Below are 144,179 nucleotides of genomic sequence, written 5' to 3'. Positions count from 1 at the left end.
TTTCGAGGGTGCTTTTCTGCTAAAATTTTAAAAATGTTTTGAAAAAGCTTTTAGGAATAAAATTCACATTTGTTAAATTGTAACTTGATATTTCGAGGCTGCTTTTCTGCTTATAAATTTTAAATCTGTTTTTGAAAATGCTTTTATGAATAAAATTTCCATTGGTTGAAATTTAATTTGTTTCCATCAGTTACTCCTTGGCAACTACCTCCACGCTCTCATAGTGTGTTAATGTTCTTGATGAATCGCTAGTAAATAAAGTAAATTGTTTAAGAAAAGATTTTGAAAGTAAATTTTCACGGTTCGTGGACAATGCATTTCGAGGTGATAAATGAAACTTTCCGATTACCCTCCGCACGGCCTGATTCAGTGTTAGATTTTCAGGAGTGAACGCCGCGGCGGCGAGAGCAGGTCGCAGAGCGAAGCCCCAGCAGCCGTGCTGCCGCCAGCGAGGAGCGCAACCTGCGCGCATGTGGGTCACCGAGAGGCAAGGGGCAGCATTCCGGGCCTCGCGAGGTTCGCACTCGGACAACAAGCGGTCGTCGTAAGCCAGCCTTACACCACCTGTCCATTAGTTTTATCCGCCAAGCCCCCCCCCCCCCCCCCCTGTTCACGAATGCTTAATAAAACGTGGAAAGTATCCTAAAACTTGCACCCCTTTTATGTCACGGGTGGCTCCGAGATATCCAAACGAAATGATATCAGATACTGAAGCAAGTACATTAACGAGACGACAAGTACATTAACGATACGAGGCTGTTCGGATCGCGAAGGGTCTGTGGCCTTTGCACCCTTTTACATTATACACTGAAGCGCCAAAGAAACTGGTATAGGCATGTGTATTCAAATACAGATAAATTTAAACAGGCAGAATACGGCGCTGCGGTCGGCACCGCCTACATAAGACATCAAGGGTCTGGCGCAGTTGTTAGATCGGTTACTGCTGCTACATCTACATCTACATGGTTACTCTGCAATTCACATTAAGTGCTTGGCAGAGGGTTCATCAAACCACTATCATACTATCTGTCTACCATTCCACTCCTGAACAGCGCGCGGGAAAAATGAACACCTAAACCTTTCTGTTCGAGCTCTGATTTCTCTTATTTTATTTTGAAGATCGTTCCTACCTATGTAGGATGGGCTCAACAAAACATTTTCGCATTCGGAAGAGAAAGTTGGTGACTGAAATTTCGTAAACAGATCTCGCCGCGACAAAAAACGTCTTTGCTTTAATGACTCCCATCCCAACTCGCGTTTCATATCTGCCACACTCTCTCCCCTATTACGTGATAATACAAAACGAGCTGCCCTTTTTTGCACCCTTTCGATGTCCTCCGTCAATTCCACCGGGTAAGGATCCCACACCGCGCAGCAATAATCTAACAGAGGACGAATGAGTGTAGTGTAAGCTGTCTCTTTAGTGGACTTGTTGTATCTTCTAAGTGTCCTGCCAATGAAACGCAACCTTTGGCTCGCCTTTCCCACAATATTATCTATGTGGTCTTTCCAACTGAAGTTGTTCGTGATTTTAACACCCAGGTACTTAGTTGAATTGACAGCCTTGAGAATTGTACTATTTATCGAGTAATCGAATTCCAACGGATTTCTTTTGGAACTCATGTGGATCACCTCACACTTCTCATTATTTAGCGTCAACTGCCACCTGCCACACCATACAGCAATCTTTTCTAAATCGCTTTGCAACTGATACTGGTCTTCGGATGACCTTACTAGACGGTAAATTACAGCATCATCTGCGAACAACCTAAGAGAACTGCTCAGATTGTCACCCAGGTCTTTTATACAGATCAGGAACAGCAGAATACCCAGGACGCTTCCCTGGGGAACACTTGATATCACTTCAGTTTTACTCGATGATTTGCCGTCTATTACTACGAACTGCAACCTTCCTGACAGGGAATCACGAATCCAGTCGCACAACTGAGACGATACCTCGTAGGCCCGCAGCTTGATTAGAAGTCGCTTGTGAGGAACGGTGTCAAAAGCTTTCCGGAAATCTAGAAATATGGAATCAGCTTGAGATCCCCTGTCGATAGCGGCCATTACTTCGTGCAAATAAAGAGCTAGCTGCGTTGTATAAGAACGATGTTTCCTGAAACCATGCTGATTACGTATCAATAGATTGTTCCCTTCGAGGTGATTCATAATATTTGAATACAGTATATGCTCCAAAACCCTACTGCAAACCGACGTCAATGATATAGGTCTGTAGTTCGATGGATTACTCCTACTACCCTTCTTAAACGCTGGTGCGACCTGCGCAATTTTCCAATCTGTAGGTATAGATCTATCGGTGAGCGAGCGGTTGTACATGATTGCTAAGTAGGGAGCTATTGTATCAGCGTAATCTGAAAGGAACCTAATCGGTATACAATCTGGACCTGAAGACTTCCCCGTATCAAGCGATTTGAGTTGCTTCGCAACCCCTAAGGTATCTACTTCTAAGAAACTCGTGCTAGCAGCAGTTCGTGTTTCAAATTCTGGAATATTCCCTTCGTCTTCCCTGGTGAAGGAATTTCGGAAAACTGCGTTCAATAACTCCGCTTTAGCGGCACAGTCGTCAGTAACAGCACCATCGGCACTGCGCAGCGAAGGTATTGACTGCGTCTTGCCGCTTGTGTACTTTACATACATGCTACAATGGCACGTTATCATGATTTAAGTGAGTTTGAACGTCGTGTTCTGGTCGGCGCACAAGCGATGGGACACAGCGTCTCCGAGGTAGCGATGAGGTGGGAATTTTCCCGGACGACTTCACGAGTGTAAATATCAGGAATCCAGTAAAACATCATATCTCTGACATCGCTGCAGCCTGAAAACGATCCTGCAAGAACGGGACCAACGACGACTGAAGAGAATCGTTCAACGTGACAGAAGTGCAATCCTTCCGCAAATTGACAAACTGCCTATTGGCTTGTGTCTCGGGTTCTTCGGCCAACGTTCATCTAATGATTTTACTGACGTTTCGCCAGCACGAATGGCTGGTATTGTCAAAGCTTCACCCTCCATTGCCGGTGATGAACTGGAGCCGAGCTCGCGGCCGCAGACTATACATACATGGCGCGCCAACTTCCGAGGGCTTCTCCGCCGTCATTTCCGGTGCGGTTCTCCTCTTGCTACCTGCGACGGTCGTTCGCTGCAGTAGGGGAAGCCAGGATCCGTGTACCTTAAGGCTTTCCTCTTTCTTGGTGAAACTGTTCGCGGGTTTTTGTATTTATACAGCTTCTCTGAACAAGCGCGTGTGATAGTGCTTCTCTACAGCCAGAACTTCCGTGTCGGCGAATTTTATTACGTGGTCACGCTCACTCAGTGCGTGCTCTGCTACGGCAAACTTCTACACCTGCCCCAACCTGCAATGTCGCTTATGCTCTTTGATCCTGGTGTTAACTGATCGCCCAGTCATTCCGACATAAACTGTTCCGCCTGTGCATGGTATACGGTATATTCCTGACATTGCAAGTGGGTCCCTTTTCTCCTTCGCCGATCTAAGACACTCTTTGATCTTCCTTCTCGGTTTGAAAATCGTCTTTACGCCAGGTTTGCGCAATATACGGCCGATTCTGTCCGTCATTCTGGGAATATACGGCAGAAAGGCCGTACCCGATGCTTCATTTTCTGATTCGCTACTTCGCCGAGTGTGTTTGGCTCTGTTGCAAATCAAATAGTTCAAATGGCTCTGAGCACTATGCGACTTAACTTCTGAGGTCATCAGTCGCCTAGAACTTAGAACTAATTAAACCTAACTAACCTAAGGACATCACACACATCCATGCCCGAGGCAGGATTCGAACCTGCGACCGTAGCGGTCACGCGGTTCCAGACTGAAGCGCCTTTAACCGCACGGCCACACCGGCCGGCGCTCTGTTGCACTTCTAATATAATTTGTGGAGTACCCATTGCTCCTCAGAACACTTTCCAGGTGCTGCATTTCTCGTCTGAGGTGCTGCGGCTCACATATTCGTCCTCCTCTCGCTACGAGCCAGAAGCCAATAGGCAGTTTGTCAACAAGTGGCCACGAAAGCCTTAACAACTTCCGCAAATTGCTGCAGGTTTCAATGCTGTGCCATCAACAAGTGTTGGCGTGCGAATAATTCAACGAAACATCGTCGATATGGGCTTTCGGAGCCGAAGGCCCACTCATGTACCCTTGATGAGTGCACGACACAATGCTTTAAGCCTCGCCTGAGCCCATCAACACCGACACTGGATGGCTGATGATTGGAAACATGTCACCTAGTCGGGCGAGTCTCGTTTCAAACTGTATCGAGCGGATGGACGTGTACGGGTATGGAGACAACCTGATGAATCCATGGACCCTGCATGTCAGTAGTGGACTGTTCAAGCTGGTGGAGGATCTGTAATGGTGTGGGGCGTGTGCAGTTGAAGTGATATGGGACCCTGATACGCCTAGATACAACTCTTGATAGGCGGCACGAACGTATGCATCCTGTCTGATCACCTGCATCTATTCATGTCAATTGTGCATACCGACAGACTTGGGCAATTCTAACAGGACAATGCGACACCCCACACGTCCAGAATTGCTACAGAATGGCTCCAGGAACACTCTCCCGAGTTTAAATACTTTCGCTGGCCACCAAACTCCCCAGACATGAACATTGTTGAGCATATCTGGGATGCCTTGCAACGTGCTGTTCGGAAGAAATCTCCACTCCCTCGTACTCTTACGGATTTATGAGCAGCCTCGCAGGATTCATGGTGTCAATTCCCTCCAGACATTAGTCGAGTCCATGTCACGTCGTGTTGCGGCACTTCTGCGTGCTCGCGGGGGCCCTACACGATATTAGGCAGGTGTACCTGTTTCTCTGGCTCTTCAGTGTAAAAGCCAGTGCCTTGGTCACAAGGTATTTCAAGAAATAAAGCAAACTGATCGAGTTCTGAAGACCACGCGATGTCAACAGGCCGCCATGTCATCTACTGCCATGTGGCGTCATGCGGATCCGGTATGGTGGGGCCTCGCGTCAGAACATCGCTCTCCCCGCCTGGGGTCAACATACCGCTCTCCCGGCCGTTTTCGATTTTCCTGAACTCCGTGCTCCTCACTGGCATCACAGGGCTGAATGCACCCCGTTCCAGCCCTCTCACCAAGGAAAAATTCCTAGCAGTACCGGGAATTGAATCCGGGTCCTCCACACGAGAGTCACAAACAATCAGCTATTTATTTCTCCAAAAATGTTACAACAAATGAAAGAACAAAAGCTTGCAGTTGTTATAATTACATTTTTTCCCTATAACACCAAAGCAATTATTCAGAGAGATGGTTCTTCATACTGTTTGTAAATATATATCAGTACCTGCAACGTATTCAAAAGTATGCCAATAACATATTACCCACCTGGTACCTGCTGTGTTTAAATTCGTCATCAACAGCGTTTCGAAATTAGCAGTAACACATGAGGTTTCAAACTATAGCCATTCATCCGTATTCCTTACTGCTCATTGTAAAAACACTGCCGGAAAAAAATTAGAACACCTGGAAAGACGACATAGTTTTGATCCGGTGACGGCATGTACCACGTGGGGGTTAGTAGATGAAATGATAATGGTTTCAACGTCGGCCGCCAGCAGATAGTTGTAGTAAATTGGCGAAAATGTCTTGCATGTTAGGCAGAGATGTGAGAGGGGGGGCGGGAAGGTTGATTGCAAGTAGTCTTTTCTTATTTGAATAGGGGTGAGGCGGGGGCGGTGGGAATGGGTGTGGATGATGACTATAAGACAGAATTTGGGAGGAGATTCTAATGGTAAATCGTGCCTGCGGTTATATGTTTTATTACGTTACGTGGTCAATCGGTTTAAAGAGCGTGTGGATTGCCAAGTTGAGTTTCTTTTCTGTTACTGTTTGTTGTAAGGTGAGGCAGTATTTTTTGTTGTTGTTTACCCTTATCCACGTCCGTGTCTCTGGTGGGAATCCCCGAACCCTCTGAAAAATAAAATAAATAAATAAAATAAAATAAAAAAAAATCTTGCAGTCTACCCCCCCCCCTCCAACCAGCTCTCACATCTCTACCTATCATACAAAACATTTTGACTAATTTACCACACCTCAAAAAAATGAAGTTTCAAAGTTTGGCAACACTCACAAAGTGACCGAAAACAAACGAACAGACATAAACACTGTTACTGTGCAGAGTGAGAAACACACAATTTCAGTTCAGTTTACAAAAGTGAAGTGTATATAATGCAGCGCAAGAAATGTCTCAGAATGGCAAAAACTGCCATTGCATATATGAACCGAAGTCGGTTCGACGACAGCCACTGCTAACACGGAGGGAAGAAGCAGGGGTTTGGAGAATGTGTACAGAAACACCGTAAGTAACTTGCACACCAACTTTACAAACAAAACACTGTTTCTAACCTACAACAACCAAAGATAAACAAATGTATGTATCCTATTTACAGAGTAACCACGGAAGATCCTTTATAAATAAAAGCGAAACGCGTGTAGTATAATTCAAATGGCTCTGAGCACTATGGGACTTAACTACTGTGGTCATCAGTCCCCTAGAACTTAGAACTACTTAAACCAAAGTAACCTAAGGACGTCACACACATCCATGCCCGAGGAAGGATTCGAACCTGCGACCGTAGCAGTCGCGCGGTTCCGGACTGTGCGCCTACAACCGCTAGACCACCGCGGCCGGCGTAGTATAATTCTCTGCAATTAAACTGCAGTAAGCTCAAGATTGAAAATCATCAGTAATTGATTTTAATAGCTGCTGCGGTAGATAGGCATGCAAACAAACGTGCTACAGTTTTGATTTTAAGAGCTAGAAGTGATGTTCTCTCGTAACGTGACGAGGCAGCTCGCGAGCTTAAGAAAGTGTTTGGATCAGGTCCGCGGATCATCAAAATTTGGTAATAGAGGGGAACGCAAAAGGTAAACATTGTTCGATGAGTCCAAGGCTTGAGAACAGGAAGCCGCTTCAAATGGATAGGTGGCAGTAGCTATGCAGAGATGTAGAAGGCTGGACAAGATACACTGTCGTGGAGAGATGCCCCGAAACCAGTCTTTGGGTCAGCCGGGGTGGCCGAGCGGTTCTAGTCGCTACAGTCTGGAACCGCCCGGCCGCTACGGTCGCAGGTTCGAATCCTGCCTCAGGCATGGATGTGTGTGATGTCCTTAGGTTCTAGGGAACTGATGACCTTAGAAATTAAGTCCCATAGTGCTTAGAGCCATTTGAGAGCCAGTCTTTGGGCTGAAGAACTCATCATCAGAATATCGCTTGACACAAAGAGCACCAGACTGAGCACAGAACGCTGCTACTAACAAAGTAAGCCGTGTGGTGCAGTCAGTTTTCCGGCAGACGTCAACACTGGGACACGCTCGGCGGCGTGTGACGTGCGCCTCAGACCAATGCCACCTAGAAGACAAGGTGGCGTCGCTGAGACGGGGTTTGACGACACTGCAACGGGCCGAGTGCTAGCCTGGGGGAACAGAATATTATGGACCTCCTTCTCACTCGCCACTGGCACTCGCAGCGGCCTTCTCTCCTAAACGCTCCACACAAGACGGCGAAGGCAGTTTGTCGGCGAGACCTGGCACGTCAGTTTCTAACGTGTTCCATCTTTCACAAGTCTTAATGGTAAGGCAGCGTACGATATATTTTATTTACTTTCACATTCATCCATAGATCATCTGATCTCACAATATACGGGTTGTTACAAAAAGGTACGGCCTAACTTTCAGGAAACATTCCTCACACACAAAGAAAGAAAATATGTTATATGGACATGTGTCCGGAAATGCTTACTTTCCATGTTAGAGCTCATTTTATTACTTCTCTTCAAATCACATTAATCATGGAATGGAAACACACAGCAACAGAACGTACCAGCGTGACGTCAAACACTTTGTTACAGGAAATGTTCAAAATGTCCTCCGTTAGCGTACTTGCATCCACCCTCCGTCGCATGGAATCCCTGATGCGCTGATTCAGCCCTGGAGAATGGCGTATTGTATCACAGCCGTCCACAATACGAGCACGAAGAGTCTCTGCATTTGGTACCGGGGTTGCGTAGACAAGGGCTTTCAAATGCCCCCATAAATGAAAGTCAAGAGGGTTGAGGTTAGGAGAGCGTGGAGGCCATGGAATTGGTCCGCCTCTCCCAATCCATCGGTCACCGAATCTGTTGTTGAGAGGCGTACGAACATTTCGACTGAAATGTGCAGGAGCTCCATCGTGCATGAACCACATGTTGTGTCGTACTTGTAAGGGCACATGTTCTGGCAGCACAGGTAGAGTATCCCGTATGAAATCATGATAACGTGCTCCATTGAGCGTAGGTGGAAGAACATGGGGCCCAGTCAGGACATCACCAACAATGCCTGCCAAAACGTTCACGGAAAATCTGTGTTAATGACGTGATTGCACAATTGCGTGCGGATTCTCGTCAGCCCACACATGTTGATTGTGAAAATTTACAATTTGATCACATTGGAATGAAGCCTCATCCGTAAAGAGAGGATTGACACATTTTGGATGAACCATTCGCAGAAGTGTACCCGTGGAGGCCAATCAGCTGCTGATAGTGCCTGCACACGCTGTACATGGTACGGAAACAACTGGTTCTCCCGTAGCACTCTCCATACAGTGACGTGGTCAACGTTACCTTGTACAGCAGCAACTTGTCTGACGCTGACATTAGGGTTATCGTCAACTGCACGAAGAATTGCCTCGTCCATTGCAGGTGTCCTCGTCGTTCTAGGTCTTCCCCAGTCGCGAGTCATAGGCTGGAATGTTCCGTGCTCTCTAAGACGCCGATCAATTGCTTCGAACGTCTTCCTGTCGGGACACCTTCGTTCTGGAAATCTGTCTCAATAGAAACGTACCGCGCCACGGCTATTGCCCCGTCGTAATCCATACATCAAAAGGGCATCTGCCAACCCCGCATTTGTAAACATTGCACTGACTGCAAAACCACGTTCGTGATGAACACTAACCTGTTGATGCTACGTACTGATGTGCTGTAGAGCAATGAGTCGCATGTCAACACAAGCACCGAAGCCAACATTACCTTCCATAATTGGGCCAACTGGCGGTGAATCGAGGAAGTACAGTACATACTGACGAAACTAAAATGAGCTCTAACATGGAAATTAAGCTTTTCCGGACACATGTCCACATAACATCTTTTCTTTATTTGTGTGTGAGGAATGTTTCCTGAAAGTTTGGCCGTACCTTTTTGTGACACCCTGTATTTTATTTACTTTTGTAAGTAGGCTGTTTATGTTTTCTTTATGTAAGTAGGCTGTTTAGGTTCTTATATTGGTAACGCCGCCGCCACGTAGCGCTCTCTGTATGAAAATGAAAATCACTGGCTGTGCTGTGTGCAGTCTGTGGCTGCTTTGCATTGTTGTAATACTCGCCATTGTAGTGTTGGGCAGCGGCAGCTGGATGTGAACAGCGCGTAGCGTTGGGCAGTTGGAGGTGAGCCGCCAGCAGTGGTGGATGTGGGGAGAGAGATGGCGGAGTTTTGAAATTTGTCATGAACTGCTATATTTATATATGATGATATCAAGGTAAATACATTGTTTGTTCTCTATTAATATCTTTCATTTGCTAACTATCCCTATCAGTAGTTAGTGCCGTAGTTTGAATCTTTTATTTAGCTGGCAGTAGTGGCGCTCGCTGTATTGCAGTAGCTTGAGCAGCGAAGATTTTTGTGAGGTAAGTGATTTGTGAAAGGTATAGTTTAATGTTAGTCAGGGCCATTCTTTTGTAGGGAATTTTGAAAGTCAGATTGCGTTGCGCTAACAAAATATTGTGTGTCAGTTTAAGCACAGTCTCTGTATAAATTGTTCAAAGGGGAAGTTTCATATGTCGACCCTTAGCCGAGGATACCTCACTGGAATCTTCTGATTTTTTTTTCTTGTAGTTTGTGTAATTAGTGTAGCTATTGTTTATTGCTAGCGCGTAATTGTAGAGAAAATCTCCTTTGTAGTTGCAGTCTTTCATTGTTGTAGAGTAAAACAGTTGTGGCATGCATGTAGATTTGCACCAAGTATTTCGCAGCTGCAATTAACTAGATATTATTTTCAGTGCTATGTTAATGTGTTCCCCTATTTTTGCTATTCAAATTGTGCTTTTCTGTGTTATCGTGTGAAATATAGTGACAATAATGGCGTGTGAAAACCGTAATACTAGGCTCCAAAGTAAACTGAGAAATGACAGTGAAGACGAAAGCAGTGTGTTAGCGCCACCATGTAATGAATTAACTAATGTTCAACATAGTAACTTGGTAATTGTACATAGGGAAATGGAGCGGGCTGCAAACAATGGCGTAGACAGTGAAACAGGTAGTGAACAGGGAAGCATTATCGATCGATCGGTCGGCAACAGCTCGCCTCAGGAATCCGAAATGACAGGACACAATTTTACAAATACTGTAGATTCAGGTTTTGCGTCCTCACCGTTTTCTCAAATAAGTCAAGACACATTTTCAGCTTGTCAAAATGTGAATGTTGCCGGTGCAAATGCACTGCCGAAAAGAGTAGAGGGACAGATTCCAGACACTAATGCATTGTTATTACAACTAATGCAACAAATGGAACAACACCAGAAACAAACACAGCAAAAGCTTCAAAAGTTAGACACAATGGAACAAAATCTTCAAAAGTTAGACTCATTGGAAAAAACTCTTGAACAAACACGTGAAGATTTAACTACTGAGTTACGTAACATCGAATCGAAATGTCAAAAAGTCTGTAATGACGTAAAAACACAAATTTGTGAGCATTTTCAACTTATTTTTTCGCGGCATGAAAATGCATTACAGAATCACGAAGCAGCCATAAAAGAACTGCAAGCCATTGTTCATGAAAATCATGAGACCTTGTGGGCTAAAATTGACTCAGTTGCATCTACCGATTCGGTTACGCAACTTGCAATAACTCAGGAAAACTTAAAGGACACAGTAGATTCGATTTCAACACAAATGGACACTCTGAAACTTGGTTCAGAAAAACACACTGAGGAAATGTGTTCACTATCGGAGAAAGTAGCCGAACTTTCGGATCAGGTCACTAACTTATCTACAAAGGTAGATGATGATCTGAATGACACAACACCTGTAGCCTTCACTGACACAGAAGAGTATGAACAAATTAGAAAATTCACACAGAATCAAAATCAAATCAATACACAGTACAAAAGAGAAATCTGGGAAGTACAAGATCAGCTGACACAGGTAATTCAAGAATTACGTATTTCAGAGGATACTCGCGCCCCAATACGGGAAGAGGGACACAGAAATACGGAACAGCCACAAAATAATAACACAGGGCATTTCGGAAGTTATGAAAGAAATTGGCAATGTGCACCGAATTTTGATATGGAACGGCCGACACGACCTAACAATGACCGATATGCGACTCGCCGACATGATGATTTTGACTATAAGCTGTTCATTACAACACGTAAATTCAAAACATTTAAGAATTCTGGCAACGACATTCATCCACAAGCATGGCTCCATCAATTCTCGCATTGTTTTCCTCCCAACTGGTCGTTAGAACACAGATTAGAATTTATGTGTGGCTACTTGGAGAATGAACCAGCTGTAAGAATGCGATCGGTAATTCACGATTGCCACAGTGAAGGAGAGTTTTACCATGCCTTCCTCTCAGCATATTGGTCTCAAGCTACACAAGACCGAGTAAAACATAGCATCATAATAATGAAACGTTTCGAACAATCTGAATTTTCCAGTCTTATGAAATATTTTGAAGACATGTTGCATAAGAATCAGTATCTTTCAAACCCATACAGCCCCTCAGAACTCATCCGCATTTGCTTAATCAAACTGCCTGAACATTTACGACATATTATTTTGGCAGGACGTTGCAAAGACGACATTGAAGCATTTCAGGGACTCTTACAAGAATTAGAAATTGACACTGACAATCGCGGAACGCGAAACCAGGAACACAACAATTACAGGTCACATCCGTCGCAATTCCGCGATGAAAGAAGTAATAATTTGACACGACAAGGCTATTCTCACAACACAAATCGTGACCAAAACAGACACCACCCGTATGACAACCGTTGGCAGAGTAGTAATAACTACAGGGAAAGGTCACCTCTCCGTGGTAATGACTATCACAGAGACAATAAGATAAACAGACAATATGGGAACCAAAATAAATACTATCAAGGGAGACAGAATAACTTTAGACGCAACGGACCAGCGCGCAGTTACGATTCAGGGAGAAATTCTCCACCATGTGACCGACAAGAAAGAAACTATGGAATCTACCGACATGACGACAGACGATATGATCGTAACGACAGACCTGAATTGCATCAGAACTGGCGGGACTCAAACAGAGCAGGGCCCTCTCGTCACGGTGAATTTGTAGAAGTTAGGTCTCCAAATCCCAATAACGACGCGCGCCAACAAAGGAACAGACAATGACTCGCACCGCAGCCTTTCGCGTGCGCCGGCTGGCTCAGAGAAAAATAACATAGACGCTAACCTTGAGAAAAAAATTCCAGTATTCTTTACCGACGTATACCACATGATAATTGCGTTGAAGTTGAAACTCTGCGTACTAGGAAGAGTAAAGGTTTACACCACATTTCACATGTAAAACAGTTTATTGAAAGATAATCTACTTTTTAACTTTGTCTTTGCCATAAAACTTTTCACTTCACATTACCAGTATGCTTGTCAGACTTAGAATCTGTTAACATGCAACAATGTTTGAAGTTAAATATCCAGTCAAGAACCAAGAGAACTTATTGAAACAGAAATGACGAATGCATTGTTATAGTGAACAGATGACACAGTGTTGTATTTGTACATTCTTGCTTGTTAGTTGCACGATTACGTAACGACTATCAGGCTTACATACCTAGGACACATACTGGTACTGCTAATGAGATTTTAATGCAACATTTTGGTTTACTTGAAAATACATTCTGGGTTTAATGTACTTTCTGTGAGATACCAGACGACACAGTGGTTAGTTTAAGTGACAACTACACGGTTTTATCACGACGCTACTAATGAGTGACAATTTACAATGTTGCTTTTGCGGTGTATCTGTTTTATATCTGCACAGTTTTTCTGAATTCTTCTGGAAATCAAAACATGTTTTATTAGTAACTTTTGTGGTATAGCTACAAGGAGACAGCCTTTTCCATAGCACAACAATACGTTACAGCACAGTACTTTCATCATCACAACAATAAGTGTAATAACTAAGATATCTCTACGCAAAGCATTTCACTTTTGTTTATCATGAGGTAAGTACATTGGCTTCTGCAGAACTTAGCTTTCGGAGGAAAATAAATACGACACTTCCACAGAGATTATCTTACAACAAGATGCATATTTAGCGCTACAGGACACGCATTTCAGTGATTAATTTTGTACTTAAAACATTTATTTTTAAAGATTTTTGAATTACAAAGAAAGTTTTCCGTGATACATTTCATTCCATTGCTGTAATCTGTAACACCTGAGGGTATAATTACATTAATCCTCAGGGGGGTACACGCTTACTTTGTGTACCATGTGTGTGGCAACCACAAGGAACCCTAGCTAATATGGTATTTGCTTATACAACTTTACACATCGGTACCATATTTCTCTAACACACAAATTACACAGCTATCTGATCATTTAACTGAGAGATAAACATTCCTTTTACTACATCAGTGACACATGTTTACGCAATACACAGTTGGGTAACTTCACACTTATGAAACTGTATTTTGTCTGTACTTTGTAAACTGTTCATATTTTTTCGGAATCATTGTGATACTATGAGAGCTTTGAATGATGTATTCGGTAAGGGAGCATGATTTTAAAGTACGTTTGAGGTAGATGACACTATTGAAATGAGCAGAGAATTTTTTTTAGGTTTTGAAATTATCGCAGAAAGCTACGACGTTTTTGAGAATTGACTGAGGTGTTATGATGTTGTTATTACGATGACGATGTATACTATGCTGTTGAGATATGTGTATGATCAATAAGCTGATGTTATATGAGGAATCTGATTATGCTATGTAGTTATTATGTGTTGATGAATACGAATAGGTATATGTGTAATAAGGTAAGGAATAATGAATAGTGGGTAGGGATTCTTGATTTGTGAAAAAGGATGTTGGAAACCAAGAATCGTACTTTAAGAGTTATGAAATGTGTGTAAATGCGTGAATGTATCACAATGCCGGCGAAAATTTTTTGGACACTGTTATAGCAATAGCATTTTGTTTCTACACATTTGCAACGCAAATTCTTGACCTGTGAAATATTTTATATGAGACTGTCACTGTAGCGGAAACTGCTGTCGTAAATATTTCCGTAAGAAAGTTAAGTAACCACCTGCACGTAATGCGTCGCGGGCACCCACCTGGGCGACAGCCGCCCGAAAAAAAGCCATTAGCCTTTCAGCGGCACAGGTAGAAAAAAAAGGGAGGCCATTATCCTGGCTATTGACGTTCCTTTGTAGAAAGCATCGCAAATATTACACGCTCATTACCTGAAAAAATATGGTTACTCGTACTTTGTGCTAATTACTGCAATGCTTATGAATTGATGGGAAATATTCGTACATCTGCACACCTGATTATGACAAGTGTCTTTCTATGAGAGTTGAGAGCTACTGACTTACGAAATGCCACATGACTATTGAATGATGTTTATATGCTTTGGTTTGCGTAATTGCTTATTTCATTTGACATCTGTTTTCCAGCTGTGTTGCAGCATTGGTTTCATAAAATAAAATTAAATGCATTTGCTAATGTGAACACTTTCTGTCAACAGATGTATTAAATAATAATTTTGTGATCCACATTCTTCAAAAAAGGAGCACTTGGAAAGGAAAGAACAATAAGAAGGGACTAGTAACAGTAACTGCATACATAATATTCTTTTCAAGTACATGGTAATATTTCTTTTTACAATCAGTTGTTGTGGTGCACCACTGTAATTACTTAGACATTAAGATGTGATTATACATTTCCCTTATCTGCATTGTTATCTTTAGTGTACTATTTTTTTTGCTTGAGCTATGTCATGTTTAGATATAAGCTGCTGTTTGCCAGGCATAGTGCTACTGAACTTTAATTTGTGTTACTCTGTTAAGCTTTTCTTGTTGCTGCACATTGCCTTATATTAGTTGTAATATTGCTTGCTTTGCCTTTTGTATTTTTTATCATTGCTGTTTGTGTTAATTGTTTTGTGCTGCTGCATTGCCTCGTTCCTTAGTTTAGCATCTGAGCTCAGTAGATTTAAGTTTGCTTAAGAGGGGGTAGACTATATAAGAAACTAACTATGATGAATTGGAAGAAATGCATTTAGAAGCTATAAGAAAATGGTTTGGCCAAAAAAAAAAGGTATTTTGAAAGAGGATATGAACCAAAAAAGTAGGGTTTAGGGACAACAGGTTTAGGTAGGATTTTCTTGGAAATAAATGATGAGGTAAGATAATGGAAAATAAATAATGAGGTAAGAAATGTGTGATCATATAAATACAGAAAGCATGCTTGGATAGAATTTTTTTGGTGGAAACAAATATTGAAATAAGAGGAAAGATATATGGAATAAAGCTTTGGGTTGGACTGCAGTACCAAATGTTACACTGAAAACGAACCCTATCCTTTCCTATTGCTGTTATCCCACTATGTGTCTGTGTACCCTTGTGTAGTTGTTTTCTTCCTGTCTCGGTGTACTGTTTCATAGAACTTTTTTCTCTTCTAATACTAAGTTACATTCACTATGATGAGGAATACTGTTATCCTCAAATACAATTGGCATTAATAATGTGTTATTTACTTTGTACAGATGTTTAGACATTATTTATTGTTTTGTGTTAATGCTCATGTGTGAAGTTGATGTTTCGAAAGTTATTCTGATCTTTTATGTATGTACTCATGTCATAATTCATGTAACATTGATGTATATGTTTATTTCTATTCTTTTGTAAAGCCCCTATTATCTACAAATGTTATCTGTATTATTATGTTCTTTAATGATGTATTTTGTACCTTTGTTATTGTATTTTTATGTTACCAAATTGTAATTGTTACCAGTTCTTCAAATTAAGTAACATTTCACTGCACACGTTTCTGTTGGTCATAGTACATGGACAATATGTGAGAAGTAGGGACTGATAGTGTTTGCACGTGTGTTAATGATTCAGCAAGGGACTGGATAACAGCATTGCTGGATCTAAGGACAATTCCAGAAACTTTGTGAGTGCACAAGTGGTGGTTTATGGACTTGCTATATTGTCCGCAAGACTCTTCGATGGTGATTGTGCACCTGCACATTTGCAACAGATGGCTGCTGGCCGTCTCTACCAGGACTACAGTGGGTCTGCATCTTTGATGGCCCACCAATTGCTACATGGACTGCAGTGGGTCTGCACCTCTGGTGGCCCACCAGTACCGTAATTTCTACCAGGACTACAGTGGGTCTGCTCTGTGATGACCTAACTACCAATATTCTTCAAAACGTCGACTGACTCTGCTGTGGGTTTGCTCTGTTGTGGCCCATTACCTGTCTGCATGTCGACTCAGCACTGTCTTTCCGTTGGAAGGACAACACTACTTCTTCAAGACTGCATGGAAATCCACTACTTCTGTGTGCATTTTCTTTTACTGCTCAGACTTTGAGAAAAACTCTGCATTTTTACTGTGATGAACAATCTGGACTGTCTTTATGGACTGTGAGAAATTTTTAGCTTTTGACCAACATTGTATCAATAAGTGTGTGCATTTTATATCTTTGTTACTGTAATTGTGAAAAATTTTTGTCAAATCTGTATTGGCCAGTGCCCAACACCATTTGTAAAAATTTTTTGTGGGGAGCATGGGGGCTATGTAAGTAGGCTGTTTATGTTTTCTTTATGTAAGTAGGCTGTTTAGGTTCTTATATTGGTCACGCCGCCGCCACGTAGCGCTCTCTGTATGAAAATGAAAATCACTGGCTGTGCTGTGTGCAGTCTGTGGCTGCATTGCATTGTTGTAATACTCGCCATTGTAGTGTTGGGCAGCGGCAGTTGGATGTGAACAGCGCGTAGCGTTGGGCAGTTGGAGGTGAGCCGCCAGCAGTGGTGGATGTGGGGAAAGAGATGGCGGAGTTTTGAAATTTGTCATGAACTGCTATATTTATATATGATGATATCAAGGTAAATACATTGTTTGTCCTCTATTAATATCTTTCATTTGCTAACTATCCCTATCAGTAGTTAGTGCCTTCCATAGTTTGAATCTTTTATTTAGCTGGCAGTAGTGGCGCTCGCTGTATTGCAGTAGCTTGAGCAGCGAAGATTTTTGTGAGGTAAGTGATTTGTGAAAGGTATAGTTTAATGTTAGTCAGGGCCATTCTTTTGTAGGGAATTTTGAAAGTCAGATTGCGTTGCGCTAACAAAATATTGTGTGTCAGTTTAAGCACAGTCCTGTAGAATTGTTCAAAGGGGACATTTCACTTTCACATTCATCCATAGATCATCTCATCTCACAATATATACAATGGCCATGATAATACAATGAGAATCATTAGCTAAAAAAAAAAAAAAAAAAAAAAAATAATAATAAACCACACACACAGAATATCGGTATGTATGCGACGGCATGTGCTACCAAAATGTTCGTTAACGCCAGGCATATAAACGGAATTTTTCCGGCGTTCATAACTCGGTTCTATCGGTGAATGGTAGGGTCAAGCGTTTTGGAGCTATAAACTTTCTGTCTTACTGTAACTATCCTACAGTACATGGCCAATGTTTGAACTTCACACGCTTCCTCCAGCTTAGGCAAATGGAGCAAATCGATCTATTCTTTTTGCATTAGATGTGGTCTACGGCTCGCCTTAAGGGGCGTACGGAGGCACCATTTAGATTACGAGCTGTTCCTGAGAAAACTCGGAAAAAAGTGTTTTTCACCATTTTTTCGCCATCGGCAACGGATGTCTAAATAATTAACAGCAGTAAATTGCTCAAATTTTAACGACATATTCTCTAGACATTTATCTAGAAGCACTATCTTCCAGTTTCTAAAAACCTGAAGAAAGACAAGCGTGGGCATCGGTTTCAGTCGGGCGAGGAAGCGCTATAGTGGGTACAGTTGAGGATCCGTCAACGGCCGACCATATTCTACGAAACAGGAATTGGTCGTCTCGTCCCCCAGTGGGATAAGTGCCTTAATGCGTGTGGTGCTTACTTTGGAATGGAAGCATTCCCAAGTCCCGCCGTGACGTGTGTTCGGTTTTCATTTGATTGTCCCTCATACCTTCTCCTATAATTGGCTCGGGAAGTCAGTTCAAACGTCGAAGGAAGGAAGGCACACACTAAAAAGGAAGGGAGGCACACACTATCTCCAATAGGACCGTACCTAGTAAAACTTTGCGGTGTTCAAACTGACCTTCTGGTGGATGGCAGTTTCGCATAGATAGTATCAGCAGCACTATAACGCTGTTCGCTGGCGATGCTGTTGGCACATGAAACAAGATCGTAGAACGATCGTAAGAAACTGCAGGGAGGCTTGGGCAAAATTTCCACTTGATGTATTGTATGGCAGCTCTTCTTGCATATGGATAAATGTAAGCTAATGCTCATATTAAAGAGAAAGGACCCGATATTAGTAGTGAGCACCTTCAGCACGTCACGTCGTATATTTATTTAGTGGTATTACCTACACCATATGTAATGCAAATAGCGTACAAGACGCTAGTGCAACCAATTCCAGAATACTGTTCGAGTATTTGGAGTCGTAATAGGTCGACATATTCCAGACAACAGTGCAACAGAAATGCTCGGATAACCTAAATGGGAGTCCTTGGAAAAAAAGACGATGCAGTTCTAGCGTTAGCCTGTTGGGTACATTTAGACAAACTGTGTTCAAAGATGACTGCGCGACCATTATGCTGCAACCAAAGTATATCTCGCGTAGGGATCATGAGAGAAAGACACTTACAGAAGCATTTAAACACCTTTTATACGATCGAATTTCTTGTCTCAGTCGACTGCACGAGATATGTAAGTCGACTGCAGCACCCCTGGCGTTTTGTTTGTGCACTGAGTCTCGTCTGTGTCGAATGGTCATTTTCGTTCACAATTCAACCCAAAATGGCATGTGTCTGCTGTGCAGTTTGGCATGTGAACGGTAACAGTGAGGTTATGAGGGATGAACCTTTTTACGAAAAAATTGAAATATAGTAACGAGATGTAGGAACACGCAATGATAATAGAGTTTATTAATGACCGATGCAGAGTTCATACTGAAAGTTCTTGTCAAAGATCGTGTCATAAATTCTTTACACTCGCGAGAATTGTAACACTTCAAAACATCTACATTTATTTGCACGAGAAATTATATATCTGAAAACTAAGTGTCAAATAACATCGAAAATTATTTTTCTCGTCAGTTAATTCTGACTTTTTCACTGTTGACATAATTTTCAATAAAACGTCTACATGTTTACCTTCAGATTTATGCATGCTCTATAAAATGTAAATACCTCTTCGCTTTCAAATATTTCGTCTCTCTTGTAAGAGAACACTAGTAGGAAAAAATACAAGGGCTTTGCGTAACTTTTCAGTGTGCCACGAAAACGAAGCAAACAATACAATAAAGATTAAGAAGGCGCGAAAGCACAAAATTCATTTCTAATAATAGGAGTGAAGTCGTGCAGAATATCCTATGTTAGCATCTCCATGGATAATCTACAAATCACACGTAAGTAAGCAGAAGCCACTGTAGTCCCTGTCTCCGCGTATGGGCAGTGTGCAGCCTTCTCGGACACTAAGAAATCCACATTTGGTGATATCTACAGATCACAGATGTCACAGACACACTCGCGTCGTGGTTGGTCGCTGATTTACAAGTAGGCACGAAAGGCGTACGCACTTCGAGTAGTTGAATTTGACCAGATAGTCGCTCGTGAAAAACGGACTTTAGACAGCAATTTTTCCGTCGCTCAATAAGCGAATGGTACAGGAAAGGAGCTGGTAATACTGGTACGATGTACCGTCCGCCACACACTGTGCAGTGGTTCAAATGGCTGTAAGCACTGTGTGACTTAACATCTGAGGTCATCAGTCCCCTAGACTTAAAACTACTTAAACCTAACTAACCTAAGGACATCACACACATCCATGCCCGAGACAGGATTCGAACCTGCGACCGTAGCAGCAGCGCGGTTCCGGACTGAAGCGCCTAGAACCGCTCGGCCACAGAGGCCGACCTTGTGCAGTGGTTTGCGCAGTAGTTATGTAGGTGAAGGTGTTATTTACACCGTACCAATAAGCTTGTTGGATCAATAGTTAACACACCGGATTCGTATTTGGGAAGAGTGAGTTTCAGGTCCCGTTTTGATAATCCTGATTTAGATGTTCAGAGAGTTGCTTACATCAGTCATTCCTCATGCACGTTCGTCCAAGCTAGTGCTCCATCTCGTCGGCGATGAGAGCTTCTAGTCACTAATCTCCCGCGCCCCCTCCCCCAAGAGTATTTAAATAATCAAACTTCCATGTATAAAACAATTTCAGACGTCTGATTACCTTACTAACGAGTTATTTTGTTAAACATTTTGACTTTAAGTATGTGAAATCTTCTTCTATCTCAATGTTTATGACACCATATCTCCTGAAGCCTTAAAATGATATACTTTTGCAAGTACATTCATTGGTTTATGTGGATACTGTCTGCAGTACTGTGTTGCGAATACAGTTAGTGGCCAAGAAGTGACAAAAAGTCGTGTCTGGCGCTGAAGTTTCGCTGTACGTACGGTGAAAATGTAATAAGCGACAAATTTATTTCTTTTCATTATTTTATGGGGAACACCAGCGAAAAATGTTTCTAAATGGTTTGAAATTACGTATAAAATTTGTCGCTATTTGCTCTCATTCTCATACACTTAATGAATGTATTCTGAGTATTTGCGCGCCATGAGTTAGGCTGTCTCGAGACATATATCCAATTCCTAACTTTAATACTTAATTTACTGTGTTAAATCTTTAACGTAAGATTATACCTCTTGATCAGTAGATTATAACAGTATTTTAAATTGGATCAGTAACTATGTGAAGTACTGAAAATCACACTGCGACTTGCAACTGGGACCGGGCGACCCTTTTAGTCGTGTAGCAATATACAAGGTAAATCTGAAACGTTCGGTGAATTGTCTCAGAAAAGTTTCAAGCGAAATACCTTTACTGGCCTTCAAAGCAGTCGCCGTTAGCTTTAACACACTTCTGACATGGTTTTAAAGCTTTTGGAAATTGTCAGCAAACGCTTCTTGTGGAATCGTTCGAAGCACTGTGTCACGCGTTGTTAGATATCCGCATTATTACAGGAAATGACACCTGTTGCTACCAATACGCTCCACAGACTAAATAACAGTCAACGGCATGGTGCTCCTCGTCTTCGTCTCCCAAAAAAAATCCAAGATAAAGGCGACGTTGACTGCGGTTTTCTACATTAAACAATTGATCCATTACGAATTTCTACGCGAAGGAGGCAGGGAAGACGATGAACACCATGCCACCGATTGTCCCTTGGGCTTATCTCCCATAACGATGCGGATAGCCAACAACGTGTGACCACGGTGCTTCAAGCGATTCCACAAGAAGCGTTTGTGACAGTTCTCCGACAGCTTTAGAATGGATGTAAGAAGTGTGTTGTAGCTAATGGTGATTACTGTGAAGGCCAATGACGGTATTTTGTGTGTAACTCTTGTGTCTTATTTTCTGAGACCATTCACCGAACTTTTCCGACGTATCTTATATGCTGCTTAAGTCCTATCTAAAGCAGCGGCAAGATCGATTCTTTTAAAAAACTCGGCGGATCTGTTTAGTCTGTTCCCTAGCACAGCATGACTTGAAGCAGCCTGGTTCCACCTGTCACGGATAAGGAACGCAAGAAACAGTGCCGTTACGCACCCTATTCACGCTTGGATGGCATTACATTTGCTTGATGCATATTTAAATGACGTCAAACGGACGATCCCGCACGAAACTGATGTGCCTGTCACTTCTCGGGTCATTAGTGGTAAATCCATTATGGTTCGCTGATGCGTTGCCCATCGTCATACGCGTCGGAAGACCGTAGATGGTCATCGCATTAGAAGCCCCTAAGGAGCTGCGAGAACGGCAGGTGGGCGGGGGGGAGGGGGGAATTGCTCATACACTATCGACAATAGCAGCTCTTCCGGTAATGCATCTGCTTCGCAACCAATCCCCCCCTCCAACATGACACCGCTCTGGCTATATAGGTGGGGCATTTCCCACCTGTGGTTCTACATGACCTCTGACTCAGTTCAAATATAAAAGGTAGGCGCAAATAAATCTGATCAAGCTTACGTGCTAAAAAAGAACCGCATTCATCGCAATAGAAAAAGGGGAAAAAGTAAACAAAGTAGCAACATCGTATAGTCTTTTTTTTTTAACGTTCCGTACCTCAATCGGTAAAAACGGAACCCTTATATGATCTGTCTGTCTCTCTGTCCGTCCGGCTGTTAACGCTCATTTTTCTGAGGGCAAGCGTATGAAGTTGCAGTTTGTCACATACTAACGCCTACGGTCTCTTGGCGGTATAAAAACTTTTAAAGTACCAAGACGATATAATCAAAAGATACGGCTATTTATGTTACATATTTTGATACTCGCAAAGTTACTCGTCAAAACATATGGGGTACTTACCGCTGACCTAGAATAATGAAATATGGCAAGAAGCGAGATTTTACAATACAAGTAAAGGAAAAAACCGACATTTCTTTATTTGTAATTACATCACACGAAAAAAAATTTTTTTTGTAGTGTTATCTATCTGTCTGTCTGTTAAGGCTGCCTTTTTCTCAGGAGCAGGTACGCGTATCAAGTCGAGTTTTATGTCACATGCTAAATTCGACAGGAGGTGTAAAAAATTTAAACTTCTACGTCAATGAAAACGAATGATATTGTCATTTATGTCATATTTTTTGACATCTTGTCAGTACCGATACCGACAACACATAAAAGTCGCCGACATTCCAGATTCCTGAGATGGATGAAGTCTCCATTAAGTTTGTACGGAGCCTTCCGTGCGCGGGTCCTACTTGCAAAAACAATGGTCCAAATGGCTCTGAGCACTATGGGACTTAACTTCTGAGGTCATCAGTCCCCTAGAACTTTGAACTACTTAAACCTAACTAACCTAAGAACATCACACACATCGATGCCCAAGACAGGATTCGAACCTGCGACTGTAGCGGTCGCGCGGTTCCAGACTGTAGCGCTTAGAACCGCTCGGCCACTCCGGCCGGCTAGTGCCATCACTGAAATTACAATAGGTCTGTGGAATATACACTCATGTTCGAAAAAAAAACAGAACACCTTGAACGACTAGAGAGAGGATGTTCATTCACAGGACATGTACATCAGTATGTTCTGCAGAAATGATTCGCATTTCGCTCACCTCGGTTCAGCATGTGTCCTGTTGTCCAGTAGGCACACGGTCCGCTACGGGCCCTGATAACTTGTTCCTTGGGAGATGGCTTCGAAGCGGATAAGGCGCGAATGGGTCCAGTGGTATAGACATCCAAGCTGCATTCACCTGGTTCCAAAGTTCATCTGTGATGGTTCTCATCGCGTCACAGTGATGCACCCGTCGTTTCACCATATCCCACACGTTTTCGATTGGTGACAAGTCTGGAGATTTGGCGGGGCAAAAGGCGGACACTCTGTGACACCAAGAAGGCACGTGTACGTGCAGCAACATGTAGTCGCGCATTGTCTTACTGAAAAATGGCGTCTGGGGCGTTGTGAAGAAAGGGTATAGCTACGGGATACAGGATGTCATTCAAGTAGGTCAAACTAGTCATAGTGTCCTGGAAACGCACCAGCTGTGATTTTTGGTTGTACCCAATAGCAGCCCATATCATAAAGCCTTGAGTTAGCGCTGTACGTCGTGTGCGAACGCAGTCACCGTGATGATACTTCCCCTGTCTGCAGCGACACAAAATGTGACCTTCATTTTCAAACAAACGGAACCGACTCGTCCGAAAACACTTATCTGATGCCATTTCTGTCCCCTATGACGTCGTTCCATACAACATTGCCGTCTAGCATGTTTCTGCACATCCAGGTAGGTGGATAAATGGACGCCACGTAACCCATGCCGTAATAAACGACGACGGACTGTCATCCCTGATAGCGTACAATGTGTTATACTATTCCACTGTTGGGCCAGAGTCCAGGAGGACGCTTGCAATGCCATTCGGATGAGATGTCTATCTTCTCGGGGTGTGGTTTGGGTTGTGCAACCTGACCCATCTCGTCGTGTTCTACGTCCTTCCGTGAACCATTCTGCTCACACCCGTCACACTGTCGAGACACTTAGTCCCACACGAGCAGCAATTTCCCGGATGGATGCAACACATTCTACCATGCGAATATGCGCCCTCTTTCAAACTCTCTGATTTGACGGTGCGGTTCGCGCATAAGTCTATGAGGCATCCGCTACGTCTACCCAAGTCAAGCTGATCCATTACCTTCGGTTTACAGCGACAACGACAGCCACATTTTACTGATAGATGGTGTTGCACCGCGACATCAATGCTAACCTTGAACCCGCTGGCCGACATGGTTCAAATGCTAATAATATCTGCGAAACATATTAATGTACATGTCCTGTGAATATGAAAGTCCTATCTCTAGTCGTTCATGGTGTACTGTTTCTTCTGAACGTGAGTGTACAGTCGGCCGCGGTGGCCGAGCGGTTCTAGGCGCTTCAGTCCGGAACCGCGCGAATGCAATGGTCGCAGGTTCGAATCCTGCCTCGGGCATGAATGTGTATGATGTCCTTAGGTTAGTTAGGTTTAAGTAGTTCTAAGTTCTAAGGGACTGATGACCTGAGATGTTGTCCCACAGTGCTCAGAGCCATTTGAACCATGAGTGTACAAAACAAATTGGCTTCGGTAATAAAGAGGCTTAGGAATTTCAAATTATTTTCTTGCGATTAGAAATTTCTATTATGAGTGTCATATCGAAATTAGACCAGGCTAATTTCAAAAAATCGTTATAGTTGCAGACGGTATGCTGTAACATCGGAAAATCTGAGGAGGGCAACGAAATACAACCCCACAAATATCACACTTGTGCTAAAGAAAGGTAGAGTATTGAAAAGTTGTGTTTAATTTCAAACCAACATATGTCCGTTCTCCTCTTACTAACAAATATCGAACAAAACTTCAGATATGTTGTACAAGTGGCGAACACCATGTGGGGATGACGCATCTACCTCGAAACATGCACGGAGCTTAAAACCGAACACACCTGTCGCGTTCAAAGGTGAACATTTAACACAACTTTTTTTCTGGTCATTCAATTCCCCAATCATGGGATGAGTGTGGGCTGTTTTAGGGCTCATGTGAAAGCTATTTGTCAGCCATAGTGCTATATTTATTTGTCAGCCATAGGGTTATTGTTTTGTATGTAAATTGTATTATCGACCGTGGTAATAAACGTGGTCAGTATTTCTCCAAACTGTGATTTTGTCTGGATGAAATTTGGGGGATAACTCCCGTTATTCCCTTAAAGCCAAAAATTACCTCCGAAAATCCTCGTCGGAACAATTTTTACTAGAATCCACCAAGCATAAAACCTGAACACAGAGCCAGTTACTTCCATAATGTCAGTTTATAATAGTTTTCTAACTCTGACAACTGAAAACATTTTAAAACAGGTAGCAACAATTAACACTTACAATTGACATACTCCCACAGACATTTACTTTTAATTTTGGAAGAGAAATAGAAAATATACGGAAATCGTTATATTTTCACAATTTTCCGTGCAATAACGAGTTAAGCGCTGAAGAGAGCTCAGGTGGTGCTGAAACGATTATAAGCAAAACAAAATAAAACATCTGCCTCTGCACGAGGTGGAATTATCATTCTATCATGAAATACGGGGCAGTTTCAGTTTTGTCACCCTATATTAACCAAACTAACAAAAAAAGGAACGTGATACGAAACTCTGAGATGCAGAGAAAATCCTAGACATCACCAGGTAGAAATTAACTTGTTCTGAAACTGCGTACGCCGAGAGATAAGCCCGTTTCTTGGAATCTTTTTTGTTTATTTTGTGATTATCACGAATTTCTGTCACGTCACTGGATAAGAATGTCAGCCACTCTCGCTTATAAGAACGCTAAAAGAAACATACCGGGTGTCCCAATTACCTTGGCCACGCAAATAGCCTTTTATCCATAACAAAATAATAAATTATCAAGCGAATGTTGTTTAGCTACCATTTTCAAATTCAAATGGCTCTGAGCACTATGGGACTTATCATCTGAGGTCATCAGTCCCCTAGAACTTGCCGAGGCAGGATTCGAGCCTGCGACCGTAGCGGTGGCGCGGTTCCAGACTGAAGCGCCTAGGACCGCTCGGCCACACTGGCCGGCCAACTACCAGGGGGACATTAACTAACATTGTTGCCTTACTTTCAACATTGTTCGTTACGAAGATATGATCAGCATTACGTCTTCTTCTAAATAGCACCGTAGCTATATTTTTTATTTGGTAGTCCACTTCCTCAAGATATATTCACAAACGTGTGTGAGTGTACCATTCACGTAAACATGACGTTATTAAAACCGAAGCACAACATTAACTTTGACTCCCTGCACTATAGGGACGATCAGAGAGTTTCCTTTCGAAGGCAGCACAGCCTAGATCAGTATGCCAATCTGGAAAAATCGTCATGAGCACTGAGGAAATCATACCACTAATGAACGAGGTTGAAGATACCCGTTTAGTAAAACGCCGTGTCCTGTTGTGAAGAAGGTCTTGACTGCCGGCTGCACATCCTCGTCCGATAATAATCGTCGACTCTTCGAGACCTCTTGTTAAGGGAGCGAAGGCGTGAAATCCCATGAGGAGAGACCAGGACTACAGCGCACGTACTCGGATGTCTCGCACTTGAGTTGGTGTAACTTCTGCGTTATGACATTTGCGATATGGAGACGTGCGCTATCAAGAAGCAGCAGCATCCCTTGTCGCAATTTTCCCAAATGTTTCGCCTTAATTGCAGGCCGTAATGTCTCCAGCGTTGCACAATAGCGTTCCCCAGTTACAGATACACCAGTTTCCTTAACCCTTTCGGGACGCGAGGCCCGTATACGTGGCCCGACGCGGCACTCGCTATGGGACGCGAGGGCCGTGTACGTGGACCGAGTGTCGCTTCACACACCCAGCGCTGTATCTAGGGACTGGCTTGGAGTGTCGACACGGACAGGGCGCATCCTGACAAAATGGTAATTGTTCTGGCTAATTTCAGGTGGAGATCGTCAGCGCTTACTTGTTATATGTCATCATAGTAAAGAAAAGAGGAGAGACACCAAAGAGTCATTTGCAGTTTCGGAAGAGTCTCGTCAAGGAGCTTGTGGGAGACGTCAGAGCTCAACCAACCCATCGAGGAAGAGGCCACGCTCTGAGTATGGTAACCTACACAGGATGGCTACCGCAAGAATGGACACCGGAAAACAGGGTGACTGTGTCGTCTGCAGTGATCGCTCCAAGCCAGGAGGGCGAAAACGGTCCCCCTTTTTTTGCGAAACTTGTCCGTCCAACCCTCCTCTTCATGTGCCTGAATGCTTCAACAGGTGTCACAAAGTAGCAAAGCACCGAAAGCACTTGCAAAATATGGCTGCCTATCGAAAAATCGATATGCCAAAGTTAAAAAGTTTGTTTTAAGCAAATTTTAAGAAATTTTGGATTTTATCGACATAAATCAAATTTTTCATCCCTCAAAATGGACTTCTTATTTACCTTCCAACGGACGTCCCATAAGGGATAAAATTATATTTTATACGTCTTTTTATTTAAAGAATAAGACACAACTAATTTTAATATTCTAATTCAATGCATCACATCTCAACTAAAAAAAAAGTAAAAAAAATCAAATTTTTCATTTTTTTCTATTTTAACACCACCACCACGTCAAAAAATGCGCGACATGGAATAATGCAAATAGTATGCCAGTAAAGAGTGAGTCTTCAGCTTCATTTACAAAAAAAAAAAAAACACCGATAAGTAAAAAACTGTAGATTTTATAAGCGACGAAAGAAACCTATGGGATATGGAACCCGCACAGCGCCGCCAAATTGCTCCGCTTTGGGGAAACGCGCTCAGTACCGAAAGGGTTAAAATCAATAAGCAGTGGGCCCCAGTAACCAATGAACTGGGTGAGCACCACCATTTCAGCAGATGGCTGGGTCTTGAATGTCTTGGGACGAGGGTACGATGGACGACACCCCCGGTTCCCAGTAGTAGACCGAGCGAGGTGGCGCAGTGGTTAGCACACTGGACTCACATTCGGGAAGCCGACGGCTCAGTCCCGCGTCCGGCCATCCTGATTTACGTTTTCCGTGATTTCCCTAAATCGTTTCGGGCAAATGCCGGGATGGTTCCTTTGAAAGCGCACGGCCGACTTCCTTCCCCATCCTTCGCTAATCCGATGAGTCCGATGACCTCGCAGTTTGGTCACCTCCCCCAAGTCAACCCAATTCCAACCCAGTAGTGGCACCAGCTTTTCTCATTTGCAACAATGCGCTCAAGGAACATGTTACCTTCAACATTTAAGCGCATCAGGTACTTCTGGCAGACAACCATCTGGTTCACTTTTTGTTCCTCTGGCTGCAGACCTTACGTTAGCCAAACTCCTGCCTGATAGTGTGTTGCACGCTACTGCAGGTGATGTCAAGATTCTTTGCCAGCGGAGAAATGCTTATGCGCCGGTCGATCCTAATCGGATCATTATGCTCCCGTTAGTTGTTGTCTGTAATGGACGAGGCTGGCCTCCCAGATCGACCAACGTCTTATGTCGAATCGTTACCAGCACAGAATTTGTCGCACCATTCCACAATGGTGGTTTACGAGAGATACTGTCCCATACACATTTTACATTTTCCGATGGATGTCTACAAGTGTTTGTCCTTCAGCAGCCAAGAAAAGAATAACAAAACGTTGGTCCTGTTTGGACACATTTGACAATAACGTCTCCATACTTCACGTTTCCGCATCTACCGCAAGCATGTCGAAAATACATGAATACCACACTAAACCCTTCCGAACCCGTGGTGCTTATATATCCGCACCATAGTCACGCTGGATTACATACTCGCTGCAGCAACGCCCTCAAATGGAAACTTTTCGATCGCCTCTTACAGCCACAGCGTACGTGGAGTAAGATAACTCGTCCATATGCTGGAGTTAACAGTAATGGAAACATAAGAAAAATGCACAGCAGTCACTCAGTAACTGCAATAATGTTTTCTTGTTTACAACACGGATGCTCGTAGCATAGAACTTTAGAATGCGAGTAATACACGTATTGCAGGGAACCATCTGTGCGTAAATAGGTTGTGAGACACACGTCCCAGACTGCTTATTACAATGACAAAGCACATATGTAAACTACTGGTCATAAAAATTGCTACACCAAGAAGAAATGCAGATGATAAACGGGTATTCATTGGACAAATATATTATACTAGAACTGACATGTGATTACATTTTCACGCAGTTTAGGTGCATAGATCCTGAGAAATCAGTACCCAGATCAATCACCTCTGGCCTGGGCATTGAGTCAAACAGAGCTTGGATGGTGTGTACAGGTACAGCTGCCCATGCAGCTTCAACACGATACCACAGTTCATCAAGAGTAGTGACTGGCGTATTTTGACGAGCCAGTTGCTCGGCCACCATTGACCACACGTTTTCAATTGGTGAGAGGTCTGGAGAATGTGCTGGCCAGGGCAGCAGTCGAACATTTTCTGTATCCAGAAAGGCCCGTACAGGACCTGCAACATGCGGTCGTGCATTATCCTGCTGAAATGTAGGGTTTCGCAGGTTTCGAATGAAGGGTAGAGCCACCGGTCGTAACACATCTGAAATGTAACGTCCACTGTTCAAAATACCGTCAATGCGAACAAGAGGTGACCGAGACGTGTAACCAATGGCACCCCATACCATCACGCCGGGTGATACGCCAGTATGGCGATGACGAATACACGCTTCCAATGTGCGTTCACCGCGATGCCTCCAAAGACGGTTGCGACCATCATGATGCTGTAAACAGAACCTGGATTCATCCGAAAAAATGACGTTTTGCCATCCGTGCACCCAGGTTCGCCGTTGAGTACACCATCGCAGGCGCTCCTGTCTGTGATGCAGCGTCAAGGGTAACCGCAGCCATGGTCTCCGAGCTGATAGTCCATGCTGCTGCAAACGTCGTCAAACTGTTCGTGCAGATGGTTGTTGTCTTGCAAACGTCCCTATCTGTTGACTCAGAGATCGAGACGTGGCTGCGCGATCCGTTACAGCCATGCGGATAAGATGCCTGTCATCTCGACTGCTAGTGATACGAGGCCGTTGGGATCCAGCACGGCGTTCCGTATTACCCTCCTGAACCCACCGATTCCATATTTGCTAACAGTCATTGGATCTCGACCAACGCGAGCAGCAATGTTGCGATCTACATCTACATCTACATGATTACTCTGCAATTAACATTTAAGTGCTTGGCAGAGGGTTCATCGAACCACAATCATACTATCTCCCTCCCATTCCACTCCCGAACAGCGTGCGGGAAAACCGAACAACTAAACCTTTCTGTTCGAGCTCTGATTTCTCTTATTTTATTTTGATGATCATTCCTACCTATGTAGGTTGGGCTGAACAAAATATTTTCGCATTCGGAAGAGAAAGTTGGTGACCGAAATTTCGTAAATATATCTCGCCGCGACGAAAAACATAGATACGATAAACCGCAATCGCGATAGGCTACAATGCGACCTTTATCAAAGTCGGAAGCGTGATGGTACACATTTCTCGTCCTTACACGAGGCATCACAACAACGTTTCACCAGGCAACGCCGGTCAGCTGCTGTTTGTGTATGAGAAATAGGTTGGAAACTTTCCTCATGCCAGCACGTTGTAGGTGTCGCCACCGGCGCCAACCTTGTGTGAAAGCTCTGAAAAGCTAATCATTTGCATATCACATCTTCTTCCTGTCGGTTAAATTTCGCGTCTGTCGCACGTCATCTTCGTGGTGTAGCAATTTTAATGGCCAGTGGTGTAATTGGTTTCATTAAAACAACTGGTATTTTAACAGCAAAAAGATAAAATCTGAAGAGTTTCCTCACTGCTATCTAAAAACGAGGCGAACGGTAAAAACTCGCCTTTCTGTTGGTGAAGCCTCTTCCATTAAAATTTTAACGGTGTCCAGCACGGCAAGTGTTATTTGCTTATAGGTACGACTCAATGACAGTGTTAGTTGTTAAGCTAAATGTTGCCCGTTCCTAGTAAGTAACGGCTGCTACAGCTGGCACCGGGTGAGCAGCTGAAGACCTCTGAAACCAACAGATGTCGCCTATAAAATTACTGTCCAGTCCCATAATGTGACTGACTGTCAAAAGTCTGAATATGGTGTCCAAGGAGGGACGCATACTTGTACTGGCTCTATTGTGCCTTCCAGAATGACGAGATCACCCAGAGAATGCCACTAGAACATTCCCCAGACCACAATACTCGCTCCTCCGGCCTGGACGCTTCCGACGATTGTCGCAGGTTATTTGCTTTCAGACGTTTCATGACGTGCACGCCAAACGCCATCTGACGAATGGGGCATAAAACATGTCCAACTGAAAAGGTCACTTGTTGCCGCTCAATGGACGTCCGGTTGCTGTACTGGCGTGCAAATTACAGCCTTCGTCGCCGATGAACAGTAGTCAGTGCTAGGTGCACATGAACCGGGCGCCTCCTGAGGAGGCCCATTAGCAGCAACGTTCGGTGAACGGTCGTTGAGAAGACACTGTTGGTAGCCCCTTGGTTCACCTGTGCGGTTAGTACCTCAATAGTTACGTATCTATTTGACCGTACACCTCTCCGCAGCTGTTGTTCACCCGTCTTGTATGGCCCGTGGTGTTCCACAGTCCACGTCACCTGCTTTGGATAGGACCATTTTGCCATACACGGTATACTTTAAACACGGCGGCACGTGAACAGTTTACAAATTTAACCGTTTCGGAAATGCTTCCACCCGCGGCTCGAAAGCCAGTGACCATGCCATTTTGCACGTCAGATAAATCTCTCCGTTTCCGCATTACATCAACGACTACACTGTTTTGAGCGTCTCCCGGCACGCTTTATGTACCCTCCACTATTTGTGCTGCTACCTGCCGTCGATGACTGTTTATTGCACATTCACGTCGAACATACGCGGTGGCCTCATTAATGTGACTAGACTCTGTATATGGCTTACGTGTCATTATTATTTTAATTGTTTTCGGTGTAATAGGCCGGCCATGGGGCCGAGCGGTTCTAGGCGCTACAGTCTGGTACCGCAGGACCGCTACGGTCGCAGGTTTGAATCTTGCTTCGGGCATGGATGTGTGTGATGTCCTTAGGTTAGTTAGGTTTAAGTAGTTCTAAGTTCTAGGGGACTGATGACCTCAGAAGTTAAGTCCCATAATGCTCAGAGCCATTCTTTGGTGTAATACACGAGTAAATAAAACTAGTTTTCCCACTATCTTGCTGTCACTCCTCCAACAAACTATATAAAAGTTCTTATCAAGTAGCCCACTTGACAGGCTATACGTATAGTTAACATTTCATTATTCACATTTTACTTACATTATCTTCCTTGCATATACTTTAATAAACCTTTTGAAGTGCTACACATATGCTGCTGTTGACAAGCACTATCTGAAACATAGCACCTATTATAATGCGAAATATTCACTAATCAATGTCTCCAGTTGCTATCAACCAGAGTGAAAATGCTTCCTCCAGGTTGTGTTTCTCACCGGTAATGAGTATTCTGCTTTTAAATTTCCTTCCAGACTGCACTTACAAGTGAAACTCCCTCGGATTTAGTGGCGAGGTGGTCCAGTCAATATCTCGTCAAAAACTGAACACATATTAAGCATGAAAACAGCAAGAAGGAGTACTGAACTGTAAAATATATATAAACGGCCCCAGAGCGACATGTAAAACATCCGGGAAAGTGGAAGAGCCACGGCGATGTGGTTAAGTAGGCACGGTGTTGCACTGCACAGCGGACGGGCGGGTTCAAAACTGCCTCGTGCTATCTCCCCCCCCCCCCCCCCCCCCCATTATGAACTGTCCGCCAGGTCATTGAAATATTTGTTCTCTTTCTGTAGTCTTGGCAGTTGTCATACTGTACATTGGTTATAGAATCTGAGTCATGTAAGAATACGTTACCGTCGCAAGTAATGTGACAAATAGTGAGAGCTGGCGAGATACCACATAGACGTCTCACAGAAATGAAAACACCAAATAAACGGGTGTGAACTCTGTTACAACAAAGCAATTTAAGAATCCAAACTTGCAAAACGAGACGCAACCTTATAATCGTTAAAAACATATGTTTTTGACAGAATACAGAGAAACTGTTTGGTTGTGACCTGTTGCGTCCATTTGTTGCAGATTATGTGACAAACTATTACGCTTTCATAATTTTCTTGGGAGTTATCACATTCACATTCATACGAACACCTAAATCGGGCAAGGAGGCATGTTTCACTCACTCGCCAGGCGTACAAATTAGGTGCGTCGGTAAGTGACTCCTGTCATCTAACACACGTACTGTCATTAATGACGTGTATGACAAACCAGACGTGTTTTCCGGTGGAGGATTCGATTGACTTGTCGCCTTGTCATCAAACGTTTGCGGTTCCTTTTCGAAAGCCACTTCCTATCTGCTGCTAATAGAATAGTTGTGCAGAATCAGCATTCGCTGTAGGTCCCTCCCTTATACCTCACTTCTGTAAACGGACGTTACACCACGACACAGACACAAATTTGAATACAACGAACAGGGGGAAAAATTTAAAAAAAATTGCACCAGGGAGGTCTGACCACAGCCCCTCTACTCTGCAATCCAACATGACGACTTAAACATGACACCCAGGCTCTTCAACACTGCTCTATGTTGGACTTTTTCTGCGTGGACTGCTCACTGTTCCTCTTTCGCTTCCCCCCCCCCCCCCCCCCCCACATAGTTCAGTACATCTTCTTCCTGTTTTCATGCTTGATCTGTGTTCAGTTTTTGACGGTCTGTTCACTGGGCTCTTATACCACTAAATCTGAGGTGAGTGCGATGGGGAATTTCCCTTGTTAGAAGCCAAAGAAAAGTATCAATCTACATATTATGTACAAAATTTTGGAATAATGTTAAGGAACGCTGGAAATGCAAATTCAGTGTTAGTGCACTGCCTCAACGGCTTTTAGGCTTACGTATTAGTTCTGACACCTGCCTTCTTATACGAGGGGCGTTTAAAAAGTCCGTGCAAAAATAAAAACTACTTACGTGTTTGGGGTAAACCTTTTTTATTTTACAACATAGTCTCCTTTTAGACTTATACACTTCGTCCAACGCTGTTCTAATTTGTTGATCCCTTCCGAATAATAGGAATTGTCCAAGTCTACAAAACAGCTATTAGTTGCTGCAATCACCTCGTCATTTGAATAAAATCTTTGTCCTACCAGTCATTTCCTCAAAATGGGGAACAAATTGTAGACCGACGGTGCCAAGTCTGGAGAGTAGGGGGGATGTGAAACGAGTTGGAATCTTATTTCCAATAATTTTGCGACCGCAACTGCTGAGGTTGTGTGCAGGTGCATTGTCGTGATGGAAAAGGACTTTTTTGCGGCCCAATCGCCGACGTTTTTCTTGCAGCTCGGTTTTCAAACGGTCAAATAATGATGAATAATATGCACCTATAATAGTTTTACCATTTTCCCGATAGTCGATGAGGATTATCCCTTGCGAATCCCAAAAGATAGTCGCCATAACCTTTCCGGCCGAAGGAATGGTCTTCGCCTTTTTGGTGAAGATTCTCCTTTGGTAACCCATTGTTTAGATTTCTGTTTAGTCTCAGGAGTATAATAATGTATCCATGTTTCATCCACAGTTACGAAACGACGCTTAAAGTCCTGTGGATTCTTCCTGAACAGCTGCAAACCATCCTTGCAACACTTCACGCGTTTCCGTTTTTCGTCAAGCGTGAACAATCGCGGAACCCATCTTGCAGATAGCTTTCTCAAGTCCACACGTTTACGCAAAATAATATGTACCCATTCATTCGAGATGGCAACAGCACTAGCAATCTCACGCACGTTAACTCTTCTGTGATCCATCACCATATCATGGATTTTATCAATGATATCTCGAGTCGTAACTTTCATAGGGCGTCCAGAACGTTCAGCATCACTTGTGTCCATATGGCCACTCTGAAAATTTTGAAACCACTTATAAACTGTTCTAATCGAAAGTGTAGAGTCACCGTAATGTTTATCAAGCTACTCTTTAGTCTCCTGAGGCGTTTTGCCCTTCATAAAGTAATGTTTAATCACCACACGAAATTCTTTTTTGTGCATTTTTTGATAATCACTCGACTTCCTTGATTCGCGAATGCCAAATAAAAATAAATATACCAATATGGCTGAAACTTGGTGTGCGTTCTTTCCAAAGATGCTGCTTACTAAACATGACCTCGATACGCGCTGGTGGTCCCATCTCTCGGACTTTACACGGACTTTTCAAACGTCCCTCATACTACGCCGTTTTGCATGCAAAATAGTACTGTCTCGAAATACAAATTTTTCAACGTATCTATACTGTTGCATCCGTTGAAATCGGAGCGACGATTATTAGCGCCAAAGAATCAATGCCTGTGCATTCGTATGATTGGCTCCCTATGCTCATTCTCTTCCGTATACTCCAGTGTAAACGCTTATTCATAGGTACATGCGAACTGTAGTAAACACTGGCGAAATGTTTGCGAATACTTGTTCGCTTCAATTCGCTCCGGTGTAAACGAGATTTTTTATAAGATAGAGCTAATCGATTTATGTGTCATCCCACCCCGTCCCCCAAAGAAGCCGTTGACCGTCTGGGTGACAGCCTTATGGAGCGCCAAGAATTCGCGAAGCCCTTCGGAGGCTGCTGCGGAAGCCACTCCAGTGCTCGCCGCCGCAGCACTTTTCTAGGCCTGTGCGCTTCGATATAAGCTGCTACTTAATCTCGCAGCAGATCGATATGGGCACAAAGCACAAAAAAATTAGTCTCACTATGGAGACAAGGCGCTAATAACACAGTCTAGCGTACACAGTCACGACACACACTGCTGTGAAAGATGCTGCCGTCTGACAGTTGGGCCGACACTAGTGCCCCTAGCGGCGAAAATACCAGCCGCAAGATTGATTGTTTATAATTGCTTACCTTACTTTTGCTTTTCAAGCATTAGTAAATGATCAGGAGATATGACTGATAGTGAAACAAATGTAAAAAAGTCGAATCTCGCTGATTTAGTGATTTAAGCTACAACTTATTCGTGAAGAAATACTCTCGAACATGCGTGTAACTGCAGCTTACCCCGGTGAATGCAATATAAACACATATTTGATTCATGGGCAGCATGTAATTCTGTTGTCCGCCTGGCGCTCCCCTGTCACGTAACAATTTTGATAGACTTAGACTTCGCTCGACTTCCTAACACATGAATATTTTTGTAAATGTAATTACTTTTACCTCAAAAGCGAATGTGTTGAAAATTCTTGCCGTTTGTGGCTCAGATGTAGCAACAATTGTGGCATTGATTTCTTATTCTTATGTGTTGGGAAACAGTTTTATGGCTTTTAACGTTTTGTTATCACGTCTGTGTAGTTTTTATTTTAGCTACAGTTGTGGTGGCTTATTTGGTATATTAAACAATTGATACTGCATTCCACACAAGTTTCCTGCGCTCACCTTCAGTGACTTGGCTAGAAGTGTAGTGTAGTTGTCACGTTGTTGAGTAGATACACGTCTTTACGCGAAGGTCAGATCTTCAGCTGCTTGCTAGCCATTTTTATATTCTTGAAAGAAAACGACATTTTTATCAAATATCTGTTGGTTAAAAGAGAATCTATCTACTAATATACCGTTTCATACTTGCGAGGGACCTTAGGAAATTAAAGAAAGACGTTTCCTTCTGTAAAATCTATGTTACAAATCAATATAAACGATACTAGTCGCACTCATCCGATATCGTATTCAGAAATGTAGCTTTCTGCCCGCTTGGAGCGCTGATGTCGCAGTCTATAAGAAGCGAGCAGGAGTATCGTGACTCCACGGCTACCAACATTTGCTCATTGTTTTGAGGAAGATGACCCTGATTTTAAAGGAAGTTTACGGGAGATTTAGTCGCAATAAATTTCAACTGCAAAACTACATCGTGTTTTCTTGGATGGCTGACAAAGGAGACATAAACATAAAAAAGTGGCATACTTGCTTACTTTTACTCAAATATGTCATGTTTCAGGGTAACTCCACAAACGAAATGGTTATTAGAGAGCAAAAGCGTGTTATAAGACTCGGTATAGTATAGTATAGTGCACTATGGTATAGTACAGTATAGTAGGTACGATTACGGAAAGAGAAATACACAAATCACATTTCATGTTGACTGTCCTAAGTTTTCTATTGCTGCCAAGTAATGCGATCTATCAGTACTGGCTATTTGGAAGCGTTGCAAAATGTTGTGTTGTGTGATTCAATTGAGAGATAAATAACGCAACGAGTGCGTTTAAAAATGAACATCTCTATAATCTGCTTTCGCGAGTCTTGTTATTTTAGTGTCTCATTTGCACAATAGCTGCTGATTGGTAAGAGCCGAGAGCATCTGTGTTGCCAGTACTGACCGAGAAACAAATAAACATTCCCCCTCTAGATACGTAAGCCATGTCATTCTTTCTACGCTTCTCGCCTTCCGTAGATGCACGATCAGAAAAATTATTATGTCGACAATAGTATCGATTATTATATGAAAACTTTTCGAGATTTGTTCGTCAGAAAATCTGAATTATCGATACTACTTCGCGGGATTAATATTTATAACAGCGATCGATGCCGTAATGTGCGAGAGAAACAAGGACAACGCTGGAGCACCGAGAATGCTCAAATAAACATCCTGGAGAAAATCTTCAGCATAGCGCGTCGTATTAGTATTTACGGACAATACTTAGATGCAGGGTGGTTGTAATTTAACCCGAAAAAATACGCTTTTTAAAAAATCACTGAATGAAACATAACTACATATAATTATGAAAATTTAATGAATATACGAAATGTTACATTGTTTGCCTTTGACGAATTAAAAAGAGCCATCGTATTTACAGAAGACAACTATTTACTGTCACAAGAATTTATTCTATTAATATTATTGTGAAGAGGAAAGTTGCTACTCACCATATAGCGGAGATGCTGAATCGCCGATAGGCACAACAAAAAGACTGTCACAAATATAGCTTTCGGCCAATAAGGCCTTCGTCAAAATTAGACGACAAACACAAACATACACACCCACGCAAATGTGTGTCTATCTGCAACTCAGCATCTCCGTTACGTGGTGAGTAGCAACTTCCATTTTCACAATATTATTACATCCCATCCTGGATTTTCCATACTATTAATATTGTATTTTAACTTTTCTTGCAATATAAGAAACACAGTTAAATAACATTTACTACTACTACTACTACTACTACTACTACTACGTGATCAGGCCCAGTGGACCGCACGCATCTACAAGTTTCCTCCTCCACTGTATTCTGTCCATTGCTGCTATCCGCCATTCGTCCACATCTATTGACATTTGTTTTAAATCTTCATGGAGTCCATCCCTCCAACGCTTCTTGGGTCTCCCTGGCGGTCTCTTTCCTGTAGGTGTGAAATCCAGGAGCTTCCGAGGCCATCTGTGATCCTCCATCCGGGCCACATGGCCGGCCCACTGCATTCGTTTGGATTTGACAGCTCCTGCTATGTTGGGCTGCTGGTATAGTTCCTCAAGCTCTTGGTTGTATCTGATCCTCCATTCCCCTGTATCTGCACCCAGAACCGGACCGAAGATTTTCCGAAGCACTTTTCTCTCAAAGACAAGGAGCTTATGGAAGTCCTGTTTCCGGATACTCCATGTCTCACAGCCATATAGAATAACAGGCTGGATCAGGGTTTTGTATAGTCGAATCTTGAACTGTCTGGAGAGAGATTTGGACCGAAGCAGTTGTGCTAGGCTGTGGTAAGGTCGGTTTCCTGCTTGTATTCTGGCATTGATCTCTGCTTCACATGACGAGTTCTCAGTGAAAAGTGCCCCTAGGTATTTGGATTCTTGCACTCTCTTGTAGGAATGGTCCCCAACCTGCAGTGATTGTAGATGATCAGCAGTCTGACAATGACCACGTATCATAACGAGGTACTCTGTCTTAGCTTCGTTAATGTTTAGCTCAAATTTGCTGGCAGCCTCCTTTAGTGCTTTGGTCATTTGCTCCAACTCCTCTTCCGACCTAGAGAGTAAACAGATGTCGTCTGCATAGGCTAAGTATGCCAGTCTCTTTCCTTCGATTTCAATCCCTTCGTTCTCTTGGAAAAAAAACTAACTTGATGTAGAATCACAGAGACTGTAAGGTACAATTTAGTTTGAATGCAGAAATGTGTAAATCTTCACTAAATTTTCATATTTTTTCTCTCCTAAATTATTTCTTAATTTTGACCAAACAAGCCTGTAGACTGAGGAGAAGATACCCTTAAAGGACGCAGTGCAGGCAGGGTAAGAAATGAGGCACTAATAAAGTAGCTGTATGAATGGGTTTGTGTTTTGAATAAATTAATCACAGGAATTTCAGCACAATTATTTAATCTTCAATACGAAAAACTCTCAAAACACCAATAAAACCCGTGTAAAAACACAATTTTAACCACTGTTTTAAGAAAGTACCCAGGTTTTTCTCAACCCTGCTAGCGGAGAAACGTGTTATCATCGAACGTAAATTCAACTGTTTGGAAGGCTTTTCTGAAGGTATTTCTTGATATGTACTCTTGTACAGACACAGTACAGACGTGACACGTGAACGTTCGACAAAAAGAGGATAGAAGCTTTTGAAATGTGGTGCTAAGGAAGGATGTTGAAAATTGGGTGGGTAGATAGAGCAACTAATGAGGAGATACTGAATAGAATTTGGGAAAAAAGATGTTAGTGGTACAACGTAACTAAAAGAAGGGATCAGACGATATGACACATCCTGGGCCAAGAAGGAATCATCAATTTGGTAACGGAAGGAAGTGTGAGGGGTAACAACTGTAGAGAGAGACCAAGGCCTGAATTACTAAACAGGTTCAAATGGAGATAGCTTGCAGTAGTTATGCAGTGATGATAAGGCTTGTACAGGGCAGACTATCTTGGAGAGCTGTATCAAATTAGTCTTCGGACTGAAGCCCACAACAGCAACAAATAAGAAGTGGCATGAAATGGGGCGATCATGTAAAATCAGAATTAGGAAAGGCGAATGGAAGACTTGTTGGAGGGTTCTGGGAAAAGCCAAAGGACCTGTGAAACAAATCGCATACAAGACTCTAGTGCGACCAGATCTACAGTACTGTTCCACCGTTTGGAGTCCTTACCAAGTAGGCATGACAATACAAATCGGCCTATTTCGGTGATTTGCTGCTATGCTCGTTAACAGATCGGTATACTAGAGGAACTTAAATGGGAATCATTGGAAGAGAGGTTGGTTAAATTTAAAGAACCTGTACTCCCGAAAAAGACCGTGTTATCGGGTTATAGGTGCAACTATCACTTCCTGAGTTGATAAAAATTTCTTCCCAGAAGACCAAATTTTCAAGTTAGGGAACAGCAAGAAGTCACTTTGGACTGAGTCTGATGAATAGGGTGGGTGAAGAACCAATTCAAAGCCCAATTCAGGCTCTTTCGTCATTGTTATTGCTGATGTGTGGGATGGTGCATTATCCTGGTGAAAGACTACTTTTTTGCATGCCAACCGTGGCTTTTTTTTTTTTTTTTTTTCAGCCAACGCAAGTTTCAAACGATCCAACAACGAAGCATAATGGAGCTTAGTTATGGTTCTATCTTTTTCCGGGTAATCTATGAGAATTATTCCTTGGGAATTCCGAAAAAACAGTGGCAATCAGCTTACCAGCTGACAAAATGGTCTTTGCCTTCATCGGTTCACTTTTAGCAGCCTTTGTCCATCATTTTGACTGCCGCTCTGACGCAGGTGTTTAATGATGGATCCAGGTTCCGTCAACAGTCACAAATTGACGCGGAAAGTCTAGCTGATTGCGATTTAACATTGCCGAACATTATGTTATAATGTTGAGCCGGATGCGCTTTTGGTCGACTGTGAGCAATCGCGGCACCCACCTCGCACACAGCTTCTTCATAGCCAGTTCTCCCGGCACGATATTATGCACTCGCTCATTTGAGATGCCTACAGTCTCAGGAATCTCAATCTCACCAGCTTTTATTCGGCAGTCTTGCTTTACCATGTAATGAATTTTGTCAGTGATTTCCTTTACGGTGACCTTAGTTGGACGACTGGAGTGCGCTTCTTCTTCTTCTTCTTCTTCGATGCTTTTAAATTCATTAACGGAGAAGGAAATGGTCCTCAATGATGGTGCAAAGTCCGCGTGAGCTTCATTCAGCTCTGTTTTGATTTGTGTGGCAGTCCACGGCTTCAAATGAAAACGTTTAGTAACTGCACGAAAATCAGTTTTCTCCACTGTCAATGACAGTAGACACCCTGATCAATTCAACAAAGAATTGTAGGCTGTACATTGTTGAAATTCTTTATACGATCCTTGGCATAATCAAGCTTACTAACTATAAGGGCGCAATAAAAATGTTCCATTCTTTCATGGAAATTTACCAGAATTATCAAACCACGCTCGTAAGAGGGATTAGGGAGGGTATACAGCCATATTTTTTATGTCGATCAATACTTGAGTGAAGTAGGGCAGAAAATTGATAATATTGGTGCGACGTACCTTTCGTCATACAGTGCCTTGCGAAGTTATGTATATACATGTATGTAGATGACCTCCCAGACAAATCTGATCCAAGCTTTGGTCCGGTCGCCGGCAGCTGCAGCATGCGGCTGAGGTGGGCGTGTCACAGACGCTTCGTTCGGCTTTCTCCGCCACGTGCGTTCTCAGACGAGAGAAATCTCCCGTTTCACCAGCGTCTGCCTGGCCGCCGGCGATGCGCTGCTCCCAAAGCCTATGGAAGCGGAGCAGCGGCCGCCCCTTGACAATGGATGGACTTGTCAAACTTCACCACGGACCATACCTAGACGTCGGCGAGAATGGAACAGAGGAGATCTGCATCCTCAAGTGCCTTATCCGCAGCCATAGGTCTGTAATCCGCATATACCTCCGTAGGTATCAAAATTTTGAAAACTGTTTTAACCCGTCGGTAATCTGACATCAATATCTACACCCCGCAAGCCACCTTACAGTGTGTGGCGGAGGGTACTTTTGTGTATCTTCCCTCTCTTCCCTGTTCTAGTCGCGTGTGGTTCGCGGGAAGAACGACTGCTTGTGAACCTCCGTGTAGGCTCGAAATCTAGCTAATTTCATCTTGAGGTGTTTTCGCGAGATCTACGTAGGAGGCGGCAATATATTGGTGACTTCTGAGAACCTATGCTCTCAGAACTTTAATTGCTTCCGATGATTGTTTTGCAATTGTGTAATCATACACTATGGCGTCTTCTTGTCTATTAATCCGCAATACGTTAAATTTATTTATGATGAGAGTCAATTGCTGCCCTCTGCACCAGGCGTCGTCCCTCTGCAGGTCTTCCTGCATTTCGCTATTTTCTAGCGTCGCGACTACTCTGTATACATCATTCGATAAAAGCCTCATGGAACTTCCGACATTGTCTAAAAGGTTATTTACGTACATATATTGTGAAAAGAAATGGTCCTATAACACCCCTGTTGCATGTCCGAAATTAATTTTACGTCCAAATACTTCACTCCGTTGAGAATGACATCCTGTGTCCTGTTTGCTAAAAACTCTTCAGTCCAATCAAAGAGCTGGTTTGATATTTCGCACGCTCGTATTTGGTTCATTAGGCGGCAGTGAGGAACTTCATCGACTGCGTTCCGGAAGTCAAGGAACACAGCATCTACCTCGGAGACTGTACGTATTACTTTCTGGGTCTGGCAACACGACTGTGTCTGCTGATTCCACCGATTAAGAACGTAATAGCCAATTATCACTACATTTCAATACACCATAGCCTTTCGTTCGTTCTGCAAGCTACAACCTAGTCGTAACTAAGGCGACCTGGTCGTCAATAGGTAGCAAATTCAGCTTATACGTTGAGAATACTGTACTCTTGATCTATAACACCTATACGACGTTGCGGTTTTATATCAGCACTTATAACGTAACGTGAAGCAGTATTAGAAATTACATTTATCTATGATCCAAACTACGAGATGTGAGGCATACCATTTACATGGATGTAGATAAAAGCTTGCTGCAATTCGGGTGATATTACACGCATGATGAGCCATATAACGTTGCCCAAACTAAACGTGCATTCAAAGTTCATCTCGTCGATCAGGCGTTATGATAACTAAACTATCATAATTACAAAGATGTAATTTCTAATACTGCTTTGTCTAAATTTGGGTAGTGTTGACGTATAACAGCAACGGATCAAGAGTAATGTATTTTCAAAATCGTCTTATTTCTTCTGGCATGCCTTACACAGTCTATTGCAGCTATATTTCGTACTCCCAACACTTTGCTGATTTTCCAGTGCGTCTTTTACCTTGCGGAATATACCGGCAAAAATGTAGTGGTGATCTTTACTCTCCCATTCACAACAGATATCCATTCTCAAGTTAAGGAGTAAAAATGCTACCTGTTCACGTTAAGCCCCCTTATTAAAACAGATTTTCTGAAATTGTCAGCGGAACATATCCGCAACATTGAGCAGTCTAGTTAAGGCATGTTACAAGTCACAAATATACAAAGCAAATAATACAATTCGTTCATCAAATCTACTTTAATTCACTATAAAGTTAAATGATGGCAACTTGCTACACTTCTCAACGTAATAACCATTACTTTGTGTACATGTAAAATATGTTTAAGACAAAGTCTGGTAGATTCGCCGATTATTCTTTGTGACTATGTGATATACAAACAGGAGTCAGAAATGAAACGAAGATTCCAATTGAAGGAGTACCCTAGAAGTCCCTTCACGTACCAAGTGACAGGCGCGGACGGGTCGCTTAAAAACAACTCACCCCGGGCTGTGTACCCATCCAGTGGTCATTAGGATTAATGCTTGCGGGGTCTGCTCATAAACGGCACGAAATTCATGTTCGTGCCTCAGTCTGGCACAAATTTTAGCCACCACGTAATAATTATACTGGAACTTATCCTTTCTTAGCATCACCTCACGGATATCATTTCACGTCATTCCACATGACAGATTTCATTCCCACAAACATCATTCGTTTTATGTCAGTAAAATTACCTGGAAATAATAATAATAGTATGAAGAAAACCACTGACAACCGAAATTTGTGTCTGGCCTTAAGGCGTACTCAGCACGAGAGATGCAAGAAATCTGGGGGTCGAGCTCTGGTTTTGCATTATTCACGATATAACTGAATTCATAAATGGCTGGGAGTAGTAGAAACAGTCTTTTAATCACACCAGCAATACTGTTTAAACCACTGCCCAGCCAGAACATGTCGCCGCCAAACCGTGACGCATATATCAAAATGAAGGCACTGCATCAATATAAACAAGCAGATATTCGTTTACTTGTTGACGGCTAAATGCAATGCAACACAACTGTGCATCTTTAATATCTCCTGACACGTTAGCTGCATGATTTTTTTTGTCTATATCATACGAATCAGGAAACGACTGTTACGTTGTACCGTATGCAGTGCTGAACTTTCTGTTTACATTATCCGTAACTGATCGGAAATAGAGTAGATGTAGCACAGGCATTGTAGTCCTACACAACTACCGCCCAAACACATTTGAAAGAGGATGGGGGTAAAAGCAGAATTCAACAGCAGCGTTACAGTATGATCAGAGTAAATAGTACGGTAGTTGAAGCAAGTACTTTCGACAGAAAATTTATTTCTGTCCTTTCCTTCTAAGTCAAACAGCAATTAATTACCGAGTAGTGGTAGAGATTGACTATGTTCTTTGCTCATTAAACATTTAAAATTTAGAGTGAAACTTCACTTTGGCGCGTAATGTATGATGTAATTGTAACTGAACTTCCTTACGGTTTAAAACTGGGTCCCGGTATGGAAACTGGATCCGTTCGTTCGCCTTTCGCAATCAACGCTCTAGCCAAATGTGTATCCAAACACCTCTACTCATTACGGGCGTCGATCGTTAGACAACTTTCCCAAAATCAGTACAAAGAACCCAACTTTTTGGTACACAAAAAAATCTTCTCCAGCTATTTCTAGAATTAGTCATGTGAAACAATCATTGCGTCCGTCTTAACATAAAAGTGTAAAAATTAATAATAATAATTTTCAATCGTTCTGCTCATGAGACTTAAAGGCAAACGATTTGTGGGCAGTAATCAGAATCTGAGTCAGTCGTCTACTTTGTGTTCAACTCATTTGTAGTGATGCTGGGGTGTAAAATTCTAAATGCGGAGAAGCTAATGAGTCTCCTAATGAATGAGGTCTAACCTTGTTTTTACACGCGGAAACTTAACAGCAATTTGCTACGCACGACCTTCTCTGGGCGTATCAAGCAGCAATATCTCACTTTCACGGGTACATATAGGTACTATGCTACCACACTGCTATCTCAACTACTGTCGGTTTTCGATAGTCTGATAATCTGAAGATGAGTGAGCCGGTTACGTTTTCCGCGCAGATAAAATTTCTGCTATCATATTATAGCGGTATATGTACGCTGCATATCACTGCTTCAAATTCATTCAACGTCGAAAAGAGCCGCAACAGCACCTACCGAACTGTGAAATAGTTTCACTGTCTTAATCACAAAAGTAGATGTAAGATACGATGTTTACGTCCCGTTTACTCTAAACAAAATAAACGAAAGAGCGTGCTTGGAAAAGAAGGGGACGAAAAACCGTTTTTGCCGTATCAATATACACTCATCATTCAATTCGCAAACAGGTAACTTGCTGGTCTGCCACTATTTTGTTGTGGTTGCTAGTTACCTTGTTAAACTACGACCGAAATATGAAGAAACCAAACTTTGTATCGGCATTTTGACTGAAAAATGTACAATATATTTACCCTTATGATGGCGAAGTTATCCTTATTCCTTTGGTTCAAGTCGTCGACTTTATCCTCATCCGAACTCATTGTTGGCACATTGTTAAACACCGAGCATCACAAACACACAAAATTCCCGAGCAAAACTAAGTTTTCACACAGACGAAGTCTGCTTATCACGCTGTTACAGCGTGGTAACACACTTTTTTTTCCACTTGCGATGCTTCACATAGAACAACAACGTACGGCACTAACAGGCAAAACAATACTAAATCCGACCATTTGTTTTCCGTCGGAACCGATAGTGGCAGCAGACTACACACACCCGCGCGCATGCGCCCGGTATCTGTGACAGCTTAGTTCGACCAATCAGACGGAGCTACGGCCCGCATGGAGGGGGGGGGTGTCATGGTACCTTGAACGTCCTACCAACGACGCTGACGCGTGTGTCGCTGCATACGCAGAAAATGCGGACTCGGCGTTGCCATGGTAACGCCGCATACGCCTTTAGAGTATTTTTTTCAGATACTGGTTGAGCCATTTTTTATCGCTTTATTTAGCAATAAGTGAGCATGATTAATCTATGTGATTTGATAGTGACACAGGAATAAAAGACGAGTAATTCCCGTTTAAGTTAGTCCCAAATTTGGTTACGGACTTCCGAAGGTGCTTCTCGCTATTCAGTTTTTAAGGTATTTGGGAGCCTCTGTGTGGTTTACAATGCTAATGGAAAAATACTGTACTGTATGCACTTCTCAGAATAGTTGGGTGCACCTGTAAATTTCATACGTCATTGTGCATCCGTTATTCAAAACCATTTTTGTCTGCAGTGTTTCTTTTTTTGTTGCTGAACCTAAAACTTGGTCTCTCAAAGAAAAAATAACGAACCTGATACATATGCGAGAAGAGGACATAAATGTTAACGGCTGATTCTGGGCGCTAAGTATAAGAAGTCAATATATTAACGGCCCCACGAACTTCCGAAAGGCTTTAAGAAGAATGAAACTGAGGATAACAACTAATATCATATAAACTGGGATACATTACTGTACACACTAAAAATATCTGACAACAAATCAACAAAATTTTTTTAGAATTAAAGAGTTTAAAACCTTGACTCATGCTGTCCCAAATATTGCAAAAAGAGCTGAACCACTGTAATAAATCTCAAAAACTGAGGAACTTTTACACTCTACACCTGAGAGGAAATGAGGGTGCACCATGACAAATAGACATGAAAAAAAAAGACTAAAAATGTATGGCAGCACTTACTCCACGAGAACTGTGTAGATACCATTTCAAAGGTCGCAATACTATGAACAGTCCCTGGCCTTTATATGAGCAGTGGCTACCTCAGTGTTAAAGAGAATATAATTAACGTCAATAAATGAACACAACACAAGAACAAGAAAATCAACTGATTTACCCTACGGCGGGCTAGCGATATCGTGGCCCCAGATTTTACAAGACTTCTAAAAAATACATGTTCTGTTTCCTAGAGCACATTTAAAATTGCTTTAGCATAGTGGTTTAAGAAAAAGAGATGCTTCTTGTAACTGGACATCCTCGTCTACCATTACTTTTCCTCAACGTCAGTAGTTGATACCTGTAATACTTTTCGAATTTTGACAGGTCAATATTATCTCAGCTGGTTTTCTGAACAATTTCATATAATTGTATACACAGTACGTTGTATTCCAAGCTAAAATTTATGAATAGGTATTATTTTGAATATTATAACTGATAAATACTAGTTCTGAATGCATAGTTGATTTTTTTTAAAGAAAAAGTTGAAATTACAAATTATTTGGCACACTTAAAATTTCTATTTTTAATTACGCAATCTAGTACTGTTTATTATTACGATTATTTCGGGATTCATTTATGAAATAAGAATCGAAACTAATAGAAATTAATATGTCAAGAAAAGTTGTAAACCCTTTGTAATATTATTATTACCGTAGAGTGAGTTAGTAGTAGTAAGCATGCTTCGAATGTGATTGGACGCATTTTTGTATTTTGGGTGTGTTAATGTGAAAATTCAAAAGACTGTGTGATATACTAAAATGTGACAAAATAAAATAATAACAAAAATTCTGTATCAACAATCTTCAAAATTCTTTAGATCAATTCAACCATGAGGTCCTACAATGTGAGAATTTCAGCTTCAGGATTCAGACACCTAGACAAGAAGAACTGGAGACAACTCTACAAGAAAAGACAAGCAAACTAAAAAGTTTATTATAATCATACTCCTCTCATATCTTCAGACAAGACCTTGCTCATAGTGGACAATAGATGCAAGTAGGTAGGGGGGGGGGGGGTTAGTTATCGTAACGCCTGATCGAAGAGATGAATTTTGAAGGCACGTTTAGTTTGGGCAACGTTTTATGGTTCATCATGCATGTAATATCACTCAAATTGCAGCAGGTTTTTATCAACATCCATGAAAATGTTATGCCTCACATCTCTTATTTCTAATACTGCTTCACGTTCCGTTATAAGTGGTGAAATAAAACCGCAACGTCTTATAGGTGTTACAGATCAAGAGTACTGTATTCTCAAAGTATAAGCTTGGGGGGGGGGGGGTTAGATTACAAGTGTGGGCATCGTCCATGATTAACTGATTAACAATGAAGTTTTAACTGTTGCAGAAAGTGCTCTATTTTATTCATTTTTGAAAATTATGTACAAATAAACTTTTGATCACTGCCCAATACAGCAAATCATACCAACAGTGATGATGTACTACCAATAATGACAGACTGGATTGAATGACAGTGAAGAGGACTTTACAACTACAACCAAGGACATCAAAAAGGAAAGATATGTACAAACTATTTGTGAAGTTAATTTGTTTGTGGACTCGTGTGCTTGTTAACAAAATGAACAGGGACAAAAGGAAAAGTGAGGTAGAAGTGAAAACTGTAGGATCCAGTCAAGACATGTTTGAGCTGAGTGAAATCGTAGTCAGTAAAGAAATAGCAAAAACTGATATTTTGCAGTTAATTTTGGCAAAACTAGAGGAAATGACAACAGATAACAAGAAAATTTAGGGCAGTTAATAATTAGTTAACTGAATTAAGAACTGAAAACAAAAGCAAAAATGGACGATGTACAAGATCAGATAGATCAGTTTAGTAATCAAGCTTCAGAGTTAAAAAATGGTTTGTCAGAGAGGTTAAAAAGTGTGAATGAAAAATATGATATTTTAGAAAATAAATTTACTGTTTTAGAAAATGAGTTTGGTGCTAATTACAAACCAGAATGTGAGAGTAGTGAGAATTTTGATGTATGTACTAATGATTTCTTCTCTTGATTGTAAAATAGTGTTGTTGGTGTATGTAAATCATGTGATGACAGTAATGGATCTGAACTAGGTGATATTTCTGATCTAGATGTGAAAAAGAGCTGCGGAGTAACTGAGGTTGGTCTGAGACTGGTCGTTGGCTTACTGTAAATGAATGTAGGTGAAGTAAGTGACTTTGATGGAAATAAGACTTGTATAGATAGTAATGTTGTTGATGAAGTAATTTTGACGGAATATGATGATCAGGTATTCGTGGAGTTTCAGAGTTATTTGTATGGTAAGATAAGTGATGTATGTGATGTAAGTGAGGGTCATGGAATACCAGTCCACTCAAAATAGTTTTACATTAATGTGATGCAGAGTACAGATCCAAGTGGTAAATGTGAGCTATCTGTAAGCCTGGAGAATAAAGGTGAAAACTTTTTGAAGTTTGTTTGGTATCAGATTGATGATAACATAGATAAAGGTGCAGTGTGGAATAAGATAGCTTTGGTCACTCAGAATTTGTATCCAAATTAATGGAATGAAGTGAAAGAGGATCTAAGCAGGAAGTGTAATTTTGACAGTATTGTGCTTTGTGTTCATTCTGTAACAAGTGATGTTAGTTGTGCCATGGAATCTCTTCATTATGTTCAATCTTTGCCTGACAACATGAGCCATCAAAGTAATGTTAAATGATACCTGTAAAGTTGATAAAACCTTGTGAAGACAGTGTGGATGTGGCATTTGATGAAATTGGAAGTGATCTTTTGCATGAAGTGTCTGACAACAGAGAGTATGGTTCAGATTTTGGGTGTCCTTACATTAAAATTAAGACTGACCAGTGGGAAAGTAACTGTTTGATTGATAAAGGTAACCCGATTTGTGGTATATCTGAACAATTTGGGACAAGATCAAGTATAGTAAGATTTTTGTGGAAATGCCCATTGTAGGTGTCAAGATAAGAGGAGCTACAAGTAATCAAAGCAAATTGGCAAAATCTCAGGTAGCGCTAACGTTTAGTATAGAAGACAAGAACTTTGAACATGGATGCTTAGTGATCCCTAGTCTGGAACAAAATACACTACATTTGCAGGTTCATTCAAATTCTGTTTGTAATAGATATGTGCTTTAGAATTAAGTACATATATGCCATGTGACAAAATGAGTAGATTCTTTTACAATTTTGAAATGGGACAATGCCATTAAATATCTGGTAATAAAGTTCTTATCTTAGACTGCCCCCCCCCCCCCCCCCCACATGAACCATGGACCTTGCTGTTGGTGGGGAGGCTTTCGTGCCTCAGCGATACAGATAGCCGTACCGTAGGTGCAACCACAATGGAGGGGTATCTGTTGAGAGGCCAGACAAACGCGTGGTTCCTGGAGAGAGGCAGCAGCCTTTTCAGTAGTTGCAGGGGCAACAGTCTGGATGATTGACTGATCTGGCCTTGTAACACTAATCAAAACGGCCTTTCTGTGCTGGTACTGCGAACGGTTGAAAGCAAGGGGAAACTACAGCCGTTATTTTTCCTGAGGGCATGCAGCTTTACTGTATGGTTAATGATGATGGCGTCCTCTTGGGTAAAATATTCTGGAGGTAAAATAGTTCCCCATTCGGATCTCCGGGCGGGGACTACTCAGGAGGATGTCGTTATCAGGAGAAAGAAAACTGGCGTTCTATGGATCGGAGCGTAGAATGTCAGATCCCTTAATCGGGCAGGTAGGTTAGAAAATTTAAAAAGGGAAATGGATAGGTTAGAGTTAGATATAGTGGGAATTAGTGAAGTTCGGTGGCAGGAGGAACAAGACTTTTGGTCAGGCGAATACAGGGTTATAAATACAAAGTCAAATAGGGGTAATGCAGGAGTAGGTTTAATAATGAATAAGAAAATAGGAATGCGGGTAAGCTACTACCAACAGCATAGTGAACGCATTATTGTGGCCAAGATAGACACAAAGTCCACGCCTACTACAGTAGTACAAGTTTATATGCCAACTAGCTCTGCAGATGACGAAGAAATTGAAGAAATGTATGATGAAATAAAAGAAATTATTCAGATAGTGAAGGAAGCCGAAAATTTAATAGTCATGGGTGACTGGAATTCGGTAGTAGGAAAAGGGAGAGAAGGAAACGTAGTAGGTAAATATGGACTGGGGCTAAGAAATGAAAGAGGAAGCCGCCTGATAGAATTTTGCACAGAGCACAACTTAATCATAGCTAACACTTGGTTCAAGAATCATAAAAGAAGGTTGTATACATGGAAGAAGCCTGGAGATACTGACAGATTTCAAATAGATTATATAATGGTAAGACAGAGATTTAGGAACCAGGTTTTAAATTGTAAGACATTTCCAGGGGCAGATGTGGACTCTGACCACAATCTATTGGTTATGAACTGTAGATTAAAACTGAAGAAACTGCAAAAAGATGGGAATTTAAGGAGATGGGACCTGGATAAACTGACTAAACCAGAGGTTGTACAGAGTTTCAGGGAGAGCGTAAGGGAACAATTGACAGGAATGGGGGAAATAAATACAGTAGAAGAAGAATGAGGAATGAAATAGTGAAGGCAACAGTGGATCAAGTAAGTAAAAAGACGAGGGCTAGTAGAAATCCTTGGGTAACAGAAGAAATATTGAATTTAATTGATGAAAGGAGAAAATATAAAAATGCAGTAAATGAAGCAGGCAAAAAGGAATACAAACGTCTCAAAAATGAGATCACCAGGAAGTGCAAAATGGCTAAGCAGGAATGGCTAGAGGACAAATGTAAGGATGTAGAGGCTTATCTCACTAGGGGTAAGATAGATACTGCCTACAGGAAAATTAAAGAGACCTTTGGAGAAAAGAAAACCACTTGTATGAATATTAAGAGCTCAGATGGAAACCTAGTTCTAAGCAAAGAAGGGAAAGCAGAAAGGTGGAAGGAGTATATAGAGGGCCTATACAAGGGCGATGTACTTGAGGACAATATTGTGGAAAGGGAAGAGGATGTAGATGAAGATGAAATGGGAGATATGATACTGCGTGAAGAGTTTGACAGAGCACTGAAAGACGTAAGTCGAAACAAGGCCCCGGGAGTAGACAACATTCCATTAGAACTACTGACGGCCTTGGGAGAGCCAGTCATGACAAAACTCTACCATCTGGTGAGCAAGATGTATGAGACAGGCGAAATACCCTCAGACTTCAAGAAGAATATAATAATTCCAATACCAAAGAAAGCAGGTGTTGACAGATGTGAAAATTACCGAACTATCAGTTTAATAAGTCACGGCTGCAAAATACTAACGCAAATTCTTTACAGACGAATGGAAAAACTAGTAGAAGCCGACCTATGGGAAGATCAGTTTGGATTCCGTAGAAATATTGGAACACGTGAGGCAATACTGACTCCATTACTTATCTTAGAAGCCAGATTAAGGAAAGGCAAACCTACGTTTCTAGCATTTGTAGACTTAGACAAAGCTTTTGACAATGTTGACTGGAATACTCTCTTTCAAATTCTGAAGGTGGCAGGGGTAAAATACAGGGAGCGAAGGGCTATTTACAATTTGTATAGAAACCAAATGGCAGTTATAATAGTTGAGGGGCATGAAAGGGAAGCAGTGGTTGGGAAGGGAGTGAAACAGGGTTGTAGCCTCTCCCCGATGTTATTCAATCTGTATATTGAGCAAGCAGAGAAGGAAACAAAAGAAAAATTTGAAGTAGGTATTAAAATCTATGGAGAAGAAATAAAAACTTTGAGGTTCGCCGATGACATTGTAATTCTGTCAGAGACAGCAAAGGACTTGGAAGAGCAGTTGAACGGAATGGATAGTGTCTTGAAAGGAGGATATAAGATGAACATCAACAAAAGCAAAACAAGGATAATGGAATGTAGTCGAATTAAGTCGGGTGATGCTGCGGGAATTAGATTAGGAAATGAGACACTTAAAATAGTAAAGGAGTTTTGCTATTTGGGGAGCAAAATAACTGATGATGGTCGAAGTAGAGAGGATATAAAATATAGACTGGCAATGACAAGGAAAGCATTTCTGAAGAAGAGAAATTTGTTAACATCGAGTATAGATTTAAACGTCAGGAAGTCGTTTCTGAAAGTATATGTACAGAATGTCGCCATGTATGGAAGTGAAACATGGACGATAAATAGTTTAGACAAGAAGAGAATAGAAGCTTTCGAAATGTGGTGCTACAGAAGAATGCTGAAGATTAGATGGGTATATCACATAACTAATGAGGAGGTGTTGAATAGGATTGGGGAGAAGAGAAGTTTGTGGCACAACTTGACTAGAAGAAGGGATCAGTTGGTAGGACATGTTCTGAGGCATCAAAGGATCACCAATTTAGTATTGGAGGGCAGCGCAGAGGGTAAAAATCGTTGAGGGAGACCAAGAGATGAATACACCGAGCAGATTCAGAAGGATGTAGGTTGCAATAGGTACTGGGAGATGAAGAAGCTTGCACAGGATAGAGTAGCATGGAGAGCTGCATCAAACCAGTCTCAGGACTGAAGACCACAACAACAACATCTTAGACTGCTATTAGTGTTAAATATTATTATTATGATTTCTGTAGATTCTGCAGAGAATAATTAAAATTAATTGTCATGAACTCTTTTGAGTAAACTAATGGGTGTTGTGGTAAATTGAGTGAAGACTAGTTTTATTCATATGTACTGTAAATATTAGGAATAGTTTCTTAAAGTTTTATATGTGAACATGTTTTAATACACTCTTTGTGAACCCTGTATACTTATTTTTTTCACTATAGTAGGAAAACATATGCCGTGTGATGTGAAGGAGGTACTGAACAGCATACTTAGTACTCAAAAAGCCCATGTGGTCTAACGCGCTGGTTTCTGAGCGGGAAGGAGACATGACGATCCCTAGCACAAATCTGCCCGGCAGATTAGTGTCAAGGTCCGGTGTGCTGGCCAACCTGTGGATGATTTTTAAGGTGGTTTTCCATCTGCCTCAGCGAATGCGGGCTTGTTCCCCTTATTCCACCTCAGTTACACTATGACGGCGATTGCTGCGCAAACAGTGTCTCCAGGTATGCGTACACAATAATTACTCTACCACGCAAACATTTGGGATTACACTCATATGGTATGAGACGTTCCTGGGGGGGAGAGAAGGGGGGAGGGGGTGGGGGTGTTCCACTGGGGGCCGAGCCACACAATAACCCTTAGATCAGTGTGGGGCGGTACGGTGGATGGGTGAGTGGACTGCTGTGGCCTGTTGTGGGGTTGTGAACCACTGAGGACTACGGCGGGACGAAGCCTCTCCATCGTTTCTAGGTCCCCGGTTTAAATACACAGCACTACACTAAACAGTGTTTCACGATTTGATGTGAAAAGCTAGACAGCAATTTACCTATCAGTTGGAGTGTGAAATGAGAATCTAGGGAGGAAACTGAAAGATACAGATGGATACACTCCTTTACGGCTGCACTCTTGATGGTAGTCAACTTCGAAGAGATCATAGGAGCTGGGTAATGTGCTCAAGCATCTGTCAACTACATCAGTCTTGTGACTGAAATTCGTAAATTGCTAGCCAAGAAATTATCCTATATGAAAAATTTGTGCAACTATTTGTTTAGGGAAGTAATCACTGCTGCAGACAATGTTATTCCACACAAATGTATGTTTTTTCAAGTAGGAGGCTTAACTTCCCAGTACGTAATGTAACTTTAGACAATGCTGTGGAAGGTTGATGTTCTATGACTGATGATTTGTTATATTCAACACAGAAATGCGAAAGCTTAGAAAGTTTAAGAGTACATTCTATGAACCACGTAGTAAATAATTATCAGAATCTATAAAATTAGGCACTGTTAGGTTAGTAATCTCATATTTCAATGAATTTTCTTATCTCAACACTTATTTTTTATCAACTGTAAATGAACCTGCTAGTCTTCCGTGTATGAATAGTGTGGAAGACATTTAGGATTGTGATAAATTGAGTATAGACTGAATAACAAGATGTATACATTTCTGATTTTACACACTGACTTTGGTCCTCAAGCTACTCCATTACGTTGCCATTCGAAGCTATTTACCACTGATTACCTGTATTTATCCTCAGTACTGCATTATTGTATCTCATTGGAACTTGAGTTGTGTGCAAACTCGTGCGTAACTGTTTTCGGTACCCCTGGTCATCACGACACTGTGAGTGCACGCAACTATTGATTGAGGCTAGATACTTCCTATAATTATTCTTTACATATGATTGAACTTACTGATGTATGATTATCAACTTTATTAATTTTGCTATGTAAAAACAAAGGCTCTAATTTTTCATTATTTTCTCCTTTCATAAGTCAGGATATCCTTCCATAGTCTGGTTTATGTGGCTCATTGATTTTGTGCTGTACTCCTACTTGCGATTGAGTATATCTTTCTGGTCTGTACCAGTCACAGAGTTTTTTGAGTTGGCTCACACGTCATACACTTAGGCTCTGAATGTTTTTCCTCTCTCTTTTGATTATTTTGAAGGTGTGACTTTGTAGATGCAGACTTGCAATTTGTAATTCTAGTAATTTACATCGCCTCTGCACTTATTTCTATATTTTAATATTGTAATGTTGTAGTTTTGACTATGTATCGTTTATCTTGAGACAGAATTTTCTACAGATATGAAAATCTGAATGTCATGTCCTCTTATACTTTTAGATTATGACTTGTATACTAGATATTTTTCTCATGTTTTCTGTATCAGATACTTCTATACATCTGTTTTCTATCCTTTGGCATCATTTTGTACACTGTTTGGCAAACTTTACAGCAGGTCACAAAATATTGTAAACAGATTGTTTCCATATTGTGTGAGGGGATATTGTAATGGGACATCCTCCTCTAGCATTACTTTTCCTCAACAGTAGTAGTCGATACCAGTAGTATTTTCCGAATTTTGGACCAGTCAGTATCATCTCAGCTGTTTTCTGTAAAATTTTGTATAATTTTATACACAATACATTATATTTAAAGCTAAACTTTATGATTAGGAATTATTACTTTGCATGTTATAATCGATAAATACTAGTTCTGAACGTACAGCTAATTATGAATTATTTACCACACTTAAAATTTCTATTGTTAATTATACAATCTAATACTGTTTTAATGTTTATTTCTGGATTGATTTATGACATAATAATGAAAACTAATAGAAATTCTTTGTCAAGAAAAATTATAAATCCTTTGGAATATTATTATTACCACAGAGTGAGGTAGTAGTAAGCATGCCTCAGATGGGCGAACAAAGTAATTTTGGCTTTGTTAATGTGAAAATTCAAAAGACTATGTGACAAAATACATTTAACGTAAAAACAAAAATTCTGCAGCAACAATCTTCAAAATTATTTATAACAATGAAAACAATCAATTATTGATAAAATTCCCCTTCAACCCTTCTGCCTGAAGGGGAGCGACTGGCTCCAAAAGCTTGCCAGTCACAACAGTCTTATGTATGTGTTCTGCTGCCGCTTGGTGAGTAGATTTTTTATCTATCCAATTCAAAATCATTTAGATCAATTCAACCAAGAGGACCTAAAATGTGAGAATTTCAGTTTCAAGAATAAGACCCCTAGACAAAAAGAACTGGAGTCAACTCTAGAAGGAAAGATAAGTAAACTATAAAGTTTATTTTAATCTTATTCCGCTTAAATCTTCAGGAAAGACTTTGCTCATTGTAGACAGTAGCTGCAACTAGGAAAGAGATGGGAGATTACGTTCTTCATAAAAAAAAGTATGAGGAATGAAATTTAAGAGACAAAGTTATGACTAATCACGGTCACAATAATTTGTAATGCTAGAGAATACTTGAAAATACAAATAATACATATCAAATGGTTTGTCAACAGGTTTCTGCATATACAATTTTGACATTATATGCAACTCTGCATCATTCACGTAAATATCATGAAATTTTAAGCACTCCTCTTAGCATTATGCAATAATATTTACTGATATAATGATACAGGTACTGAAAACTTGAAGAGCTATGTGAAGACCAGGGATAGTGGTGTTATTGAAGTTGGGCATTTTTTAAATGTCTTCGGCTGATACTCTCTAAAAAATTAGTGTCCAGGCTGTATTGCAGGGATCAGTTCTCTGGGCCATGTTGAAACAGAATTTACACAGTTAAATTTCATGCATCAGCTGTACCAGGATTTTTGCAACACACACGGAACTATATTGTTGAAAGAGATAATTTACAATAATTTCAAAAATAAAAAGTTGTAAATACTGAAGGTGTGGAATGATCAGAGTAGCAGCTGCCACATTCAAGTCAGGATGTTTTGAAGAACAAAACCACTTTTGTACGTATTGGCGAAAGAGGATGTGCATGCAAAGTGAAGAAAACTTAAATAGGCTATCTTCTGCTTTTGAATTTTTTCTTGCAGCAATTATTGGTGCACAGACAATGTTATTTAGTCTGAAACAAAAGTTAACAACTCCATACAACTGCCTTCTACTTCAATAGCAAAGATGTCCTCCTGAGTGTGCGATATGAAAATTAATGAATAGTGCTGGCAAATTCACATCACATATAGTTCACTTACAGAACTTGAGTCATACAAGAATATAATTCTCATTTCTGCTCCCTGTATAGAAACACACTTGTCCTGCCTCAAGAGCTAACACATTAAATAAGGCTGCATTCTTTCACAACTGCACCCATTCCTATCTCATTCCCTTGCTGCTTCTCTCTCCTTCCCTGCCTTTCAACCTCAACTTAAGTTTTTCTCACTCCTTCCTCACAACACAATACTTTACCCCACCTTAGATGCAGCACTGGAACAATGTAGCCAATTTAATCTTGTTTATGCGGGCTGTCAGCCACTCAACTATACTTTTACTCTTTCGAACAATGGAAAATCCAGGACTGAATAATGACAATATCACAAAAATTATAATTTGCTACTCACCATATAGTGGAGATGTGGAGTCGCAGACAGGCACAATGAAAACACGTAAGCTTTTGGCCAGAAGGCTCTGGCCTCATCAGCCAGACATAATGTGTGTGTGTATGTGTTTCTATTTCAGAAGGTGGCCCTCTGGCAGAAAGTTTACATGTTTAATAGACTTTTTGTTGTGCCTGTCTGCAACATCATCTTTTACTCTTTCCATTGTTTCTACATTAAGAGGGGAGTGGTGGTGGTGGTGGAAATAGTAGTAGTAGTAGTAGTAGTAGTAGTAGTAGTAGTTGTTGTTGTTTTCAGTCAGAAGACTGATATGATGCAACTCACCACACTAGTGTTTCCTGTGCAAGACTCTTCATCTCTGCATACCTACTTGTACTTGCTTAGTGTAGTCATGGCTTCATCTTCATCTACAATTTTTACCTCCATTACTTATGCCACAAATTTCTTTTCTCCACAATTCAATACAACACCTCTTCATTAACAATCTAAACTTCTGCATTCTCCTGTAGCACTGTATTTCAAAGGTTTACATTCTCTTCTTGTTTGAACTGTTTATTGCTCATGTTTCACTTCCGCAAAAGGATACACATCCAACAAATATCTTCAAAAAATACTTTATAAATTTATATCTGATGCTACAAATTTCTCATTTTCAGAAACACTATTACTGCTATTGACATTCTGCATTTACCGTCTCCTCTGATAGGACCACTGTCAGTTACCTGGGTGACTTTTCCGAACTCTCTCCATTTCCTAAAACTCACCAGTCCATTTTCTTCCCCCTCTTCCTTTGCCTTCAACTCCTCTTCCAGAAGGAACCACTGCCCTGAAAGCTTGCACATCTTCTTAACCTCTTCTCCCCTGCTGCCACTTTGTGAGTAAATTTTTGATCTATCCAATTACATTGTATTTTCAAACTGCATGATCAAGATACAGAACCTCACAATACACTAATTATTGTGTTGTTCTTTGTCTTTATGATATTTTTCAGCAGATTAATGAACAGTTTCCCCTTATGTGTGTGTGTGTGTAACAGAGAGGGGAAGGGAAGGATTTTAAAGCCACACTTATTCACAGGTACAAATATTCTTAACATTTAACTGCTGTATATTTAGAAGAGATTTATAAAATATTTTTTTCTTGGCACAATTGAATATGGGGAGCAATAGTGGCAATAGGGCAGTAATCTGAAAGAGTGAACAACTATTTGTACACACAAACTTGTGATGGTAGCATATGAGAAGCATATTGGCCCCTGAGAAACAACACAAGGTGAGCAACAAAACTGTGCACAATGTTAACATGCTCACTGCTAACACAGAACTGAGATTAATGAAAGAACTGAGATTAATGAAGCAATTTGTAAAATGTATGGATAGGAATGGGCAAGCATGCAGTATGTTATCAAAAAATTCTCACTGGATATTCATTAATTGAGAGGAAGTCTGATGAATGTCAGAGTCAAAAACTGTTAAAGGACTCAAAATTCAAATTATCCACACCAACAGATCCAAGTTAGATATTCCATCACAACCCAACATCCGTGCTCCTCTCCCTCACTCACACACATCATAAAAAGGAGCAAAATTATAGGAAAATGAATTAGATGATTTTCAGTTGGAACACAGCAAAAGAATTAAATACGGTATTGGCAATATCGAAGACAGTAGGCAGGCAGGGAAGCAGAGCAAGTCAGATTTCTCAGAATTTGTGTACTTTCGAATAAAATACACTGTTAAATTCAATACTGCAAGATATAAGTGAAATCAATGTAAATAAATTTCTGCTGTGCATACTTCTATAATGTTCCAAGACTCTTTCAGTGTAGAAAAATGACTGTGTAATCCTTCATAAATGTAGACATACAGTTTCAAGAGATGTGGTTTTATTAATTTAGGTTCTGTTAAGAACTACTGATATGTAACAGTGTGTATATACATTATTAGTGGTCTGCAAGCTGAAGACAAACTACCTCACCTGACACTGGTGAAGTTACAAAAGATTTTATTTTCACTAACTCGCAGAAATTAGGCGTCAAACAACATAAAGTCAACTCCTCAATTATCTTATTTACATCAATACTCTGGCATTAAAAGGATGTCACTTCTACCTGTTCTTAGCACTTTACCTCTGTATCACAGAACAGATAATATCTGTTACACAAAACTGACATAAGCAAATATAATGAATGTGGAGTGATTCCATTATACTTAATAATTACACAGGCATCAACTGAGGTCAATATAAAGGATTCTCTTAAAATTTTCAACAAATATTAGAACTTTTGTTTCTTTCAAAACTTACCTGGGCAGTATCTCTATTTTCCTTCCAGTTCGCAGTCTTAATGATATGCCTGCTTAGAAGGTTAGTTTAAAAACAATTCGTATCAGACAATACATTACATTAGACTGTATTATAAAATTGTGCTTCTATGCTGCAAGTGTGACAAGGACCTGAAAGCCACCAGTCTCAAATCCTGTGTGACCTTTGTATATTACCTCATTTCATATGATAGCCTCAGATGTATGTGTGTGTGTGTGTGTGTGTGTGTGTGTTTGTTTTTATTTCAGTCTGACAGTGAACTATAAGTTTTAAATTTTGTTTAAGTGACTCTACCACTAATTGCTGTAGCTATAATGTCAGTGGTAATGCATATGTACACTTTCCATTGTTTATATTCCAACCAAGATTTTCCAGTACTGTATCAGTGACTGCATTTTCTTCTCCAAACCATAATAATAAAATTATAAATTCAGTGTTGCACAAATATTCTATTCTAAGATTGTCTGAAGGATGGATGGAAGTATGAATGGATGAAGCAAATAACTATACGGCTACAAGAGGAGTAAGAAGGTGGACAAAACATTTTCAAGATATATGTACAGTAATGACATTGGATCATCCTCTTTCTCGCTCTACTCCTAGAAACCACAATCTGTGAAAGGTAAAAGAAATGATTAGGAATGAAGGGAATATTTCTTTAAGGTAATTTCTGACTTCCCTATAACACAATGTCTCTTTTCTTTGAAAAATTGCCTCCAAAATTCAGATGTGTCTTATACCCTACATTAATTTAAAAATGTCCAGTCTTTGATTTGAAATTCCCACAAGGCTTAAAAATACCCATGTAATCGATGTGGCATGGAAGCTATTTTTATTTGGCAACATTGGATTCAACTGGCAGCAGCAGTACACCGACGCGAGGAACATGAGTTGCGGTGATTCACAAGCTTGCTGACACTGTCTTCCTTCCACCCTGCCATCACAAACCCAGAACACTGTCTAGCCTATGATGTATCATTGCAGTATATGGCGCCAGTGAACTTGAAATGGAAGTGATTTGTGTTATCGGTAACAGTACAATATTTCTGTCAGTAGCTAGTTTCATAAAGGAAAAAAATAAAAGGTGTTCATATGATGCAGTTTATAAGTTGATAGTAATAGCGAGTGCAGAAGAATGGAAACAGAGCAACCAAGTGGCATTTTGGCTCTTCACCAACAGAAAAACCCGTTTGCGATTGACAGGCTGGTAAAGAAAAACTGAAAAAAATGAGGGAGACTAAATGCGCGAACAGAGGACTGAATGCAAAATGCCCAAAAATTAAAATGACTGCAGCCCTTGGTCATGAAAATGGAGTCTCTTTGATCTGGGTTTAGGCCACTTCTAAGAGTGCCTTCATCAGAAATAAAACATTTAAAACTGGTATGTCACACATAAAATAAATATGAAGCGATAACGCTTTAGTCACAAAATATTAAAATAGAAAATATAGAGGCAGGCCACTAAGGGCTGCACCACATGCCAAGCTGTGGTGGCATCAGACTGAGGTGTCCGCATTAGCAATTCCGGGCACGTGAACATTACTCCAAAAATGTCATCTAGTAGCCGCAAATACAAAGGGCTACTTAACATTCCAAATCTAGACAGGTGAAATGTGCAATACATGAAGTAAGAGGCGATATTTTATGTAACAGCAGCAGACATGGTAACAATTAGTCTACATAAGAGCTTAGAAGTACAGTTTAAAGGCTGAAAAGCGCCGTTACAGAATTACAAAGGGAGCTGAATAAATTAGCGAATAGAAAAACGGTATAACATGAAATATAGTTAATATAAACCATTTAAGGAGCAAATAGTTATGAATTGACTTAGATAGAAGAAATATTTTGGTAACTGCACGAGAAAACACGAAATCATATATCAAGTAATGGCTTTATACAGTTGAAGAAGCTTTTATTACGTAATTGTAGCTTCTCATTAAGAATGAGGCCATCATTTCAAGGAAGATGTTTTAAAAATTTCTAATTCTTTGAGAACATCTAATCTACGCCCTTTCTTCTCAGTATGCTAAATGTTGATATCGTCAACAGCTTTAGGAGCGTGGCCTGTAATCAAAAGATGGTCAGCAAAAGACAAATTTTGTGTGTTAGTACCATTTTTTCTTAAAAGATGTTCTTTGTATCTGACTGTAAAGGCACGTCTGTTTGTCCTATGTATAAGAAGAGAAGGTGTCGTAAAGAATCTTAGACATACCAGAGTTTTTCAAAGGGGAATTAGTTGACTTTTCAAACTACTACTGGTTGAAAAGGCGACATTACAGTTGTATTTATAACAAAGAAGGCTCTAATAGGAGATGGGCCCCAAGAAAGGTGTAGAAAAAAACTACTACTTTATGCTGGACTCAACGATAGAGCTGCCGAGTGTAGTAACTCTTTTTACATTTTCTTTTTAAGAATGTTATCCACTATGGCAGGTTTGTATTCGTTATTAACTGCTATCGTTTTGATTATATTAATTTCTTCCTCGAATTTTTCTTTCAGGAGTGGAACAGAAGTAGCTCTGTGAATAGCAACGTGAAAGAAAGCATTGTTATGACATTGTGCGTGCATAGAAGATGCAGGTACGATCTGATGGTATATGTTTCTTTACGAAAACATTAAATGAGATTTTATTTTCTTCTCCTGTACACATCAAATCAAGAAAATTCAATTGATGGGCCTAGTTATTGAGTTTGCTGGTGAAGAATATGAAGGATACCAGCTAACGGATTTCCCATAGCGAGACCGTCGGGTTGCTCAAACAATTGTTCATTAAATTCAAAATAGTTGTATTTGACAACAACTGTAATTAGATTCATAAAGACAGTGGTTTGTTGCTCTGAAAGTTGCTTTTTGAAAAGGTGTAAAATTTTTTTTCCATGACTCTAAGCGTTTCTTGTACGGGAACGTTTGTATAAAGATTTTTGATGTCTAGTGAAAACAACTTGGTATCTGGGCTGCATTCTAAATCTTTTATTTAATGGACTAAGGCGTCACTATTGGGGACAGAATAATTGTTCTTGAAAACGAATGATTTTTTGAGTTTTATGAAGAAATTTGGCTAAATCATGGTACAAGCTATTCATACCATTAGAAATCGGGCATATTGGATGGTTAGGTTTGTGAATTCTGAATTGAGAACAAAGTTTTGGGGGCAGAGGGTTCATGCTGATAAGCATTTTCTTATGGAAAGGTCTGATTAAAAATTTTGTGTCACTGATAGCTGACCCGACTTCTTTTTGTAATTCCGGAGTTGGAAACTCGTGCAGTTCCGAAATACTATTTTCGTTAAAAAAATCTATTGTTTTTTAATGACAATAGTATTTTGGAACTGCATGAAGATCCGACTCTGGAATAACAAAAAGAGGTCAGGTCAGCTACCAGTGATGTACCAAACCTTACTTTGCTTTCTTTCCACAAGGAACAGTTCCAGTAACTGGTCTTTCTAGTCTACTCCCACCATGTTCTGGTTGTAGTCAGAAATAGAGTGGTATCTGGGTCATTTGTACCTCTCCCCCTTTTACTCTTCTTTGCACATCTACTGTTGATGCACTATGCTTTGTTGCTAGCACTGTAACTTCTCTTTTATCCTACAATTTCAGACCCACCAATTTCCACTTTTGTGCACCAATGATCTGTCCTTTCTGTAACTTCCTATTTACAATATGTGGCATTCTCTTCCTAGAAGTTTTAACTGTTCCTACTGCATCAGTATTCTTGTCCACAAGTCTTTGGAACAAGTCAGGACTTGAATAGTAGTTGTCCATATACACACACCTACCTACGTCTAACCAATTTCCATACAAATTTAACACCACTTTTGTGGTCATCATCTTTTGTTATTTGACAATTGAGATCAGTATCTTTCCAGTGCACAAATAAAGTTCGATAAATACCCAATCTTGTCACACAGTTCAAAAAATTTCAACCCAAAGTGTGCTGCTTTCAAAGGTATGTACTGCTTCCAATAGTGTCTCCCTTTCTACAGCAACAAGGATTCGTCAACACTTTTGTTATGTTCTGGCTCATAAGCTCTCTGAAATCTTGCTTTCAAATGCTTTATTACAGGCATAATTTCATAAATGGTTTTACTGCCACATACATTTTGGTGTTCTGTGTTGTCAGCAAAATGTAGAAATCTTGTCAGGAGATGAAATCTCTCTTCACTCATAACATTAGGGAAGAAGGGCATTTCTAGCATGTGCCTTCTGGTAAAATACATTTTAGCCGATCTTTTACACAGATTCCCCATCAATAAAAATAGAGCTAAAAGAACTCTGACTTCATCAGAATCAGTTGGAAACCTCTACAAATCAAGATTTCTTCAGAGAAAGTATTTTTTCACTTTCCTTTTGTAAAAAAATTGCCACATATTTATTTGTTTCTTTCACAATCATTTCTATTATTTCATTGTCAAAGAACAATTCAAAATAAGCTAATGGCCCTGCATTGGCAGGATTTTGGCGTTTCAGCCTACCTTCAGCAATACTCGATGTAAATGCAGTAGGTACAGAAATAGTGTCACATTCCTTCCAGTCAGGAGAGACTGCATCCTGCACAGTAGATTCATCATCTGAAGAATCACCAGAAGAGAATGGAAACTCATCTTCCTCAATATCATTCTCCATCAAAAGTTGCAGAACTTCACCTTCCATCAGCCCAGCCATTGCGCGTGACCTACTGAGAATCGTCACACACGTGCAAGACAAACAGTCTATAAAACCATCGAGAACATAGAGTTTGCTAATAGCTGGTGATAAGAAGAACCGCATACCAGCCAAGAGTGTCGCTGCTACCGCACTTGTCGACGGACCTTGTGTTTTCTGTGGCTGTAGGCTTAATTTTAGTATTGACCATAATGATACATTTTCACACGGGAATGGTTGGCTCACAGTAGCTGTTGTACGTGGTGGTAGTGGTGTACCTAGTGTTGGTGGATTTGAAAGTTTTGTTGATAGAGACATTATTGCCTATCGGACCTATCATGTAGCTGAACTTGCTAATAAAGACTTTGGTAAATCTGCTTATACCTCGCCATCTGCACTGTCTTTGTATACTCGTAGTAAGAGAAGAATATCTGTAAACGAATCAGTGTTCATTTGGGTTAAAGGTAAAGGTGTATGTGAATATGTAAAGTTCGTTGGTGACTGTACTTTGTATTTTCATAAATAAATTTTTTGTCTAAACTGATCTGTAGTTTTAACTTTATTTCAAAGAGTACATCTAGAACCGGGGGCTCAAGGATGCAACAGTTTGTTTTTATATATCGTTATCGCTTGACCTTGTTGACCTCGCTTTGCGGCCGGCTTACGCAATCGTGGCAGTGCGCGCTAACGCTCATTTGTGCTCATAGTACTAAACTTAATCCAATGATGATTTTCAAGTGCAAAGCAATGCCAAAAGCTTCTGAAAAACCACCAGGTGGTGGTCACTTACATGACTAGAGTGGGATGGATGAGGCTGGTATGAAATTAGGATTAACATAGAGGGGGAGAGAAGCAAAGTGCTGTATTGAAGAAGAGTTCTCTTCTTGTGCTGGATCAGTTCAGTAGTCATTTGAAAAATTCTGTGAAAGAGAAATTGAGACTGGGAAATATAGAGCATGCTGTTATTTCAGGGACTTAGTTCACGATTGTCATCTCTTGATGTCTTGATAAACAAACCATTTAAAGTGCATATGAGAGACAAATCTAACAAATGGACGACAGATGAAACCCAACATGAATTCACACCGAAGAGAGCTTTCAAATGACCTACAATCAAGTGCGTGAGTGGATAAAACTGTTGCAGTCTAGAGTGAGAGAAGACATTACTGTCAAATCTTTCAAGAAGTGCAGCGTAAGTAATGCTCTCGGTGGCAGTGAAGACCATCTTGTGTATGAAGAGGACAACTATGACGACGAAGAGGAGGAGGAGGAGGAAGAGGAGGAGGGAGACTTTTTTTTTAATTGCTTCAAATTAAGGTGCAGCGTAGTTGACAGAATACAGTAGTACACAGAGATTTCCGCGAACATGTGGTTGCAGAGAGAGAGAGAGAGAGAGAGAGAGAGAGATTGTGTGTGTGTGTGTGTGTGTTTTCTTTTTTGAGTGGCATGCTCGTTAACTGATAATAAAAGGTCATTATGGTTGCAAAAAAGAACTGTGTCTTTCTTTTTACAGACCACATCCTTTGGTTCAATCTAGTATATTTATATTTACTATTATTTAAAAGTGGAGGACAGTAATGGCAGTCTGAAGTATGCTTTGGGTTCACAGAATCCTCAGCTGATCAAACAGAATTTTACATAAGATGTATTATCAAATCTTCCAAACTGTTTGCCGATTTAACAAAAACAATGAAAATTTTGATGATTAAGTAGCAGCAGCAGCACAGTAACTTTGATGTCCCCTCGATAAGAGATTTCATTCTCTGTATAAGAACATGAAGGTTTCAGAAAGCCTGATGCAGAAGATGCCGCTGCATTAAGAAATAAATGATGATATCACAGCAAACTCCATGAACAAATAATACAAATGTGATTCAGTGTGACAAAAAATACAATTCTTCCTTGGTAATTGCTCACTTCAAGACTGTCTGTGTGGTGGTTCGTTGATGTAGCTGTTTTGATAGAAGTCGAATGTCTTCGTTTGTACCAACTGTTTTCTTGGTGCAGCCAACCTTGTTAGCCTTAGCTAGTAGACAACACTGTGCTCAGTGCATCTGTATACTCATAAATGAGACTATATTATTAATTTTAAATGCTGGGATGTAGATGTCCATTGTCATGATGAAAATCACAGGTCAACTAACATAGGAACAATGTGTCTACAATACACAATGTGTTGAAAGCTATCGTCGGTAGCATTCGGAACCAACTTAATATCAGTCCACAGTCACACACTGTCATCCAACTTCTATCTAAACAGCTACTCCTGTCAGTCAGTTCATGAAGAGTAAACAATTAGTATTATTACTTTGAGGGTATACTAATGCATGTAAGATAGCACAGAGGTGTGATTTGCTCACAATTCTTTTCTCACAATTCAAAACACTATAGATTTAATCAAGCAACATCAGTAATATCACAAGCTTCCAAAGGCAATTAAATTGAGTTCAACATACAAATATTTAATGAGCAAATTTTTACATTTATTTTATTTTTGTTATTGGAGAACAGCAATCAAGTTAAGTCTCATCTGTAGTGAATCATCAGAATGTTACCACTGCCATAAACTTGAATTTCCTTGTCCAGTCAATTCTGAAAGTCTAATTCAAGACTGACAATCTCAGAAACACAGCTATAAATAAGATGTTTACAGAAATTAATATTACGAGATACACTGCAGCTACTTCATGTTGTAAGCTGCTCCACTGTAAAGGACCTACACAGTCATTCTGAATTAATGTGGCATCTTTTTGAACATTTATTAGATGTCAAGTTACCAAGCACGGCCCTCCTTTATGTATTGTCGTTTAAGATATATGAGCTGTGCCTTGCTTTCCAGCTGTGCTAGCTCCTTCACAGAAGGTGCCATTTGTGCTACGTGATTCTCATATGATGAACCTGTAAAAGTGAAACATATCTGTTAAATAAAGAAAACAATGTTAAGATAAGAAGGCTCTAAAATTAAACCAATGAAATAATTATGTCAGTCAATCTGTGAAAGAATTATTTATCTTTGAAGTTTGTCACTTGCACAACTACAGAAACTTCTCGAGTTCACATCAGAATGATAGTGATTCTCATTTTGGCATATTCTTTTAGGATTGTTGTAATTTTGTGATATTTTAAATAGATGCTTTATTTTAAATTGGCATTTAATGTTTGATCAACATCGTAAAAGAGTCAGTGGTAAAGTTTATATGAAGTGTGACAGTGGTAGCCAATTTTGACAATAACTGCAAGAGATGACACAATGGGTGACAAAAGGCAGTGAATTGAACACTAACTGGAGAAGAAAATTGGGGAACCTAGAGAATCTTAATGAGAACTACTTTACAGTGTGACGAAATCTTTGATGTTGTAAATGGGTAGCTCATCAAGACAGCAGGAAACAGGCAAAATTACACAAGTAATCTTGCTAAATGGATGAAGGCTGATGCCAAAGCAAGGAAATAGCTAATTCTACTGCTTGACACCAAGCCTTTACTTCATGTTGCGAACTGCAAGACTACCAAAAGTATTTAAGACAAGCTGGAGAAGATTTATTAAGTTTGCTCAGCTGAAACATTGATCTGATTGAACACAAAGTTCTCAACAATATGTGGGAAGCATCTGGTGGTATATGAGGCCATCTAATCACATTTGATGAAACAAAGTTAACTTCGTTAGACAATCCAATCAACAATGATGACCTTCGTTTAACATTATGTTGATGAAAGTGTTGCTAGAACAATGATGTCAAAAGTAAAGTATAACAAATAGCAATAAGATGTGATCAAGCTTCATTTAAAGCAGATATAACAAAGACATTTCATTATAAAAGAATGAAGAGAGAAAATGGTTTTCATTTGGCAAAGTAGGGCACTTATCAAAACAGTATGAAACACGTTCAGTTTGTTTAAAATGTAAGACCATAAATCAAATGAATGTACAGGGTGGCGCAGATGGATCGGGTGGTTTTAAAATACTTGTCAAACTGTCAATTGTAAAGGTATTGGATTGAAATAAAGTGCAAAACGTGTAGTTACAATGGAAGTTTATTAACAAAAAAATAGTAATGTTAGTTTTTAAAAATTACATCCATCAAATGCCCTCCTTCTCGAGCGACGCATTCTTGGAGTCGGTCCTTAACGTTCCGCATTGCCCGCTCAAGCACATCACCAGGAATTGATGTGATTTCGGTGTGAATTGCTGCCTTCAACTCCTGAATGGTCCGGGGTTTGTTCATGTAGACCCTTGCTTTTAAATAGCCCCATAAGAAAAAGTCACATACCGTGAGGTCCGGCGAGCGAGGGGGCCAATGGACATCTCCATTACGGGAAATCAAACGGCCAGGGAACAGAGCGCGTACAGCTTGCATTGATATCCTAGCGGTATGTGCAGTTGCCCCGTCTTGTTGGAACCACATATTGCCCATGTCGTAATTGTTCTCTTCAAGTTGTGGGAGAAGAAAATCTTCAATCATGTTCACATAACGCTGCGAATTAACAGTAACCGCCTGCTCCCTTTCATTTTCAAAAAAGTAAGGACCAATTATCCCTACCTTAGAAACCCCACACCAAACCGTCACTTTGTCACTATGGAGAGGCCGTTGGTGTAGATCTCTTGGGTTAGTGTCGGCCCAGTAACGGCAATTTTGCTTGTTTACGTATCCGTTAATGTGAAAGTGAACCTCGTCAGACATCATGATAATCAGGTTTACATCTTCCAATAACTCCAACATCTGTTGGCTAAACTGAAGCCTTTGAAGATGGTCTGTTGGGAGAATCTTCTGTACCAACAGGATTTTATAGGGGTGGAATTTCAGTTCTTCGTTAAGAATCCTTTGAAGGCTCTGACGTGACATTCCAAGAGCTTGAGCACGACGTCTCGTTGATCGACGTGGGCTCGCAGTGACATCGCGTCTCACACGCTCCACGTTCTCAGGCGTTGTTATTGTTGGCGGTCTAGGCGTCCATTTTGGAGCACATGAACCAGTAGTGCGGAAATTATGCACCCAACTCAATATCGTATCTCGCTTAGGAACACTACCGCGAGGTGGGATGTTGAAACGCCGGCGAAAGGCACGCGTCACAGCAACAATTGACTCGTTATTGCGTATGAACTCTTCCACTGCGAAAACACGATGCTCAATGGACCACGTAGCCATCGCGACTGACTGCCAGCCTGCAACTGAAACTTCCCGTCCCCCCCCACCACTGGACGAAGTCGCCGAACACCTGGCTCCCCCCCTCCAGACGTACAGTCCACTTCAAAACCACCCGATCCATCTGCGCCACCCTGTACTAGCACAGACAAAATAAAAAACTGATCTATGTTACCAACTTGTTTAACAACAGCAAGAGGTTAAAAAATTGAGAAGGGAGTTTTAACGCTTTGAAGACTGGTCACATAAAGGAATATCAGGCCAAGAATACTGGCCATTTATGCCATTATTTAAAGTGTTACTGGCACATGTGTAATTGACATATTTGGAAGAGTAAAACATACTAAAAAAGGACAAAGTTTCCAGATTTATTTTTCATATTTGCTCTAGTTCTTTTATACATCACAAATTTTAAAATGATTATGATAAAAAGTATAATTATCCTACCACATAGGTGCAAGATAAGTTACTGAAGAATTTTTTCCTTTTGAATTTACAAACTTTCTTGCTCACTAAACAAATGTGAAATAAAAGGGTTATTCGGAAAGTACTTCCTGATCAGTCATGAAATAGAAACCACTGTGAAAAATCCAGTGCAGCTTTGCACAGATGTGTTGGGCAGTGTCTCTAGTACAACTGTCGATAGTGTCATGTCGCTCTTTAGAGTTCTGAGTACACAATGAGCACGTAAAGATGCCTAGAAAATAGGCTCTCCTGCCAAGTACGAGGGCCTGGTGAGAAACTTAATCTGAAGCTATGCAGCCCACTTAACACAACTATCATGCATTTCCTTCTCCAAAACCATTCTCAATCACATCCTGCAGGCGCAACGAAGATGCTCCTGCAACATTCTCAACAGGAAGTGTTTGATCACGCAAAATACAGCCCATAATTTGCTCCTTCTGAATTTCATCTCTGCTCACATCAGCCGCTGGCTATGAAGAGAATATTTTGGGATTGACAATGAGCTGTAGACCAGCATAGAGAATTGGCGGAAAGCACTGGCAGCTGCTGTCTATGACAAGTGCATTGGGAAGTTGGTACAACCTAAGTCGGAGTGGTGATTTTGTAGATAATAGCTAGAAGTTGTAGCTAACTGTTGTGAATAGAAAAAAATTGAGTTTTATAGTGGTTTCCATTTCACGGACAATCTGAAGTTACCGAATACCCCTTGTATTTAGAACAGAATTACAGTCACTGTGAAACCTAACAAGTAAATGAATGAAATTATGTCAGTCACTTGGCCATTCGCTGTTACGTTGACTAATACTTCATTGAAGATAATTGTAGAAACTGACAACAAAAGGCAGCACCTGTCAAGGGGCAGGTAGTGAGATGTCCGTACGTTGTTCTTATATGACATGGATCCAGTTTTCGAGTGATGGGTGATTTGTGTGTTGACAAAATTGTGGCCCTAGCTATATTCGGGTGTAGCCTTTTGAAAACAGTGATGTGGCCAGAGCTGTGCTCGTGCTTGAGCTTGTTCTCCAAAATGTTGCTGTTGTGAGAGAATTTTTCTATAGATATGAACAAACTGATTAGATTAGATTAGATTAGATTAGATTAATACTAGCTCCATGGATCATGAATACGATATTTCGTAATGATGTGGAACGAGTCGAATTTTCCAATACATGACATAATTAGGTTAATTTAACAACATACTTAAGTTAATATAACAACTTTATTTTTTGTGTTTTTGTTTTTCTTTTTTTATTTTTCTTTTTATTATTTTTTATTTTTTTAATATTTTTGTTTTTTTTTTCCTTTTTTTTCTTAATTTATATCTAAAAATTCCTCTATGGAGTAGAAGGAGTTGTCATTCAGAAATTCTTTTAATTTCTTCTTAAATACTTGTTGGTTATCTGTCAGACTTTTGATACTATTTGGTAAGTGACCAAAGACTTTAGTGCCAGTATAATTCACCCCTTTCTGTGCCTAAGTTAGATTTAATCTTGAATAGTGAAGATCGTCCTTTCTCCTAGTATTGTAGTTATGCACACTGCTATTACTTTTGAATTGGGTTTGGTTGTTAATAACAAATTTCATAAGAGAGTATATATACTGAGAAGCTACTGTTAATATCCCTAGATCCTTAAATAAATGTCTGCAGGATGATCTTGGGTGGACTCCAGCTATTATTCTGATTACACGCTTTTGTGCAATAAATACTTTAATACTCAGTGATGAATTACCCCAAAATATATGATGCCATATGAAAGCAATGAGTGAAAATAGGCGTAGTAAGCTAATTTACTAAGATGTTTATCACCAAAATTTGCAATGACCCTTATTGCATAAGTAGCTGAACTCAAACGTTTCAGCAGATCATCAATGTGTTTCTTCCAATTTAATTTCTCATCAATGGACATACCTAAAAATTTGGAATATTCTACCTTAGCTATATGCTTCTGGTTAAGGTCTATATTTATTAATGGCGTCATACCATTCACTGTACGGAACTGTATGTACTGTGTCTTATCAAAATTCAGTGAGAGTCCGTTTACAAGGAACCACTTAGTAATTTTCTGAAAGACAGTATTGACAATTTCATCAGTTAATTCTTGTTTCTCAGGTGTGATTACTATACTTGTATCATCAGCAAAGAGAACTAACTTTGCCTCTTCATGAATATAGAATGGCAAGTCATTAATATATAATAAGAACAACAAAGGACCCAAGACTGACCTTGTGGAACCCCATTCTTGATAGTTCCCCAGTTTGAGGAATGTGCTGATCTTTGCATGTTACGAGAACTACTTATTTCAACTTTCTGCACTCTTCCAGTTAGGTACGAATTAAACCATTTGTGCACTGTCCCACTCATGCCACAATACTTGAGCTTGTCTAGCAGAATTTCATGATTTACACAATCAAAAGCCTTTGAGAGATCACAAAAAATCCCAATGGGTGGTGTTCGGTTATTCAGATCATTCAAAATTTGACTGGTGAAAGCATATATGGCATTTTCTGTTGAAAAATCTTTCTGGAAACCAAACTGACATTTTGTTAGTACTTCATTTTTACAGATATGTGAAGCTACTCTTGAATACATTACTTTCTCAAAAATTTTGGATAAAGCTGTTAGAAGGGAGATTGGACGGTAATTGTTGACATCAGATCTATCCCCCTTTTTATGCAAAGGTATAACAATAGCATATTTCAGTCTATCAGGGAAAATTCCCTGTTCCAGAGAGCTATTACACAGGTGGCTGAGAATCTTACTTATCTGTTGAGAACAAGCTTTTAGTATTTTGCTGGAAATGCCATCAATTCCATGTGAGTTTTTGCTTTTAAGCAAGTTTATTATTTTCCTAATTTCAGAGGGAGAAGTGGGTGAGATTTCAATTGTATCAAATTGCATAGGTATGGCCTCTTCCATTAACAGCCTAGCATCTTCTAATGAACACCTGGATCCTACTATATCCACAACATTTAGAAAATGATTATTAAAAATATTTTCAACTTCTGACTTTTTGTTCGTAAAGTTTTCATTCAATTTGATGGTAATACTGTCTTCCTGTTCTCTTGGTTGACCTGTTTCTCTTTTAATAATATTCCAAATTGTTTTAATTTTATTATCAGAGTTGCTGATTTCAGACATGATACACATACTCCTGGATTTTTTAATAACTTTTCTTAATATAACACAGTAGTTTTTATAATTTTTGATAGTTTCTGGGTCACTACTCTTTCTTGCTGTCAGATACATTTCCCTTTTCCGGTTACAAGATATTTTTATACCCTTAGTAAGCCATGGTTTGTTACAAGGTTTCTTACGAGTATATTTAACTATTTTCTTGGGGAAGCAGTTTTCAAATGCATTTACAAAAATGTCATGAAATAAATTATATTTTAAATTGGCATCAGATTCACGGTACACCTCATCCCAGTCTAACTGCTGTAGGCTTTCCCTGAAATTTGCAATTGTTAAATCGTTGACTGAACGTACTACTTTGGAGGACTGTTTAGCATTGCTGAATGGAGCTATGTCATATATTGTAACTAGCTGTGCACCATAATCAGAAAGACCATTCTCAACAGGCTGAGCATTTATCTGGTTAAACTTATCTTGGTCTATAAAGAAGTTATCTATCAGTGAGCTGCTATCCTTTACCACCCGAGTAGGAAAATCAATAACGGGTGTCAAATTGAAAGAACCGAGTAATACTTCAAGGTCATTTTTCCTATTACCCTCTTTCAGAGAATCTACATTGAAGTCCCCACAAATAATAATTTGCTTCCCCCTGTCTGACAGATAGCACAACAAGGAGTCCAAATTTTTCAGAAATAGATGAAAATTTCCTGATGGGGACCTATATACAGTTACAATTATAAATGTGCCTTTATTTAATTTAAGCTCACAGGCACATGCTTATATATGTTTCTCTACACAAAACTTTTTTGTTTCTATACTTTTTGCACAATGATAACTTTTGACATATATGGCAACTCCTCCTTTCTCCATATTTTCTCTCATTACATGTGCAGAGAGCTTATAACCACTTACATTTACCTTATCCATATCAGTAACAATGTGATGCTCAGACAGGCATAGTATATCTATTTCATTCTCAGCTTCTAAATCTTCTAAACAAACCAGAAGCTCATCTACTTTATTCTTTAAACTCCCAATATTTTGATGAAATATACTTACATTATTTTTAATTATACTTTTATGAGAACCTTTCCTTATTCTAACATTTGCAGTACTCTCCTGTCTGAGTTTCTCATTGTGCTTAGGCCTAGTTCCTATACCAGTGGTCACATGGTGTTCAGAGAGGCAGCTTATGTCAACTGGGTTGGGTGATTTTAATTCATCAATGCAATTACCTAGGACTGAGATACAACTTGGTGGAGATAAAATTTCTGGTGATTGGTGAAAATTTATAATTGATAGCTGTGATTGGTGATCCAATGTGCTAGAATTGTGCTGTTTAATTTCTTTCCTAAACTGAAGATTTGTTTCAATCCTGACCTCTCGTAGAACTTGACATCTTTCTGTCTTACCTATCCCAAAAAAGGTGCTGCTCCAACACCTGTAACCACTGGTATTTTACCATTCATGGCAGTGCCTCCCCCCCCTTAAATTTCCTGCTATTACCCCAGCCAGTTTCCCTTCCCTTTCCTGTTGAGATGTAGGCCGTGCCTGGTATAGTCCCACCTACTGAGATAATCAACAGGAACCACACCAATATGAGCCCCCGCACCCGACCCAAGCAGTCGTTCCAACTCCAAATTAACTCTCCCAACAGAAGAGTTCAAATGAGGCCGGTCATGGCGTCTCAGGACAGATACAAATTCAACATTGGTGTGTCTCAATGCCGACGCAATCTTTACCAGGTCACACTCTATACTGTACCCAGGATCTCTGTTGATGCTGTTCCCTGGCCCTCCCACAATAACCACGGTGTCCTCCCTGGTAAATCCTTTACAGAGTGAACCTAAATCCTCTGTCACCTGATCCAGACTAGCACTTGGTTTGAAAAAATTTGTGACCTGGTATTCTGGTCCTAATTCCTCCTGCAGAAGTTGGCCTACACCTCTGGCATGAGAACTGCCTAACAACAAAACTTTCTTCCTTTTCGATGACTTTCTTACATTCTTTTTCAATTTCCTATTGAAAGTTTGTTGTGTCCTGTCTACACCTACCTCTGCTTGATCTATGGCAAGTGGTACATTGACAGTGGTGCGACACATCACATGATTTGTACACTACGCATGAACCATCCAAAATTCCAATGAAGCTGGATAGTGCCAAGAAAGGTGTACACATTGAGCATTTGGTACAGCTTGAATTGATGTACACATGTATTGATTTATGTGCTGATGTTGATTCAATGGACAGAAATGAACAGTGATATTTTGAAAATGTTAGATTTTGCCAATATGGATCTGTAACTGATCTTCTATTAAGAAATCTGTACAAAATTAAATAAATAAGGTAACTGAAGATGGCAAATTGTGAATATTTTTCAAAAACCATATTGCAACTGCTGTTGCTACATCCACCGGTGAAAACAAGCTTTATTGTTAAGCTGTGAAAGTTTTTCATCAAAGAAAGTCTTGTATTGTCGCTGAAACTGATGATATTTTGCAGAGACGGCATGAAAGAAAGTGTTATCAACATAAATGCTGTATGTGATAGCTTTTGAAGCATTACGGTACAGAGACAGATTTTGAGAGAGATGCGTCTACTGTAAACATTATTGGCTGGCGTTTGGTGGAAGAGTGCAGAATCCCACTGAACTGAAGAATTAGTTCATGCAGGTGTTTGCAGACCAAAGGAAGAAAATCATTTGGAGGGTCATCGATACTTTATTGTTTCTAAGGATGATTTTTCCAGTTTCAGAGTGACATTCCTTTTGCAACACATGGAATTGATGAATCACTATTCATGAAAATGAGGATGACTCAGGCTGGTGTTACTCTTAAAGAATTATGTACAAACGGAGGCGAGTAGTTCTGTAATAAAGAAGTAAGTAAGTTTGCTGATTCAATTGGACTGAAACATTCAATTACTGCATCATACGCTCCTCAACAGAATAGAGTTGCTGCGTGGGAAAATTGAATTCTTTGTGAGATAGCACATTCTTGGCTCTGCTCTGTCACATACCTATGAAAATCATTGTGAGGTAAGGCAATTTTGGCTACAACATACACTCAATCAAACTGGTCCCACGAAAATTAAAACTCTACTTGAAATGTTTCAATAAAGAAGGTTATTTCAATGATCTGATGATATTTAGAATGGGATGCAATGCTTGCATTCCCACAGAAGAATTTAAGAAGTTTGACAGTATATTTTCCAAACAATATGTGATTGTTGGCTATGATGATTGTGGATACTATGTTTATTTTCCTCAAAAAAGGTGTATTGATAATAAAATGTCGACAAAACTGTCTTTTGCAGAGGACTGTCAATGGGATTGTATGAACCGAGATGTGGCTGTAAATGACAAAAGGATTAGCAACCATTTGTGTGACGCTGAGGAACGAGTTGAGAGCAATATGGAAGCAAGAAATGAAGAAAAAGGAAGCTACAATTTACCTGAATGGAAAGGTTTAAAGAAGCCATTATGTTACTGTTAAAATTCTGCCCATCAACCATGAATGACACTCTCTTGTGAGGCACCAAGGAATCATAAACATGAGGTGTAGTCAGGAAACGGAAGACTGGAGGAAGAAATGATGCTCTAAAGAAAAAAAACATGAGAACTAGTTTAAACTAAAACAAATAATGTAACGCAAAATTGGTGGTTTTTGCTACAAAATTAAATGCAAACAATGAAGTGGTTTAATCTAAGGTTCAGTTGGTGGCAACAGGGTATACTGATTGTTTTGCTGACACATTTAGCTCTACAGGGCTGTATATAGGCAAGATTTGAGACAGTGAGAGCCCTGTTTAGTGTTGAAATTCAACATGACTGGCTTATAAGACTATCTGATTTCAGGGCAGTATTGCTCAATGGTATTTTAAAGGACAAAGCATACATGTATCAACCAGGGGGGCTTTGGTTATGGAAATTACTGAAGAGTAAAAATGCTGGTACGGATGTCTTGTTAAATTTTTTATTGAATGTAATTTATAGAGGACCCATTCAGAGCCATGTATGTTCTCTGGTGAAAACCTGGTAACTACCAATGTTCACTAGAATTCATATTTGCTTCATAACCTGTTCACATTGTATGCATTATTTCATCAAAGTCTGCAGTCTAATAGGTCAAGCAAGGTAAAATACTTGCAACTTTGTAATTAAAGAAAGGTTTCACAGTCATTTATTACAACTATAAACATGTACTGATCTTAAGTTCTAGCAATCTTTTTGAATGTATGGCTTCTATTAAATGAATTAATTTTTAACTCCAATTTATATTAGGAAAATGACAAGTTATATTTTGCTAATAAATTAATCAAATGTAATTAGCATTGTTAATTTCCACACATTACCTTGTTACAAACTTCTAAATTGTTCATTTCACCAACTACCTATACATACTCATCAGGAAATAATGTACCTAAATTACACTGCCCGCAGTTCATCTCTGTGTATTAATTTTCTATTGTAATTTTGTAAATGTGAGTCTTAAACAACACTACTAATTGCTACTATAAGTATAAATTGATGTGCAACATCACTGTCGCTTTCAGAGTGTGAAGATGTAGTCTTTGATGATTTCCACAGTGTGGCAAGATTGTTACATTTTCTTATAACACAGTATTACGGACAACAGGACATTAGCAGCAAAGCAGATACGAAGATCTAAAAGTTGAGTGTTAAATTCTCCCAGTGAGTTTACATCACCAAAGAACTTTATTGGCACTTTAATTCTTATAGTTTCAGTTTAAATTTTCGGTACAAGCACATCGTGTTCTGTACCTGGTGGAGGGAAGTTTTTTATTATTTATTTCTGATGAGACAACTCAATGAGATGTCAAAGTGAGCATTAATGGTTAGCAGTTTTAAGTAATTATATTTACTCACATTCCCAGCAGTAATGTCACAATTTGCTCAACATTACCTTTTCAGAGTTTTCTCTGTGTTTTACCTGCCTTTCATGTCTTGTGGGGAGATATTTAATTTTTTGAGGGTTTCCAAAATTTTCTTTACCCAGTTGGACTTCACTGCGTTGGTCATTATTATATTAAAGAAAACTTCTTGGTCAGTTTGCCTTTGTTCATCCTATGTATGTGTCTAGCACTTTATGCCCTTCTTTTTCCTGATGCTTATAACAGTCTGTCTATTTGTACAGTCTCTCTAGAAGACCCCTTTCTGAAACAGCCCATAGATCTTTCTCAGTATTTTCCCCCTCGTTATTGTCTCCTTGATATTCATTATTTCCTTGATTATTGCTGTTTCTGAGGCATATAAGGCCTCTGATAAGACTACAGTAGTGTCTTAATTTGGCACTGATGGAGCATCAGCAAAAACCAGACATTTTATGCTGATGGTTCTATCATTGTCTCTCCCCATCTTTACCCCATTGACTCCTTTGTCACATGTCCTGATTATTTTCTCTAAGACCGAGTTAAATACAATGGGTGACAGGTCATCTCTGTCTCTTACATATGTCTCTATTTCGAATGGTTCCGAGACGCCTCTCGTGAACTTCACTTCAGATGATGTATTTGTTAATGTTTCCTGAATTAGCTTTCTGGCCTTCTTGTCCATTCACTTCTTCCAGTGTGTGGAGGAGTGTTTATCTACACCAGATCTGTTCACTGCATGACGACCCCTTCTTGAAGCCTCCTTGGTGTTCTCCTACCTGTGAATCTATCTGAGGCTCTAGCCAATTTAACAAGGCTTCGTATAAAATTTTGTTAGTGACAGCTATTAGTGAAATTCCTCTGCACTTATTACGGCATTTTGTCTCCTATCTTGTGGAAGGGATGTATTAGGACCGAATTCAATTCTCCTGCTAACTTTTCTATTTTCCACATGTTTCCAATGATTCTATGTACTTTGGGTGTGATTTTTTCATGATTTAATTTCCAAATTCCTAAAACCAATCAGTCTTCTCCAGGTCCTTTATTATTTTTCAATGATTTTGGGTACGTCAGACTACCGTGCTAATATTTCACAGTTTTTTCTCATCTTTGTCTCCAGTGCTCTGTCTTGTTTTTTGAAGCATTAGCCCGGTGGTTGATGCCCTGTCATATTTTCTCTGAATATTCAGTAAAAATTGTGTGTGGTGTTTTTGTTGAAGTTCTTTTCTATCTCCTTGGACATGTTTCTGTAACCTGTTTTTTTCTCTCTATGGATTATTTTCCAAGAGGTCTTCTGTACCTTGTTGAATTATGATATTTACTCTATTATAAGACAGGCTTTTTCCAGATTTGACATTCGAAAAATACAGGGTTGTCTTACATTCGCAGATTTAACTATTGTTGCCAAGGTCAATGTTTATACATTATTTAACGTATGAATCTAGGAAATGTCTCACATTTACATATGAAGCTTTGGCTATTGAGGTTTCGTACAAATTTATTTTTAACAATCTTGAAGGGTAGGGCACATCAAACAATACTTGCATTTGATAGGCTCAAGATTTTCCATATGCCGAAGTGCTTGATACAATTTCGAACTTGCTGAAACAATCACGTAATATTTGATTCGCAGCGTTAGTGCAAGGGATATGTGAGAAACTGTAAGCTAGCAACTACAACACTATAATGCTCTGCTTAAAACCTGAAAATTTTCTGAAACACAGGAGAAAACAACATTTAATTCTGTAAACTAACAAACTTTTGTTGTATTTGTACTGCGATAAATGTCCTCTACTGTATACGTAGACTTATGTTGGTTTTTAAGTGAAGGCAACTTTCAAAGGTGAAAATCTTGTCCTTGAAATACCATTACTTCATTCTGAACTGAAGTCAATGTTTTATTTGGTTATGAAAAATTAACAATTTAGCAAGTGGCTTGCAAATGACAAATTCGATTGCTATATATTTTGGAACACTGGGGAAAATAATTACCAGCTTTTAATCAGTTTTAGAACAAGATGATGACATTCAGATAAAATGAGCAGAAAAATTAATCCAGAATGAAGTGTATAACAAATGAAATAAATCATATTAAACTATTGTCATGAGAGTAAATTAAAGACCTGCTGTGGAGATAGTATGGACAGATGTTACTTGATCGCAGGACGAGTGACAGATCGATAATTGGACTGCATAGTGACTGTGATCTTTCTGTTTGGACATATGATGTGCACCCTAGAAGATATTGTTGTCCATGTTTCATTGTTGCTCGAGCGCAACACTACGAAAGTTGGAGGGAGACAGTGACTCAGCTTGGCTGAGAATTACAATGAGTGCAGAGAGGAAGTATTGAGCAGGCAGAAATTTTGTCCTCCAGCCTACCTTGGGAATGTATACTGAATACTTTGACTTTTTATTTATATTTACCATATTTGAACTGCAATTTGCTTGAATGCATTTGCACTTGGTACTGAACTAACTTCAAAACTGGACACATACTCAACAGTAGCATAAATGTCTACAAAAGACACTGATGTTGTGAGGTAACAGGCGAGTTGTGGTGCCCTGGAAATATTATATGTTTGGAGGTTGGGCAGCCGCACAGGACGCCCATCAAAGCCAAGGCCTGGCAGCAAACATGTGCTGCCGAACATTAGCCGGATGAGAGGGGTAGTCCCAGCGCATGGTCCAGGCCGAGCACGTGGCTGGGAATTCCTTAGTGACGCTGTGTCAAAGAAAGAGATTTGTATGCCGAAAGCGCCAAAGATGGTGGACTTTGTGAAACCATCATGGCAGACATTTCACAGTTCGTATAGAAATTAATAGTAGCCAGATGAAATATGATATGGTACCTCAAATAGAGACATGTATAATACTACTATTTGCACGATGATTCTGATGGTGTAACCAGATTTTCAAAATATCTTTATTAGTTTTAAATTAAGTATCTGACTAAATTATACAAGTAACACCCAGCAACGAATTTCCAAAATCTTAACGCTTCATCTGATTTTGTCGATTGCTATGTCTTTAGAAAGCTATTGGTGTAAACCTAAATTAGTATGAATTACAGGCATGTAACTTGAGTAGTACATGAGTTATTGGAGGTCAAAGTGGCCGATTACTAACAATCGCATCAGGCCATAAGTACTCCACAGTTACACGAAAAAACGGTAGCAGCATGCTTATAAATATATTGATTCATCTATGTCTTTGTTAATATCCGATATATGCTATTCATGAAGAAACTGGTCAATTATTTACTGCGTTTTAGAAAGCACAGAGACATTAGGCTCCTGGCCTACAATTTGCTTCTTTTCTTTTGATATATGTTTATTTAATTGTTTATGTATTTAATAATGTGTGTTAGAGTGTGTTTATGGTCCAGCTGTAGGAATATTTATTTAATTTCAAGTATTTAAATGTAAATCCAGTATTTCGAATGTTTCATTATTTTTGTGTGGGTGCGTTGGCATGAAGACATGGCACAAGCGTTGTAGCCAATCACAGCACTCATTACTAAGAGAGATGTATGGAGGTTGGGGGAGGAGCATCGTTTCCGGAGAGGACACGGGAGTGAGTGCTGGACGCGGACAGTATAGCGCGATGGATGCACAGTCGGTGGAAAGACTTGGACAGTGGAGCAGTTTGCATGTGGTCGCGGCAGATAGAAATACTTTGGAGTGCCGACTTGTGCACTTGTGAGATTTCCGTGGCTTCTACAGTGAAGATGTAGTGTGCGTTTAGAAGCGAATATCAAGCGAGCTGTGTTGTTCATAACTAATTGTGTGCTGCACAACTCTATTGTTTCCCTGTTATTCAACTTATATTTTATTTAATTGCTGGACCATCGACACCAATAAGTGTTTTGCAGAAATATACCGCATTCTCAAAAGTACTTCTACTATCGTACTCATAATTTAAAGCTGTTAAGATAGTACTGCAAGATTTTATTTAATTGAAATCTTTAATTTATAAATTCATATGTTAGATTCATATTTCACAATTGCCGAGTGATAGAAACCTTCGATAATTCGATTCATGTGTGTATTCTTATCGTATACTGTAGACTCAGCAGTATTTGTCCTGTAATGTGGCAACTACGTATCCCAGCCCTAGACAACAAAACCACCAAAACTCTTGATAATGAAACTCTGAGTCGGAGGGTGCGTAGTTATTGTGAAAGCCCGCAACGTCTAGATAGGGACCGTGGGATGTCTAGCGCTGCCGGCCATCCTATATTGCGGCGCAGAGGGCACTCGTGATACCGAGTCGCTGGAGGTGTGGGTCAGCAGGTGTGCTCCATTGGATCCGCAGGATCCCACACGACCACTACTGGCGTCTGGCGGAAACTATTAATTCCACTGCCAACTTCGACACCTGTGGGATGGTACTGACATGTGATACTACAGAAACACGTACTTCTAATGCTAAGAAGGAATGCCACATCAGCGTAGAGGTGAAATCCACTGTGTGTTCAGAAAAAAAGGCTATGTTCTCGGGTCCCGCAGTTACATCAACTTCAGAAATCTCCCATATTCGAAAGAAACAGCCACATATTTACGACAACGGAGATACAACTTTCACAGCTGTCCCATTAGGACGATGATAATGACTAAAAATAGTGATACCACAGATGACAGGCTAAGTAAACAAAAAGGGCACTGATAGAAATTAAGGTAACAATTTCTTTTTGTTTATTTTATTTTTTCTGTTATTATCAAAACACAGACAATTGGCATAAATTTAGAATAGGTTTAATGTTAAATTTCTAGACAGATCCCTTACATTAATAAAACTTGGTAATTTTGATTTTTCAGAATTTGCAAAAAAATTCGAGGAGACTTAAAAAAGGGGGGTCGTCTCATGTTCAGGGTCATCTTATACTCGGGTAAATATGGTATTTCCATTTCTCATACATTTTTCTTAGTGGTTGCCCCAACTTTATCAGTTCTTTCATTTTTCTGACAGTTCTGTCCAGCTGTTAAAACTCAATATTCTTAATTTTTCTGTTATTTCTTTCTTATTTAAACTTATGTACTTGGGGTACGTGCACTGAAAGTAGTTGTTTTTTTTTGACAATATAGTGACTAAGTTTTTTTAACGAGATAATTTTTTATGGCCAAAGGTTCTATGGTAATGATTTCTGTGTCTGAGGATAATTTGATTATTATTGAAATTAGTAAAAAAATAAAATGACCCTTCTTAGTAGACAAGAAACAAAAAAAAAAAGTGACAAAAAGAAAAGTAGAAGTATTGGCACATTGAAGACTTACAGCCTTGCTAAAACACACACACACACACACACACACACACACACACACACACACACACACACACACAGAGCATCTTTGCGCACTGTGTTACCTCTGGAGGAGGACTTGTCCAAAAGCTTAGCAGTGTTTTCAGTCTTGTTTTTATGTGGCTACTGTAACACTTATTTCATCCACCATATTTATTTATTTTTTATTTTGAAATTCATTCAAATATTTAATGTGCCCTATCTTGGAAACTAAACATGTTGTTGTAGGCCATAAATTACAACTGTAAAAAGCATTTTTACCTGAGAAATACTCAATATCTATAAAAGCTTCTTAGAACATTAAAGTTTGTATTGTGTAGATTTTAATCTCCACACTCACCAACATTCTGCCTCTTCTGACCATAAACAACCTTCCCATCAAATTCATCAACAGGAACTTTTAAATCGGGTTCAACTTGCTGGATAGTCACATTCAGATGGTCTTCTATGTCTGCCAAGTACTGTAAATAGATTAATTAATAAATACGTATTAAGTGACAAATTCAACTGGGGAAAAAATTTTAAATTATAGAGATTGACAGGTTAACCAAAATTACCCGAAGGAGGTGCAACTTTCAGTACTATAGACAGAAATTCTTTAACTCAAAATACTACTCCTATTTTTATTTTCTGGAGCCAAATGTTTGTTCCCTCCATTCACCCCCCTCCCCCCTCCAACACCTCCAAAAAAACCCTCCTCTCTCTGCAGGTGGAATATATGGTTCGAAAAGCAAGCAATGTAATTTCCTACCTCAACTGTTTCGAGGAGTTACACCTTCTAAAATTAAGAACTAGCCACCCTTTCTTTCTCTTTGTGGGTTTTAGCAAGTTTTTAGAAGAAAACTTGTCTCTTCCTACTGATAAAACTATATAGAATATACTAAAAATCAGTACAATGGAAACATTCAGAATTAGCTTTTACTTTTTGTTTGTCCAATTTTAAGCCTGTATATTCCAGAAAGGAAACACATAGTGCAATAGGACTCCTACTCCACAACATTATTTTCATTATCTTCCTTTCCAAATACAAAGCCTTGTTTTGCAGGGGCATTAACAAAACGTTACTCCAATTTAAAGATGTGGGGCTTCTGTGCAGGGCAGGGACATATCTGGATGTAAGCATCTGGAAACTTATTATCTGCAAAATATATAGAACTCTTTAACAACTTAACAGTGCCTATCAAACTTTTAAAAAAAATAAAATGTTTTTATTGCCATACAATATTATCAGAAAATCATAAGAATAACTATACCAACAATTTGGAAGCACACATAAGCCAATACCAAAGAACTATAAGGAAAAAACTACACTGTTACTTTTAAATAACTTTCACCAGCAGTTTCGTTTCCCAAGGAATGTAAATACTGACAAGAATTAGCATGGTGACACAGTCACATGCATACAAAACAATGCTAGCAGTTTTGATCATAAACAATCCTATAGAAAAAAATAATTGTCTTTCTCCTCCAACTTCTGCTAATCTTTTCACTTTCGGAAAACACTCAAAATGTGTGTAATGAAACATTTTACAGTAGTAAACTTGGTGAAATTTATCATCTGCCTTTCACTTCCATATCAAGTTGCATTTCTGTGAGCTTTTCAAACAGTGGTACATTACAATTGTTTATTACAATACACATTCTGCAAAAAATGTGTTTAGAATACCTGTGGTTCATTGTACCAAATGCAGCAGCCTCCTTCATCAGTCAATCTAGTGTTGTGACAATTCCGCCCTCGACTAGGACACCATTCGCCATGATACCACACTTTTTCTGGCACAGATGACACAAGTGAAATTGCTAGACCCATCCTTTCCGCTCGTCCAACTCTACCGATGCGATGTACATAATTGGACTTTTCATCGGGCAATGTGACATTGATCACTGGTCATACAAAAACATTTGTATAAAATTAGTTTTTCATGAAGGAAATCCAATGATAATTTAACAAATTGTAATAAAAAAATCAGTACTTACTAAATGGTAGTCCAGAAATATCTAAACCTCTTGCTGCTACATCTGTACAAATAAGAAACTTCACTTCTTGGCGTTTGAATTTTTCAAGGTTGCTCTTTCTCTCTGCAGGTTTACGGTCTCCATGTAGACAAACACAAGAATATGGATTGCCCCGGTTGTGAGGACCACCACCTACAACATATACAGAGGTTATGTGAAGTTCACATTCATTAAGCTGAAATCAGACTGTCAGATACAAGGAAGAAGGACGATCTTGTTTAAGGGGGGATGTAATGGATTTTGATCCAAAAAATCTATTTTTCAAAAATATTATTTTCTTGATCTACACAGTTTAATCTATGTTGTGTGTGAATTTTATCATGATAGCAGCTTTAGAAATGCCTTTAAATTGTTAAACTGCACTGGCGGCCAGTCCCACCTTTCCCAACATTTGGCACTGGATTGGATTGATTCGGGGTAAGAGACCAAACAGCAAGGTCATCAGTCTCATTCGATTATGGAAGGATGAGGAAGGAACCCCTGTGACAAGGGGTTGGGAGTGAGTGTAGTGTAGGGATGCACCAGGATATTATGTAGGATAGGTGGGTGACAGAATGCTAGTTTGGGAGGGGTGGGCATGATCTTGGGTAGGACGTTCCTCATTTCAGGGCAGGATGAGAGAGAAAACACTGGCAAAGTATATGGTTCAGCTGTTTCAGTCCAGGGTGATAGTTGGTGACAAGAGGGCGCATCTTTGTGGCAGATTCTTGCAAGTGGTGGGAGGATTGGGGTTGTGTGAGGATATGGCACAGGAAATTGTTTCTGGACTAGATTTGAGGGGTATTAGCTGTCTGTGAAGATCTTTGTGCAGCCTTCAGTAAACTGGGCAAGTAAATTCTCATCACTGCAGATTTGTTGTCAACAGCAGCTAGGCTGTAAGGGAGAGACTTTTTGGTGTAGAAGGGATGGCAGCTGTCTCAGTGCAGGTACTGTTAGTGCGTTTAATGTGGACAGAGGTGGGAATGGAGCCATCAACGAGATGGAGGTCAACATCCATTGGTGCACTCAGTAGAACAGGACCAAGTGAAGCAGAAAGGAGAAAAGGTGTTGAGGTTGTGAAGGAATGTGGATAGGATGTCTTGGCCATGAGTCCAGATCATGAAAATACCATCAATGAGACTAAACCAGACTAGAGGCTGGGAGTCTTGGGAAGCTAGGAAGGTTTCCTCTAGATGGCCCGTAAACAAGTTGACATAGAATGGTGCAATGCACACATTCTTGGCTGTGGCGCATATTTATTTGTGAAACTTCCTTTTGAAGGAAAAGTAGTTGTGGGTCAGGATACAGTTGATAATGTGTATAAAAATGAGGTGTTGGGTTCAGAGTTTGTGTATAGGGAGGTGACATCAACAGTGATGAGTAGGGATCCACGAGGTAAAGGAGTGGCAACGGTGGTCAACAAGAGTGGAAATTCTTTCAGTGGGAGTGTAATAGCCATCTACAATGTTGTGTCCAGGATTGTTGGGCTGTGCATTTTTGAGGAGCACGTAAAAGATGGGTGTATGGGGTGATGTTGGGGTGAGGAGGGAGATTGACTCAGGTGGGTGCTTCTGGGAAGGCCTATGGATTTCAGCAGGGATTAGAGGTTATGTTGGTTTTCCAGGATGGGATCACTTTGACCAAGCTTGTAGGCAGGCCCCTGGCAGAGGCCTTATGTCAATCAGTGTGACTCATCACAGCAGAGGTGGAGCCTTTGTCTTCAGGGAGAATGGTGAAGTCTGGATCTGTTTTCAGGTTGTGTGTGGCTGTCTTTTCTTCAGAAGAGACCTAGGGAAGGATGGTGAGACCAAAGGGAACTGATGTTTTCGTAAGTATAGTTTTTCTTGTTGAACTCTAGTTTTATGATTAAAAATGACAGTCTATAGATAAGTCACCATGCAAGTAAAATTGACAAGTTGCTAACAGCCACTTATCAGATAAATTGGTTTGTGTTCTAGCATACTTTACCTAATTTTGTAACTAGATGTTACTCACACTTTTCTGTTACTACAAATAGACACTACTGCTAGCAATTTCTGTTTTTTGGGGAAATACCCATTATATGTAACTGGCTGTAATGATAATATGAAGGTGAGTCCCATAATGCCAGCATGGATTTCCAACATTTTTCATGTGCACAAAAAACTGGCAGAGCTAAGGTTATGGGATAAAATTCTGAAAATAAGTTGCTCCTTGATGGAAAGAATCCTTCTGTGACAAATAGATAGCTTTTATCAAAAAATGAAGTATGTCTCAATAAACAAAATGCCAATAATGAACTATTCATCTCATCTTTGAAATGTGATATTGTTGGCCAAAGAAAGAATGCTCCAAACTATAACAATTTCACAAACAAACAAATGCTCGAGTGTGAATGTATAAACTGCTAATATTTTAAAGGCAATAACACACTGCATTCTTTTATTGACGTATCTCTGTCACATCATCGTTTTAGCTATTACTTAAGTCAAAACTCACCCAATTGGTTCATGTATTTCTCCAGGTTGTCACAGTCCAGCTTTGTTCTACAAAATATTATTGCCCGATCCATTTTGTGTTCATTGATTGCACGCATACAGTATTCACCTTTCAGCATCTTGACGGCTTCAGAAAGTGTTTCTAAAACAAAAAAGTTTAAATAAGTGCATGCTCATTAAGAGAAAACTGATGAGTGTTAAAGATGAATTTATGCTATAATTTAACCTGCAGTGTTATTTCCTGGCCGAACATTGTCTCTCGCATGGACACCATCAGTTTGAATATGGCGACGTAGATTGTGCCAATTTGAGTCCTTCTGGGGGTCTACCATTACCACAACATGGTGTACGGTTTCAGGAACAGCATCTTCACCTTTCAAGTCAACCCATGTGGGAAAATGCATGAGACGTTCCTATGTAAACATTACATTAGTTTTTCCTTATCTCTTGGAACCAGATATTTTTCACAATTTGAAAACCATCAAACCCATTTTTCTTATTAGTGTCAAACACATAAATGAAACTTACTGCCATTTTTTTCACTTCAAAAGCATGTAGAGTAGCTGAACAGACAATCATCTGCAGTCTTCGGCCATCAGATGTAATTTTTGGGATCTGACGATGTAATCTGTCGATGAGTTCAGTGTAGCCCTGTTTGAGAAGACCATCAGCTTCATCCAAAACAAAAAATCTGCACTGAGTGAGAGAGAGATGACCAGCAGATATCAGATCCTCCAAGCGGCCTGGTGTTCCCACAACTATGTCAACCTGTTGTGATATTAAAATATTAAGAATGGATTTGCTACACTCATTCATATAGCAAAATGTATTTTCGTTTCAAAAATGAGTGTACAGCATGTTCACAGATTACACTTAATTGTATGATGAACTTACTCCTGCCATCAGTGCTGCAATTTGATCCTTAACATTGACACCACCAATCACCAACAGTTCACGTACTTTTGGATTCTCCAAGTACTTTTTGAACTTAATTATCTGGTTATATGTTTGTTCAGCTAATTCACGAGATGGCTGTAAATAAAAGCTTCTTTTTAAAACATGTTCAGGAAACACTCAAGGAGATGAACATGTTCTTAAATTTAGTCCTCAATCCTGGTACAGAACTTTCATCTGAGTAGGATAGGAGCTTACTGTGTAAGGATTACTTGTGGTGTAAAGCATGCATTTCTTTCTCACATGTTCTCTGTTATGAAATAAGGATATACTTATGTTTGTTTACAGACAATGTTACAGCTCCCTACACAACAACTCATTCACACAACTAGCAAACTATAAAAAATAAAAAAAATGCTTAAGAAAAACCAAACTTTTAACAGCTGTCTACCATTATCCATAAGATATTTTGTATGTTCTTATAATATCAGAAGTGATAAAAAGTGTGAAAAGGAAAGAAATCCTTTAGCCTCAAATTATCACACTTAAAACTGGCGTTCATAATCATAACAATATGTTACAAATACAGTAACACCTATTGGGCATTTTCATGTCAATTCATACAGTGTATGTCAATTTAACATCACAAGATTCTCTAGAAAAAATATATATTAGACTTCTATACCACACTTGTTACAAAATAAAATATTGTCATTTTCTCTTGATTTTTTACAAAATGGTAGAGACCTGTAAAAACAGGCATTTTGTAAGTAACTCTTAGTACAGTGGAGAACTAAAAGAAAATATAACTAATGAACCAAAAGTGCCAGAGGCTTGACAGATGTTTTGCTTTAAGTTCTTTCTCAATATGTTAAAACTTGGTTGACAAATACAGTTATAGATTTTTTATGAATTACAAATTTAACAAGAAAATTCCTAAGTTTAAGATTTTTCTAATCTTCAACATGATTTTTTTTTATTTAGAAATGTACACAATGTTATTTTACATGTTATATTACCACATATAACTGCTGTAACTATTAATCTTCCATCAGTGGTGCCTCTTTTTGGGTCATCCAGAGGCGGACAAACCTTCCTCGACCAGAGGGGGGGGGGGGGGGGGGGGGGGGGGGGGGGGCACAAGGGGACCGTCTGGCTGCCAGAGTCAAAGTGGATTCTTGTGTGTATAACCTTAATGTTTATACCAGCCACATTGAGGTAGGGGAGAGGGGGATGGGGGGAGGGTATAAAAAGCCATTGTTCATTGCCATCTGTGTGTATCCATAAAAGGTAGCACACAATTTATCAACCATGTCAATGCCCCCTTTCATTTGATTGTGAAATGTGATAATTTCGGGTTTTTTCATGGGCCCAGTTGTGTCCTCAATCATATCGCCAAGTGCAGACTTGAAACCATCATTACCTCTCCCCTGAAACAAGAAAGGCTGGAATATTTTCTGCCCCTTTACACATTTTTGAACTCAACTGGAATTTGTCATTTTTTTCTTCTTCAAGGTGGCAATGACTGATATTCTTTTACCTGCCAGTTCTTTCATCTGGGGGTCATCACTGAACCAGTCATCAACAGCCAACAGATTGGTTTATTGACTACTTGTGTTACCATACTGTGGATGACAGAAGTGTGATTACTGACACGATGCTCCAACTCCGGTTTCTTACCAGCATGTATATCCATCTTGCAGGTGTAGTACATTTCTGCATCAACAAGGGCAAATATCTATATGCCATACTTTGCTGGCTTGGATGTGATGTAACGATGAATACCCAATGCTCATGAAAAGCTTTGAACTTTTCATTGAGAGTAAAATTTTCTCCAATGGAGTAATATTCTTGGCAGTTAGCAACAAATATTTCAAACATTTTATTATTGGAGGAAGACAGTTGGTCATTTTCCTCTCTTTTGCTTGTGTGTTGCTGTTGCCAAATCAAAAGCATCTCCTAAAAAAAAAAAAAATTTCCTCAACAACATGGTGAGCTTAAATGGCTCCACACCATCTCCTTCGGTATCCCACAGCTCTTCCAAATTTAGGCGCGATATGTGACAAACACCATCGAGGTATAACAAAGCAATAAAAGCTTTAATTTCAACCAGATTTGTGTACATAGCATTCCTAGGACGGATGAAAGGTGTTCTCAGTTCGTCACTGTATTGGTTCATCCATGTAATGACTGAGTTCAGAACTGAGTCATCGAAAAGCAGAAGCCATGTTTCAGCATTGGTTTTCCCATGCCTATCTTCACCTTCCACCCAAGGAAAGTGAGCAAGTAGCTTTTGCTTACCAAGTTTCCTCCTGTTAGGTAGGGAACTTTTATTCCACTGGATTAAGCCAATGACCCCCTTGGTCCTCAGTTGTTTAGACCTGTATTACAAATCATCACTGGGCTCTTCAGTGTCATCTGTTTCTTCACAGTTTGGTTCAGATTCTGAATTTTCAGCACGTACTTCAATTTTGTGTTCAGTGTTGGCATCAGGAGGATCACCAACTTGGTTATCATCCTCCAAAGTCTCTCACCAAACAGAGCCCTATACAGTCTGCCAATATCTTGAGGGATGATGCCACCGGAGGCTCGTCATGAAGTCTCCATTGTGCAATATAACATATGAAATTATATGTACGGTAGCACTACACTTACTAGGAACAACCCTGTTTTTGTACCTGCAATTTATTCTATGATCAAATTAACTCCCCAACACACTCGCAGATGATAGAACAATAAGATGGAGAAGAAAATTGCAAAACTCTTGTCTGAAAAACTTACACAAATGGTGTCACAACACCTGTGAGGCTAAGAGCAAGCCAGTTGTACAGACAATCTGTATCATGGGCAGTGACGCAACTGGCCATCATAAGTATGAAGATCTGGAGGATACTTAGAGAAAGTGCACCACAATACGGCCACCAACTGTGGCAAGGGAAATAAAAAATTGTGCACCTGTGAAGTGGACACCACTAAAAAGGTTAACAATATCTCCTCTGCTCCAGCTACCTGTATTTTGTAAATATATATTTAAACAATTTTAAAAAATCACTTTTAACAAATTATTTACTCAAAATCCCAATTAAAAATTTATGAGAACTGCACTGTAAATTACCTGGTTACTGTGTCAGTAGTTAGTACAATTGGAGTAGGCAATTTTTTCGTGTGTAAAGTATCAGAAAATTTTCAGCACACTATGTATTTACCAGGTGTACCGGTATGAAATGAGCGTTTTTTCTTTTTCTTTCTTTTTTTTTTTTTTTTTTTTGTGAAAATGAAACACTAATTTTGAATTGAAAAGTAAAAGCATTTTATTCAAAGTACTGACCATTGCTTTCTATACATTTTGACAGCCTTTCTGGCAATTTGTGGACACCATGCCAACAGAAATGTTTCTCTTTTGAAGCAAACCAATCAGACACTCAATTTTCGACTTCTTCATAGGAATCGAAGTGTTCCTCAGCGAATGCGTGTCCCATTGATGAAAACAAATGGTAGTCGGAAGAGGCCAAGTCTGGTGAATACGGTGGGTGGGGTACCAGCTCCCAGCCAAGTGTTTTGATTGTATCCTGAACCAGATTTCCTTTGTGTGCAGGTGCACTGTCATGTAAAAAAATTACTTTGCAATGTCTTCTGGCCCATTCTAGTCTTTTTTCGATCAATGCATAGTTCAAATTGATCATTTGTTGTCTGTAGCGATTAGTATTCACAGTTTCACCAGGTTTTAGAAGCTCATGATACACCACACCTTTCTGATCCCACCAAACACAGAGCATTGTCTTGTTGCTGAATCGATCTTGTTTTGCAGTCGATGTTGATGGTTGTCCAAGATTAACCCATGATTTTTCCCGATTAGGATTCTTAAAATAAATCCATTTTTCATCGCCAGTAACAATTCGATGCAAAATTAATTTTCTTTCATGTCTTTGAAGCAAAAATTGACAAATGGTTTTTCGGTTTTCCATCTGTCTCTCATTCAATTCATGTGGCACCCATTTTCCACACTTCTGGATCTTTCCCATAGCTTTCAAATGGTCAGAAATTGTTTGTTGTGCAACATTTAGCATTGCTGCAATTTGCTTCTGACTCAAAGTATCACCTTCATCCAATATTGCTTGCAATTCGGCGTCTTCGAACTTTTTTGGTGGTCTTCACGTTCTTCATTTCTTACATCAAAATCATTATTTCTGAACCATTGAAACCATCTTTTGCATGTTGCTTCCGATAGAGTATGATCACCATATGCCTCGACAAGCATTCGATGGGACTCTGCAGCACTTTTTTTCAAATGAAAACAAAAAATCAATGCTTTCCGCAAATCATCACTTTCTGGTACAAAATTCAACGTTGTTAACACGACGAAAACATATGATGATGTTTGTTCCATGACTTGATGTATACTAAATATATTTGACAGATGTCATACCAACCAAACAAAAAAAAAATTAAGGCTCGTTCACAACAAATGTTCCCTATCGACACATTTGTATCTTAACGCTCATTTCATACCAGTACACCTGGTAGCATTTAACCTCTAGTGTAATCTAAGCATGTTGGCAATACTGTTTTCAGCTCTCTTTTTAGATGTGTGTGTGTGGTTTCAAATTTTCATATACAAAGTCAGTGAGAGAGCAAAGAAGTGAAAGGGTTAGATATGTGGACTACTGAAACAGACAAGAAGATTATGTTTAAGAAAAGTGAAAATCACTTCACAATTGTTAGAAATCTAATTTTGCACTACTTTAACTCAATGGCAGCAATTATTTAAAATACAGGGTGCACCAACACAACTTTATGATTTCAACATGTAATAAAACCCATTTTATGAATCAGATTTAAAAAATTTTTTTTAGTAATGTAGGCACTAGGAGTTTTTTTTACACCAGTTTGAAAATCGTATCACATAGGTGGTGTACCCACTGCTCGGGTGAGGCAACATAACTTCCTTGTTTGACATGCGTACCATTCAGGCTTTAGTGGTTGTAGCAGGGTAGGATGCCTCATTTGACAGTGCAGTTCTGATATGCTGTTCTCTTCCAGGTCAGTCACCTCATGCGTCAAAACAGTGAGGACCATGTGTTTGTCATCGCGGCCTACTTTTCGAATCAATGCTGTGATTGCATCCAGCAAGCCTTCCAAAGTCACTTCAATGTAGCACCATTGCACCACGTCTTGGACCAGAAATCAATTATTACATGGCTCACTACATTCCGACAAATCGTGATTATGACAAGATGAAAAACCATCCTTACAAGTTGATGATTATGCAAGAACACTCTGAACAAAACTTCGATTCTCGGAAGAAAGCACGTGAGGCACTTTTCAAAAACATTTCTGAAGAAAGAACTGTTTTTTCAGTGATACAACACATTTTCACTTGACTGGATATGTCAAACAGAACAAGTTCTATTGAGATGACAACCAATTCCCAGGAATTGCATCAAAGGGCTCCACAGTCATCTAGTCACAGTGTAGTGCGCAATTTCCTCAGCTAGGAGTGTTGGCCCTGGTTTTTTGAAGAAAATGGGATAACAATGACATTGAATTCAAACCATATGTGAACATTTTGGTGGAATTTTTGTTTTCACAACTTGATGAATTGGACTTAGGGGACATTTGGTTCCAACAGGATGGAGCAACAGTTCACATTTCAGGGAACACTCCCTGAAGCACCTCATCTCGATACGAGGCGATTTGATGAGGCCAGCCCAGTCCCCCCAATTTGGCCCCCTGGTATATATTTTTTTTCTTTTTTTAAAATCCTATGTTTATGACAATCATCCAAGGACCCTAAAAGACCTGATGCTGGTAAGAGTCACAAGAAATGCCAGAAATTCACTTATTCAATGTATGGGCAATGGGGGCCATCACCTACCTCCAATTTTCAAAACTGTACATTACTAAAAACAATTCTGATTTATAAAACAGGTTTTACTGTGTTCTGAAATCAGGAAGTTATGTAGCTGCACCTTGTATTTCATACTTTTTGATCTTGAATGTAATTAGGCCTAATCCAAAAGTTGCCTATTCTGATTGCACCTTCCTTAAGTACAATGGACAAAGAGTATCCCATGCAGTTTTCAGAATATTCAGAATGAGGATTTTTGAGAAATTTTTTTTATAAAGGCTCAAAACATTTCAGATTATCTCATTTTTATGAAGAAACATTTGGATAATTTAAGAAGTTAAAGCATTAATGTCACTGCTGACTGTTGAGTTAACATATCATCATCCTATGGCTATCCATACTTCTGAAACACAATTTTTAAGTCTGCAAAACATTACAAACCATGTCTGACCGTTTTGACACAAGGTTTTCATTCAAAATGACTTCAGATCTCCATTGTTTTTAAATTTTTAATTACATTGTATTCATTTACCCTTCCATTAAGAAATCTTCACAAATATCCTCATTTGGATAGGACTATAACATTTTTACAAATCAAAAGAAAATGAAAATTTTCAATTTTTTCACAGGCGGTCCTGAGCAAGTTCAATGAATTTTTTTTTTTTTTTTTGGCAAAATTCTGAGATATTGATGAAACACATTCATTCTTGAGCTGTATGTTTTGAAATGAAATCAGTCTACCCATTTGTACATTATTTTTAAGGGATACTGTATATGCTCTGCTAGTCTGTAAAGTCTTGCTACATTTGTTCCCATTTTGGTGTTGAGACACTTATTTCAATTATTAGTGGCTTGGAAATGCTGGAGTCCTGTAGTCAACAATACCAATTTTTTAACCACATTAAAAATCACACAATATCTACACTGTATCTCCCACATACTGCCTTACAGCAGAGCCACCAATCATACACTCATATACCATAGGTTGCTGCAACTACTTCCTGTTTGTGACAATTTCTCTGGAGATAAAACATGAACAATAATCACCGCATTGTTCAAAACCAAACGACCAGCAGACACATAATATCCCCCCCCTCCCCCCCCCCAAATGTGCAAGTATTTAGGTTGTTGTCTGACCACTCTGCAGCCAGTATGTGCTCTGGGATTTTGCCAGCTGCAGCTAGCAACTCATCATTCTGAGGTGCGCACTGAACTACTAAGGAATCTCTCCTCCAGCATAAATCGACAACATCAATCTTCAGGCACTTGACTGCTCACTGTCGAGCAAGGACTCGCGCACCGACAGCTCCCCGCCGGGCTAGGCCCCGCGCACCGACAGCTCCCTGCCGGGCTAGGCCCCGCCCACCGACAGCTCCCCGCCGGGTTAGGCCCCGCCCACCGACAGCTCCCCGCCGGGCTAGGCCCCGCCCACCGACAGCTCCCCGCCGGGCTAGGCCCCGCCCACCGACAGCTCCCCGCCGGGCTAGGCCCCGCCCACCGACAGCTCCCCGCCGGGCTAGGCCCCGCCCACCGACAGCTCCCCGCCGGGCTAGGCCCCGCCCACCGACAGCTCCCCGCCGGGCTAGGCCCCGCCCACCGACAGCTCCCCGCCTGGCTATGCCCCGCCCACCGACAGCTCCCCGCCGTGCTAGGCCCCGCCCACCGACAGCTCCCCGCCGGGCTGGGCCCCGCCCACCGACAGCTCCCCGCCGGGCTAGGCCCCGCCCACCGACAGCTCCCCGCCGGGCTAGGCCCCGCCCACCGACAGCTCCTCGCTGGGCTAGGCCCCGTACACCAACAGCACCTCGCCGGGCTAGGCCCCGTACACCAACAGCACCTTGCCGGGCTAGGCCTCGCACACCGACAGCACCTTGCCGAGCTAGGCCTTGAGCACTGACAGTGCCTCGCCAAACTGACAGATCCTCCTCAATCAAAGCCTTGAGCACTAAACGCTTACTGCTGACCAAGGCTCAGAAGACTACTCCCACCCTTGAGCACCCTACATTTTCTGCAGAGTGCGGCTCTACTGACTGACAATCTTCCTGGACCAAGTAAACAATTCACTTCTAAAGAAATCTTGCTACTGTATTTTGCTCATTAGCTTTGATGAACATACAACTGTTCTATACTACACTTCGCACTTCTACTGTAGTGTGTTGTTCTGTTTCAGTCTCCGATACTATGAATGGCAACTACAATAACTGCCTCCAGAATTTTGTCCCGAAAGCAACTGGTGTCCAAAGCACCAGACTTCCAGTTTTCCACACTCATCTGCACATGATAAAATCTGTATTGTGCTTTGCACTGTACTTTGGCTACCGGTTGGCCTTAACTCTCTATCCATCTGCCACGAACTCTAGTAGTAAGGACGAGGTCCTTTGACGCTGTGTGGGCAGAGCCACACATACCCCCCCCCTCACTCCTTTAGCTGCCATCTTCACCATCTTGCAGCACACACTGCTCCTTTCCACACCGCAGACCCCACACACTTCCAGTTGTATCTGCTCACAAACCCATAATTTGCACATCTCTTCTGCACCATTATATGGGACCTCACATGCTTCACCCATCATCCTCCCTCCTGGAAAGGCCACACGCCTAATTCTCCTACACTATTTTCAGACAGTGACATTGCAATAACCAACAAGGCTTCAGATGATCCAAACCCTGAACCATCCCTGCCAGGTCGCCTCTCCAAGACCACTCATTCTGATTGCACAACTCGCAGCCAGGGCCCTCTGCATCACATAAAGCTACAGCCATTCCTTGTGTGCATGCCTTTCTATGGCCACCAGTTGAACTTCCCTCAGGCTCTGATTCAGCATCCCTGGAACCTCTGAAGAAAGCCCAGACCATGCTGGGTGCGGCTTAAGTCGCCATCATCACCAGCCAAATCGTCCTTCCCAGACAGTGACACTGAATGTGCCTTTTTCAGGGTTCACTCTTACAAGTCCTAGTTTGAGCCAAACCCATCTTCAACAGTTGTACTGAAGCCGCCTGTCTTCAGCCAACACTTTCTAGGTCCAAACTACTGTCTCGAGCATCCATGCCACAGACTATCTCCTCGACCCTGGAGCACTTCCTTCCTTTGCACGTTGCATGATCTCAGTAATGGCTATGCTCTCTCCCCTCAGAGGCAAAGGAATGCTGAATCTTCTGGATACCGCCTTATAACATCATCACCAATCACAGAGTCGTGTATCATGGGCTGCTGCAACTTCAGCTTGCTTAAAGCTCTTTCCTCCGGAGATGGAACACAATTACTCGTCAGCAGAAACATGCCAGACTGTTTACAACTGAACCTCCAGCAGCCACAACAGCACCTGGCACCAGCCTCCCGCCACTGGCATAAGAACAGGTGCTGCCGTAGTAGCACTACCATGCGTTCACAAGCCATGTGCCTCCTTCGATATTCCCACCAGGTAGTGTACGTCACCTCTGCAACCAGTACATGCTCTGATCTGCCTGCACCTAGCAGCTCACTACTCGCAGTTCTTAGTCAACAAGGAGGCTCTCACTGCAGCATCCATGGACAATGGGGCTTCCATAAACCACGTCCATCCTCGAGCACCAATTGCTCACTTTCGACCGAGGCCTCAAGCAACTATCACTAACTGCAGCTTCACAGACTACGTCCTTCCTCAAGGACCCTATGCTTACTGCTGCATTTGGCCTCCATGGATGACCGTCATCATCGAGTCCCCTAGACTTGGTACCAAATGATGCTTCACTCAAGGTCTGTCAGTCTGAATCAAGTAGTGTAACTTTCAACTTCAGAAATTGTGCTATCGCATTCTGTTCATTAGACCTAACAAACATACTATGCTGTTGTAACAAGAGGAAAGGTGATGTGTGATGTGGCATATTCGAAGTGGCTGATTGGGAGGGGGAGGGGGGGGGGGGGGGGTCCTAACCAGCTTACTGGCGGACTTTAGTGAAATTAAATTGCTCCCACAGACCAAACACCCACTGCAGTTAACAACCACGGTTGTAAATTGGAGCTTGCACCAGCTAAGGTTAATTACCTTTGAAAGTTAATTATGGAAAGGTCTCTTAGGGAAAAAATTCCATCATACTGTCCAAAAAGGAAGGTAAGGGCTAGATTGGACTTGGTGGGTAGCCAAGACAGCAATGAATCAGAGCATTTGCAATCATCCAAATGCTAACTGACACACATAAGAAAGAGTCAACATAAGAAATTAAATTATATACGAGGGTGGTTTGAAAAGTTCTCAGAATGGAATAGAAAGAAAGTACTTACATCACTGAAACTTTTTTTATTTTTCAATGTAGATTAATGCACTTGATCCAAGGATGTTCCAGTGCCTTGATCCCATCTCGAAAATGAGTTTCATCCAGACATGCAAAATAGTTTTCAACTCCGGCTATCAATTCTTTGTTTGAACTGAATCTTCATCCACCAAGAAAGATGTTCAGTTTTGGAGAGAGATGGAAGTCGATTAAGCCATATCAGGTGAATAATGCAGGTGTGGCAACAATTCATACCTTAGTTCATGTAATTTTGCCATGGCGACAGCACATGTGTGCGGACACGCATTGTCTTGATGGAAGATGACTTTCTGCCTTGCTAAATCTGGCCTTTTTTCGCATATCTTTCATTGCAATTTGTCCAGGAGGTTAGCATAATATTCTCCAATAATTGCTTGCCCAGTGGGGAGATAATCTACAAACAGAATCCCCTTCGCATCCCAGAACGCTGGTACCATGACATTTTCTGCTGATGGAATTGTCTGTGCTTTCTTTGGTGGCAGAGAATCAGCATGTTTTCAGTGTTGTTTTGTCTCGGGGGTATAGTATTGCATCCAAGCTTCATCTGTGGTCACAAACTGGTGCAAAAAATCAAAACGGGCCAAACATTGTTCCAATATGTCCATTCTCAAACATTTTTGATCCAGCATCAAGAGTCGTGGCACCCATCTTGCAGAAAATTTTTTCATTTCTAATTATTCAGTTAAAATGTGATATACCATTTCAGATGACATCTGGCAAGTGTGAGCAATTTCACGCACTTTCAATCGGCTATCTTATATGACCTTTTTTGGCTCTTTTGCAATGATTTCTGGAGTAGTAACACATCTTGGCCAACTACTGTGCAAATCATCATCTAAGCTCTCCCGACCAAATTTAAATTAATTTGTCCACTTGGCAATGGTTGAACACGAAGGAGCAGAGTCCGCCCAGCATATTCTGGAAATCAGCATGAATGTCCTTTGCTTTCATACCTTTCTTTATGAAGTACTTAGTCACTGCTTGAATCTCTATTTTTTCCATCTTTGCAAACCACTACACGTGAACAACAACAGAGCCACATCACCACCACAGCTCTCTTCCAAGGCACTGACAGGGAACAGTCCAATCAATACGTTGTGCTAGCGCTGACCTCTTGTGGTGATTCTGAGAACCTTTCAAACCACCCTCGTACCAACAAGCAACATCAACTCCCTACTTAAGACCGGAATTTCCCAGATGAATTAAATGAGCAAAAAATTTTAATAAGGAGGTTCCAAGAAATAAGAAACATGATAGAGGACCCATTCATAGAATTTATTATGGGAAAACGAAGACAGGGTTATGAAGCGACAGCCCAATTTGGAACAGGATTTATAGTGAATGTAAAAATAATAGATTTAATAATGGATTTTTGAGTAATATTACCAAGAATTGCAACTCTGACTTTTAAAACAATGAACAAAACCTACACTATTATAAATGCTCATGCCGCAATTTTGGGATCTTCTCAAACAAACTGTAAACAGAATAAGTACAAGGAATATAGACGTCTTATCGGGAGACTTCGACGCCAAGCTGGGAAAAGTAAGGAGAATGGAGTCCACATAACTTTACAAAGAAGAATGGTCAAAGTCTTATAGAACAACATGCTTCAAGAGGAAGCCAAATAACTTAAAACATGGAAACACCCAGATTGGAGGAAGGGAGAGTGGCAGCTAGACCGTGTCTGTATAGACAAAAATTTTCATAACAAAATATACAATGTTAACGTACTGAGAGTAGTAGACATAGGCTTAGACCACTGCTTAGTTAAAATTAAAATCAAATTCACTCAAAGAAAAATAATGAGAAAGCAACAGAACAAGGAGAAGGCATGACCCACATTAGATAATTAAAAATGACAAATACCAACACACAACACAAACCATTAAAGTAACAGATGATCCAGAAGAACTGGTACCAAGTCTCAAGAAACAATCAAATAATCTAGCTCCCTTAAATCCAAGAAGAAAACATGCATGGTGGACTCAGGAATGTGAATTTCCAGGAAGAAAGAGACCAGACATGGTTAAAGTTTCAAACAAGCAAAACAAAAGAAAATGCATCAACCTCAAAAATGAAAAGAAAAAATTCACACAAAACGTTAGGGGAATTGAGAGAGAATTCCATAAAGACATAATAAACTCTGTAAAAGATAAGTACCACAAAACCAATTCCAATAACTATCTTTGGGAAACAACTACAACAGTATGGGCTGCTGACACTAATACTGAAAAATGAAGATGAGAGACCGGCACACACTGACAAAGAAAATGCTGAAATAATGGCAAAAGCATTTAATAAACTTCTGAATTGTGAATAACCCAAAGAACTCTTACAAATTGACGTAAATACCGCAATCAAAACTGAACCTAACAAATTAGACCCCCAACTTTCCAAAAGGTAGAGTGTGTCCTCAAAGGACAAAAAAAGCCATAAGGCATGTGGAGAAGATCAGGTTTTTGTTGAAATGTGGAAATATTTAAGACACATAGTCAGGACCTCACTACACAATGCTCTCACAAAAATTTGGATAGCAGAACAATTCCCTGAACACTGGACCACGACCATCATATGCACACTACACAAGGTGGTGGATAAGCAATCCAGACAACTACAGAGGAATCTCTCACTCCTAGGCTGCACACACAACATTTTATCCGAGATTGTATACGCAACAATCAAGGAACAGTCAAGGAACAACTACAACAGGGAGGTCTCAAACCATGAAGCAGCTGTGCGGAGCAGATCATTACTTTAAAAATGATTATGGCATACTACATGAAATGGAACAAACTGCTTGCAATAACATTTGTAGATTTTAAGAAGGCATATGGTTGCCTCCATAGACCGCCAGTACTAAAAATTTTACGGAATGTAAGACTCCAACCAAAACTAACTAAATTAATAGGACTTACTCTAACCAACAGCAAATCGAAAGTTACATTTACAGAAGAAATTTCTGAACAACTGCTTATAAAAACAAGCTTAATATAAGGTGACTATCATCATTACTGTTCAACTGTGTCCTGGAATACATAACGAGAGAATGGTACTAGGATAACCCAAAGAACATATGAACTGGAAGTGCTAAAAGTAAGTAAGTTTGAACTGCTTGGGATTAGCTGATGATCTTTCTCTTCTATCCAACAACGTTCAAGAAACCAGGCAACAAGTTAAATCACAACAAGAAACAGCACAGAAAACTGGCCTCAGATTATGCTAACTGACCCACCACTTGCAAACAAAATTACAATAGGAGATAGAGAGATCAAAATCGTTGATAAATTTAAATATTTAGGTGAAATCTTAACTTACGATCTAAATGATAAACCATCACGGCAAAATAGCATCAATAAACTGCACAAAGGAAATTACATTGCCAGAAACACGTTTTGCTCATGTAGGAATGGGATATCCATATGACAAAAAGGAACTTAAGTCATTGGTACAACTATATGTTAAACAGAGTTCACTGAAACAAAATTTAAGCATGGTTACCCTAGTGAGGATTGTTATCAAGCCTTTTATGAAGCGCAATCCCTGCATTTCTTTGAAGAAACCTGAATGCCTTTGCAAGTCCCAAAAGGATGCTAGATAGACATCTATAGTTCATACCTTCTACAACGAACTGATTAAATATGTAGACTAATAGATAATGAGAAATTATGTTTTGTCTAGAATTGTGGTGAGTCTGGGTTTGGCAAAGACCCAACTAGGGCCAGAGATCTTGGAGAAGAGGGAAAGCCACTGAATAGGGTCTCTGCTGGATCATTCAGGGAATCAACAATTGATTTGGTCTACTTTGCTGTAGATAACATTTACTTGACACAGCTGATCACATGTAAGGATGGAGCAGTTCAGAGTCAATGGACTTCGAGTAATACTTACCCATGGACACTTTATGCTGCTTCAACAAATGGGAGGATGTTATCACTGGTTCACTACAACTTATATCCTTCACATATAAAAATGTCATACAATTCACAAATTACCCAGTCAACTGTAACTACCAATTTTGTATGTATGTGTCACTTCACAGTTTGTGCATGAAGTTTGTGCTTGATTCAGCCACTAGAGGCCACCCAGCTGATAATATGACAGCAGCTGTGTGCGCAGCCTGCCGGCTACGCCCCTATTCAAAATGATGAATATATAGGCCAGAGCACATGGCTCTACCAGCCACTTATTTATTATTAATTGTATTGCACATTGCCTTCCATGTCTGTGTACTGTTCGAGCAATGAATTACAGTGTTCTTGGGTTATAACAAAAGCGCTGCTACGATTTCCGTCCTAGACTTGTTAGTCTACAATTAGTGGATATGGTTGTACAAAACAACATTCAGTGTGATTTCACAATTATTTACCTGACAGACACAGCCTTCTGACAAATTTGTGTTTGGCCCCGTTAAAAATATTTGGCTAAGCTTGGCTAAGATTTGATTTAGTGTTTGTGTGTTCTGTTTATGGGTACTCACAATGAGTATGTTATCTACCACCTCAGTTTTAATGATGTTATTGAATTCCTTCCAAATGTTACTTATTTTTAACTGATTCCTTTCAAAATTTTCTCATTTTGGAATTATTACATGGTCACTGAGGTAACTGTAAATATTAATATAATAGAGGGAAACATTCCACGTGGGAAAAATTTATCAAAAAACAAAGATGATGTGACTTACCAAACGAAAGCGCTGGCAGGTCGAAAGACACACAAACAAACACAAACATACACACAAAATTCAAGCTTTCGCAACAAACTGTTGCCTCATCAGGAAAGAGGGAAGGAGAAGGAAAGACGAAAGGATGTGGGTTTTAAGGGAGAGGGTAAGGAGTCATTCCAATCCCGGGAGCGGAAAGACTTGCCTTAGGGGGAAAAAAGGACGGGTATACACTCGCGCGCGCGCGCACACACACACACACACACACACACACACACATATCCATCCACACATATACAGACACAAGCAGACATATTTAAAGAGAAAGAGTTTGGGCAGAGATGTCAGTCAAGGCGGAAATGCAGAGACAAAGATGTTGTTGAATGACAGGTGAGGTATGAGTGGCGGCAACTTGAAATTAGCGGAGATTGAGGCCTGGTGGGTAACGGGAAGAGAGGATATATTGAAGAGCAAGTTCCCATCTCCGGAGTTCGGATAGGTTGGTGTTGGTGGGAAGTATCCAGATAACCCGGACGGTGTAACACTGGGCCAAGATGTGCTGGCCGTGCACCAAGGCTTGTTTAGCCACAGGGTGATCCTCATTACCAACAAACACTGTCTGCCTGTGTCCATTCATGCGAATGGACAGTTTATTGCTGGTCATTCCCACATAGAATGCATCACAGTGTAGGCAGGTCAGTTGATAAATCACGTGGCTCTGCCTTTGATCATGTACATCTTCCGGGTTACAGGACTGGAGTAGGTGGTGGTGGTGGAAGGGTGCATGGGACAGGTATTACATCGGGGGCGGTTACAAGGATAGGAGCCAGAGGGTAGGGAAGGTGGTTTGGGGATTTCATAGGGATGAACTAACAGGTTACGAAGGTTAGGTGGACGGTGGAAAGACACTATTGGTGGAGTGGGGAGGATTTCATGAAGGATGGATCTCATTTCAGGGCAGGATTTGAGGAAGTCGTATCCCTGCTGGAGAGCCACATTCAGAGTCTGGTCCAGTCCCGGAAAGTATCCTGTCACAAGTGGGGCACTTTTGTGGTTCTTCTGTGGGAGGTTCTGGGTTTGAGGGGATGAGGAAGTGGCTCTGGTTATTTGCTTCTGTACCAGGTCGGGAGGGTAGTTACGGGATGCGAAAGCTGTTTTCAGGTTGTTAGTGTAATGGTTCAGGGATTCCGGACTGGAGCAGATTCGTTTGCCACGAAGACCTAGGCTGTAGGGAAAGGACCGTTTGATGTGGAATGGGTGGCAGCTGTCATAATGCAGGTACTGTTGCTTGTTGGTGGGTTTGATGTGGACGGACGTGTGAAGCTGGCCATTGGACAGATGCAGGTCAACGTCAAGGAAAGTGGCGTGGGACCTCCATCTGTTCAATGGCCAGCTTCACACGTCCGTCCACATCAAACCCACCAACAAGCAACAGTACCTGCATTATGACAGCTGCCACCCATTCCACATCAAACGGTCCCTTCCCTACAGCCTAGGTCTTCGTGGCAAACGAATCTGCTCCAGTCCGGAATTCCTGAACCATTACACTAACAACCTGAAAACAGCTTTCGCATCCCGGAACTACCCTCCCGACCTGGTACAGAAGCAAATAACCAGAGCCACTTCCTCATCCCCTCAAACCCAGAACCTCTCACAGAAGAACCACAAAAGTGCCCCACTTGTGACAGGATACTTTCCGGGACTGGACCAGACTCTGAATGTGGCTCTCCAGCAGGGATACGACTTCCTCAAATCCTGCCCTGATATGAGATCCATCCTTCATGAAATCCTCCCCATTCCACCAAGAGTGTCTTTCCGCCATCCACCTAACCTTCGTAACCTGTTAGTTCATCCCTATGAAATCCCCAAACCACCTTCCCTACCCTCTGGCTCCTATCCTTGTAACCGCCCCCGGTGTAAAACCTGTCCCATGCACCCTCCCACCACCACCTACTCCAGTCCTGTAACCCGGAAGGTGTACATGATCAAAGGCAGAGCCACGTGATTTACCAACTGACCTGCCTACACTGTGATGCATTCTATGTGGGAATGACCAGCAATAAACTGTCCATTCGCATGAATGGACACAGGCAGACAGTGTTTGTTGGTAATGAGGATCACCCTGTGGCTAAACAAGCCTTGGTGCACGGCCAGCACATCTTGGCCCAGTGTTACACCGTCCGGGTTATCTGGATACTTCCCACCAACACCAACCTATCCGAACTCCGGAGATGGGAACTTGCTCTTCAATATATCCTCTCTTCCCGTTACCCACCAGGCCTCAATCTCCGCTAATTTCAAGTTGCCGCCACTCATACCTCATCTGTCATTCAACAACATCTTTGCCTCTGCACTTCCGCCTCGACTGACATCTCTGCCCAAACTCTTTGTCTTCAAATATGTCTGCTTGTGTCTGTATATGTGTGGATGGATATGTGTGTGTGTGTGTGTGTGTGTGTGTGTGTGTGTGTGTGTGTGTGTGTGTGTGTGTGTGTGTGTACCCGTCCTTTTTTTCCCCCTAAGGTAAGTCTTTCCGCTCCCGGGATTGGAATGACTCCTTACCCTCTCCCTTAAAACCCACATCCTTTCGTCTTTCCCTCTCCTTCCCTCTTTCCTGATGAGGCAACAGTTTGTTGCGAAAGCTTGAATTTTGTGTGTATGTTTGTGTTTGTTTGTGTGTCTTTCGACCTGCCAGCGCTTTCGTTTGGTAAGTCACATCATCTTTGTTTTTTGATAAATTAACTGTAAATATTGATATACTCATTCAGGAAACTCTTCAGAAGTCTTAGCACAGTGTGAGAGGATGCAAAGTTTTCCGGTATTTTATTGGTAAGAATTTAAAAAAAAAAAAAAAAAAAAAAACAATTTGACCAATGGGAAAAACCATACTAGTGTAATATATAAATGAACAAACAATGGATGTCCAGATTGGAATATCAACAATTATGAAAGGATAGACCGTCATTGACTGTAAATGTGACATGTTGAGTTGCAGATAGGGACAATGGAAACAAAACAGCACACCTCACCCACACGTTAAAACTACCCCAGCACTCTGACTCGATTGCAGCTCTTGCACTGAAAGAAAGCAGGCACTTGAGAGTGGGGTATGGATGGTGGGAGAAAAGAGCACTGTCTGGTGGATCATGCAGGGACTAGGGGCAGGGGCTGTCACCTGTAAGTCTTGCCCAGCCACATCTTAGTCCCTGCCTCCGTCTTCCCAGCCCCCACTACCACATTGAAACAATGCAAGAGTTGCAGCCTGGCTAGATCAAGCATAGATAGTGATCATGTATGAATGAGGTGTACCTGCTTATGTGGATGGATTTGTTTTCCTTTCTTTTCTGAAGAAAACTTTGGGTGAAAGCTGAGTGTGGAACAGTCTTTTTGTTGTATAAATGAAGAATCTCATTTGATCTACAGTCAATGTTTAATAAAATCTTATTGCAGCTGTCTGAGGACTGATTTAGTAGAGGTTGGTGTTGAATCAAGATTTCATCTAGTCAGGTGTTTGACGAGTACTACAGAGCAGGTGTGTCATTTCTTAGCAACATACACATTGGTCAAACTCTTGCAAGTGTTGGCTTACAGTTACTCCTGCTGGCAAATCCATATACATGCCACACTTCTGAGATTGCTGTTTCCATTCACTCCTTACCTGGGATAAATGTGAAGACATATGGTAAAAGTAAACAAGTGACAGTTAGAATCAACAGATTAATAATCGGAGAGCAGAGTTTGTATTTCAGGCCTACTACATCTAAAAATTACAAAAATAACTCATTTCAATTTAGGAAGCTAGTAAATCATTTCAAACTACCCCACCCAGCCCTACATCAAAAATACTGTAAGCAAAATGCTGTCTAGTGTCATTACAGTTTCTAGCTTTCAAAGAAATGCACATAATATCCTATACAATATTTACCTTGCACTTGCAATATTCTTCATGACATCTGATGGCAAAATAAATGATGCATACAGAAAATCAAACTTATTTCTTCAGCAATAATAAGTCCTACTTACACTGCATATTACTCAAATATTCTTATTAATTTTAATAGCAGACCACTTGCCTCTATAACAATTGCCTGTGGAGCATTCTTCACTGACTTGCTCTGTGATGAAGCAGCGCCAGTTCCAGTTTCATTTTGCTTTACATATTCTTTAGGAGCTTCACAAATGGCCAAATATCCATCATTTGGTGGATGTTTGAAAGGTTGTGTCCCAAAATTGAATGACATCTCTGCATTCTGTATATAACATTAAAATGGATTAGTAGTTTATACTTTCAACACTACCTTAGTTACATCAACAGATGAACTGCACAATTTCATCTCAAATCATACAGATCTAGAGTGAATGTGTCACACCACTATTTCAAATATAAATAAAACACTACAGACTTCTTTAAATGAGAATATTTGCGAAAATGTTGCACTGAAAGGGAAAATTGAAAAAATCCTAAGAAATTTTGGTCTTATGTCAAAGCAGTAGGTGGATCAAAACAAAATGTCCAGACACTCTGTGACCAAAATGGTACTGAAACAGAGGATGACAGACTAAGGGCCAAAATACTAAATGTCTTTTTCCAAAGCTGTTTCACAGAGGAAGACTGCACTGTAGTTCCTTCTCTAGATTGTCGCAAAGATGACAAAATGGTAGATATCGAAATAGACGACAGAGGGATAGAGAAACAATTAAAATCGCTCAAAAGAGTAAAGGCCACTGGACCTGATGGGATACCAGTTCGATTTCACACAGAGTACGCGAAGGAACTTGCCCCCCTTCTTGCAGCGGTGTACCGTAGGTCTCTAGAAGAGCGTAGCGTTCCAAAGGATTGGAAAAGAGCACAGGTCATCCCCGTTTTCAAGAAGGGACGTCGAACAGATGTGCAGAACTATAGACCTATATCTCTAACGTCGATCAGTTGTAGAATTTTGGAACACGTATTATGTTTGAGTATAATGACTTTTCTGGAGACTAGAAATCTACTCTGTAGGAATCAGCATGGGTTTCGAAAAAGACGGTCGTGTGAAACCCAGCTCGCGCTATTTGTCCACGAGACTCAGAGCACCATAGATACGGGTTCACAGGTAGATGCCGTGTTTCTTGACTTCCGCAAGGCGTTCGATACAATTCCCCACACTCGTTTAATGAACAAAGTAAGAGCATATGGACTACCAGACCAATTGTGTGATTGGATTGAAGAGTTCCTAGATAACAGAATGCAGCATGTCATTCTCAATGCAGAGAAGTCTTACGAAGTAAGAGCGATTTCAGGTGTGCCGCAGGGGAGTGTCATAGGACCGTTGCTATTCACAATATACATAAATGACCTTGTGGATGACATCGGAAGTTCACTGAGGCTTTTTGCAGATGATGCTGTGGTGTATCAAGAGGTTGTAACAATGGAAAATTGTACTGAAATGCAGGAGTATCTGCAGCGAATTGACACCTGGTGCAGGGAATGGCAATTGAATCTCAATGTAGACAAGTGTAATGTGCTGCGAATACATAGAAAGATAGTTCCCTTATTATTTAGCTACAAAATAGCAGGTCAGCAACTGGAAGCAGTTAATTCCATAAATTATCTGGGAGTACGCATTAGGAGTGATTTAAAATGAAATGATCATATAAAGTTGATCGTCGGTAAAGCAGATGCCAGACTGAGATTCATTGGAAGAATCCTAAGGAAATGCAATCCGAAAACAAAGGAAGTAGGTTACAGTATGCTTGTTCGTCCACTGCTTGAATACTGCTCAGCAGTGTGGGATCCGTACCAGATAGGGTTGATAGAAGAGAGAGAGAAGATCCAACGGAGAGCGGCGCACTTCGTTACAGGATCATTTAGTAATCGCGAAAGCGTTACGAAGATGATAGATAAACTCCAGTGGAAGACTCTGCAGGAGAGACGCTCAGTAGCTCGGTACGGGCTTTTGTTAAAGTTTCGAGAACATACCTTCAGCGAAGAGTCAAGTAGTATATTGCTCCCTCGTACGTATATCTTGCGAAGGATAAAATCAGAGAGATTAGAGCCCACACAGAAGCATACCGACAATCCTCCTTTCCACGAGCAATACGAGACTGAAGGGAGAACCGATAGAGGTACTCAGGGTACCCTCCGCCACACACAGTCAGGTGGCTTGCGGAGTATGGATGTAGATGTAGATGGTACGAAACCAAAAGTGATCCAGATCTGAATTTATTTCCAATAAATACTTTGTTCCCCATACTATGAGGCATGATGAATATACTTCTGAGCTTTTCTTCTTTTCCTTTTTCTTTAGAATAATAAATGATGAAAATTTGTAACTTTTGTAAATTTCAGAATTATGTTTTGAAAATATGAATAGTCACAGAATGTTAACTGTCATGTGAAATGGCAAAGTGGAAGGACTGCTGTCAGTAATGATGTTAACGCATGACATTTTTAAAGTGTCAAAATATTTGTACATAAAGATGAAAGAATCCGAAATTTTTTGGTTATTTAGAAATTATTTTCCCCAAAGCCTCCATCCTAAATGTTCCAAAAACATCATGGTACATTAGGTGGTCAATGTACTTTGGGAATGTACCATCAGAGTGGGCAATACTTGTCTGTACAAAATGTGAAAATTTTTTTAGGTAGACCTAGCTCTACTCTCAAGGTCAATATTGATCGCTGATTTTAAGTAAATGCCATGAAAAACTGGTATTTCTGAATCAAAATAATTACTTTACAATATTATACGTGACTGAGAAAATAATTCATAATCTTGTTCAAAAGCATTTTATAACAAAAATGAGATGCAGAAATACTTATACCCACTTTTCTTTTTATGATATTATTCACTGATTATTATTGTCCTCTATCATGATTTTACTTTTTCATGACTTTCGATGGATTAAAATTGCCTACAATGTAACAATCAATACTACACTGTTGAAAAGAGTTCATTTGTTTTTTTCATCTGCTTGTCATTGAACTTGTACAGCTGAGCTGAGTTTGCACACAGGCAAAGATGATCCAAGAAGAGCAGTACTTGGGAAATGGAAATCGCACACTGATCTTTTGATGATGGTCATTTCAGAGCATTAGCAGGACCATGAGGTGTCATAGGAGATGGTTATATCTCACAGCTCATGAGACATACTTATTATTTGTCCCACCCACCACTGATTGTCATGCACTCGAGAAATGAAGTGGCTCACTGCAAAGTCTTCTAATGTACACTGTGGTTTCTGCATTTCATACACAGTAACAGGCTGCATTTCGTGGATAACCGTTCTTGCAATGTATGTGCCACTCTGGGATGTGAATTCCTACCACCGGCTTCATAGTAGACCACTCTTCTCTCTTTTTTAAAATGGAATTCCCTTAATGTACTTTCATTTAGCATTAAAAAGTTTCATTTTGTTACTAATTTTGATATAGTGTGTAAATCCAGCAGCATCTCTTGTAGCATCAACAGCCTCATGCTGCAGATTGCAAGATGTTTACAGAGATCTCCTACCCCATCACATGCACTTTTTCCATGACCTGCAGCTGTAAATATCAATTTTTTTGTCTTAAGTCCTGCACTCATAAAGCTGAAAGTGGTTTTTAAAATGAGATGCTGCACCATCAGTCATATACACATTTTAGGAAATGCATGGCTTCCAGTCATCAATTATCATGCTGACAGCATAGCATGCATGCATGAATGAATGAGATCATCACTGAGAATGTCAAAACAGTGTGATATTCCAAGAAAGCGAGCAACACGTGTATGTTTATACCTGTGGTGTGTCAGTGGTAATTTTGAATTTCATTCTGCAAAGCAACAGACCATTTCTCAGCAAAGTCGAGTTGAAGAAATATGTCAGTATTCTGAAATGTGACTTGCTTTACTTCTGCTATGGCCTGTCTCTGAATCCTCCAGATATGATGATCACACGACCCAATGCTTAACCTCTGTAACAAATTTCTCTGGCTCTACTGTCTTCTTCACCAACTCTCTTCCCTCCCACAATGCATAGGTTACGTCACTGTCAGTATCCTGAACGTGCAATGCTTCAACAGTCATCACTTCAGCACCAACTGTGTACTTCTTTTCTGTGACACTGCTTAGTATGCATACTTCCTTCACTGGCTGGCTTTTTATCCATTTTGGTCGTAAGGAGTAGAATTCTGTAAGACCAATTTTTAAATTCAGGTTCTCCTTTTTCATTATGAGATATTTCTCTTATCGATTTTGTCATAATCTTTTTACCTTTTTAACTTTTTCACCGTTTTCACTAACAGAGGTAACATCAGCCTGGTTAGGTGATATTCCAGAACAGTAGTAAGCGTATCATCTTGCGATGGATGCCCACAGTAAGAATCTGGGCATGCTTTTCTCATTCTTCATTTTATGAGCTTTTTAAATCAATGTGATAAAGTGGGTATGTACTTCTGTATCTGCTGCTTAGAGTAGCTACTTGATATCAGTAACTGTACCTTCTCTATGTAGGTCGCTGCTGAATATCAGTATTTAAGATTTGAAACCACATATCACATTTCGTGCATATATCACTATCTCAGGTTCTCAAGTGCATCGACATTATAAACTCCACAAAGTTTTGAAGATTTTGCTTGTGTAAAACTTGTTTCAATTTCTTCCACATTTCTTTTTACATATTGTTTTCTTCTTGTGCTTCTTACCTTTCCTGGACGTTTAAGGGGGGATATAGTAGGGGCTACAGCAGAAACACTAACCTACAATGCAATAACAACTTCACACCCAGGAATATAACCATCTGCACTGTTTTCTTCAGTTTCACATTTGGGTAGTAGTGATCGTTCAGGTGGGTTGTCATTAAATTTCTTCTTGTAGTGAATGTAGCAATTCCTGCACAATGGATGCGATCTTAATACTGTTGCTTGGAGATAAAGATATTTCTGGAATACCTTTGACAGATTTCCAACAACTGTAAAGTGTTTTTCACTTTTATTAAACACTGCCTTCTTGTGCCTTTTTTCATAGTTCACACACCTCACTTTCACTATTGTATTTCCTCACTGACACTGTATCTAACAAAAAGTTCAAACCAAACACAAAACTCGCTGTAGAATGGTTTATGTGCAAGTTATAACTCGTTTGTTATAAACAGAAGAGTGCTGGAAACAGTGTGCCAACATGCATATTTTACACTAGAAATTCAGTGATGTGAAATATGCAGAATGTTGAAAAATTTTTAACACTTTACACAGAAAAATATTGCCCACTAAGTTTTCACTGACAAATAATATTTTGTTTAATTCTCAAAAGTTTTTGGATGGGGGTTTTTCAATTAAATAATTCATAAATACTCATAAAAAATTAATTTTTTTACATTTTTAGTAATAAATATTTACAGATAGCTGGAGCAGAGATGATACTGTTTATAATTACATCAGTAGTATCTGATAATTTGGCATTCTGTGACTTTCCAAATCAGAAAAAAAAATTAAGAGAAAAATTAACTTTAATTTTGTATTTTGTCTTAAATTTGTAAGTTGAGGCAAGTCCATAAGTGTGCAGGCGTCAACTAAATTTCAATACACTAAGATGGAGCTTTAACCCAAAAAATATGTCAGGTCTCCAGTACTTTTGGTTTATTAGTTTTATTTTTTTGTTCACTACTGTTTTAAGAGTTATTTACAAAACATACATTTTTCAAAAGGCTGTACAATTTACAAAAATTAAGATAAAATGAAAATACTTTATTTCTCAACACTTATGATATAGATGTCTAATACATATTTTTTCCAGAGAAATTCACGACCACGAGTTGACATAGCCTGTATGATTTGAGATGTGATCAACCAACCAAGGCACCAAATTGCAGACAGGCACAATTAAAAGATACTCACATGTACCTTTCGGCCACAGCCTGCATCAGCGAACACACACACACACACACACACACACACACACACAAAGCAAGCACACCTCATGCATATACAACCGCCAACTCCGGTCTCTCTCTCTCTCTCTCTCTCTCTCTCTCTCTCTCTCTCTCTACTGATGCAGGCTATGGCCAAAAGCTATATGCGAGTGTTTTTAACTGTGTCTGTCCGCAACTTAATGTGTCTTCTTTGCAGTAAGTAGCAATCTATCTTTTCCTACATTGTTGATATCCCATACGGATCACGAAGATAAGATTACAGTAATTACAGTACACACACAAAAACACACACACACTTAAGCAATCATTCTTCCTATGCTCCCTATGTGAACGGAATGGAAAAAAAGCACCCTGCCTCGTGCTTCACAGTAATTACCAGGGTACAGATGTAAATGAAATAAAATGCATTAAAATGTAGCAACTTGTGTTTAGAGCTACTGAGCCTTTGTTGATAAGTGAGGAAAAAACCACGATCTTCCCTCTCCCTACCCCTTTTCAGAAGCTGATTGATCATCTACTGACTTCAAGATTTTATGTTCTTTGTTGTCTGGTTGCCGATTTTCTTGATACTTTGTCTTCGTTATTTACAATGTTTGCATCTTTTTGTCTACATCAATACAGTTTCTAGCCTTCACTTTGTGAGTTTTATATATGGACATCAACATAAACAGTTTTTGTCTGATAAATAGGTTTAGGTCTTTTTTCCCTGTAATGACATTCATATTGGAAAATGCATAATTTTAAGCATTTATTCGCACCAAAATACAGACTGAATCACATACTACTGTGCCAGTGAGTGTTCTGCTTACAATTAACATTCAATTCTCCTTATAATATGGTCTCTCAGATGGCAGCACTATATGCCAAAATAATTCCAAGGATTCACTTACTGGAGGTACACCAGACAATAGTCTTCCCCATTGCTACAGCACTCTCGAGTGACTGATACTCAGCCTGAGCGGTCTTGAGCTTGATGCTAACCTCTGAAACCCTCCTAACTATCTGAATGAACAGTGTAGTAGACAGTCTGTTACGTAAAGCTTTTCCACAAACCACCTCATTAGTACACTTATTTCTTCAAATGTGGCACTGTGTGAAGTTAAATCACAAACACCAAGCTCTTGTCATATCTAGATCAATCTGACCATTAACAGAAGCACACAGTAAGTTTTCCACCAGGAGCATCACAGTGCTTCTTAGAATTCTTTGTAATGTATGACAAATCATTTGCTTTGAGAGCCAACAAAATTTCTGCTCTCCAGAAACAATGTATTTGATAATGTAGATCATTGTAGCATTTTGAAGACAACACTGTGGAACACAATATCACGGTACGCCATTCTTTCTATTAAGAAAGCTGACACAACAGAAGAGTAATTTGGTTACAAAGGCCATTCCAGGATAGAAATAACAAAATAAAACTATAGACAAGCAAACACTTAAATCAAATTAATTAAAGGTGGTACGAGGACACACCATAGGAAATCTTGAAATGCACACTCTTCTTTCACACGTAGTAGGCAAGTGACACATGTATACTATAGATAGAGCAAGAGTAAGGTTGGAATACTGATTTCCTCATTTCTTAATTAAGCTTGAACACACACACACACACTTACCTTTAGAACAACTGCTGGGAAGAATGCAGAGTTTTTTATTTGCGGTGGAATTGAGAAAGCCTTGCCTAAATCAACACCATTTTTTGAGAACTTTATTTCCCCTGAGTCCAAATCAAGAAAGCACCCAATGGTGTCATGGATCCCAAATTCTTCACCATAGCTGTCAAACTGTTTGTTGTTTGACTTCTTCCCAGTGCCTCCAAATCCAAAGCCAAATTTGTCAGTTCCAAGATCGAGGTTAGCCTTCAAAATCAAATTTATTTCAGTTTAGAACAACAAATCCTGTAAAATGTGAAACTTAATTTTTTTGCTGTATGTGTTGTCATGCTGACCTGTAGTGTGGACCACCCAACTCTGCACAAGCCTTCATCAGTAACTGTTGCCTCGTAATAGTAACGACCCTTCCCTTGGACACCTTTCGTTGCTCTACATCCATGCCATTCCTTCTGCTCCCGTGATTGACACCTCAGTCCATCTGGTGTTACAGCCATTGCATGACCCCTATCAAAGAAACTGAGGGTCCAGTGTGGTGCTAAGAAGAGAGAAAGCTTATGATTATAGTTGACCGTCTTGTTGAATTATTTAAAGTTTCTAAAATGGCATGAAACAAACATTAATGTAAAGCCACTATAAGAAATGCCTTCAAAAATGTCATACATGCAATATAAGTAATTCCTTAAATGCACCAAGAATGAAATACCTGATTGGTTGAAATGTTATAGAAAGTGAAGAAGGGTTCTTATACTTTTCGAAGAAGCAGTCAGCTGCCTGCCTTTGACAAGTATCAAATCTGTTATTCTTCTGAATACCCACAAAAAACAACATGTAAACGTAAAGTGGCAGTAAAATAACATGTTATATGAGAGTCACTCCAAAAGTAATGCATTACCTCCCCCCCCCCCCAAAAAAAAAGAAAAAAAGAGAAAAGGAAAAAAAAAAAAACCTTCTGTTCTACACCTTCGCTATTCACAGCGGTTATCAATACATTTTTGCCACTTGCACTCAACTGCAATTCAACCAGTTTCCACAAGTTGCGCTGTCACAGCACTCCATCAAGATGCCTGCTGCACTCTATGTGCATCCTGTATTGTGAGCATGAGACAGTGGCAAACGATCACACAAGACTGAAGATGATGTATGGGGATGATAACTTTCCATAGCAGGAAAGTAAGTTGCTGGGCCAGCAGATTATCCCTGGCGAATGTGGAAGTGGCGATAGTCAAGGACCTTCCGCAGAGCGGCAGACTGACCACTGCACTGACAACGTGCAGCGTATTCATGATCTGATTTTGCTTACAAATGCTTAACAGTGAACAAACTGTCATTCTGAGTTGGAGTAGAAGAAGTAGCAAGTACGTGCATAATATTGAGACAGTTGAAGCTGAAAACAGTTTGCACTAGGAGTTTTCCAAAGTGCTGATGGATGCCCAAAAAGAAACGTGCAAGGCAACTGCACAGTGAACTTTTGGAACAGTACGAAAATTTTGAAGATGACTTGCTTGCAAGAATTGTGAAGGGAGATGAAACCTAGTTGCATCACTCTGAACCTGAGATGAAAAGGCAAGTGACAGAATAGCATAATGCAAACTTGCCAAAGGAGAAGCAACACAAAACCGCATCTTCAGCTGGAGAAGTGGTGGCTACTGTGTATTTTTGATTCAGAAGGACCATTCCCTGTAGCAAGCAATAAAAAACTTCATGCTTGAATGTGTTGCATTTGACAACATTGGCAAAAACACGATGTTTATCTGTTGCGTAGTAACGTCCGTTCACACGCCAGTGCGAAAACCACCACTGAGATCATAAAGCTTGGGTAGACAACATGGAAATATATGCACACTACAGCTCCGATCCGGCACTATGTGACACATACCACTTTGGAAAATTGAAGTAATCCCTTAGCGGAATGAGATTTGAAGATTGCAACTATCTTGTGAAGGCTGCTAAACAGTGGCTCAAAGGTGCTGCTCCTGAATCCTAATGTGTAAGTATACAAGCCTTAGGTTCGCAGTGGACTAGGACAATTGAAAGGGACAGAAATTATGTGAAAAAATGACACTGTCTCTCAGTAAGGCATCCACATACTATAAAAATATTGAAGATATGGAAAATAAATTGGATATTTAAAGAAATAGTGCCTTTCTTTTAGAGCAACCCTAATACACAGAGACAAATTGACTATTTAGTCCCCCCTCCCCAATTGTAGGGTTAAAATTTATTTTTGAAGGGAGCAACAATACATACATAAACAAATTCCTGACAGAAAATAGATGTTATTTGATTAATGAAAGTGGACGAGTGAGCCACTAGGTAAAATCATAATCTGCTTACAATTACCTATAACAAACAACTCCATACAGAATTCTAAAATTTGCACAACTCACACCAGTGAACACAGTGCAGGTGTGTCCACCAACCTGGAGGTATGTTTTGTTGTCAATATATAAAACACGATTAGAACTGTGACGCAATGTGGCTGGTACAGCACAAACATTGAAAAGTAGTGAGCCCTTTTAACACCAGTGTGCACTCGGTGTGCTTGCCGGGGGGTCTCGTCCGTAATGTGGAGGAGGCCATTCCGGCAGCTATTGAACGCACTGGGTGTGACCGGCTGCAGATAGTAGCACATGTCGGAACGAATGACGCCTGCCGCTTGGGTTCTGAGGCCATCCTTGGTTCCTTCCGGCGGCTGGCTGATTTGGTGAAGACAACCAGCATCGCACGCGGAGTGCAAGCTGAGCTTAATATCTGCAGCATAGTGCCCAGAGTCGATCGCGGTCCTCTGGTTTGGAGCCGTGTGGAGGGTCTAAACCAGAGGCTCAGACGACTCTGCGACTATAATGGTTGCAAATTCATCGACCTCCGTTATTGGGTGGAGAACTGTAGGGCCCCCCTAGACAGGTCAGGCGTGCACTACACACCGGAAGCAGCTACTAGGGTAGCAGAGTACGTGTGGCGTGCACACGGGGGTTTTTTAGGTTGGGCGAAACGATAAAATACCTGACGGCTTACCAGAGAGGACATTATCATCGTTGATAAAGAATGTCCGTCCTCAGCGACCAAAAACAGGAAAAGTTAACGTAATATTGGTAAACTGCAGGAGTATCCAGGGCAAGGTTCCTGAATTAGTATCTCTTATTGAAGGAAATAGTGCGCATATAGTATTAGGAACGGAAAGTTGGTTAAAACCGGAAGTGAACAGTAACGAAATCCTAGACACAGAATGGAATATATACCGCAAGGATAGGATAAACGCCAATGGTGGAGGAGTATTTATAGCAGTAAAGAATTCAATAATATCCAGTGAAGTTATTAGCGAATGCGAATGTGAAATAATCTGGGTTAAGTTAAGTATCAAAGGTGGGTCAGATATGATAGTCGGATGCTTCTATAGACCACCTGCATCAGCAACCGTAGTAGTTGAGCGCCTCAGAGAGAACCTGCAGAACGTCGTGAAGAAGTTTCGTGATCATACTATTGTAATAGGGGGAGACTTCAATCTACCAGGTATAGAATGGGATAGTCACACAATCAGAACTGGAGCCAGGGACAGAGACTCTTGTGACATTATCCTGACTGCCTTGTCCGAGAATTACTTCGAGCAGATAGTTAGAGAACCAACTCGTGAAGCTAACGTTTTAGACCTCATAGCAACAAATAGACCGGAACTTTTCGACTCCGTGAATGTAGAAGAGGGTATCAGTGATCATAAGTCAGTGGTTGCATCAATGACTACAAGTGTAATAAGAAATGCCAAGAAAGGAAGGAAAATATATTTGCTTAACAAGAGTGATAGGGCACAAATCGCAGAATATCTGAGTGACCACCATCAAACGTTCATTTCTGAGGAAGAGGATGTGGAACAAAAATGGAAAAATTCAGAAACATCGTCCAGTACGCCTTAGATAAGTTCGTACCGACTAAGGTCCAAAGCGAGGGGAAAGATCCACCGTGGTATAACAATCATGTACGAAAGGTACTACGGAAACAAAGAAAGCTTCATCATAGGTTTAAGAGTAGTCGAATCATAGCTGATAAGGAAAAGCTGAACGAAGCGAAAAAGAGCGTAAAGAGAGCAATGAGAGAAGCATTCAACGAATTCGAACATAAAACATTGGCAAACAATCTAAACAAGAACCCTAAAAAGTTTTGGTCATATGTAAGATCGGTAAGCGGATCTAAATCCCCTATTCAGTCACTCGTTGACCACGATGGCACCGAAACAGAGGACGACCGAAGAAAGGCAGAAATACTGAATTCAGTGTTCCGAAACTGTTTCACTGCGGAAAATCGTAACACGGTCCCTGACTTCAGCCGTCGCACGGACGCCAAAATGGAAAATATTGAAATAAACGATATCGGAATTGAAAAACAACTGCTATCACTTAGTAGCGGAAAAGCATCCGGACCAGACGAGATACCCTTAAGATTCTACAGTGATTATGCTAAAGAACTTGCCCCCTTTCTATCAGCAATTTATCGTAGATCGCTGGAAGAACGTAAAGTACCTAGCGACTGGAAGAAAGCGCAGGTCGTTCCCATTTTCAAGAAGGGTCATAAATCAGATGCGAATAATTATAGGCCTATTTCGCTTACGTCAATCTGTTGTAGAATAATGGAACATGTTTTGTGTTCTCGTATTATGACGTTCTTAGATAATACAAATCTCCTTCATCATAACCAACATGGATTCCGCAAACAGAGATCATGTGAAACTCAGCTCGCCCTATTTGCCCAAGAAATTCACAGTGCCGTAGACACTGGCGAGCAGATTGATGCCGTATTCCTGGACTTCAGGAAGGCATTTGATACGGTTCCGCACTTACGTTTAGTGAAAAAAATACGAGCTTACGGAATATCGGACCAGGTTTGTGATTGGATTCAGGATTTCCTAGAAGAAAGAACACAACATGTCATTCTTAACGGTTCAAAATCTGCAGATGTAGAGGTAATTTCGGGAGTACCGCAGGGAAGCGTGATAGGACCTTTATTGTTTACAATATACATAAATGACTTAGTTGACAACATCGGTAGCTCCGTGAGGCTATTTGCAGATGACACGGTTGTCTACAAGAAAGTAGCAACATCATAAGACTCGTACGTACTCCAGGAGGACCTGCAGAGGATTAATGCATGGTGCGACAGCTGGCAGCTTTCCCTAAACGTAGATAAATGTAATATAATGCGCATACGTAGGGGCAGAAATCCATTCCAGTACGATTATGCCATAGGTGGTAAATCATTGGAAGCGGTAACGACCGTAAAATACTTAGGAGTTACTATCCGGAGCGATCTGAAGTGGAATTATCACATAAAACAAATAGTGGGAAAAGCAGGCGCCAGGTTGAGATTCATAGGAAGAATTCTAAGAAAATGTGACTCATCGACGAAAGAAGTAGCTTACAAAACACTTGTTCGTCCGATTCTTGAGTATTGCTCATCAGTATGGGACCCTTACCAGGTTGGATTAATAGAAGAGATAGACATGATCCAGCGAAAAGCAGCGCGATTCGTCATGGGGACATTTAGTCAGCGCGAGAGCGTTACGGAGATGCTGAACAAGCTCCAGTGGCGGACACTTCAAGAAAGGCGTTACGCAATACGGAGAGGTTTATTATCGAAATTACGAGAGAGCACATTCCGGGAAGAGATGGGCAACATATTACTACCGCCCACATATATCTCGCGTAATGATCACAACGAAAAGATCCGAGAAATTAGAGCAAATACGGAGACTTACAAGCAGTCGTTCTTTCCACGCACAATTCGTGAATGGAACAGGGAAGGGGGGATCAGATAGTGGTACAATAAGTACCCTCCGCCACACACCGTAAGGTGGCTCGCGGAGTATAGATGTAGATGTAGATGTGCCTGTATATTAATGCACAGTGCCCATATTTTCAATCTTGTTAGAGTGACTTTTTTCATCTGTGTGGCTAGCAGACTGTTCTCCACACATTCCGTTCAGAGTCCCTTAATTTTGTTATCTTGTGCCACCAATCACTGTAATTAATACAATGGACAAGGCAGTTCCTGATGGATTCAAAAGTAGTCCATCATCTCCAATAACAGTGTCCTCCAGTAAATTCAATTGCCAACTGTTAATGATGCTAACTGTTTGCATTCTGAGTAACCCTAACAACAAATTTCACTTACAACTAGTTCTCAACTAAATTTGAGAGCACAACTACACACACACATTAAGAGTCTGATTCGCAGTCTATTGACATTTGTATGTCAACTGGCAGTACCTAACAACTCAACACAAGTACCAGATAAAATTAATGTTGACACCGTGTTGGTGGGGATTACTTCCATATTAAAAATCTTTGTGCGTATGGACAATACATGATTTCAGGCAGCCTCTACCCAAGAGATGGAGCAAGAAACAGGTCACTTCTGAAGTCACCATGAGAAAAATTATTGAATTGACTGTATTTCATTGATTTCAGTAAGGGGTGGACAAACAGTTCAATTTGTCTCTAGCAGCACTATCATTCTAACATTTCTTCCATGCAAACCATTGTATCACTTTAGTGTAAGGCAATTTGATGCACTGAAGCAACTAAATGAGTGAATTTTGAAGCTGGTAGGTAATAATAATAATAATAATAATAATAATAATGATAATAATGGATTATGTTCTCTGTTTGATGTATTTTATACCGTGGTCTAGAATCAACAGCCTTATAACTATACACAACAATTCTTGATGCCATTTGGAAAAAACATTTTAAAGCTGAACTGACCAAATTTTCTACCCCCTGACAGGACTAGTTACCACACACAAGAACTCAAGAATCTAATGTGTGACATTCAATGAGATTAACACACTTTACTCAGAACTAAGGCGACCACATCTGCAACAAGAAGAGGGCATGAAGAGTGAAAACTCAAATCTTTACACACATGTATGCACATACAGTGAAGGTTTGCAATCAAATAAGAGCACCAGTTGCACTTTTATTTGAGGAGTTGCAGTTGAATGAGAAATAGAATTTGGTTTGAAGTTAAATGCTCTTTTCTACTAGTACAATCCACTTATTACTATTCATTCTCCTTGATAATGTGGTGGACTGTTCACATACGCAACAAGTAACTCTGTCACTGACATGAATGCTGGTAGGCTCTCAGGGGGAGGGGGTAAACTTTTGGATTGTATGTACACCATGTTATGACAATAAGGTAAATATTGATGGTTAATAGTTTTCTACATATGACTTTTTGACAACATAGGCAAAAGAGATGGATAGTTTTGAGGCACTAGGCACAGTCTTACCGTAATATTACAGAGGTCACGAGGGCAACAAAAAGATTAATTCAGGAGTGGAGGGAAGCAACTGCAAGCAAATGGTCTAACGTTAGTTCTGTTGGAAAAACAGGAATAGCTTACTTACAGACCCATCACAGATTCAGTTGATTTCTTTTTTTAATAAACTTTAGAAACTTAATCAGGATGTTAGGGCAATGATTTGATTTCTGCTCCTTTCAGAAATAAGTACAATACCATGACTAGAATGGAAGCTTTCAATTTTTCAATGTGCCAAGATTATGTTGAGTTCTCTGAAGACATTCCTTTTGAATCAGACTCATGTATGAATTAATATTTTGATACAATTACGTTACACAATTTTGTTTGTAAAATCAGCCGAGACAGTTACCTTCCCACTGTGTTTTCATACAAAAGGCCACCACCAACGGCGGATAATATACACCGAGTTGACAAGAGTCATGGGATAGTGATATGCACATATACAGGTGGTGGTAGTATCACCTACATGTGCGTTGGTAGAGCTATAATTCGTTCTCAGGTGTTTCATGTGAGAAGCTTTCCAACGTGGTTATGGCAGCACGAAGGGAATTAACAGCCTTTGCATGCAGAATGGTACTTGGAGACACATGGGACACTCAGTTTCAGAAACCGTTACGAGAATTCAACATTCCGATATCCACAGTGTCAAGAGTGTGCCGAGAATGCCAAATTTCAGGCATAACCTCTTTCCATGGACAACACAGTTGCCAAAGGCTTTCACTTAACTACCAAGAACAGTGATGTTCGCGTAAAGTTGTCACTGCTAACAGACAAGCAAAACTGTGTGAAATAACCATAGAAATCAATGTGGGGACATATTGAACATATCCATTAGGGCAGCACAGCAAAATTTGACATTAATGGGCTATGGCAGCAGACACCCTATGTGAGTGGCTTGGCTAACAGCACAACATTGCTGCAGTGCCTCTCCAGCCTCATTGCCATACTGATTGGACCTAGCTGACTGGAAAACCGTGGCCTCATCATCAGATAAATCCTGATTTCAGTTGGTAAGATTCAAGTAAGGTCAGACGCCACAAGACCACGGACCCAGGTTGTCAACAAGGCCCTGTGCAAGCTGTTGGCAGCTCCATAATGGTGTGGGCTGTGTTTACATGGAATGGACTGGTCCTCTGGATATTTGGCTACTTGAACATTTGCAGCCACTGATGGATGTCATGTTCCCAAACGACGACAAAATTTTTATGGATGACAATGCGCCATGTCACCAGGCTACAACTGTTTGCAATTGGTTTGATGAACATTCTGGATAATTCAAGTGAATGATTTAGCCACCCAGATCGCCCGACATGAGTCCCATTGAACATTTATGAGACATAATCAAGACTTAGTTCACGCACAAAATCCTGCATTGGCAACACTTTTGCAGTTAGTGGGAAGTCTGCAAGAGAAGAAACAGTGACGTAGTACTATGGGTGAAAAGTTCCAATTTGCACAGCAAAATGTTTTAATTACACCATACAAGGGAAAATTGTTGTTAGTAACGATATTTTAGAAGTGAGGGTGGGGTGATAGAATCCTTCCTACTGCACATCATGTGTTTGTGTGTGCAGGTTTAAAATTCAGTCGTGAGGAGAATGTAGACACAGCGGTCAAACGGCAACAACAAGTACCTGTCGGGCGATCCATGGAAGTTTCAGAGAAAGTGCATATGAGAGGACCACGGAGTATTTATGTAACTCTGTGATAATAGTGAAAAAGGAACAGTTGAGAAGGTACTCTTGGGAAAAACTCTTGTCTTAGCCTTGCTGAAGGGAAGATGGGTATTCCGATTCATGTTGAGAACGGACAGGGTTTTTAAGCCACCTTCCTCTTATATGTAAATTATTTTGTTTCTGACATTTGGAGACAGGAAAGACTTACTAAACAGTTTATATTTATGTGAAGAGTGGGATTTGTAAAATGTGTGAAATTCAAATATACGTCGTTAGTTGAAGCAAACGAAACTTTGTATGTCTACTTATTTTTGTGAGTAGAAAGAGTCTTAAGAGATTCCTGTACCTAGCAGCATACTTTGGAGAAGAGGTAAAAGAGTTTGCAGCAGCAGGCTAACCAGCAAGGAAGGTCGGCCGAGCGTCTCAAGTAAGTCATCTCGTAAAAGAAGTGGAAGTTTGGGTATCAAATTATCTTCCAAAGCAGTTAGAAAATACATTCTCATCTTTGTACACACAGTGTCCCACAAGGAGTAGTCAGTGCTGAGGGATATGAAAGTAACAATCATTTGAAGCAAAAAACTTCATATGGACACACACCCTAGTCCAAACATTTTCAGTGATAGAATATATTTAATGTACATTGTTATTGATTTTCTGTATTGTACACCACTTCATCTAGTTTACACATGTACAAGAGGTAGTAAACATTACAACAAAGTGTCAGTTGAAAATTCATATTTTTAACACATTGACATCTAAGGACCTCTAAGCATTATCATACATGTCACAATCTAGCTATTGTACAGCTCACAATACATGTTTGAATATCCCAGTGTTAACTGTGTACTCTAGGGAGAACATGTAATGTTGGTTGTCTGAGTGTCTCTGCACATTTCCTGATGATGGCAGCAAGAGTCACGATGAAAACAAGCACTTTATTTCACTTAATCACCTTTCGTTTGCAGACTGCAGACTTCATCAAACCCCCACAAACTAAAGTCTAATGGCATGAGGTCTGGCAATCTTGGTAGCCAGTTAATATTACTACCAAGGCCAGTCCACTGATTAAGTTAAGTGCAGCTGAGACGTTCCCTAGAAAGTCTGGTAAAATGTGGAGGCTCTGTCCTGCTGGAAGTACACTGCAGTCTGCATGGACAAAGAAACATTCTCAAGGTGTTCTACAAACAAATTTCCCGAAAAATTCAAGAAAATCTGCCTGTCATTCATCCTTCTGAAATGACTGCAGCTATCAACTTGTTACCAATAACGTCCCACCAGACACCGTTCAAAAAACAAACCTGGTTTCTACTGAAGCATGTGGATTTTCCTGCAACCACTGATGATTATTTTGCGTGTGGATTCCCTTCATGTAAACATGGCTGTATCAGTGAATAATTTTGACAGAAACAGATGACTGGCATTTAACCAGTGACGAAATTCCAGTCATGTGGCATTGGCACCAATATAAATATTGTGGACACGCTGTATGTAAAACAAGGCACAAATCTTCTATATCTAATGTGTTCGTTGGACACTGATACGTGGCTGTATGTAAAACAGGCACAAATCACCTATATCTAATGTGTTCGTTGGACACTGATACATGCAGAAAGTTGAGGTGCTGGTAGCAGGACTATGCTGCATCATTTCAACAATGTGTTGCTGTTCCTGCACAGATTGTTGAACTACACTTCAGAAGAAAAAAGGGAATTTGGAAGAAACACTCAACGATCACAAATTCGTCAGCCGGAATGGTCCAACGGTATTATTCAACAGCAGATGGAGCACTACTGTCGCAGATGCTATGCACATACACCATACCTGCATACTCTTCATAAGTGCATTTTAGCCACTGCGTGTACAAACACAGTTAGTAGTAGTAGTAGTATGGTATTCTGCCTTACAGCATGTCTTGTCATGGGTTAAGCCTCTTCCACTTTTGTCTGTCCATGAACAATCTTTTCATTTCTGAATATTTGTCTCCTTTGATATTGTCCAGCATTCGATATCCTTTTTCCTCTTCCTCCTTTTCCCTCCACCATTCCTTCTATTTCTTCATTCAATAAACAGTCCCTCCTCAAACAGTGTCCAATCCAGTTCAGTTTTCTCTTTCTGATGACTTCCAGCATGTTTCTTTCTTCTCCAACTCTTCTTAATACTTCTTCATTCCTTACACGGTCTTCCTATTTCACTTTTCCGTTTTTCTCCATATCCACATCTCTAGTACCTCCAATCTTCTTTCATCTTCCTTCCTCAACGTCCAGGTCTCTGCACCATACATTGCAATGCTCCAGATGTAACATTTGGCACGTTAACTGATGCTTATCTACGATACATTCTCAATCCTTCGCACTAATTCACACAACTCACCACGGACAACTGGGTGTACAATGGGCTAATTTAATACCAGAATGACATCTCAAGCAAAGAAGATGAAAGAGGTAGCTCAGACCAGGATAAAATGTCAAAGAGGTTGGGTGTGTAAGACATATATGTATGTGCCACTAGCCCAAAAACAAATGTGCATTAAATGTATTCTATCTCAGAAAAAATTCAAGAATAGGGCATATGTCCATACATTTTTAGCTTCAAATGAGCATCCCTTTCATATCTCTGAATATTGACCAGTCCTCCTTGTAAACCTTGTATAAGGTTATGATGAAATGGTAGGTACTTAAAGATATGCCAGAACACAGAGGATTCTGTGACATACATATTGCAAAGAGCCCAGTACTCAATTGTGTTAACTGATGCTTCACTACTAGCCTGGGAGGAAGTATTTTTAACGATATATTCATTCATTTTTAGTGTCAAAATGACACTTATTTTTCAATAAAGTTCCCTCTTAGACCAAACACTTTATTCGATGTTTTTGCAATAAGCACATTCTATATGTGAAGTGTTAGTCCAGAAGGTCGCCAAAAACTCATTTACAATTACAAGAACAACTTCAATGAACTCTCATATGCTTCACAGCAAAAATTTCTTTAGCTCTAAAATATACTCTATCTGATCAAAAGTATTTGGACACCTATTGGTGGACATTAATATAGGGTGTGTCCACCCTTCATCTTCATGATGGTTTGAACTCTGCTAGGGACACTTTCTATGAGGTATTTGAATATCTCTGGAGGAATGGCAGTCAATTCTTCATCAGAAGCAGAAACCAGAGTAAGTGGTGATGTTGGACGTTGGGGTCAGAAGCAAAATTGACGTTGTAGCTCATTTGAAATGTGTTCTATTAGGTTCAGGTCACGACTCTGGACAGGCCAGTACATTTCAGTCATGTTATTGTAAACAAATCACTGCTTCACAGATGCTGCTTTATGATAGAGTGCATTGTCATGCTGATACAAAAGGTCATCTCTGAAATGTTCCTCTACTTTACGTAGTACACAATGCTGCAAATCATGTTTATATTCTTCTGCACTTAATGTTTTCTTAAGTGCATCCTCACTGCAAAAAGCACCTCCCTACCATTATACTACCTCTTCTATATTTCCCTGTTGGCATCACACATGACAGTTTTTAACATTCTCCAAGCATTCGCTAACACCAAAACCTTCCACAGGAGTGCCACAGGGTGTAGCGGATCCATCACTCCCAATCACTCGTTGAACCATCACTTAGCACTGACACAAGAAATGTGTGATGTACGAGGAGCTGCTCGACCATTCTACCCCATTCTTTTTAACTCCCTACACATAGTCACTGTGCTAGCTGGACTACCAGTTGCAGTTTGGAACTCATGAGAGCGTCCTTTGACAGGTTTCATGTGATTTTTTTACAACCACCCTCCACAATGCTCGACAGACCCTGTCTGTCAGTGCTCAAGGTCTGCCCTGTCTCTGTTTAACTGCAATTCCTTCGCATTTCCACTTCACAATTTTATTAGTCAAGTGACGTCCACTGATTAGTCCACGTTCTCGCTGAGCTCTCCGGATCGACCAAGTCTGCTAACTCAACACTACCCACCTTTTATACTGGCAGGTCTGCCTTTCATGGCATTTGTTAGTCAATTTTGAATTACATAGGGGTGACTGGATACTTTTGCTAAGATAGTGTATGGAAACTGAAGGATATGTCTTGTGAATGGGGTGGCTGTCACAACATTTTATACTTTAAATCTCAGTGGTTTCAGTTTTGGGATGTCCTTCACACTGTACTCATGTGAACACGTGTCAAAACTGTAATTATAGACTTCTTATGACATTTCACCAATTAAGATGCATTTTTGCTTTTGGTGCTTAACTATACAAAACACTTATGGCATACTATCAACTGCAATCGCATGCATACCATGACTGTTTGACACAGTCATATAAGCATAATTATTCCATTTATCAATTGACACTTGACTTAACTTTATTACCTAGCATGTACTGATTCAAAAAATATCTTTGTATCCTCACACCCATTTGTTAGCCATTCAGATTAAATAAAAATGATTCAGATACATATTAACGGGAATAATCAATAGGAAACAAGTAACTAACAAGCTATGATTATTCAAGAGCAATACAGGAAACCAACAGAAAGTGAGCTACAGTACATCCTATATATTTGCCTCAGTGTAGGTGTCATATCAACATATATTGTATTTTTTAATGAAGCCTAAAACAACACAGAAAATAAAAGGGTATACAGTCCTTTGGTGCTACAATATACATACAAATGTAAAATGAGAATATAAATATTTAACTCCAATACTTCAAATGAAAAGTGTGCACTATGCACTGTGTCACAATACTTGCTATAGAAATATGTGGTAGATTAATATATGTGATTAATATAATATGTGCTTGGCTCTGATAGCTACAATGTAATTTGATTAAATTAATAATGTAATACCAGACAAGACAGAACTCACAGCATGAAGGTCTCGCTTGACGGTCTGTTGATAAAGTGCATGCATGGAAACCAGAAGTTTACAGGATCAAATCTCAGCCAGACCATAGAATATTATAGTCTGCCTTCAACTTAGCCTTCACCTCTAGATGAGGTGAAGATTCACTAGTAATGACATGTAGTTTGCATTCCACATTAAACTGTAGGTCCATTTTCCCTGGTAGGATTATAGAGTAGGTGGGGCGCACAAATCCCTGAAGTGGCAGCTAGTCGAAAGAATTGCACTATACAATTGAGCCAAATGGATTTATTATTATTATTGTGGTAAGGGTGTGTGCAATTTATTCTTCTCCTTTATTGCTGACACTAGTGTAATAACACAAAACATATTTTGAAAGCAATAACTGTTACTCACACGTCTGAGCAATAACTTTACTGCCTTTGCCAGCCTCAAGATCCTTCAAAGTTTCCCAGACGATTTGAATAATTGGGAGACAAAAGGCACCAGTTTTACCACTGCCAGTTTCTGCAGCCATCAAAACATCTCCACCACCCAAAATCAATGGTATTGCCTCAGCCTGGACGTCCATTGGTAACCTTAACATACACAGACATGGTTATTAAGCAACGATTTTGTTGTTGGTAATTAATATATGCTGATGTAAGTTCACTTAAAGCTTCAATACATGAAACAACTTTTGTTTGAGTTAAAGCTACAAAATAATTCGTAACACTCATCCCAGCAACCTGAACGGCAACTTTTATGCGGGTTTCTACACACGTTACTCCTTTCCGCCTGTAGTAAATTACAGCCTTATTCACATGTACTTACAAATCCTAAACACAGTGTGACATGAGCAAGAGTTTAGCAAGGTAACTATATTAATCTGTAGACAGAAGCTGAAAGAGATGCACAGGTTGCATCTTCATGTCTGACTGACAAGAGACAGTTATCATTCATTTAATAATTTCTTACAAACATGTGCACATTTATGGTGCTACTGCTCACCAACAGCTTTCCTCAAATCACTGTAGCACAGTTCTGGTTTTGTAACATGAAGAGTTATCCTGCTAGAAGATGCCATCATTGCCAGGGAAGACATCAAGCATGAAGGGATGCAGGAGGTCCACAATAATGTTCATGTAGTCCACATCTTACATGATGGCCTTGCATATTGTCACAGCCCATGGAAACCCATGGGGATGTTCCACATAACATAATACTGCACCCACCAACCTGCAACTGTGCCACTGTGTGTGTTTCGAGGAGCTGTACACCTAGATAACAGCCTATCTGAACACCCCCATTTATATGATAAACAGTTTGGTGTGCTGAACTCTAACTGCTTCCTCAATCATAATAGCCTCAATGTCTCCAACACAGGAAGACAATGTTAAACAGAGAAATAAGCCTTGGACCACAGCCTAATGCCCTTAAAAATATTATTTCTAGTATATCATTAATAAAATTCATCAAAAATCACCACCCTTTAAATGCAACAAAAAATGATCAGTTGAAGACTGAGAAGAATTTACCACAGCTACACATCTACATACAAATCAAACAATGGAAAGTCCAGGATGGAATGTAACAATATTGGAAATATTGCTACCCACCATATGGCAGAGATGCTAAGTCGCAGATAGGCACAACAAAAAGACTGTCACAAATAATAGCTTTCGGCCAGTAAGGCCATCATCAAAATTAGACAGCAAACACACACACACACACACACACACACACACACACACACACACACACACACACACACACGACTGCAGTTTCAGGCCTCAGTTTGTGACAGTCTTTTTGTTGTGCCTATCTGCGACTCAGGATCTCCACTCGATGGTGTGTAGCAACTTTCATTTTTTCAATACTGTTACACCAACATACAAAAATTCACCAGTGGCTCACAAAAGTCTCTGGTAATCTGCCTCATAACATTAATTGCCTGACTGGTAAAAAAGCAATTTTTAAATTGTATTTAACATGTACATTTTTATTAAATGAAGTAGTTATGCTGTAAAATCATGCTACTCATATAGGAAACATCTAATACTAAATTTAACACAAATTACTCTGGAAATTAACATTATTTTCTAATATGCAGTCTCTGGCTTGTAAAATACTAGCCATTATGTGTAACTTAGTGCTATGTTCATACTTCTGACTGTTATATGCAAGTTAAAATATTTCCTATAGAAAAATAGGTTAAATGAATAAAAACATTTCAAAAAGCTGCCCACTTATTTTGAGATTTGTGGACACTGATGTCTGAATTCGAAAGTAACACTAAATTTCAATTCTGCCATGTAATTTTCTCTCTCCACTATTCACCCATTCTTGACTTTTATTGGATCTGGTGTAACTGTAAATGTCAATGAATGAATGGAATGACTCAAGAAATGTATCACTACAGAGAATTACTATTTTAAACCGAGTCTGTATGCTGACAAACTACTGTTATTCTTTTACACACGTAACACGAATCAATAAAATTTAATTTATTAAATGTACATTTAAAGAAGCGTCCAGGGAATACCTAACATAATGTGACTGTCAAAAATTAAATTAAGAGATGAAAGACAACTATTAGAACTTACATCCAGTCCATTTCGTCAACAGCTTTGGCAATTTCTGGCAATACACCCATCTCTGTAATAGAACATACATGTATTTTACTTAATATCAAAAAAGTGAAAACAATTTACATTGCAACCAAATAATTTTTTTCATATTCATTCTGGTGTTGTTGAAACTGTTAGCTTGAAATGTCCTACAGATTTACTATATATTTATGCACCCAATATGAGACCAAGCAACACACTTTCTCCTTCTCCATCAGTGAACAGAACAGAGATATTGACCCTCTGTCACATCAAAAAAATTCTGTAATTTGTGTAAAGGGGGGTAAGGAGGAGGGAGAGGGAAGAGAAGTAATTATATGCATTGGCAGGTGCAATATTTATATAAAATCATACTAACATTCACAATACGGAAGCTAACAAAGGGGTGAGGAACCATGTCTACAAATCACAAAATAATGAAATTTGAAAGGATACATAAAACAGTAGAGAAGAAGGATGTGGAATGAAATGTCTCATACACTATATTGAAAAATGCACAACATTCTTCAGTGATACCTTAGACTTCACAAGTAATCTGCTACCTAAATCCATCTGCAACATCATATTCTCCATCTACACATATACTCCGCAAGCTACTGTAAGAGCACAGTGGAGGACACTTCATACTAATATCGGCTATTCATTATTCTATTTCATTTGTGTACTGAAAATGACTGTCCATACCCTTCAGCACACTCCCTAATTCCTCTTACCTTATTCTCATGATCCCTATGCAAGCTACACAACAGTTGCAAACAGTCTTTCTCAAAAAATACATACTCTAAATTTAACCGACAGAGTTTCATGAGAACTGTGTTTTTTTCCCATTAAAGTTCTCTGAGTATGTATGTTACACTTTCAAAAAGGCTGCACCACACAGTTATGAGTCTAGTAGCACTTCATTTCGTTCAATGTATGCTGTCAAATTTATTTGAAAATGACTCTAAATGGTGGGATAATATTGTAAAATTTATTGCACGTGTTTCTTGTATGCAGTTTTCTTTACAAATGTACTTCATTTTCCCAGGACTCTCCTAACAACTCTTTCACATTCATCTTACTGGTATTTATTTTATGTGGCCACCACATTTCATACTGCTTTTCAGTATTACTCCTAAATACTTACACAATGTGGTAGGTGATAATCCCAAAGATAACTATATAATAAGGTAAATATAACAATATCATGGAAACAATAGACTGCTACTACAACTCGTATACATGTGGTGTTGAATTGCCGACAGGCACAATGAAAAGACTGATATATATTTTAGTTTTCGACCAAAGGCATTCTTCTGAAGTAGACAATACACTAACATTCAGAAAGCATAACTCGCACACACACGACCACTATGGCTGATTCTGGTTATTCCAGCCCGCACTTTCTATTGTTTAATAACATAAGTATGGCACATAATAAAAAATAAAATCCAAAAGACTAAATACTGCATGGTGTCACACTGCAACAGTAAGCAGTTAGCTTCCTGTGGGAGCATACCTTTCTCCTCAAACTACATAGCTCCACAAGCATCAATAGCACAGACCATCATGCTGGAACATAATTGATTATTTTCTTAAAAAACTCTGAGGAAGGTTTGGGTATAAGTGTATGACAACTCAATGGCTCAACAACGTAAGTTGTTACTTTTTATTCTTTTCACTGTCTGCACTCCAACCAAAGCTTACCGTTATCATACAATGGAAAGTCTATGACGAAATAACAGCAATATTTTGAAAAGGATAGATTATAATATAATTGGATGGATAAAAATCTACTCACAAAGTGGTGGCAGGAGCAAACATGTACAAAAGTTAAGGAAATGTGTAAGCTTTTGGAGTCAGAGGCTCTTCCTGGCAGAAGAGTGGAGAGGGAACAAAGAGGAAAAAGAATGGTGAGATTTAGGAAATGGGGAGAATTACGGAAAAGTCTCGCAGAACTCCCAGTCGGGAGACTTCCCTGATGGGATGGGAAGAAAAGACTTCTTCAGACTTCTATTTTTCCAACAAAGCCACTAGTCCCTTTCTCCTCATCTACTTTACTTCGTTCCTTTCCAACTCACTCACCCCAAACCTCATGACTGCATCTAGTAGCCTTAGCCAGTACCCACAACATCTCTGCACATGCCTATAAGCAGCACTAACCTTCGCTCACCTACAGCCTGCCATCTCTCTCCCTCTTGCCCCATGTATGTCTGTTCCTAGTCCCCACCACCCACAACAGATTGCTGCTCCCGTCAGATGCAGCTGTAATCCGCAGTCTGGCCAAAGAGGACAGATACTGGTGTTTCTCTCTCTCTCTCTCTCTCTCTCTCTCTCTCTCTCTGTGTGTGTGTGTGTGTGTGTGTGTGTGTGTGTGTGTGTGTGTGTGTAACTGTTTGAAAAGAAAGGTTTGGGGGTGGGCTGTCTATTTACGCAATTATACTTTCTCGTCTGACTGGAATTCGTCAGTAGGAAAAGGGACAGAAGAAAATATAGTAGGTGAACATGGATTGGGGGGGAGGGGGGGGGAGAAATGAAAGAGGAAGCCGTTTGGTAAAATTTTGCACAGAGCATAACTTAATCATAGCTAACACTTGGTTCAATAATCATAAAAGAAGATTGTATACATGGAAGAATCCTGGAGATACTAAAAGGTATCAGATAGATTATTAATCGTAAGACAGAGATTTAGGAACCAGGTTTTAAATTGTAAGACATTTCCAGGGTCAGATGTGGATTCTGACCACAATCTATTGGTTATGAACTGCAGATTGAAACTGAAGAAGCTGCAAAAAGGTGGGAATTTAAGGAGATGGGACCTGGATAAACTGAAAGAACCAGAGGTTGTAGAGAGTTTCAGGGAGAGCGTAAGGGAACAATTGACAGGAATGGGGGAAAGAAATACAGTAGAAGAAGAATGAGGAATGAAATAGTGAAGGCAACAGTGGATCAAGTAAGTAAAAAGACGAGGGCTAGTAGAAATCCTTGGGTAACAGAAGAAATATTGAATTTAATTGATGAAAGGAGAAAATATAAAAATGCAGTAAATGAAGCAGGCAAAAAGGAATACAAACGTCTCAAAAATGAGATCGACAGGAAGTGCAAAATGGCTAAACAGGGATGGCTAGAAGACAAATGTAAGGATGTAGAGGCTTGTCTCGCTAGGGGTAAGATAGATACTGCCTACAGGAAAATTAAAGAGACCTTTGGAGAGAAGAGAACCACTTGTATGAATATCAAGAACTCAGATGGCAACCCAATTCTAAGCAAAGAAGGGAAGGCAGAAAGGTGGAAGGAGTATATAGAGGATTTATACAAGGGCGATGTACTTGAGGACAATATTATGGAAATGGAAGAGGATGTAGATGAAGACGAAATGGGAGACAAGATACTGCGTGAAGAGTTTGACAGAGCACTGAAAGACCTGAGTCGAAACAAGGCCCCGGGAGTAGACAACATTCCATTAGAACTACTGATGGCCTTGGGAGAGCCAGTCATGACAAAACTCTACCATCTGGTGAGCAAGATGTATGAGACAGGCGACATACCCTCAGACTTCAAGAAGAATATAATAATTCCAATCCCAAAGAAAGCAGGTGTTGACAGATGTGAAAATTACCGAACTATCAGTTTAATAAGTCACAGCTGCAAAATACTAACACGAATTCTTTACAGACGAATGGAAAAACTGGTAGAAGCGGACCTCGGGGAAGATCAGTTTGGATTCCGTAGAAATGTTGGAACACGTGAGGCAATACTAACCTTACGACTTATCTTAGAAGAAAGATTAAGAAAAGGCAAACCTACGTTTCTAGCATTTGTAGACCTAGACAAAGCCTTTGACAATGTTGACTGGAATACTCTCTTTCAAATGCTGAAGGTGGCAGGGGTAAAATACAGGGAGCGAAAGGCTATTTACAATTTGTACAGAAACCAGATGGCAGTTATAAGAGTCGAGGGGCATGAAAGGGAAGCAGTGGTTGGGAAAGGAGTGAGACAGGGTTGTAGCCTCTCCCCGATGTTATTCAATCTGTATATTGAGCAAGCAGTAAAGGAAACAAAAGAAAAATTCGGAGTAGGTATTAAAATTCATGGAGAAGAAGTAAAAACTTTGAGGTTCGCTGATGACATTGTAATTCTGTCAGAGACAGCAAAGGACTTGGAAGAGCAGTTGAACGGAATGGCCAGTGTCTTGAAAGGAGGATATAAGATGAACATCAACAAAAGCCAAACGAGGATAATGGAATGTAGTCAAATTAAATCGGGTGATGGTGAGGGAATTAGATTAGGAAATGAGACACTTAAAGTAGTAAAGGAGTTTTGCTATTTAGGGAGTAAAATAACTGATGATGGTCGAAGTAGAGAGGATATAAAATGTAGACTGGCAATGGCAAGGAAAGCGTTTCTGAAGAAGAGAAATTTGTTAACATCCAGTATAGATTTAAGTGTCAGGAAGTCGTTTCTGAAAGTATTTGTATGGAGTGTAGCCATGTATGGAAGTGAAACATGGACAATAACTAGTTTGGACAAGAAGAGAATAGAAGCTTTTGAAATGTGGTGCTACAGGAGAATGCTGAAGATAAGGTGGGTAGATCACGTAACTAATGAGGAGGTATTGAATAGGATTGGGGAGAAGAGAAGTTTGTGGCACAACTTGACTAGAAGAAGGGATCGGTTGGTAGGACACGTTTTGAGGCATCAAGGGATCACAAATTTAGCATTGGAGGGCAGCGTGGAGGGTAAAAATCTTAGAGGGAGACCAAGAGATGAATACACTAAGCAGATTCAGAAGGATGTAGGTTGCAGTAGGTACTGGGAGATGAAGAAGCTTGCACAGGATAGAGTAGCATGGAGAGCTGCATCAAACCAGTCTCAGAACTGAAGACCACAACAACAACAACAACTTTCTCGTCTGAATTAAGGTTTTATGGAATTGATGGTGTGGTCAATCAATGTATGTCATATCAATCTTAAAGAATGCAGAAAGGCTGAACTATTTCTTTTCCTCAGTTGCATATAATATGTTGATTATTACTTTAGAACTGTCTACTCACAACTGAGTACAACACATTTTTCTTACCATGTATGTTACACCTTTATTATTTGTGAGGCACCTTCAGTGGCAAATTTCATACACACTAATCTCCATGTGTGATGTGAAAATGAAATTTTGTACGGCAGAAAGGAGAACAACATATGTAAGACAGGAAAAACACATTTAGATCAGCATCTACAAAATTTGCCACTGAAGATGCCATACAAATAATAAAAGCAATCAATACACACATAAAGGTCTGATTACTGAGTGGTTTTCTGCCGATGTCACTCTTAGTTTAAGAAAAACACAGTACATTCAGTTCTGCACACTAGAGGTACTGCAGCAACAATAATTTTAACATATTGTGAGGACATAATCACTAGGGTGGAAAATTAAAAAACTTTTGGTGTCCACATTGAGGAGAATTTAAACTGGAAAAACACACATTTTGGGAACTTGTGTAAATCTTATTTCAGCAACATTTGCACTTTCAATTGCAGCAAATCTTGGGGAACGGCAAATCAATAAGTTTAGACAACTGTTTAAGGGGAGAGGCATTTTGACTAATGTAACATCCCAGAAAATTAAATGTGTGTGCCGGATGGAGACTCAATCTCAGGACCTTTGCCTCTGTCTGGCAAGTGCTCAACCAACTCAGTGGAGTTGCCCGAAAAGGCGAAGGTCCTGAGTTAAAGTCTCTGTCTGGCACAGTTTTAATTTGCCATGATGTTTTATATCAGTGCACACTCCACTGCAGACTAAAAAATTCATTTTGGATTTAGACTATTGTAATACAACATATTTATCCCCTCAAAGTTTGCTGTGAATAATCCACTTCAGTTCAAAAGGAATGATTATGTACATTACTACAATGGCAGAAGAAAGAATGACAATTACTCCAAATTAAGATTGTCTTTAGCACAAACAAGACTGCACAACACTGCTACCACAATTTTTGATCATTTATCCAATGACACAATGTGTCAGACATATAGTCAAGTTAAAATTGAAAACAATCTGGAAAAGTTTCCTCTTAACAACTCTTGAATTCCATATAAGAATTTCTATTTTTGTACTGTGTAAAACGTGTTGGGGCATCAACATTTCCTGACTTTGAATTCCAGTTTTAGTTTTTATGACAAAACGTGCATTCGAATACAGCGCAAACATAAACATTAGGATAGTCTACAGGTCAATCTATTACCACAAACTCTGTGATTCACATTTCTGGGTTTTGCCAACTCACAATCAAATTATCAACTTTTCACCTAACCTAGATCTTGGGCTATGTTACAAATGAGGTTGTCACAACAATCAAACAGCAATGTCCAATATCACACTTTATCCTTTCATACTGTGGAAACATTTTGACCAGCATTTTCTGTAGAACACAGGATTATACTGCAACTATAAATTCGCTTTGGGGACACAGTCTATGCTGAGGATATTTTTTTGCTACAGTGCAGTTTGGCGCATTTGTGTCGCTGCGTGCTGATGTCGGCAATTCTTTCCCACTGGCTGTAGCCAATCAAGTATAGTATATGGTAGCCAATGAGAACCAGTGAATCTAATGACTTGTTTTGGTAGAAGATATGAATGAATTACTTTCAACATGAAGAGTGCGTGACTGACAATTTTTGAACTGTGTGTTATAGCTTACAAGGTTTGTTAATGGTTTTCTGAGAATATGAAAGGATTTCTTGGGATACTGTTTTGTATCCCAATGTTATAGTTTGGTTGTGAATTGGTGAAGCCAACAAATGTGGATATAAGAAACCTGGTTGTCACGACATACTGATCTGCAGTGTAACACGATCATTTCAAAAAATTTGTGGCATATTTTCAGACTGTCTCAATTTCCCATCAACGGAGGTGTCCGATCCCACCCGTTGGCTTTGACCCGTGACGCAAGGGGGGTGTTGTGAGTGACGTCATGATGGCACAGAGTTAAGTTTATGAGTGCACTGTGTTGTATAGATGTCTTGTTGCAGTTGGTGGTGTCCTCTGGTGGTGTGTGTATGGTCTGTGTGTTATGTGGTGTATTGGGTGTCCGTGCTTGAAGTGTGCATTTATCGGTTGTGACTGTTATAGAAGAACGGACATTAGTTTCAGTGAGTTAAGAATTAAGTTTCCGTTGTGTTTATGTTATTGCGATGTCTTTTGATGTTAGTGGTTTGCTGTTTGTCACGGTGTAAGTCGTTTAATTCAATTTGTGGCTTCTTTTGTTAGGTATGGATATGACTTCTAAGTTTAATATTGCGCATCTGCGGGCTGAAATGGGAGATGGCATGTCCATCATTAAGTTTCTGCAACTTTTTGGGCTTCTGGCAGAGATAGTGAAATGCAGCGTATGCAAGTACAATATGCAAGTGTTTTTTTTTTTTTTTTTTTTTTTTTTTTTTTTTTTTTTTTTTTTTTTTTTTCCATGTGTGATTGGGGTGGCTGACCTAGTGTGTAGCGCTGGAACTTTTTTGTGGTAGGTAGTCTTTTTTTGGGTCTACTGTTCGTGTGTTATGATGTTCGGTGGGGTTTTTACGTGCTGTTGGGCCAATGTTATTTAATGCATGTGTTGGTTGTTCATGTTTTGGTATCGGCACTTGTGGCTGAAATATGTATCTTAGGGGAAGTACTCAATTTCAATTTTTTTTTGGTATCTTCAGTTGTATTTGAGCTATATAAATCATGGGAAGTGACCGATTCTAATTTGTCGTCATAGTTGTGTGTGTTTTGGTGTTGTGAGCTGCTGTTGACCTATATAATTCAAGGGAAACGTACGATTTCAATTTTTGTTGTTGTAGGTGTTGGTTTTGGGGTATCGGCAGTCACGGTGTTGTTATTTTTGGAATAGTTGGTTTTTATTTTGTGGTATTGACAATTGTGGTTGAGCCATGTAGGTAAAGGGAAGTGACCGATTCCTGTCGATATTGTAAGTGTAGCAGAATTTGGGAATTTTGTGGTGTTTTTACGTCGTCGTTTTGTGTGGTTTGGGATTGTGGTGTGTGTCTGTAAGTGTTTATATTTAGTTTGTCCCCACCCAAAAACCCCTATTTCCCGCGCTGGTCCCGCTAGTTTGATTATATTTTTGGAGGGAGATGTGTTTGTTGGTTTTACACGTATTTTCGTGTTTGCTGTCGTGTTTATGTAATAACATTATAGGCACCATATTGAAGACATTGAGAATTTCTGCCATATTGGTGATGCCATGGGTCAAAGCAGACAGGTGGAATCGGACGCTTCTGTAATCGCCAATTTCCAAGGTGGTGGTTTGGCTAGAACCTAAGAGCACAGTTTAAATTTTGCGGAATATTCTGTTTAACATGACAGCATTCAACACAATATATTTCATCATGGCGCCACATAATTTCATACATTCAACATAATGATAACTTCTATCGAACACTGTTTTCTCACTTGTTTACCAAAATTTACACAATGGAGAAGTTGTTGATACCACAGTGCACTTCTGACTTTTTATCCTTCTCATCATTATGTGATTCACTTACGATTTTTAGAAAGAGTTCAGATTAATTATTTCACTTTCTGAAACTCGCTAATATCAGAACACTCCTTTCTTGCACGCTCTGACACTGGTGTCAGTTATAATCAGTGGAACAGCTTCCATTGTCAAAATCCTGTATAGTGTTCAGTATATATTAATTTTTGCATTATAATGAGAGCACTTCTTTGCAATGACTTTTTCAACACTCTCAAATTAAGTTTGGGTATCAATGTGTGTCTTTAGTGACTGCAGTTTTGGAATTATAATCCTTCCATAGCCAGTCTTTACTGTTCCATGTAATCTGACAGAATTAAAATTCTGGCATATTAAATCAGCTATGTATCTAGCAACAGCTAACGTTAAGGAAAAAATGTCTACTTTGAAGAGTGAAGATGAGACAGCCCGCTTACCCTACTTCTCAGATTGGATTGGAAGCTAACTCTGGTTTGAGACTCACGAAAGTTTGCAGTCTAAGCAGGTGTAACATGCTCAGAATTAGGATATATGAATACAAGCAGCTGGTAAGTTTAATTCCAGTAGATCAAAATCAATATTCAACATTGCAATTGGTGACAAAACATGGCTGCACCATTCCAATCACACATGAAACTAGTCATTTATCAAGGGATTCATCATTACTGTCTACAAAAACTTTATAGTATAAGCTGTGAGAACAAGCTAATTGTCTCTCTTCAGAAACATTACTTCAGAGGATACAATGTTAACAGCAGACTGGTTTGCTGTAATGCATTTCAACAAAGCACAAAATCCAGGTACGCACACTCCATTCTCAGAGATGTCCTTATCTACACATTTCGACATCCACTTTACAGCTCAGACATAGACCTGGATGATCTTTCTCTGTTCTCAAAAATAAAACTAGTCAAATATGAATGTCGTTTAACAAAACTGTTCTGACTTTCATATCAACGTGATGTTGTTGTGGTCTTCAGTCCTGAGACTGGTTTGATGCAGCTCTCCATGCTACTCTATCCTGTGCTAGCTTCTTCATCTCCCAGTACCTACTGCAGCCTACATCCTTCTGAATCTGCTTAGTGTATTCATCTCTTGGTCTCCCTCTACAATTTTTACCCTCCATGCTGCCCTCCAGTACTAAATTGGTGATCCCTTGATGCCTCAGAACACAAGGTCAATTTGCTTTGTCTCAGGAACACCTACCAACACTTGCTTAATGATTTTTCTGATTTTCTGTCAGCACAAGTGGCAGACACTATCAAACGCTCTCACTCTTTCACCAGCAACGTAAGAATAAATCTGGAAATGCTAATGATAATATAACATTGCACTGGAAGTGGAAACCAATCTGTTTTGATAGGTTTCGTACAATATCCTTCAGGAGTAAATGAAAACTAATTTTTTTATACACACAAATTTTGTACTTTTTGCATTTAACTTGATGTAATTACAGAAATAAAATAAAGCACCAGTCCTCTTACTCAAAAGGCACCTGATTAAACATTCAAAAACACTGACATACAGTTGAATACAAACTTGACTATCAGTCAATTGTGGCAACATTTGGTACATACAGTTCAGTACTCCTCACGCTATAAAAATGTTTGTCAGAATTATATACATGAAGGAGAAAGTGTTAATTTTTTGGGACTGAAGATAGAGAGCCTTGCAGCTGACGCTTGCTGCAACTAGAATTAATGAACTGCTTTGTTCGCATATGCATGCAGTTGCTTCACAACTGCTACAAGTGATTTAAGAATGGAGAAACTAGTTTTGACCTGCCCATTTCCATTCACTAATGAGTTATGAATTACTTTTTAGGGGAAATTCAAGTTATAAGAACGGTATTTTCAATATTCTGACGTGTATTAGAAGAATTATATGTGGTGTTAATTCAAGAATGTCCCACAGTAATGTATTCAAAATTCATTTTGACACCTACTTCACAAAACGTATATTGAAGTCTTGTCATTACCAATGTTTCTTATTTTACAAATAATAGTGAAAACCACGAGAAAAGCAGCCGGGCGTAAAATCATTTCAATAGAGACCTCATTAGCGTCAATATTAGTACGGAAAGGAGTCACACACTTTGGTAGGTATGTATTCAGCAACCTACAGGACCAAATACAATATCAGGCAGATAATGTAGTTGGGCTTAAAACCAAATTTAAAAACTTTTATGGTGGCTCCTTCTCCACTGAAAAGTATCTTCATGGAATTTTTTTGAGTTAATGTATAATTAGAATAATCACTGTAATACGGTAATGTAATGTATTTTCACTGCAGTGCATTTAAATAGAATGTACATTCTCGATTTCTTTCAACATCCCACAGAACACCTTCCACTGGAACCGAGAAATACAAATAATGTAAAGTGACGGCACAAAAGAGCTGCTCCACTATTCATGCATTGGCTATATTATTTCGATTAAAGACAGACGAATTTTTAAGATTTTGGTTTTTTCAAAGGATGATGCTTTGGCAAAAGTCGAAATTCATCAGCACACACGATTTCTCGAAGCCAAATGACTATTTATCGTGACAGCAAATATGAGTTAAAATCTTCAATTCCTAATTCATTGCAAGACAACCTTGTTATCTATCTCACTTTGGAACACAAAATATACAAATGCAGACACACCTTCGAAAGCCGTCATTTTTGTGTATTTATTATTACTGACACGACGAACACCGAATGACAGAAATCAACACCGGTATTCCACAACACTACACAACTCTTCCGGACCACACTCTCTGACCTTTCTAAACTCTCAGTTGGCTCACAGAGGTTTCAGAAAGATATCACATGAAATCATTACTACGATATATCGTTACGGTCGATTCATACTGGACGTTAACGGAACGAAAGGCGACGTCGCCGTCAAATCATGGTATGACTATGTTAGTTGGTTGGTTGATTTGGGGGAGGGTACCGAATAGTGTTGTCATCGGTCCCAATGGAGTAGGGAAGGAAGTCGGTCGTGCCCTTTCATAGGAACCATTCCGGCATTTGCCTAAGGCGATTTAGGGAAATCATGGAAAACCAAAATCAGGATGGCCGGACGCGGGCAAGGGCAGTCGTCCTCCGAATGCCAGTCCAGTGTGCTAACCACTGCACCAACTCGGTCGGTGATGCTTTCAATATGACAACATCGCGTAGCTGTCAAATAAATGGCCAGACTTACACGATGGACATCTCCTTACATATTAAAAACAAAGTGGTTACACTCTTTAATATATGCATTAATTTGATTAACTTACGCACGCAGTAA

The 144,179-nt window shown here is 40.0% G+C and overlaps 1 protein-coding gene across 1 annotated transcript; it reads right to left on the bottom strand.

Annotated features, from left to right (window-relative positions):
• Window positions 1–67,782: 67,782 nt before the first annotated feature.
• Window positions 67,783–143,682, bottom strand: LOC126416180 (ATP-dependent RNA helicase Ddx1). Its single transcript, XM_050083760.1, has 14 exons — window positions 143,549–143,682; window positions 132,389–132,440; window positions 130,200–130,381; window positions 116,281–116,480; window positions 115,949–116,191; window positions 108,515–108,691; window positions 89,641–89,778; window positions 89,275–89,514; window positions 88,973–89,159; window positions 88,748–88,888; window positions 86,252–86,422; window positions 85,941–86,158; window positions 84,615–84,735; window positions 67,783–68,239 (listed from the first exon to the last, which is right to left on the bottom strand). The coding sequence occupies exons 1-14, from the start codon at window positions 143,562–143,564 to the stop codon at window positions 68,115–68,117; spliced, it is 2,211 nt and encodes a 736-aa protein (XP_049939717.1). The 5' UTR covers window positions 143,565–143,682; the 3' UTR covers window positions 67,783–68,114.
• Window positions 143,683–144,179: the final 497 nt, after the last annotated feature.

The sequence above is a fragment of the Schistocerca serialis genome, chromosome 8, assembly GCF_023864345.2.
Source record: "Schistocerca serialis cubense isolate TAMUIC-IGC-003099 chromosome 8, iqSchSeri2.2, whole genome shotgun sequence".
In the NCBI taxonomy this organism is placed as follows: Eukaryota; Metazoa; Arthropoda; class Insecta; order Orthoptera; family Acrididae; genus Schistocerca; species Schistocerca serialis.
This window is presented reverse-complemented; position numbering and strand designations above follow the sequence as displayed.

What these genes read in the sequence shown, in the direction of transcription:
- LOC126416180 (XM_050083760.1), bottom strand. An exon ending in GAAATACATGAACCAATTGG is followed by an intron (nt 86,423 to 88,747) that starts GTGAGTTTTGAC and finishes TATATGTTGTAG; the next exon opens with GTGGTGGTCCTCACAACCGG. An exon ending in TCAGAAGAGGCAGAATGTTG is followed by an intron (nt 68,240 to 84,614) that starts GTGAGTGTGGAG and finishes TCACTTTTACAG; the next exon opens with GTTCATCATATGAGAATCAC.